This window comes from Lithobates pipiens, unplaced genomic scaffold, assembly GCF_037356315.1.
Source record: "Lithobates pipiens isolate NorthernLeopardFrog02 unplaced genomic scaffold, aLitPip1_a1.2 Scaffold_1, whole genome shotgun sequence".
NCBI classification, from domain to species: Eukaryota; Metazoa; Chordata; class Amphibia; order Anura; family Ranidae; genus Lithobates; species Lithobates pipiens.
Genome location: NW_027507685.1, coordinates 119,236,120 through 119,380,298, shown reverse-complemented (window position 1 = coordinate 119,380,298; position 144,179 = coordinate 119,236,120). Strand labels below are relative to the sequence as shown.

Genomic DNA, 144,179 nt, shown 5'->3' with positions numbered 1-144,179 from the left:
ATGATCATGGCAGGCACCGAGAACAGCGACTCGTACCTCCCGGGGTACAAAGATTTTATCCAGATGCCACAACAGATTGTCCCTCGCTTGCAGTGTGACACCAAATGGAGGAGAGGCATGAAAAGAAGCCCGTTTGATCTGGTCCAGCAAGTTTTCCTGGAGTAAAAGGAAATTTCCTGGAGACAGGATGGTGTCTGGGGATGAAGAGGCCTCGGACTCGATAAACATTCTTGAGAGGGCATCTGGCTTGGTGTTCTTTGACCCCAGTCTGTACGTGATATGAAAAGAAAATCGAGTAAAGAAGAGTGCCCACCTGGCCTGACATGGTTTCAACTTCTTAGCGACTTTCAAATACTCGAGATTCTTGTGGTCGGTGTAAAATGAGGATGGGGTGTGCTGCTCCCTCCAGAAGGTACCTCCATTCCTCAAGTGCCGACTTGATGGCCAACAGTTCCCGATCTCCCACATCATAGGTCTTCTCAGCTTCAGATAGTTTACGGGAGAAGAATGCAACCGGATGTAGGAGAGCCTTGGATCCCTGTCTCTGCGAAAGTACTGCCCCTACTGCAATTTCAGAAGCATCTACCTCTAGAATGTAGGGTAGCGCCGGGTCAGGATGCTTCAGGACCGATGCAGAGGTAAACAGGTTCTTGAGGGTCACAAAGGCTTTCTGGGCTTCAGATGTCCAACGGAAACAACTGCCCTGCTTCGTGAGTTCCGTAATGGGAGAGATGATAGTGGAGAACCCCTTGATAAACTTCCGGTAGAAGTTTGCGAAACCCACGAAACGCTGAACGCCCTTCTTATCCGTAGGAGCAGGCCAGTCCAAAATGGCAGAAACTTTCTGTGAGTCCATCTGGATGCCTTCCACAGAGATGATCAATCCCAGGAACTGAATGCTCTGCTGCTCAAACACACATTTCTCGGGCTTAGCTTATAGGCCATGGCAACGCAGTCTTGTTAACACCTTATTATGTGTTCACGGTGCTCGGGCAGAGAAGGGGAGTGTTACGTACCTGCTGGATGAGCCTGACGTGCAGTGGGAAGGCTGTCTCGTACAACCCCAGCTCAAGGGCCACCGATGTTGCAACAGTGGTCACAAGAGCCTGGCGGTGTATGGGTGCCTGGTTCGTCTTTGGTCTTGTCAGTTCAGCTGGTGCAGCAGGAAACAGGAAGCAGGCTGGTAAGCTGGGGAGACACTGAATACATAGTCAGACAAGCCGGGTTTGGTAACAGGTGATCAGATGTAGATATAGACGACAGGCAGAGAATGGTCAGGATACAGGCAAAGTTCGGCAACAGGATATCAAGCAGTGTAGAGCAGAGCGTGATTACAAAGCAGGCCAAGGTCAGGATAGCAGAGATCAAATCGTGGTCAAACAAGCCAGGTCAAACACAGGAAACAGATCGGATCACAGGAACAGGCAGTCACTGGAACAGATATGAGCTGCAGACCAGACAGCAAAGACACAGTGCTGCTGAGGTGTTTAAATAAGGCAGCCTGTTACCAATCACTGAAATTAGTCTGCACTATTTTAACCACTAGGTGGCAGATCCATGACATTGCTACCCTCTTACGGGCAACCTCTGGGTGCCCAACAGGTCTCTCTTCTGCGGATGACTGCGAAAAAAGGCATTAACCAAGTCTCTGGCATGCACATCCTCTTCAGCCTCCCAAGAGTTATCCTCTGGGCCATAACCTTTCCACTTAACTAGGTACTGTACCTGATTACTTCTTTTCCTACAGTCTATGATGGCCTCAACCTCGTACTCCTCTTCGCCATTGATGGTCACAGGTTCTGGTGGCCTGGATACTCTATCTGGGAAAGAGTCAGGGACTGCGGGTTTCAAGAGAGAAACATGGAAGACAGGATGTATCTTAAGTGAATCAGGTAAAGATAATTCATAAGCAACCTCATTGAGTTTCTTCTTGACTGGGAATGGTCCCACAAATTTAGGTGCCAGCTTCTTTGAGGGGCATGCCAACCTGAGATTCATAGTAGACAGTCATACCTGGTCTCCCGGGTGGAGAATCAGTTCACCCCTTCTTTTTTTGTCAAAAGCCCTCTTATTGTTGCGGTTGAGGAAATCCACTGTGTCTTGGACAGCAGGAACTGTGGTCTCTGGAATAAAGTCGGGCAAGAAGGATGGGTGAAAACCATAATTTGCAAAGAAGGGTGACTGACCTGTGGCTGAGTGAGTGGCATTATTGTAGGCGAACTCCGCCAGTGGTAGCAGCGATACCCAGTCATCCTGGACAAAAGTGGTGAAGCATCGGATATACTGCTTCAACGTCTGATTGGTCCTCTCTGTCTGTCCATTGGTCTGGGGATGGTAGGCGGAGGACAAAGATCTTTCAATTTTAAGGGCTTCACACAGAGTTTTCCAGAATCGGGAAGTGAACTGAACCGCCCGATCAGAGACAATGTTCATAGGGACTCCATGAAGCCTAACAATCTCTCTGATAAATACTTTAGCCGTCTCCATGGCAGAGGGAGTACTTTTCAGAGGCAAGAAATGGGCCATTTTGGACAATCGGTCCACTACCAAGAAGATGATTGTGCATCCTTCCGATGGGGGAAGTTCCACAATGAAATCCATGGCTATCATTCTCCACGGTCTGTCAGGGACTGGCAGTGGCCGAAGTAGACCCCAGGCTCGGTTCTTTGTACCCTTGCTCCGGTTGCAGATTGCACAGGAATTTACGTATCTCTTACAGGTTTCTTCCAGGTCTGGCCACCAGAGCGTACGTTTCAGGAGATCAAGCGTCTTGTGCACCCCGAAATGACCTGCTAGGGGATGATCATGACACAGACCCAAAATGGTTATACATAGACATTCAGGCACAAATACCTTGCTTCCGTTAAACAGCAATCCTTCCTGGAGTGTCAGCGTGACCCCTGGAGGGCTAGGAGCATCTGTCGAAGCCTGCTTCATTCGGTTGAGAAGGTTGCCCTGTAAAAGTAGGAAGTTATTTTCAGACAAGATGGTATCTGCCACTGGTGGTAACTTGGGGTCATCAAACATACGAGACAGTGCATCTGATTTGACATTCTTCGAGCCCAGCTGGTAGGTAATGTGGAAAACAAATCGGGGAAAAGAACAGGGCCCAACGTGCTTGATGTGGCTTAAGGCGTTTAGCAGTCCTCAGGTACTCAAGATTTTTGTGGTCAGTATAGATCAATATGAGATGCGCTGCTCCCTCCAGGAGGTACCTCCATTCTTCTAAAGCCGCCTTTATGGCCAGCAATTCTCGGTCCCCAACGTCATAGTTTCTCTCTGCTGGAGACAGCCTGCGGGGGAAAAAGGCTACTAGATGCATCAGATCCTTAGGGCCTTGGCGTTGGGAGATGACTGCTCCAATAGCGACTTCAGATGCATCTACTTCTAGTGTATAAGGCAGAGACGGGTCTGGGTGACCAAGAACAGGTGCTGTAGTAAACAGTTCCTTCAAGGTATCAAATGTGGCTTGTGCCTCGGGTGTCCAATGGAAGCGGAGGTTCTGTTTAGTCAACTGTGTGATAGGGGTTATGATAGCGGAGAAGCCCCTAATGAACCTCCTGTAAAAGTTGGCAAATCCTACGAAGCACTACACCCCCTTCTTGTCGGTAGGTGCAGGCCAGTCTAAGATAGCAGAGACTTTTTCAGAGTCCATCTTAATGCCTTCAGGTGAGATTATCAGTCCCAGGAATTGGATGCTGCTTTGTTCAAACTCACATTTTTCACCTTTAGCATAGAGTCCGTGTTGGCGGAGCCGGCTCAGCGCCCTTTTGCCATGATCTCGGTGGGAGTCTAGGGAAATGGAAAAAAATCAAGATGTCATCCAGGTAAACAATCAAAAATATATCCAGGAAGTCTCGGAAAATGTCATTGACAAAGTGTTGGAAGGTAGCTGGGGCATTGCATAGTCCAAAGGGCATCACCAGGTATTCAAAGTGGCCAAATCGGGTGCGAAAAGCTGTCTTCCACTCATCCCCTTGACGGATGCGGACTGTCATGAACTAGACTGCGACAAAGTGAACCAGACACAAATAAGTGAAGGTAAATTTATTAAGCAAACGCATATAAATGTGAACACACCACCAATACGAACTAAGTGAACAAACCAAACAACCAAACAGTGAAGATAAGTAAATAAACCAGTATATGTAACAAAAGGGAGTACCGGAATCGTAGTCAAGCCAGGCCGGGGTCATAAATAGGAGGTCAGCAGATGGGGGGACAAGGAGAAGGGAACAGGTACAGGAGGCGGGATGCAGGGATCAGGGATGCAGGGATCAGGTAGCAGGGATCAGGTAGCAGGGATCAGGGATCAGGTAACAGGTAACAGGTATCAAACAGGCTGCAGGTCAGGGCTCAAGGACAATACCAAGGCGAAGTGTATATGAACTTGCCGGGTATTTATAATGGCTGCTGTCAGTCATGTGACGCCTGACTGCAGAGGGCAATACCTGCTCCATACTGCCAGGATCCCTCCGCTGGTGGACACCAGTACTGCGGACCAAAGATGACATAATTCCAGCAGGAGACACCTGCTGGTGGATCGCAGTACTGCATGCCACATGATTGATATTACCAGCGGAGGGAACCTTTCCTGACAGTACCCCCCCTCAAAGGAGCGACCTCCGGACGCTCCAACTAGCAGTTGTTGGGGAAAGTCCACTGCGTCAAGCTGGGCTATGGGCAAAGTCTCATTAGGTTGGGTAATGGACACTTCAAGCAGGGCAGCAGACAGAACCACATCGGACCGGGAAGCTGGCACATCGGGCTGGAAGGCGGCCAGCGGCACGTCAGGCTGGAAGGTGGGCAGCGGCACGTCAGGCTGGAAGGCGGGCAGCGGCACGTCAGGCTGGAAGGCGGGCAGCGGCACCTCAGGCTGGAAGGCGGGCAGCGGCACGTCAGGCTGGAAGGTGGGCACGTCAGGCTGGACAGCAGGCACATCAGACTGGAAGGCATCGGACTGCAAGGCCGGGACATCAGACTGGAAGGCGTCGGACCGCGAGGCCGGGACATCAGACTGGAAGGAATCGGACTGCAAGGCCGGGACATCAGACTGGAAGGAATCGGACTGCGAGGCCGGGACATCAGACTGGAAGGAATCGGACTGCGAGGCCGGGACATCAGACTGGAAGGAATCGGACTGCGAGGCCGGGACATCAGACTGGAAGGAATCGGACTGCGAGGCCGGGACATCAGACTGGAAGGAATCGGACTGCGAGGCCGGGACATCAGACTGGAAGGCGTCGGACCGCGAGGCCAGGACATCAGACTGGAAGGAATCGGACCGCGAGGCCGGGACATCAGACTGGAAGGAATCGGACCGCAAGGCCGGGACATCAGACTGGAAGGAATCGGACCGCAAGGCCGGGACATCAGACTGGAAGGAATCAGACTGCGAGGCCGGGACATCAGACTGGAAGGAATCAGACTGCGAGGCCGGGACATCAGACTGGAAGGAATCAGACTGCGAGGCCGGGACATCAGACTGGAAGGAATCAGACTGCGAGGCCGGGACATCAGACTGCGAGGCCGGGACATCAGACTGCAAGGCATCAGACTGCAAGGCCGGAACATCAGACTGGAAGGCATCAGACTGCAAGGCCGGAACATCAGACTGGAAGGCATCAGACTGCAAGGCCGGGACATCAGACTGGAAAGCATCAGACTGCAAGGCCGGGACATCAGACTGGAAGGCATCAGACTGGAAGGCCGGGACATCAGACTGGAAGGCCGGGACATCAGACTGGAAGGCATCAGACTGGAAGGCCGGGACATCAGACTGGAAGGCCGGGGCATCGGACTGGAAGGCATCAGACTGGAAGGCCGGGGCATCGGACTGGAAGGCATCAGACTGGAAGGCCGGGGCATCGGACTGGAAGGCATCAGACTGGAAGGCCGGGGCATCGGACTGGAAGGCATCAGACTGGAAGGCCGGGGCATCGGACTGGAAGGCATCAGACTGGAAGGCCGGGGCATCAGACTGGAAGGCATCAGACTGGAAGGCCGGGGCATCAGACTGGAAGGCATCAGACTGGAAGGCCGGGGCATCAGACTGGAAGGCATCAGACTGGAAGGCCGGGGCATCAGACTGGAAGGCATCAGACTGGGAGGCCGGGGCATCAGACTGGAAGGCATCAGACTGGGAGGCCGGGGCATCAGACTGGAAGGCATCAGACTGGAAGGCCGGGGCATCAGACTGGAAGGCCGGGGCATCAGACTGGATGGCATCAGACTGGAAGGCTGGGGCATCAGACTGGAAGGCCGGGGCATCAGACTGGAAGGTATCAGACTGGAAGGCCGGGGCATCAGACTGGAAGGCCGGGGCATCAGACTGGAAGGCGTCAGACTGGAAGGCCGGGACATCAGACTGGAAGGCGTCAGACTGGAAGGCCGGGACATCAGACTGCAAGACGTCAGACTGGAAGGCCGGGACATCAGACTGCAAGACGTCAGACTGGAAGGCCGGGACATCAGGCTGGAAGGCGTCTGGCTGGAAGGCCGGGACGTCAGGCTGGAAGGCGTCTGGCTGGAAGGCCGGGACGTCAGGCTGGAAGGCGTCTGGCTGGAAGGCCGGGACGTCAGGCTGGAAGGCGTCTGGCTGGAAGGCCGGGACGTCAGGCTGGAAGGGGTCTGGCTGGAAGGCCGGGACGTCAGGCTGGAAGGCGTCTGGCTGGAAGGCCGGGACGTCAGGCTGGAAGGCGTCTGGCTGGAAGGCCGGGACGTCAGGCTGGAAGGCGTCTGGCTGGAAGGCCGGGACGTCAGGCTGGAAGGCGTCTGGCTGGAAGGCCGGGACGTCAGGCTGGAAGGCGTCTGGCTGGAAGGCCGGGACGTCAGGCTGGAAGGCGTCTGGCTGGAAGGCCGGGACGTCAGGCTGGAAGGCGTCTGGCTGGAAGGCCGGGACGTCAGGCTGGAAGGCGTCTGGCTGGAAGGCCGGGACGTCAGGCTGGAAGGCGCCTGCCTCTAAGGCCGGGACGTCAGGCTGGAAGGCGCCTGGCTGGAAGGCCGGGACGTCAGGCTGGAAGGCGTCTGGCTGGAAGGCCGGGACGTCAGGCTGGAAGGCGTATGGCTGGAAGGCCGGGACGTCAGGCTGGAAGGCGTCTGGCTGGAAGGCCGGGACGTCAGGCTGGAAGGCGTCTGGCTGGAAGGCCGGGACGTCAGGCTGGAAGGCGTCTGGCTGGAAGGCCGGGACGTCAGGCTGGAAGGCGTCTGGCTGGAAGGCCGGGACGTCAGGCTGGAAGGCGTCTGGCTGGAAGGCCGGGACGTCAGGCTGGAAGGCGTCTGGCTGGAAGGCCGGGACGTCAGGCTGGAAGGCGTCTGGCTGGAAGGCCGGGACGTCAGGCTGGAAGGCGTCAGGCTGGAAGGCCGGGACGTCAGGCTGGAAGGCGTCAGGCTGGAAGGCCGGGACGTCAGGCTGGAAGGCGTCAGGCTGGAAGGCCGGGACATCAGGCTGGAAGGCGTCAGGCTGGAACTCCGGCTCTGGCACTCCGGGCTGGGACAGATTGGTAGGTGTGGAGGCAGGTTGGGTTAATGGTAAGATCATTTTGGTTGGGAAAAACTTTCGCTTTTTCTTTGGCTTAGCTACTGAAGCTCTGTAGGTGACTGCAGGACTGTAAATAAGGGGTGCAGCAGACTGGAAAGGAGGATTGTGATATGGCAGAGAAGAGGTACCAGTAGCTGGGGAAAGAACTTGTGGGTTTGTAGACAGCGGAGAGGAGGCAGGTGAGTTGAATGCAGGGTAAGTACAGGGAGCAGAGACTGGATAGGAGTATTTGGTTGGGAGCAGCGTGTACTGGGCTGCAACTGAGGTTGACATGGCTGATGGGGAAACATACTTTTGGGTAGGCTCATATCTGATGGCAGAGGTGGATTGTTTGGCTGGGGCTGATTGCACCATGTCAGACCATGCTGAAAGTCAGGGTTGTACAAACTGAAGTTTTAAGCCTCCCTGTCTAACAAAAGACTGAGCAGATACAATGCACTCAGCAATCACCTGTGGGGAACAGGCTGAGTAGTGTTCACAAAAATCAGAAGGATCATCTTCAAAAAGCCATACTAAAGATACAACCTGATTCATATCAAGAGGAGGAGTGAAATCATCACGGCCATCTGGGATACAGGGCAGGGCTAGCTCAGTACAGATCTTTATCAAAGGCTGCACCTCCTCAAACAATATATAACCCTGATCAACCAGGGAGTGAGCCAAACGCATAGCTGCAAACAACTGGTCACTAGACCATCCTTTCAAAGCCTGGCGGCAATAATCACCACTCTCAGATGCCAGCAGAGAAAAATAAATGATCTCATCAGCATTCATGTTTGCAACCAAACTGAAGCAAATGGTTCCCCTGTGCAGCCACTTCTGGTCAGGAATGGCCTTGGTATTCTGTCATGAACTAGATGTGACCAGAACTGTGTGACTGCGACAAAGTGAACCAGACACAAATAAGTGAAGGTAAATTTATTAAGCAAACGCATATAAATGTGAACACACCACCAATACGAACTAAGTGAACAAACCAAACAAACAAACAGTGAAGATAAGTAAATAAACCAGTATATGTAACAAAAGGGAGTACCGGAATCGTAGTCAAGCCAGGCCGGGGTCATAAATAGGAGGTCAGCAGATGGGGGGACAAGGAGAAGGGAACAGGTACAGGAGGCAGGATGCAGGGATCAGCTAGCAGGGATCAGGTAGCAGGGATTAGGTAGCAGGGATCAGGTAGCAGGTAACAGGTATCAGGTAACAGGTAACAGGTAACAGGTAACAGGTATCAAACAGGCTGCAGGTCAGGGCTCAAGGACAATACCAAGGCGAAGTGTATATGAACTTGCCGGGTATTTATAATGACTGCAGAGGGCAATACCTGCTCCATACTGCCAGGATCCCTCCGCTGGTGGACACCAGTACTGCGGACCAAAGATGACATAATTCCAGCAGGAGACACCTGCTGGTGGATCGCAGTACTGCATGCCAAATGATTGATATTACCAGCGGAGGGAACCTTTCCTGACACGGACTAAATTGTAGGCCCCACGTAGATCTAGTTTGGTGAAAATGGTTGCCGACCTTAATCTCTGAAATAGTTCGGGTACTAGAGGGAGAGGATACCGGTTCCCGATAGTCCACACAAGGTCGTAGGGAGTGGTCCTTTTTCTCAACGAAAAATATTCCTGCTCCTGCTGGGGAGGTAGAGGTTCGGATGAACCCCTTTTTCAAGTTTTCTTGGATATATTCTTTTAGTGCCTCCTGTTCTCGTTCAGCGAGGGGGAAGATTCTACCAAAAGGGATTTCAGACCCTGGAAGCAGTTCAATTGGGCAGTCGTATGGCCGATGCTGGGGAAGAGTGTCAGGCCCTCGCTTACTAAAGACATCCAGGAACTCATGGTAAGGTTCAGGTACGACTTGCCGCACCTCAGACTCAGATTCCACACAAAGTAGTGTTGTAGAAGAAGCTGGGGCTCTTGGAAGGCAGTGTTCCTGGCAATAGGCTGAGTGGAAGTCAATTCTCCCTGTGGCCCAGTCAACTCGTGGATTGTGCGCCTGCAGCCAGGGTAGGCCCAGAATAACAGGGAATAGTGGAGAAGAGATGACATCGAGGCTTAGGATTTCCTTATGTTGGGAGGAGGCCAACACAGGTAAGGGAACTGTCTCTTGGGTCACAGGTCCGGACTTGATACATGACCCGTCAGCTAGAAAAACAGAAAGTCCTTGTGCTTTAGGTCTTAAGCGGATACGTTTTTGTGTTGCAAAGGTTAGATCGATGAAGCAACTGCAGGCCCCGGAATCAATGATTGCGGTAACTGGCACTTCCCTTTCTAGCAGTTGGAAAGAGATGGCAAGGGTTAGGTTGGTGGCGTTGGTAGATGAAGAAAAGTTATTAAAGGAAGAAAACATCTGCCACTTACGTGTCTTGGTTGGACAGGAACGTACATAGTGGCCCGCTTCCCCACAGTATAGGCAGAGGTTGTTCTGTCGTCGGTGCAGGCGTTCCTCTGGAGACAGAGAGGGGCGTATTAGGCCAACTTGCATAGGCTCTGGTGCTTCGGTGGCAATAGTAACAGGAGCTGGCTGAACTGGAGTGAAGCAAGCAGGTGCAGAGTGAGTAGGAGCTGGGATCCGTGGCATCATCCAGACCGAACGTGGCTGCTGGGCTGATCTTTCGGATCGTCGCTCACGGAGCCGACGGCCAATTTGAATGGTCAGTGTGATAAGGGCTTCCAGGGTATTTGGGACTCTGACACGTGCCAATTCATCTTTCAGACCTTCTGATAACCCCAAGTGGAACTTGTGTCGCAGGGCTGCGTCATTCCACTGTCTGTCTGCACTCCAACATCTAAAGTCTGTAACGTAATCTTCGGCCGTTCTGTGGCCTTGCTGGAGTGCATGAAGGGCAGCCTCTGCTGTGGTGGTTCGTTGCGGGTCAATGTATAATTCGGCCATCGCGCCGAAGAAGGCGGACATGGACTGTAACAAGACATCGTTCTTCTCCAACATCCGATGAGCCCAGGACTGGGGCTCACCCTGAAGCAGTGATATGATGAATCCTACTTTGGTGGCTTCATGGGAGAAGGTTTGAGGTTGCAAGGCGAAATACAGTTCACATGCGTTCCCCCGGTCACCTGAAAATCTCTCTGGTGCTGGGACTCTGGGTTCAGGGGGCAACATCACCACTGAGGTTACTGCAGAAGGCGCAGCAGCGCTTGCTGGTGTAGCTATAGTCTGTACACGTTGTTCCAGTTGTGTATAACCCTCCTGTAGAGATTTGACTGCTTGGGTAAGGGCTGCAAGATGCTGACAGATGTCATCCATGGCCGACTTCCCACTTGCAGGCTCAGACATGGCTGTCTGGTACTGTTACGTACCTGCTGGATGAGCCTGATGTGCAGTGGGAAGGCTGTCTCGTACAACCCCGGCTCAAGGGCCACCGATGTTGCAACAGTGGTCACAAGAGCCTGGCAGTGTATGGGTGCCTGGTTCGTCTTTGGCCTTGGTAGTTCAGCTGGTGCAGCAGGAAACAGGAAGCAGGCTGGTAAGCTAGGGAAACACTGAATACGTAGTCAGACAAGCCGGGTTTGGTAACAGGTGATCAGATGTAGATATAGACGACAGGCAGAGAATGGTCAGGATACAGGCAAAGTTCGGCAACAGGATATCAAGCAGTGTAGAGCAGAGCGTGGTTACAAGGCAGGCCAAGGTCAGGATAGCAGAGATCAAATCATAGTCAAACAAGCCGGGTCAAACACAGGAAACAGATCGGATCACAGGAACAGGCAGTCACTGGAACAGGTATGAGCTGCAGACCAGACAGCAAAGACACAGTGCTGCTGAGGTGTTTAAATAAGGCAGCCTGTTACCAATCACTGAAATTAGTCTGCACTATTTTAACCCCTAGGTGGCAGATCCATGACAGGGAGAAAATCAGGATATCATCGAGGTAAATGATAACGAACAGATCGAGATAGTCTCTGAAAATGTCGTTCACAAAGTGCTGGAACGTAGCAGGTGCATTGCACAAACCGAAGGGCATGATCAGGTACTCGAAGTGCCCGAACCGGGTGCGAAAGGCAGTCTTCCACTCGTCACCACTGCAGATGCGGACTAGGTTGTAGGCCCCGTGGAGATCCAGTTTAGTGAACACTGCTGCCGTCCCCAGCCTCTGGAACAGCTTGGGTACCAAGGGTAGAGGATACCGATTTTTGATAGTGATCTTGTTGAGCTCTCGATAATCTACACAGGGGAGCAGCGAGTGATCCTTCTTTTCTACGAAGAAGATTCCGGCTCCTGCAGGGGAGGTAGAAGGCCGGATAAATAGCCTTTCTAGGTTTTCATCTATATAAGTCTTTAGGGTCCCCAACTCCAGCTCTGTTAGGGGAAAGATCCTCCCAAAGGGGATTTCGGCTCCAGGGAGGACCTCGATCGGGCAATCGTATGGCCTGTGAGGAGGGAGAGTTTCTGCACCCTTCTTGTTGAAGACATCCAGGAACCCATGATAAACTTCGGGAACAGATTGGCGGATCTCTTTGTCAGCTTCCAGACATAATAAAGACAGGGAATCATCGGCAGTCTTTAACAGGCAGTGTTGGTTACAATAGGGGGAGGAGAAGCTGATCTTCCCGGTGCACCAGTCAATCTGTGGGTTATGGGCCTTCAGCCAGGCCATGCCAAGGATGATGGGGAATACAGGGGAGTCAATAATGTCCAGGCATAACAGCTCCTGATGGTTCTTGGAGATGGTGGTTAGCAGGGGTCTTGTCTCCTGCGTGATTGGCCCGGATTTAAGAACAGAACCGTCGTCCAAGTGAACTGAAAGTCCTTTTGCTTTGGGCCGCAAAGGAATATGGTGTTTGGTGGCAAAAGTCAAGTCCATAAAACCGCTGCAGGCTCCGGAGTCAATAATTGGGGTAACCTGGATATTCCCTCCTGGAAGCTGTAAGAGAGCGGAAACAGCCAAGTGAGAAGCATTGTCAGACAAAGTGGAGACAGGAACAGAGGTAGTGGCGAAGCACTTACGGAGCTTGGCAGGGCAGGTCCTCACGTAGTGCCCAGGTTCCCCACAGTAAAGGCACAGGTTGTTAGCTCTCCTGCATTGTCATTCTTCTGATGTAAGAGAAGGACACAGGAGGCCTAGTTGCATGGGCTCAGAAGCGTCTGGGGTTGACGTCACCGGAGCAGGGGAAGCTGACCGAGGATAGCTGGTAACTCGGGGAAGCATCCAAACTGGACAGGAAGGACCGGCAGAGCGTTCTGATCTTCGCTCCCTTAGCCTCCTATCAATCTGGATGGATAGGTTAATGAGGGCATCTAAAGAAGCTGTTGAGGAACTGCAGGTGGTCATCGCTGCGATTCTGCATGCGAGTCCTGGGCCTCATGGTGGTCTCTTTTGAGGCTGTACCGTACACTCAATTTCAGACCAGGCTGAGATCGCCGGCCCTTCGGTCTGGGAAATCGTTCCTACCTCTTCATTAGACAGTGATCACAACGGACGCCAGCCTGACCGGCTGGGGTGGAGTACTAGGAGTACAATCGACCCAGGGCCTCTGGTTGAGGGAGGAATCCCAGTTGCCGATCAATGTGCTCGAACTTCGAGAGATCAGGCTATGTCTCTCCACATGGTCGATGAGACTACAAAGGCGTCCGATCAGGATCCAGTCAGACAACGCCACGGTGGTGACATATGTCAACCATCAAGGAGGAACAAGAAGCTCGGCTGCAGCACGGAAGGTCGCTCACATGCTTCGGTGGGCAGAGCGACCCATACCTGCCCTGAGGGCCACATACATCCCGTAAGTAGAATACTGGCAGGTGGACTAAGTCGCCAGATGCTGGACCCAGGAGAGTGGTTACTGCATCAGGAGGTGTTTAGACTTCTTTGCCTGCGGTGGGGCACACCAGATGTGGATTTTCTGGCCTCTCGGCTCAATCGAAAGGTGCAGAGGTTCGTGTCCAGGACAAGAGATCCTTGGGCGGATGCGTCAGATGCATTGGTGGCTCCATGGGAGCAGTACCGGCTGATTTACGCCTTTCCTCCGCTCAAACTGTTACCACGTCTGCTCCACAGAGTGGAGGCCGAGGGGATTCCAGTGATACTGATTTGCCCCAGATTTGCCTCGGCGTCCTTGGTACGCCGACCTGGTACGCCTGGTGGTGGATGCTCGTTGTCGGTTGCCTATTGCGAGAAGACCTGTCACAAGGTCCGATATTCCATCCTGCTTTACCATTGCTAGTTTTTATGGCATAAGTCTTGAAAGCCAGGTGCTAAAGAACCGAGGTCTGTCTGACTCTGTGATTTCCACTATGTTGAGGGCACGAAAATCATCTTCTCGGAAGATATATCATTGTACGTGGAAGCCTTATATCTCCATGTGTGAGGAGATGGGGTGGCGTCCACGCACCTACTCGGTATCCAGGGTCCTGCAGTTTTTAGCAGCATGGGGTAGACCAGAAGTTGCCTTTAAGCACCATCAAGGGACAGATATCCGCCTTGGCTGTCTTTTTCCAATGACCCCTGGCGTCTCACTCTTTGGTGATCACCTTTTGTAAAAGGGGTCCGGCATGTAGTCCCTCCATGGGATCTGAACCTGGTGCTATCGGCACTTCAGAAACCACCGTTTGAGAACATCAGGGAAATTCCCTTGTTGACGCTATCTCAGAAAGTGGTCTTTCTAGTGGCCATTACATCAGCCAGGAGGGTTTCTGAACTGGCGGACTTGTCTTGTAAGTCGCCCTATCTAGTTATCCACAAGAGTAAGGTGGTGTTGCATCCGCAACCTTCTTTTCTTCTTTTCTGCAGAAGGTGGTTTCGGCTTTTCACCTCAATGAAGACATTGTGTTACCTTCTCTGTGTCCAAAACTGACACACCCTAAGGAGGTGGCCCTCCATTCCCTGGATGTAGTCCGGGCTCTAAGGGTATATCTGTCTGCCATGGCTCCCTTCTGGAAGTCAGACTCTCTGTTTGTTTTGGTAGCTGGTCCAAAAAAAGGATTGGCGGTCTCGTCGTCCACAATTTCCAGGTGGATCAGACAGATCGTGGTCCAGGCTTACACCTTGAAGGGGCAGGTGCCCCCCCTTTCCTGTCACGGCCCATTCCACCAGGGCGATTGGGACTGCTTGGCGTTCCGACATCAAGCGTCAGTGGCTCAAGTGTGTAAGGTGGCGACTTGGTCGTCCGTTCACACCTTTACAAAGTGGATGTAAGCACATCTTCTGATGCCTGCTTTGGCCTTACACTCCTTTTTCTTGTTAAGAGAAAGTTGCCTTGTGAATGTCAATGCACTCGGCTGCATATGTTGAGGCAGGTTCTGAGGGAGCACCTCTGGTTGTGGGTGAAGTTATGCTGCTGTTCCCACCTCTCATTATGACACTGCTTGGGGACGTCCCTACGGTCAAGATTAATGGAGCTGTGTCCATCAATGAACGAAAGAGAAAATAGGATTTTTGAACTCGCCGTAAAATCCTTTTCTCTGAAGTTCATTGACAGACACAGCACCCTCCCCTCCTATTGGTTTACGATATACTGCTTGTTGACGTACTGAGCTGAAGGAAGCAGGCTGAGGGTTTATTACCAGAGGGACTGCCCCATGGGCAGAACTGTACAGTTCTGTTATTTTTCACATGTATTGCATGTTCTGCCTAGTCCTCTCCTGAAGGTGGCATAATAACCCTATGGTCAAGATTAATGGAGCTGTGCCCATGAAGGAATTTCAAAGAAAATAATTTTACAGTGAGTACAAAAATCCTATTTTTATCTATGGTTACACTATGTTTTGTAGCTAACACTGATGATGAAACTAAAAAAGAGCGAAACATTTGAAAAGAAAACAATATTTCTATTTTCTGTTACAATTTTTTTTTAATTCTTTAATTTTTTATAAATTTAGGCCAAAATATTTTCTGCTACATGTCTTTGGTATAAAACAAAAACAAAAAACAAAACAAAAAAAAATAAGTGTATATTAATAGGTTTGCTGCGAAAGTTATAGCATCTACAAACTATGGGATATACTGTAGCTGTGTATTTAGTTGTTTGGCTGCAGTTTTGGTTCACATTTAATATCTTTTTTTTAAATATTCTTTATTTAAACTTCAAGGAGGTCACATAGTCCAATTACAGACATTTTCATAAATACATACAAACATTCGTCGGTGCTCAGCCCCTTTTAATCTCTACCAAGAATACAATTTCCCTGGTTTGCGTAACTGAGAGCCCGTTTCTTATTTATCTCTACTGTTTTTACGTATTCCACTTTCCCTCCTTTTATTTTAGTTTTTTTTTCCCCCCTTCCCTCCCTCCCTCCGAAGAAAAAAAAAAAAAAAAAAAAAAAGAACACCCCCTCTGCCTCCAACCCGTATGATTTACTTATTCCCACTACATGATGGTCTCCTTATCTTTCCCTATTCCCCAGCAGTTTCTTTCCCTCTTCTGAAGAGAGGAAAACATTCCATCCCGCCCATATCCTGGCATATTGCTCGCTTCTGTCTTGGGCCGAGTATATTAAATCTTCCACAGCCCCCACCTTCCTCACTTTATTTAACCACATTGTTATTGTTGGTGGTTTAGAGTCTTTCCAGGAACGAGCAATGCAACCCTTAGCCTCATTAACCATGTGACACAATACCGAGCCCTTATATTTTCTTATTGGGATATGTGAGAGGTGCAACAAAAAAAAAGCCGGGTCCTCCATTATTGGATATTCTGTAAATTTTTGCATAATTTTTTGCACGTCTCTCCAATACTGTTTGATCCTGGGACATGTCCAGAAAATATGTAGTAAAGTCCCCCGTCCCCCGTTGCACCTCCAACATTGATCTGATGCTCCAGGGGAAAACCTCTGGAGCTTCGATGGGGTATAGTACCACCTCGTCAACAGTTTGTAATTCAATTTCTGAATTCCAGTGCAGATTGATGTGTTTAACGAGAGGTATATCATCCTCTGACGTTGATCTAATGAGAATGTCCTATCCAAGTCCCTTTCCCACTTTACAAAGCATGGCATCTCATAATTATCTGGGGGGGCTATAAGCAATGTATATATCTTTGATATCGTTCGAGACAGAGGTTCCTTCTCTTCACAGTATATTTCAAATCTAGTTAGATCTTGTTTATAGTTTATTGCTGGACCTAATGACTCAAAAAAGTGCCGGAGCTGCATTGCCTGCCACACCTTCACTTCAAATTGGCCCCCTTGTTGAGTCAAAGTAGTCCCTGTTGGCCAGACATTAGATTGTAAAAAATGTGATACCTGCATATACCCCTTTTCCCGCAGGCTCTTAAAGTCTCTCCTCTCCATTCCTGGTTTAAAACTGGGGTTACCTAGCACCGGAACTAATGGGGAATGCGCTGACGAGAATTTAGGGTTCTGACTAATTCTAAACCCTATTTGTAATGTTGGGCCTATAAGCGGATGCTTTTTCATAGAATCTGGTAGATTTGTATAGCACCAAATCGCTCTTCGGAGAGGTACTATACACATTTCTTGCTCTAGTTCTATCCAAATCTTAAATTCTGTATGTCGGCACCAGTCGATAATCCTCCCAATATGCACTGCCTTATAATATTTAAGTAAATCTGGTACTGCTAAGCCTCCATCTCTTTTTAGCATGGTCATCCGGCTTCTACTGATCCTCGGTCGCTTACCTGCCCAAATAAATTTCGTAAACACCGTATCTATTTTACGAAAAAAAGCAGATGGAATTTCTATTGGTAGGGCCTGTAGTAGATACAGAAATTTTGGCAGAATACTCATTTTAATGGAGTTGCAGCGACCAAACCATGAATGACGTCCCTGTTGCCATTTCTCTAACAATATTTTAACTGCCTTAAGAAGCGGGGGGAAATTCAACTTAAATGTCTCTTCTATTTTTACTGGGATCTGTGTGCCCAGGTATTTCAGGGCTGTCCCTACCCATTTAAATTTAAAATTGGGTTGTAACAATTGTTGTTTTTCCCAGGGAAGGGCTACCCCCATTGCCTCTGACTTTGAATAATTGATTTTAAAATTTGCCAATGCACCATACTCATCTATTTCCTTCATTAAATTTGGCAGTGAGATATGTGGACTAACCAGAGAGAACAGCAGATCATCTGCATAAGCAGAGATTTTATAGCTCCTATCTCCAACTTGTAGACCTTTAATATCTGCATTTAGCCTAATTTTATTCAGTAACGGTTCTATCGAGAGAGCGAACAGCATAGGGGAAAGTGGGCACCCCTGCCGTGTCCCATTTGAGATTTTAATCGGTTCTGAGAGTACCCCATTGACTTTAACCACAGCTTGCGGGGAGGAGTATATTCCAGATATCCACCTTATCATATGCTCACCTAGTCCCATATGCCTCAATACTTCGAGCATAAACCCCCAGTTCACCCTATCAAATGCTTTTTCAGCATCTGTACTTAAAAAAATAGAGGGTGTTCTAGTTTGATTGGCATAGTGGACCAGGTTGAGTACCTTAACCGTGTTGTCTCTCGCCTCCCTAGTAGGGATAAACCCTACTTGGTCTCGATGTACCAGTTGATTTAATAATGGTTGGAGGCGAGAAGACAACAGTTTGGTGAAAAGCTTCAGATCACAGTTTAACAATGAGATAGGTCGGTAACTCCCACAGTCCGCAGGGTCCTTCCCTTCCTTTGGGATTACCGAGATATGTGCTCTAAGTGCATCCTGTGGGAGGGCCGCAGCTTGGCCAATTGCATTAAAGGCCTTTAGCATATGCGAACCTAAGATTGGGAGGAAACTCTTGTAGTACTGGATTGAAAATCCATCGGGCCCCGGTGCTTTCCCTTGTTTAACTGTTTTCATTACTGCATTTAACTCCTCTGTCGTTATAGGGGCTTCCAGTCTACTACGTTCCGTGGAAGAGAGCCTACATAGGCCTGCTGCTGATAGATACTCCTCCATTTTAGCCTGGGGTACTCGGGGTAGTGACAAATTGTATAGCCCAGAGTAGTATTCTCCAAATCTTTCAGCTATCTCACTGGGTCGGGAGATCAGACGTCCATTTTCCCCTTTAATATGAGGGACATAAACCATCTTCCCCTTTTCTTTAAGTTTCCCTGCTAATGCTTTGCTGCACTTATCCCCTAGTTCATACGTAATTTTCCTGCCAAACTGTATTGCCGCCTTCGCTTTACATCGGAGGAGATCGGTCAACTGTCTCCTCAGATGTGCCAGCTCATTTCCTATAGATGTAATTTGTATATTCTTGTGGAGAGTCTCCAACTTCTGAATTTCATCTGCTAATTTTACCATCTGTTCTTCTCTTATTTTCTTTAATCGAGAGCCATGTTTAATCAGCACTCCTCTCATTACCGCCTTGTGTGCCTCCCATATCATGCCCGGATCACTCCCCTGGGCGTCGTTTATCTGGAAGTACATTTCCATTTCTTTCCCTACATCTTCCCGTATTTCGGGGATCTGCAACAAACTTTCGTTTAGCCGCCATTGGCGCCCCTTGGATAGAGCCGGGCATGACATGGATATCTGTAGTGTCACTGGTGCGTGATCTGACCACGTTATATTTCCTATCTCTACTTTCTGTACTGCTGGCAGTAAATAATGGGGTATCAGAAAGAGATCGATGCGGGAGTAGAGTTGATGCGGATTTGAGAAAAATGTATAGTCTCTCTCTCCTTCGTGTAGCAGCCTCCATACATCCACTAGATGCATCTCTTGCAACTTCCGCATTATCTTCCCCCTGACCCCCTTAGGGACTGATGAGACTCCCGATGATGTGTCTTCCCTAGGGTTTAGTGGTATATTCAAATCTCCACCTAAGATCACTTTTCCTTCTGCAAATTCCATTAATTTAGTCAGAGTTTTACTTATAAAATTATCCTGATGTACATTTGGCGCATATATAGTAGCTAACGTTACTTTTGCCCCCCCTATTTGTCCCTTTATAAAAAGGAAGCGTCCATCTACATCTTTCCGCATATCCAGGAGAGCCCAGGGTATTCGGTTCGAAATTAAGATGGACACTCCCTTCGACTTCGATACTTGATTATGTACATGGTATACACATGGGAAAAATCTATTCTGGAGATACGGAAGGTCACTCCTTTTGGAGTGTGTTTCTTGTATGAACGCCACGTCCGTACTGGATCGTTTTAGTTCATTAAGGAGTATCTTTCGTTTCTCCGGTACATTTAATCCTTTTGCATTTATGGAAGTTACCCTTATCTCCTCCATCTTTCAAAGGGATATAAGAAGGCAGTAGTGGGCAAAAAAAAAACATTTAATATCTAAGACCTGCCGGTAACCGTAACGGGACTCTGACCTCTGCAGGAATGTCATGTGAAGTGAGATCCTGTCCTGGTGTGGCTACTCGTTCAGTCACAATCCAACGCAAAGGTCTTGCAACCATGCAGAGAACACGCCGCCCATGCCAAGTCTTCAGTAAACAAATAAAAAATGGAGCTGCCAGAACATCGCAGGCTGGTGTTTCCTTAAATTTTGCTGCACGGTGCACGTACCATCATTTTGATAAGCAGACATCTGGCGTGAAAAGCCTTGAGATATAATCATATCCTCTTACCTGTACAGATGATACATTTCTTGGAACTAGGCTTTATAGTCATATACTTGAAGAGGTATCAGCCAGCCTTATAAAATATAGTCATATTGAGCACCAATGATGACACCTTAAAGCTGAAGTTTAGTCTGCTTGCCTGGTTCCTCGCTCCCTACTTATCAATATGCTAATTCCATTTCTAGCCCCTTCCCACCCCCCTCACAGTGTCTCTTTAAATAGATGAACTTCCCGATCACTTGATCATTGATGATGTTGGTGGTCACATGATCAGGAGGTGTCTGTCACCACTCAGTCAAGGTTCTCAGCATGTGCAGATACCTCAGCCACCTTGGATAGATATGTGCAGCATGTGGGCATTAGTATCCACCCACCATCTGTGCCACAACCATTATACTTTGCATGGTCAGCAATAAGTTAAATAAAACCTTCCAGTTTTCATTACACACGTAACAAAAAAAAAAAGAAGCACCATGCCTAAATTATTTTGTACCTCTCCATCTCCTGTCTGATCAATGTTTATAAACAATGTTACTGTGTATCTCTCTATCTCTTGTCTTATCAATGTTTATAAACAATGTTACTTTCTTTTCATACATCAGGGGAGACAGAGCCATAGTAGTTACTATGTGGTTGATAGGCCACCTTTAGGTGATGGACACTGGAACACCCTAAGACCAGAAGTGCGCTCCCTATATAACCCCTCCCACTACTGGGAGTACCCCAGTTTTTTCGCCAGTGTCTAAGGTGTTGGTCACGAGTAAAGATGTGCTGTGCTGAGCTCCACTGGAACAATCCTTGCTGGGGCTAGCCATGCTGACCGGATCCGTTCGGATTGTCCTTTTTTGGGCCTAAGGAATGGTACCCAAGCCTCGAATCCGAAGAGACAAGGTTTTGCCTGCGAATGCTTCTCTTTTTAGAGAACTGGACCCTGGGATCCAGTACTTTTTGGTAGTAAGGCCATAAAGTTTTTACTGGCAGGGTGCTGTTGCAGGTCCAGGATTGTGGGTTACCTCTAGGTTCCCCTGCTCCTGAAGGTTTCGGAGCCCATCGTGAAGGGGAAAGATTGGGTTTATCTCAGAAAACCCTGCAGGGGGAAGGTAACTGGAGTTTTCTAATAAATATCTTTGAGTTTTTCTTATGAATATCTCCTTTAAGCAGGGCTGTCTTTAGCGCAGGGCAAACAGGGCACCTGCCCTGGGCCCAATCTTTGTTGGGGGCCCCGCGCTACCCATGAATTGGGGCCCCCAATGACAGCTTTGCAGAGTGCACAGAAGGCTGTATTCCCACGCTAGCCAGCAGAGAGGGGCGGGCCAGGAGTTCCACTGGCTCTCTGACCCCGCCCCATGCAGCCTGTGTGCAGCGAACAGAGCGGCTGTAGTGAGAGCCAGTGATTGGAGTGGAAGCGTCAGTGGAGCTCCCGGCCCCGCCCCCTCTATAGTGGCTTTTAATGAGGACGGATTCTCATAGATGGCAGGTTGTCTCCCTTCTACCAGAAGACGGTCCTAGAAATACGGCAGCGTCCAATCAGAAATAGTGCTGAAGCAGACAGTATTCGCAAACTGCCTGTGACTTGGCTGGGAGGTGGGGTAGGTACACCCACCAGGCTGTCATTCGCCCAGTGAGGTTCTGTGTACATGGAGCACATGGTGTGAGCAGGGCTGCACTGACAATTCCACCAGGATAACAATCCTGATTATTTGAGGTACATATATAGTGCTGATAATTTACTCTTTTATATATATATATATATATATATATATATATATATATATATATATATATTCACATCATTTTTATTTGTAAGTTATGTTGTCAGCTCCAATGAGATTTTAAAACAACAGTCACATGACTGAATCAAAGATCTTAAAGGGTAAGTTCACCTTCCAAAAAAAACAACCTGCAACCTGTGCAGAGCATTGCACCTGCGATCTGCAGATTAAAGGTGCAATGTCAGGCTCCTGCCTTCCTCTTGCGATCTGCCTGTATATGCGTTTATGCTTTCTATTACAAAACTAGAGGAAAACTGAATGAACTGTATGCTAAGGAGCGTGATCGCAGTGGAAAACAGTACTTGTTGTTTTTTCATTAATGTTATTGATTTATATAGTGCCAACAGGTTGTGCAGCACTTTACAATCTAAAGGGATCCAAAGGGAGAGAAACAGGGGAGTGTGGGACTAGAAGGGTAGTTGCTGAGGCTAACCCTACAAATAATTCCTGCCCAGTTGGCTATGGTGGACTATCTCGGTACTAATACACAACAACATAAAACTTATATAAAATAAGTTGTTTATTACATATAAAATGACATACAAAATATAATTTTTTTTAAAAGGGAGAAAGGATTGGATAATCATGTCATTGTATAAGTAATAAATAACTCTGATTGTCTCCTGCAGTATGTCCGCAGTCTCTGGTTGTCTCCTGCAGTATGTCCGCAGTCTCAATCGCTGCGTGATCTGCTGCAGTAAACTGATTTTGAGTCTACCTGCTATTTTTTTGTATGCCTCAGAATGGAGGGGGGGCCCCAAGAAAATGTTTGCCCAGGGTCCAATCAAAATTAAAGACGGCCCTGCCTTTAAGTATATAATGTTGCCATGCCTATGTGTTTCCACTGGGGGCTGTATTGAGCACTTACTGCCTTATGCTGGAAACAGCGCTGTGTCTGTTTGGTGTCAGGTTTGGTGACACAGGCATTTCCCCTTGACACATTATTACTGTTTCAGGCTGGGCATTAATAGCGGCATTGTATTGCTGGACTATAGCCTAGCAGTGTACATTCTTTTTGGTAGTGCCTCTGCTTTGTGCTTCAGGCTATGAGTGGAAGAGGGACCAGGAACTCCTCAAAGGGTTTCACAACAACCTAAATCAATTTCCAAAAGAATGTCATCCTCTTCTGAGAGTGATGCGGCCGGTCAGATTGAGTCGTCAGGGGAGACTGATTTTTGCAGCAGCGCTGGACACTTCAGCCCCTATATATATATATATATATATATATATATATATATATATATATCACACAGGAGGCTTTTTCTTCTACCGATTCTAATTTGCAAAAGAAGATTGACGCTATGATCACTCTCCATAGTGGGTCCAAACGTAGCAGATCCCCATCCAGTGCTTAGGACCCTCATATTGAGGTGCAAGGGGTAGCGGATCAGGAAGATCTTCAAAGAGATTTAGAAATTGCTAATATATCCTCTTCCGAAGATCCCAATATAGAGGGAGTAGTATCACAAGACAGTTTGCTTGTACACTCCCTTACTAAATTGGTTCGTTTAAACTTTTTGCTGCCTGCAGCGCAGTTTCTTGATGAATCCACCTCTGGTTTGGGATCACTAAAACCTCCCTCACCAGAGGATGCTTTTCCTATTCATTCATGGCTAAAAAAGCTTATATATTCTGAATGGGAACACCGGGATTAACAGTTTTATCCTCCTAGAAAGTTTTCTACATTGTATCCTATGGAGGAGGATTTTTATAAGAAATGGGGGGGTTCCAGCAATTGATGTTTAAAGAAGTTTAAACATTTCTCCTTTAAGCGTTCTTCCTCACCTGTGCCAGGGGCATCAACCTCTAGGCAGTCTCGACGGCCTCCACCATCAGGTTCGAGAGGAAGACCGCAAGGGCAGCACCAGGGTCAAAAGAGGTCTTGGGGCAGAAAGCCAGCAAAACAGAATGCTAAAGCCTCTTTATAAAGGGGCGCTCCCGCTCGCTCGGGTGGGGGGAAGAATTCTGCAATTTTAAAAGATCTGGCAGAAACAATGCCAAAACAGATGGGTGGCTTCCTCAGTTTCTCTAGGTTACAAACTAGAGTTTCCGAGAATTTCTGTCTCCTCGTTTTCTAAGATCAAATGTTCCCAGGGATCCAGAGAAAAGGAAGTCTCTCTTTCTAGCTCTAGATCATCTCTTATCCCAGCTGGTGATATCAGAGGTTCCCTTAGAGGAACAGGGCTCAGGGTTTTATTCAAACCTTTTCACGGTTCCAAAACCAAACGGAGAGGTAAGACCCATTCTACATCTCAAAGATCTGAACTGGCACTTAAATATATGGATTGAGTCCATGCGAAAGGAACGATCGGTTGTTTCCACTTTGCAAGGAGGGGAGTTTTTGGCATCAATCAATATCAAGGATGCATACCTCTACGTGCCAATATTTCTCGCTCACTAGAAATTTCTATGCTTCGAGATAGAAAATCATCATTTTCAGTTTGTGGCGCTGCCATTCGGTCTAGCCACCGCACCTCAGGTGTTCTCAAAAATTCTGGCACCTCCTTTAGCCAGATTAATGGCTCGGGGCATAACTGTCCTAGCCTATTTAGACTATCTACTTTTAATAGATCATTAAGTCTCTGGTCTAAACCAAAGTTTAATCACAGCTGTAAACTACCTGGAATCTCTGGATTGGATACTCAACTTAGAAAAATCCTCCTTAAAACCCATCAAGGAGATTACAGTATTTAGGGCTGGTCATGAATACCATGCAAAAGAAGGTATTTTTACCCCAGACAAGAATCAGTTCCATAATAAAACTAATTGAACTTGTCAAAGCAAAGAAAAATCCTTACACTCAGCTGTGCATGAGATTGTTAGGGAAAATGGTGGCCTCCTTCGAGGCCGTCCCTTATGCGCAGGTTCACTCAAGACTGCTACAAAACACCATCCTGTCGGTCTGGAACAAGAAAATTCAGGCTTTGGATTTTCCAATAAGCTTATCCCCGACGTACGTCAGAGCCTAAATTGGTGGTTGATATCCAGCAACTTCCAAAAGGGGAAAACCTTTCTGCCAGTATCCTGGAAAGCGGTGACAACGGATGCCAGCCTTCTAGGCTGGGGAGCAGTCCTGGAAGAAAGAGTTGGAGTATCCCTACGCTATCATACAAAACATAAACTAACACTGAGGGCAGGTTGCAGCAGAAACCGACAGAGGTATAAGCCCTACCACCAAAAACGTTTGTCAAAATCAAATAAATGGTGTTGCGCTACCTTAGAGTATTATGCTAACCTAAAGTACCTAGTGCATAAAATTAATTCAAATTCAATAGTAACCCCTAGCAGGTTTTCCCAAGGTAAACAGACTACATAAAGGTGCAAAACAGAGTAATCCGGAAATTGCAAAAACAGATTATGCAAGAACAGTAAACAATGCAATAAGTGATTAAAGTGTCAGGTGCTTAAGTCACATCAAAAAAGGAGGAGGGTAGTAAATTGTCCAGTGCTTAGAGATTCATATATCCAAAATCGCATATGTGAAACTCAAACCTCCAATTAGTGCGATAATAAAGTGCAATCAAATTCCTCATAAGTAAAACAAAATCCAGTACAATTAATAAACAAATACATCAATACTGGCATAAGTGTGAGTCACACAGTGCAAATATAGCAAATTAAAAAAATAAATACAATTGAGTCTCTATATAAAAGTAAAGTGACACGTGGTTCATAAGGTGCTTCTCCAGATAAAGAGTGCCAGAAAACCAGTGAGTGTAACCTCTTGTGCCTCTTCAGTGCTCAACGCACATCAGGTGGAGTGGCCCCTTACCTTACTGCTGTAAGGTAAACAGCAGAACAATAAAAAGGTAGACAATCCAGGACATTATATCCCTACTCCTGGGAGGTTGGTATTATCCCAACGGCTGGTGTTGATAACTCTGTATATACGTCAAGGTCTCATAGGGAAAAGAGAGGTAGGCTCCAATGGTGAAGTACGTGAAAACTTTTATTAATTAAAAAAGTAATGGAAAGGTACTCACAAACATAAAGCAGACAGTTTGCATATCGAAACAACCGAGCGTTCCGCTCATATCACTTCCGGTGTCCTAGTTCCTCCTATTCCAATGCGTATAGTCACATATCACGTGACTTCATCAGGGAATGGGATATAGGTTTACGGAAGTGTCTTTTATACTAACATGTATGGCGGCCATTATTCCGAAGTCTCCATAGAATAACATTGTTGCGGCCATTTTTTAGTGGATCAGGCTACAACCGCGGCCATTTTTTATATGACCAACCGTCAGCCATTTTCCCAGAGCCATCCCACAACTCAAAGTCGAATGGCCAATTAAACTACATCCGCCGCCATTTTTCCTATGCCTAAATAGTATAGCAACCATTTTCCCGGAGCCATACATGGATAAACATCCATGCAGGCATTTTACTAAGGCTTCGGTTTCGCCTGTAATAGTTTACTGTACATCCAAACGTATATAGATATATTTTTCTTCTCGAATAAGTCCGAATATAGATATCTTTTCCTTCTCTAGTTAAGACCAAATCAAGAAAAGGGGGCACGGTCTCTGCCAAAGAGCATCATACAGCAGGGATGCGATGGTAATAATATACTATACAGCAAACGGCCCGAAAAAAACCCCCAACATATTAAAAATATTAATAAAGGAAATATAGTCCCCACAATGGGGGCGTACTTCCTACATATTCTATTGGCATCAATAATTGGACTAACAAGTAGTCCTTCATTGTAGCCAATTTGAAAAATCCAGTTCAAAAAATCTACTTAAAAATAATAAAAAATTCAGCAACAAATTAAAATTAATTAAAAAAATGTATAAAAAAGAAAATACTGAAACAAAGTTATATTCTAAGCTACCTGAAGGTAAGCTAAGACGGACACCGGAAATTATGTCCAAGGAACCAGATTCTTTACACAGACCAAGGGAAAAGAAATATATTAAATATACACTATAAGGTGATTAAGCTAGATTTAAATGCTCCCGATTAATTTTCATAAGGCTAAAAATCACTAATAAAACAATTTACATCAAAGTCTATATTCAAGCCTTGAGGTGTAAAAGTATCTAAAATAAAAATCCACTTAGATTCCAATTGGCTAAGTGTCCTAACATTATGGCTCCCTCTCCAATGTTTTTTATATGGTTTTATGCCCCAGAAAGTAAGATGAGTGGGGTCCTTATTATGGTGGGTGCTAAAATGTCTAGACAAGGGTGAACAGCGGCGCTAGATATGGTGATAACATAAAATTATATAACAACTGGAATATAGGTATACATAAAATGTGTGTGAATAAGCACACATGATATTAAAACATTTGTTTAAAACATTATGTCCATAAATGATCCCAGATCTTGTATGATTAGCACCTGGAGGCAGCTCCCTTAGGCCCCTTTCACACTAACGTCCCGTTCAGGCCCGCCTGTCAGTTTTTCAGGCGGACCTGAACGGGTGCTCCATAGAGCTCTATGGAGCGTCGGATGTCAGCGGTGACATGTCCGCTGACATCCGACCCGCTCCGATCCGAAAAAGTGTGACGGAGGAAAAAGCTATTTTTCCATCCGTCTGCGGATCGGATCGGGTGACGACGGGCACTGCGGTCCGTCGTCATCCGATCTCCCATAGGGGAGAGCGGCGCTGTGACAGGTCCGTCCCTGCACAGTGTGCGGAGACAGACCTGTCATCTCCCTGCTCAGCGGGGATCGGCGGAGTGATCCCCGCTGAGCAAACGGACATCCACGGGGCGGATCAGAACTGATCCGCCCCGTGTGAAAGGACCCTTAGAGTGAAGCGATGAGCTCTGTGTAGAAATGGGAACAGAGGGGCGCCAGACTGAGTGCAGTATAAATCATATATTTAATAAAAACAAGTAGTAACTCACAGGTTAAATTAGATGAGTTCAGTATGCAGTGAAAATCGCCAGTCCTGGAGTCTCATAAATGTCTTCCCTTTGCAGCCTGGGGCACTGGTGTGATCTTACAGGGATCCAGAGAATGCTGCGAACCAGGAGGCAGGAAACAAGAAGCAGCTGGTCGTGACTTCACAGGAACAGGAAGTGTGATTATTCACAGTGGCAAGGAATGGTAATGCATTTGGAAGCTACAGCTTCTTCATCAGACCATGATTGGCTGGCAAACCTGGCAGTCTTATATTGCAGAGGAAATAGAAACAGAGAGATCTGATGGGCTGGCCAGCCCGTCAATCAAATACACAGATTCAAAGAGGTAGATGGCTGGAGACCGAAGAGAATGTAAATATGAGTAAGAAGCTTGCTGATTAATAGTGGAAGATAAGTTTATAACGTTTGCAGAAATCGATCAATTCACTAATTGATTAAATACATAAATATAAAATGTATAAATATACCTCAAATTTAAAATGAATACATTTTTATGAGTAAATTATAATGAATTAATAAAATGGTGAGAATGGAGGAAAGAGAGGACTCTATGCTAGGTATAATATTAAGGTTCTAAGTTATATCATGACCAAAACATCATTTACATGTTTACAACATGCAGTTGTAAACATGTACATGAGCAACAAACGCATGTATATACGTGAGTATATACAAACATCTTTCTGTCCCAATACTCTCTAGAGGGAACATAATATTGTATAAAAAAGGGGAAGGGGGAAGAGAAAAATAAATAAATAAATAAAAATAAAAAGGGGGGGGGGTGGTAAAAACAAAAACAAAAAGGGGGGTGGTAAAAAAAAAGCGGTGCCAAATTTGTGTCTGTTGCCCAAATGAGCTATTTAGTGGATAAAACTGGGTATCCATTCACCAGTAACCGGGCAACCCACTGAGGCATGACCAGGGGAAAATCACACCAGCACCTGATTAAATAACAGTGCTGATTTCGATCTCCTCGTTCATTCCTCTAGGCGACATAGTATCCAAAGTGAAAATCCAATACGTTTCCTGACGACACAGTCTTTTGAAACGTTCTGCTGGGGGAAATTTATCTGGAATTGATTCAAGGACCCAAACTTTTAGATCCTTGGATGATTGTTTATGATATTCTAGAAAGTGGCGGGGGACACTGTGTTTAGGGAGACCAGCATCGACAAATCTGCGATGTTCCCCAAATCTGGCTCTAAGGGCTCTGATTGTACGGCCCACATATAGCATGCCACAAGGGCAAGCTAGACAGTAAACCACAAACATGGAAGAACAGTTATGGAAGGTGTTGAATGTGTATGTCTTACCCTTATAAGCAAAGGATTTTTGACCATGTTCAATATGAGCACAAGTCAGGCACAGGGAGTTTTTACACTGAAACATGCCCACCAGAGGAATGAGTGTTAGTTGAATGTTATTGGAAATAGATTGGGCAGATTTAATTTTGCTAGGAGCGATTTTCCCTTTTATATTTGGAGCCTTCCTATAGGCAAATTGTGGCACTGTAGGAATAGTGGTTTTTAAGTGTGGGTCTTGCTGTAGTATAGACCAGTGTTTTTTGAAAACGCTCTCCATTTTCCAGGGTTTGTTGTGATATTGGGTTATGAATCTTGTTCCTACATTTTCTTGTGATCGCTGTTTTGATTTTGGAATGTCATCGGTATTGTAAACCATATGAGCCTGATTGATGAGGTCTGGGGGGTAGCCTTTCTCTATAAATTTCTGTTTGAGGTGAACACTTTGTGCATTATAGTCCTCCAACCTAGTGCAATTGTGCCGTAACCGGCAAAATTGACTTTTGGGGACATTTTTAACCCATCTCGGATGGTGACAGCTGGTGAAATGTAAAAAAGAGTTCCCTGATGTGGGCTTGGTGTAACCTTTAGCTATAATTGTGGACTCTTGGTGACTGAGTTCCAGGTCCAAAAAACAAAGAGAAGTGGCATTTATTTCTGAGGTAAAGGAAAGACCAAAATTGTTAGAGTTGCAGTGTGATAGAAATTCCTTTCTGATCGTAGCACATATACAAAACTAAAAACAGACCCTTTACCAGATTTCATCAAGGAATCCAAGAATTTGATTACCATAGCTTCATCTGAGGGTGTCCTTTTTAAAGCTGAAGCCTCTTTCTTCCATAGAGAATATTACAATGTACCATACTTCTACCATCTTCCAAAGGTACACAAGAACCTTGAGAATCCTCCTGGACGACCCATTGTGGCATCCATGGAGAGTATTACCACCAGTTATTCTCTCTACATTGATCAATTCCTCCAACCTCTGGCCCAAGCTCTCCCCTCGTATATCCGGGATGGTACCCATCTCCTAGAGTTATTACAACCATATACTTGGGAACCAACATATCTGTGGGTATCGTTGGATGTGTGTTCATTGTACACCTCGATCCCGCATGAGGTTGGACTACAGGCGGTTTTGCATTTTTTATCCGAGGACAGTGACATCAATTCCAGACAGTCACAGTTTATTCTGAAAGCGACCAGATTCTGCCTGGAACATAATTACTTCAACTTTGAGGATGATTATTACCTTCAGAATACTGGGACTGCTATGGGGGAAAATTTTGCCCCCAGTTATGCAAATCTCACAATGGGCCTACGGGAGACCAGGTACATATGGGCACATAACCCATTCGCAGCACACCTGGTCTTCTATGGGCGCTACATCGATGACATTATTATCATCTGGGATGGTCCTCCTCATACTGTACAGGAATTTCTATCACACTGCAACTAACAATTTTGGTCTTTCCTTTACCTCAGAAATAAATGCCACTTCTCTTTGTTTTTTGGACCTGGAGTCCACAATTATAGCTAAAGGTTACACCAAGCCCACATCAGGGAACTCTTTTTTACATTTCACCAGCTGTCACCATCCGAGATGGGTTAAAAATGTCCCCAAAAGTCAATTTTGCCGGTTACGGCACAATTGCACTAGGTTGGAGGACTATAATGCACAAAGTGTTCACCTCAAATAGAAATTTATAGAGAAAGGCTACCCCCCAGACCTCATCGATCAGGTTCATATGGTTTACAATACCGATGACATTCCAAAATCAAAACAGCGATCACAAGAAAATGTAGGAACAAGATTCATAACCCAATATCACAACAAACACTGGAAAATGGAGAGCGTTTTCAAAAAACACTGGTCTATACTACAGCAAGACCCACACTTAAAAACCACTATTCCTACAGTGCCACAATTTGCCTATAGGAAGGCTCCAAATATAAAAGGGAAAATCGCTCCTAGCAAAATTAAATCTGCCCAATCTATTTCCAATAACATTCAACTAACACTCATTCCTCTGGTGGGCATGTTTCAGTGTAAAAAATCCCTGTGCCTGACTTGTGCTCATATTGAACATGGTCAAAAATCCTTTGCTCATAAGGGTAAGACATACACATTCAACACCTTCCATAACTGTTCTTCCATGTTTGTGGTTTACTGTCTAGCTTGCCCTTGTGGCATGCTATATGTGGGCCGTACAATCAGAGCCCTTAGAGCCAGATTTGGGGAACATCGCAGATTTGTCGATGCTGGTCTCCCTAAACACAGTGTCCCCCGCCACTTTCTAGAATATCATAAACAATCATCCAAGGATCTAAAAGTTTGGGTCCTTGAATCAATTCCAGATAAATTTCCCCCAGCAGAACGTTTCAAAAGACTGTGTCGTCAGGAAACGTATTGGATTTTCACTTTGGATACTATGTCGCCTAGAGGAATGAACGAGGAGATCGAAATCAGCACTGTTATTTAATCAGGTGCTGGTGTGATTTTCCCCTGGTCATGCCTCAGTGGGTTGCCCGGTTACTGGTGAATGGATACCCAGTTTTATCCACTAAATAGCTCATTTGGGCAACAGACACAAATTTGGCACCGCCTTTTTTTTGTTTTGTTTTTTTTGTGGTTTTTTTTACCACCCCCCTTTTTGTTTTTACTACCCCCTTCCCCCCCCCCCTTTTTTTTTTTCTCTTCCCCCTTCCCCTTTTTTATACAATATTATGTTCCCTCTAGAGAGTATTGGGACAGAAAGATGTTTGTATATACTCACGTATATACATGCGTTTGTTGCACATTTACATGTTTACAACTGCATGTTGTAAACATGTACATGATGTTTTGGTCATGATATAACTTAGAACCTTAATATTATACCTAGCATAGAGTCCTCTCTTTCCTCCATTCTCACCATTTTATTAATTCATTATAATTTATAATAATCAATTGATTTCCAAATTGCTAATAATTTTCTTAATTAATTTTTTAGTTAATTTACTTATAAAAATGTATTCATTTAAAATTTGAGGTATATTTATACATTTTATATTTATGTATTTAATCAATTAGTGAATTGATCGATTTCTGCAAACGTTATAAACTTATCTTCCACTATTAATCAGCAAGCTTCTTACTCATATTTACATTCTCTTCGGTCTCCAGCATTCTACCTCTTTGAATCTGTGTATTTGATTGATGGGCTGGCCAGCCCATCAGATCTCTCTGTTTCTATTTCCTCTGCAATATAAGACTGCCAGGTTTGCCAGCCAATCATGGTCTGATGAAGAAGCTGTAGCTTCGAAATGCATTACCATTCCTTGCCACTGTGAATAATCACATTTCCTGTTCCTGTGAAGTCACGACCAGCTGCTTCTTGTTTCCTGCCTCCTGGTTCCCAGCATTTTCTGGATCCCTGTAAGATCACACCAGTGCCCCAGGCTGCAAAGGGAAGACATTTATGACACTCCAGGACTGGCGATTTTCACTGCATACTGAACTCATCTAATTTAACCTGTGAGTTACTACTTGTTTTTATTAAATATATGATTTATACTGCACACAGTCTGGCGCCCCTCTGTTCCCATTGCTAAAATGTCTAGAAACGCTATGTTTATCAAAGCCAGTAGTGATATTTTTTACATGCTCCTTGATCCTTACTCTTAGGGGCCTTTTTGTTCGCCCAACGTATTGTAGGCCACAGCTACATTGGAGGGCATATACAGCTCCTTCCGTGTTGCAGCATATAAAGTCCTTAATTTCATACAGGTTCCCAGTACTTGTGGAAGTAAAATTGAATTTCTTTTCAACAGGTCTTTTAGTTCTTGTACAAGCATAACAATGTTTGCATGGGTAAAACCCCTTTCCTGTAAAGAAGGTTAGACCATTATGTGGAGGGTCGGGGATATTCTTCACAATCTTGTCCCTTAGAGTTGGTGCCCTCTTATAGATAATTTTTGGATATTGGGGTAGTATCTCCTGAAGGTGTATATCTGATTGTAATATATGCCAATGCTTTTTTATCATTTTCTCAATTCTTCTATATTGCACATTATAGTTCAGTATTATTGGTACTCCATTAGGTTTATTAGTAGTGGGTGGTTTGTCCTTTATTAGCATTGCTCTATCCATCTTCTCTACTTCTGTAATCTTAGTCTTCATGTCTTCACTTTTATATCCTTTATTGGCAAATCTTTGTCCAATTTTTTCCACTTGTGTCAGAAAGTCCTTGGAGTGGGAGCAGTTTCTTCGTAACCGGATCAGTTGTCCCTTTTGGATATTACATAGCCAGGTCCGGTGATGGCAGCTGTCTACTGGTAGGCAGCTATTTCTGTCGACATTTTTAAAATGTGTTTTAGTATATAGTATTTTATCTTCTTGCCAGATCTCTAAATCCAAGAACGAGATTGCCTTATCACTTATCTCCCACGATACATTGATATTCCTATCATTTGTATTTAACCTTTCTAGAAAAGTGATCAGATTATTTCTCTCTCCTTTCCACAATATTAGGATATCATCAATATACCTCTTGAATGTTACAAGTTCTTCTGGGAGATTTTTAAAAACCGCCTCTTCTTCCCATTGGGACATGAACAAGCATGCCACACTAGGTGCAAATTTTTCCCCCATCGCTACGCCTACTTTCTGATGATAATAACTTCGGTCATACCAGAAATAACTGTTTTTCAAACAAAAATCCAAACATTTAATTAAATATTTTCTCTGAAAGCATGGCAAAGTAGAGAATTTTCTTAAACCCCATTTTGTGGCTTCACATGCCTGGTGGTGCTGGATTATTGTATATAAAGAAGCCACATCTGCGGTTGCCAATATCCATGGTGTCTCTCCTATAGGGGCCTCTTCAATCAATTGTAGTACTTGCTTGGTGTCTCTCAAGTAAGCTCTAGTTTGTTTCACTGCTGGTTGTAGATAATTATCTAATTATTGTCCAATTCTTGAGGTTAGGGAATCAATCCCATTGACTATGGGTCTTGGTGGCGGATTCACATTGTCTTTGTGTATCTTGGGCAATGAATAGATAACTGGAGTTCTACATGACTCAGGAACCAAACATTTTGCTTCCTTTTTATTTAAAATATTTTTCTTCAAGCCTAAATGTACGACCTGTTCCAACGCCTTCCTACACCTAAATACCGGGTTACTAGGTAATATTGTATATGTACCCCTATCTTCCAAAAGGTTCTTCATAGTCTCTTTGTATTGTAATTTGGAGAGAACTACAATACCTCCCCCTTTGTCTGCGGGGCGAATAACAATATCATTTCTCTTTGTCAATTTACTTATACCACTTTTTATAAACTTAGGTCCCTCTGATGTTTTAATTTTCAACTCCTTCAAATCTTGAATCACAGCTTTTTTAAAAACATCTACATGTTTATTATTGTTCATAGGTGGATTAAAAATAGATCTGTTCCTTAGAGAACTGTGAACAGCATCTGGATTTTCCATAGGTAGTCGTTTTTTAGTGGGGTTACTGGCTATATATTTTTTAACATTCAGGGTTCTAACATATTTCTGGATCTGTATATAGGTCTCAAACTTATCCAGGTTTTTTATTGGTGCATATTTCAAGCCCTTGTCCAGTACTCCAATCTCTTCATGTGACAAGGGTTTTCCACTTAGATTAAAGATACCCTCACCCTTTAGTTTCTTCTTGGTCTGTGTTCTCTTTCCAGCTCTCTTTCCTCTCTTCTTCCTGGGCTTTTCCTTGGGCCTCTTGGTTCCATTGGCCACTTTGGGGGATGGTTTACCATCCCTCTCTCTAAAAAATCTCTATTCTGATATGGGTCTGAGAAGTAGTTTTGTGTTCTTTCATCTCTCTCATCATCATAATAATCCCTTAACGGGGCATAATGATTATACAGCGGTACCGGATTGTGATCATAAGGGCGATTTTCCCTTTGCGGGGGGCCCCAGTTCTCTCTTTGTCCATTTCCATAATTATATGGTGGACTTCTCCCTCGTGGTCCATATGTCCCCTGGGGTGGGCCTCTATTCTCTCTTTAAATATAGAATGGTCTATTCCAATTATTGTTACCATTATATGGTTTCTTATTATTATTCTTCCAGTACGGCTTTTTTCCCTTATTTTGTGAAGTGTTAAGGATATTGTGGTCTTTGATCACAATTCTGCGGGGTGGAATAATTGTGATCATTTTGTCCTTCATTAATTTTTGGATTTCTTGGAGAATATTTTTGTTGATCATTCGGATGTGGTCTCATTTGAGTCTTATCCTGTTGTGGGATTTTTTCTGGTGTCGAAAATGTAGAGATGGGGTCAGGGTGGCCGGTTTGGCTCTGCCATTTGAATACCTCATCCTTTTTAAAATCATTAATATCTCTAATATACTTTTTGCTTTTCCTATTTTGGACCTCCTTATCTTTCCTGTTGAGATCCTTCTTCAATTGTGTAGTTAGGGAAATAAATTCAGGTTTCTCCTTATGGGTCTCTAGTTCACCTTTAATTTCTCCTATTGCCTGATCGATTTTTTTCAGCTTCCTTTGCTTTCTTTTTAGTAGGAATTCCAAAAGTTCTAGACCCTTCTCGTTAAAGAATTTTTTTTTTTTTTTTTTTTTTTTTTTTTTTTTTTTTTTGTTTACAAACGATTTTTATTTGGTACATAGAGAAAATACAGGGAGTAAGCATAGAATTTGAACCATTCGTCCATAGAGTCTTGGTCCAGAAGTTCGTCATTGGGAGATACATCCCAAATGAGACAACTGGGTACTATGTTATCCTTTAAGTATTGTTCAAAGGTGGTCACGTCCCACCATAGACTCACCTTTTTCTCCATGTTATGACCCAATTTACGCATTAAACTTTCTAACTCACCATTTTTGGGGAATTGGAGTCAGAACTATTAAAAACTTCCTCTATATTAATTTTTCTTTTTTCCATAAAGGAAAACACTTCCATGACTGCAGCAGGGATATGTGGGTTATTTAGTATAATAGAAAGAGTTGGAGTATCCCGCGCTATCATACAAAACATAAACTAACACTGAGGGCAGGTTGCAGCAGAAACCGACAGAGGTATAAGCCCTACCACCAAAAACGTTTGTCAAAATCAAATAAATGGTGTTGCGCTACCTTAGAGTATTATGCTAACCTAAAGTGCCTAGTGCATAAAATTAATTCAAATTCAATAGTAACCCCTAGCAGGTTTTCCCAAGGTAAACAGATTACATAAAGGTGCAAAACAGTGTAATCCGGAAATTGCAAAAACAGATTATGCAAGAACAGTAAACAATGCAATAAGTGATTAAAGTGTCAGGTGCTTAAGTCACATCAAAAAAGGAGGAGGGTAGTAAATTGTCCAGTGCTTAGAGATTCATATATCCAAAATCACATATGTGAAACTCAAACCTCCAATTAGTGCGATAATAAAGTGCAATCAAATTCCTCATAAATAAAACAAAATCCAGCACAATAAATAAACAACGGACAGGTGCTGGCGCTGCCTGGAGCATAAGGGCACCCTCCTACATATTTACTGGCAGTGCCCCCATATAGTCCCCTTCTGGACAGAGGTCCAATGTCTCTTGACTAGTATTCTGGACGGACAGCTGGACTTGACCCCCAAAACCTTTTTGCTTGGTGTCCCCTTTCCCAAACTGTCAAAATCCCTACAGAAACTATCCCGACATATCCTGACAGCAGCGCGGTGTCTTGTTGCTCTTCACTGGAAAAAGACACAACCTCCTACCCCAGGTGCACTACACGCCAGAATCAGAGACGTGGAGCTAATGGAAAAGATGACCGCCAGGATACAGGACCGGTTGGAAGCGCATGATGTGGTTTGGAATCCCTGGAACCTCAGGGAAGACCGGCCCTGACAGACATGCGGAATACCTATGGTGACTACCCACCCCTATTTCTTGTTTTTCCCTCTTTTCTTCTCTTTACCTCCCTTTCGGTATCCCCCTCTCTTTCCCGCTTCTTGCTTTTTTCTCACTTCCATCTTTCCTTCAAACTCTCCCAGGAGAGTATGTTTGATTATGTTATGTATCAGTACAAGTATATAGCACTTTCAGTCGATACCTGCTGCCTCAGCATGTAACTCTTTATTAGAAACAGAGATTTGAGGATCAGTTTACTGTTGGTTGAACTTTACTTTTTATTCACTATTGATGATGATCCTAATGCCTGCGGACAGCACTACCTGGCCTGGTTTGTACCTGCTCCAAGTGGCTATACTCCATAGGCCGATAAGCACTTATTGTTCGTTAACTCTTCATTCTTGGTTCCACCAATATTGCATTGAAGTGTATGACATGTAATGCTTGATACTATACAAATAAAAAGTTATTTGATAAAAAAAAAAGGTAGACAATCCAGGACATTATATCCTTACTCCTGGGAGGTTGGTATTATCCCCACGGCTGGTGTTGATAACTCAGTATATACATCAAGGTCTTATAGGGAAAAGAGAGGTAGGCTCCAATGGTGAAGTACGTAAAAACTTTTATTAATTAAAAAAGTAATGGAAAGGTACTCACAAACATAAAGCAGACAGTTTGCATATCGAAACAATCGACCGTTCCGCTCGTATCACGGACGTCACTTCCGGTGTCCTAGTTCCTCCTATTCCAATGCGTATCGTCACATATCACGTGACTTCATCAGGGAATGGGATATAGGTTTACGGAAGTGTCTTTTATACTAACATGTATACTCGCCATTATTCCGAAGTCTCCATAGAATAACATTGTTGCAGTCATTTTTTAGTGGATCAGGCTACAACCGCGGCCATTTTTTATATGACCGACCGTCACCCATTTTCCCGGAGCCATCCCACAACTCAAAGTCAAATGGCCAATTAAACTACATCCGCCGTCATTTTTCCTATGCCTAAATAGTATAGCAACCATTTTCCCGGAGCCATACATGGATAAACATCCATGCAGGCATTTTACTAAGGCTTCGGTTTCGCCTGTAATAGTTTACTGTACATCCAAACGTATATAGATATCTTTTTCTTCTCGAATAAGTCCGAATATAGATATCTTTTCCTTCTCTAGTTAAGACCAAATCAAGAAAAGGGGGCACGGTCTCTGCCAAAGAGCATCATACGGCAGGGATGCGATGGTAATAATATACTATACAGCAAACGGCCCGAAAAAAACCCCCAACATATTAAAAATATTAATAAAGGAAATGTAGTCCCCACAATGGGGGCGTACTTCCTACATATTCTATTGGCATCAATAATTGGACTAACAAGTAGTCCTTCATTGTAGCCAATTTGAAAAATCCAGTTTAAAAAATCTACTTAAAAATAATAAAAAATTCAGCAACAAATTAAAATTAATTAAAAATGTATAAAAAAGAAAATACTGAAACAAAGTTATATTCTAAGCTACCTGAAGGTAAGCTAAGACGGACACCGGAAATGATGTCCAAGGAACCAGATTCTTTACACAGACCAAGGGAAAATAAATATATTAAATATACACTATAAGGTGATTAAGCTAGATTTAAATGCTCCCGACTAATTTTCATAAGGCTAAAAATCACTAATAAAACAATTTACATCAAAGTCTATATTCAAGCCTTGAGGTGTAAAGGTATCTAAAATAAAAATCCACTTAGATTCCAATTGGCTAAGTGTCCTAACTTCATGGCTCCCTCTCCAATGTTTTTTATATGGTCCTATGCCCCAGAAAGTAAGATGGGTGGGGTCCTTATTATGGTGGGTGCTAAAATGTCTAGACACGCTATGTTTATCAAAGCCAGTAGTGATATTTTTTACATGCTCCTTGATTCTTACTCTTAGGGGCTTTTTTGTTCGCCCAACGTATTGTAAGCCACAGCTACATTGGAGGGCATATACAGCTCCTTCCGTGTTGCAGCATATAAAGTCTTTAATTTCATAAAGGTTCCCAGTACTTGTGGAAGTAAAATTTAATTTCTTTTCAACAGGTCTTTTAGTTCTTGTACAAGCATAACAACGTTTGCACGGGTAAAACCCCTTTCCTGTAAAGAAGGTTAGACCATTATGTGGAGGGTCAGGGATATTCTTCACAATCTTGTCCCTTAGAGTTGGTGCCCTCTTATAGATAATTTTTGGATATTGGGGTAGTATCTCCTGAAGGTGTATATCTGATCGTAATATATGCCAATGCTTTTTTATCATTTTCTCAATTCTTCTATATTGCACATTATAGTTCAGTATTATTGGTACTCCATTAGGTTTATTAGTAGTGGGTGGTTTGTCCTTTATTAGCATTGCTCTATCCATCTTCTCTACTTCTGTAATCTTAGTCTTCATGTCTTCACTTTTATATCCTTTATTGGCAAATCTTTGTCCAATTTTTTCCGCTTGTGTCAGAAAGTCCTTGGAGTGGGAGCAGTTTCTTCGTAACCGGATCAGTTGTCCCTTTGGGATATTACATAGCCAGGTCCGGTGATGGCAGTTGTCTACTGGCAGGTAGCTATTTCTGTCGACATTTTTAAAATGTGTTTTAGTATATAGTATTTTATCTTCTTGCCAGATCTCTAAATCCAAGAACGAGATTGCCTTATCAATTATCTCCCAGATTGATTGATATTCCTATCATTTGTATTTAACCTTTCTAGAAAAGTGATCAGATTATTTCTCTCTCCTTTCCACAATATTAGGATATCATCAATATACCTCTTGAATGTTACAAGTTCTTCTGGGGGATTTTTAAAAACCGCCTCTTCTTCCCATTGGGACATGAACAAGCATGCCACACTAGGTGCAAATTTTGCCCCCATTGCTACGCCTACTTTCTGATGATAATAACTTCGGTCATACCAGAAATAACTGTTTTTCAAACAAAAATCCAAACATTTAATTAAATATTTTCTCTGAAAGCATGGCAAAGTAGAGAATTTTCTTAAACCCCATTTTGTGGCTTCACATGCCTGGTGGTGCTGGATTATTGTATATAAAGAAGCCACATCTGCGGTTGCCAATATCCATGGTGTCTCTCCTATAGGGGCCTCTTCAATCAATTGTAGTACTTGCTTGGTGTCTCTCAAGTAAGCTCTAGTTTGTTTCACTGCTGGTTGTAGATAATTATCTAAGTATTGTTCAATTCTTGAGGTCAGGGAATCAATCCCATTGACTATGGGTCTTGGTGCCGGATTCACATTGTCTTTGTGTATCTTAGGCAACGAATAGATAACTTGAGTTCTACATGACTCAGGAACCAAAAATTTTGCTTCCTTTTTATTTAAAATATTTTTCTTCAAGCCTAAATGTACGACCTGTTCCAACGCCTTCCTACACCTAAATACCGGGTTACTAGGTAATATTGTATATGTACCCCTATCTTCCAAAAGGTTCTTCATGGTCTCTTTTTTTACCACTTTTTATAAACTTAGGTCCCTCTGATTTTTTAATTTTCAACTCCTTCAAATCTTGAACCACAGCTTTTTTTTAAACATCTACATGTTTATTATTGTTCATAGGTGGATTAAAAATAGATCTGTTCCTTAGAGAACTGTGAACAGCATCTGGATTTTCCATAGGTAGTCGTTTTTTAGTGGGGTTACTGGCTATATATTTTTTAATATTCAGGGTTCTAACATATTTTTTGATCTGTATATACCGTATTTATCGGCGTATAACACGCACTTTTTTCCCCTTAAAAGCAGGGGAAAATCGTGGGTGCGTGTTATACACCGATCACCTGAAAATTCTAAGCCTCTAGGCGGCTTTCAGCCGCCTTCGGCTCTTTAAGGTGACTTTCGGCCATTATCGGCTGCTTTCGCCCATCTTTGGCCAATCTCGGCAGCTTGCGGCCGCCTTCGGCCGTTCTCGGCAGCTTGCGGCCGCCTTCGGCCGTTCTCGGCGGCCGAAAGCTGCCGAGAATGGCCGAAGGTGGCCGAAAGCTGGTGAGAAGAGCCGAAGGCCCGCCGAGAACTACCGCATGCCGCTGAGATACACATCCGGCTCTGTATCTCGGCGGCGGCATTTTTAAAAAATAAAAAACAAATTGCAAATAAAATAGACAAGGCTGCAATGGGGGACAAGACTGCAATGGTGGACAAGGCTGCATAAGGCTGCAATGGTGGACAAGGCTGCAATGGTGGACAAGGCTGCATAAGGCTGCAATGGTGGACAAGGCTGCATAAGGCTGCAATGGTGGACAAGGCTGCATGACAAGGCTGCAATGGTGGACAAGGCTGCAGATGACACTGATGGTCATATAAATGTAAGTTTTTTTTCCCCTTAATCTTCCCTCCTAAAAGTTTTTTTCCTTAAAATTCCCTCCTAAACTTGGGGTGCGTGTTATACGCCGGCACGTGTTATACGCCGATAAATACGGTAGGTCTCAAACTTATCCAGGTTTTTTATTGGTGCATATTTCAAGCCCTTGTCCAGTAAAGCAAAAAGTATATTAGAGATATTAATGATTTTAAAAAGGATGAGGTATTCAAATGGCAGAGCCAAACCGGCCACCCTGACCCCATCTCTACATTTTCGACACCAGAAAAAATCCCACAACAGGATAAGACTCAAATGAGACCACATCCGAATGATCAACAAAAATATTCTCCAAGACATCCAAAAATTAATGAAGGACAAAATGATCACAATTATTCCACCCCGCAGAATTGTGATCAAAGACCACAATATCCTTAACACTTCACAAAATAAGGGAAAAAAGCCGTACTGGAAGAATAATAATAAGAAACCATATAATGGTAACAATAATTGGAATAGACCATTCTATATTTAAAGAGAGAATAGAGGCCCATCCCAGGGGACATATGGACCACGAGGGAGAAATCCACCATATAATTATGGAAATGGACAACGAGAGAACTGGGGCCCCCCGCAAAGGGAAAATCGCCCTTATGATCACAATCCAGTACCGCTGTATAATCATTATGCCCCGTTAAGGGATTCTTCCTCACCTTCAACTTTGACGGGTGGAGGTGGTGTCACTTGTCTTCCGGTAAAAGAGCTCGGAATCACTGGTTTTAATAGGGATGCATGGAACACCAGGTGAATTTTGTACGAACTAGGTAGTGCCAGTTCAAAAGCTACTGGGTTTACCACCCTTTTGATCTCGAAGGGGCCAATGAACTTGGGAACGAGCTTCCGTGACGGGTATGGCAATCTCAGGTTGGCAGAAGATAACCAAACCTTATCCCCGATCTTGAAACTCGGGCAACTCCTTCTTCCTCTATTGTAGTACACCTCATAATCTCTTTGAGCCTTCTTCATGGCCTCTTGAATCTGTAGGAAATTGTCCTGAATTGACTTTACCCGTTTTTGGACTGCAGGAGCGGAGACGCACCCTCCAATAGATATCTTCACTCTTCCAGGGACAGAATCGGTCAGGAAAGAAGGGTGATAGCCATAGTTCGCCCAAAATGGTGTTTGGTTGGTAGCGGAATGTACAGAGTTATTATAGGCGAATTCCGCGCAGGGCAGGAGAGAAGATCAATCGTCTTGGGAGCAGGAGCAAAAGCAACGGAGGTATTGCTCTAACGTTTGATTCGTTCTGTTTGCCCGTTGCTTTGCGGATGGTATGCGGAAGATAGAGAGGTCTTGATCTCCAGTGCCTTGCAGAGATCCTTCCAAAATTTGGAGATGAACTGAATTCCCCAATCAGATACGATATTGGAGGGGACGCCATGTAGCCTCACGACTTCCTTGATGAAAATGCTGTAGCCGCAGCAGAGGGAGTGCCACACATGGGTAGGAAGTGTGCCATCTTCGAGAGGCGATCTACTACTACGACCGTGGTAAACTTGTCTGAAGATGGCAGATCCACAATAAAATCCATAGAGATCTCTCTCCAGGGACGTTCGGGAACAGGTAAGGATCTCAAAAGTCCCCATGCTTTGGCGTTAGCCCCCTTATTTCATTGGCAGATAATACAAGACTGGACATAGTTCCTGCAATCCTTCCTCCAACCCAGCCACCAGAAGGAGCGATAGATCAGATCAGCAGTCTTCTGGACCCCAAAATGTCCTGCCATCTTATGATCATGAAAGGTCTGCAAAATCCGGAGCCTTACAGAGGGAGGAATGAATATCTTGCTGTGTGCCCATAGTAAACCATGTTTCTTTTCTAAGGAGGATGCTGTCGTTTCGGAGATTTGATCAGTGGCTTGTTTAATGGCTGTTTCTAGGTCAGGCTGGATGATTTGGAGGAAGTTGTGTGGAGACAGAATAGTTGCAGGTTCAGATGGTTCTGCGGCTTCTTGAAACATTTGGGAGAGTGCGTCCGCTTTTCCATTTTTGGAACCGGGGCGGTAGGTAATGTGGAAATTGAATTGAATTGAGAAAAAGAGGGCCCAGCGTGCTTGTCGGGGTCTGAGGCGTTTGGTAGCTCTGAGGTACTCCAGGTTCCTGTGGTCTGTGAAGATCATGATGGGTTGAGACGCACCCTCCAATAGATATCTTCACTCTTCCAGGGCGAATTTTATAGCGAGAAGTTCTCGGTCCCTGACATCGTAATTCCTTTCTGGAGGACTGAGTTTCCGGGAGGTGAAGGCAACTGGGTGAAGGAGAGCCTTCGGGCCACTCCTTTGAGAAAGAACTGCCCCTGCTGCGGATTCGGAGGCGTCTACCTCCAATACATAAGAAAGACTTGGGTCGGGATGCCGGAGGATGGGGGCGGATGTGAAAAGTCTCTTTAGTTCATCAATAGCCTCCTGGGCTTGCTGAGACCATTGGAATTTAACTTGCTGACGGGTTAGTTGAGTAATAGGGGAAATGATCATGGATCATCCCTGAATAAACCTGCGATAAAAGTTGGCGAAGCCAACAAATCGCTGAATGGATCTCTTGTCTGTGGGTGCTGGCCATTCTTGGATAGCTTTGACCTTTTGTGGGTCCATTGAGATTCCCCCTGTAGTGAGGATGAACCCGAGGAATTGGATAGTGTCTCTTTCAAACTCACATTTCTCTCCTTTTAGGTAGAGCCTGTGCTCTCTGAGGATGAGGAGGACCTTCCTGACGTGTGTTCGGTCTGTTTCAAGTAAGTTGGAGAAAATCAAAATATCGTCAAGATACACAATTACAAAGTTGTCTAGATACTCACTGAATATATCGTTGACGAGGTGTTGGAATGTGGCGGGGGCATTGCAGAGCCCAAAGGGCATCACTAGGTATTCAAAGTGTCCGAATCTAGACTTGAAAGCCGTTTTCCACTCATCTCTATCACGGATTCAGACTAAATTTTATATGCTCCCCGCAGGTCTAGCTTAGTGAATACCTTAGCAGTTCTTAAGCGTTGGAAGCGTTCAGGGATAAGGGGAAGCGGGTACCGGTTCTTAATAGTAATTTTATTAAGTTCCCTGTAGTCCACACAGGGCCTGAGTGAACCATCCTTTTTCTCAATGAAAAAAATGCCTGCGCCAGCTGGAGAAGGGGATGGTCGGATAAATCCTTTTTCTAGGTTTTCATCAATGTAAGAGCGCAGAGCTTCCAATTCTGTTTCCGATAATGGGAAGATCCGCCCAAATGGTATTTCGGAACTGGGTAGCAAATCAGACAGTCATAGGGCCGATGGGACGGCAGAGTATCAGCTTTTTTCTTGTCAAAAATGTCCAAAAAGTAATAAGCTGAAGGGACATGCGGGAGATTATCAGGACTAGTTTGTATTGTCAAGCAAGAGGTGGACTTGTGGGAGGTTGGCAGGAGACAGTGCTGTGAACAGTAGGGAGAAGGAAAGCATACTTCCTTCTTGTTCCAGTTAATCAGTGGGTCGTGGGCTGGTAACCAAGAAAACCCGAGGATGATTGGAAACATCGGAGAATGGATAATGTCGAAGCAAAGAAATTCTCGATGGCCAGAATCAGTGGATGTCAAGATCGGTTTTGTTTCTTGGGTCACGGGACCAGAGCAGGGTAGGGAGCCATTAGCCAGGTGGATTTGAAGATGTTGTTTCTTAGTGCAGAGAGGGATGTGCAGATTCCGAGCTAAAGTTAAGTCCATGAAACAACTGCAGGCTCCAGAGTCAATGATGGCTCCCAGCCGAACCTCCTCTTACGCCACCTGTAATGAAATCGGGAGGACAAGGTGAGATTGGGTGAAACCCGAAATTTGAGAATTCATAGCAACATGAGGTCGGCACTTACTGGGCCTTACAGGGCAGCTGCACAGGAAATGACCCGATTCACCACAGTACAGACAAAGGTTGGCTTGACGTCGACGGAGTCTTTTGTCAGGGGTGAGCGGAGCCTGGATTAGGCCCAGCTGCATGGGTTCGCTGTCAGCAGAGGAGGAAGGGACTGGAGCAGGTGTAGGCAAGGGGGGTACCCGGGGTAGCTTCCACTTGGGTTTAGATGATACAAAGAGAGAAGGAGGGGTTTTTAGGGACTTTCAGGAAATCATGGCCTGGTAAGGTCACACATTTCAATCCCTAGGGACTTTTATTGAAATAATGGCCTGGTAAGGTCATACATTTCCATCCCAATGTAAATGATGGAGGAAGAGGGGGCTTTTTCAGCCCCCAAAAGGGGAGTGGGACTTTGCATGAAGCACGTGACTGCAAAAAAGTAATTGGGTGATCATAAGGGAATTTTATTCACATGATACTAGAACATACAAATGATAATCACAAATTGCATGTAATTATACATAAAATGCACAAATGGGTCATAAAGTAGATAGACATACATTGTAATATTCATATCAAAATAAAATGATAAACAATAATAACAAAAGATAATAATGGGTAAAGCAATCAATCACTCAATAAAATTCCCTAGTTCACCAACAATCCGAATGGAGTACAGCAATAAGTATACGATATAACCTGCAGGACCTAAGGCCTCATTTAAACCTGTAGGGATGAGTAATTGATCCTATTGTAGAGAATCTGAAGAGAACACGGCAGATATTATCTCTATGCGTTTCGTGGCTTCCATGCCACTCGTCAGGAGCAAGCACATGTAGTATCGATAACTGTAAAGATATGAATTTGAGCGAAAGCGAGATAGACAAAGGCAGATATAATCAGGGATGGGGCATAAAACCCCTATAACTACGGTATGTAAATATACTCACTAGAGTTCTATATAATGGTGGTGTAGTGGTGGGGGAACCATAAGCCATCCAGAGTACCCCCAACCGGGAGCCGCAGTAGGGGGCCCCACAGAGACGAAACGGTTGCCAACCAAGGCTGGCGCGAGAACCGAGGCATATCTATAAAGGAGGTGAGGTGATGATTAATTCATCAACCTGTACTAGTGGTACAAGAGAGTGAAAATAAAGGGCTGAAAACCGGTGCTGGTGAAACCATAAGTGAAAGGAGAGGCAGGGTTGCCACTAAGTAAAAGGTGAAGAAGAAAAGGGGGGGATTAGGAACCCCACAAATAAGGAGTGGGGTGCTGAGAAGTGGAGGTGAGGGACATAGAGCCCCCTTCCTCCATCGTGGGTTTAGATGACTGAAAACGCTCAGAGCGACGCTCCCGTAGACGTCGGTCAAGCTTGGTAGCCAACTGGACCAGGTCTTCTAAAGATGCAGGGTTCATCTTTTAGGGTCTCAGAGAGGCCCAGGCAAAATTGGTATTTAAGGGCAGCCTTGTTCCAGTCAGTGTCCCCAGACCATTTGGGAAACTCTACAATATAGTCCTCTACTGGTCTTTTTCCCTGGGTTAGGGAGTGCAGGATGGCTTCGGCTGTAGCGGTGCGTTGAAGGTCATCGTACAGTTGTGACATGGCTTCAAAAAGGGTCTCTACGGAATTGACAAGGGAGCTCTTCTGTTCCAGGAGGTTATGGGCCCAGGACTGCAGTTCATCGGAAAGCAGGGAGATGATGAACCCCACCTTCACTGATACAGAGTGGAAAGTCCTGGGCTGCAGGGCCAGGTACAAGAGGCATGCGTTTTTGAACGCCCTAAACTTCTTTCGGTTGCCTGAAAAACGCTCTGGAGTAGGGACCCTGGGTTCCGGAAGGGTCATGACTACTGCAGGTGTAGCACCGCCTTGAGCTTGCAAAGCGGAAGAGCTGCTGGCTGTAGAAGGTGAAGGATCCGATGGATTGGGAGAGATCGCCAGGTGCTGTAGACGGCCTTCAATCTGAAAGTAGCCATCCTGGAGTCGCTGCACTGCCTGAGTGAGGGCTGCAACCTGCTGGCAGAGAGCCTCAAGAGGTGAGCCAGCTCTGTCGGCTTCTGACATGACTGGTTTGTACTGTCAGGTACTCACCAGAGCCGAAGTGCTGAGAGCGGCTTCCCTTGCAGCTGGGTGCACAGTACCCCTGAGGATGGAACAGTGGGTACAGGGCACGGAGAGGCACGGGTTGCCAGCAGGTGACTTGTATGCAGAAGGTCTTTTGAAGGAAGAGATGCCCGTGCAGATGGTCTCAGAACTTGTTAGAAGGGAATTCCCGGCAGGGGTTCTAACACCTGGAGTGAAGGCCGAGGGTCAAACACAGGTATCAGTCCGTGAGCCAGCAAGGCTAAGTGCAGAAGACAGAGGATATTCCAGTGGCAGGCCGAGGGTCAAACACAGGTATCAGTCCGTGAGCCAGCAAGGCTAAGCGCAGAAGACAGAGGATATTCCAGAGGCAGGCCGAGGGTCAAACACAGGTATCAGTCCGGGAACCAGCAAGACCAAGTGCAGAAGACAGAGGATATTCCAGAGGCAGGCTGAGGGTCAAACATAGGTATCAGTCCGGGAGCCAGCAAGGCTAAGAGCAGGAAGTCCATTAAACAAGTCAGGAGAGAATCAGAGTAGTCTTCAGGCAATCCGGGTCACAACAGGAAGTGGTAAGCAGGACCAGGAAACAGAGGAACACAGGTGAGCTGAGGAGACAAACCAGCAAAGACTCAGAGCACATTGATGCCTTTTAAAGGCCTTCTCAGGCCAATCAGGTAAGGGCCATAGCCGTGTGCACATGCGCGTACGACGTTGTATTGTATCACGCATACGCGTGCGTCGTTGTGCCGCTCGTCCCCACAGGCGCACGGGGAAGTGCCGACATTGAAGTCTGGTGATTCTCTGACAAGTATATGTACACGCACCTCATTTGTTCTAGCTCCCCCTGCCCCTAAACACTTACACGGTGGGCGGTGGCTAAACGATAAAACCTGATTGCATTCCTGATGATGTATTCTACTTTATCCACAATGCTATTTATTGTATTTGCTTGACTAATTTTGTTTTGTTTACCTGGGAATTTATCTGGCCACTAGCACTTTTCCTCGATTGGCTGGATGTGGCGTGCTGATCTGATTTCCCTTGGTCTGCGTGTGACCCCCCCTGGGGGGGATAGGTTGCCCCGGATCACGCCTTCTACCTCTATTACAGGGATATGCAATTAGCGGACCTCCAGCTGTTGCAAAACTACAAGTTCCATCATGCCTCTGGGTGTCATGCTTGTGGCTGTCAGAGTCTTGCTATGCCTCATGGGAATTGTAGTTCTGCAACAGCTGGAGGTCCGCTAATTGCAGATCCCTGCTCTATTGCAATTCGGCCGTGTCTCTGACAGTGCTCATGTACAGGATCCATTGCAGGGGAACTGACCTGGTGATGTCCACGCCAGGGGGGAAGGGGGGGTATTTATTGTGTGATGGATGGGACTCCCCTCTGCTGTGGTCGGTGTCAGGGAGGATGCCGGACCTTCACTCAGGTGGTTAGATTTGTGACCATTAGGTGCTCTCTGATATCTGACTGTATGTGCCCTCCATTGTTTCTACTCCTTCCGTTACCTTTGTGGAAGGCAGTGACTTCCAAACCACCAATCACTTCTGTCAGCCTCCTGTAACCAATGGCTGCTGTTTATTTCCCTTCCCTGTTCATATCTTCTTCCCTGCTGGGACCTGTAGTACCTTGATGTAAATGAGACTATCCCTATGTAGTGGGTTGTTGTACAGTGGTGTGAAAAAGTGTTTGCCCCCTTCCTCATTTCCTGTTCCTTTGCATGTTTGTCACACTTAAGTGTTTCGGGAAAAATCAAACCAATTTAAACAATAGTCAAGGACAACACAAAATGCAATTTGTAAATGAAGGTGTTTATTATTAAAGGTGAAAAAAAATCCAAACCATCATGGCCCTGTGTGAAAAAGTGATTGCCCCCCTTGTTAAAACATACTATAACTGTGGTTGTCCACACCTGAGTTCAATTTCTCTAGCCACACCCAGGCCTGATTATTGCCACACCTGTTCACAATCAAGGCATCACTTAAATAGGAGCTGCTTGACACAGTAAGGTCCGCCAGAAGATCCTTAAAAGCTACACATCATGCCGAGACCCAAAGAAATTCAGGAACAATTGAGAAAGAAAGTAATTGAGATCTATCAGTCTGGAAAGGGTTATAAAGCCATTTCCAAAGCTTTGGGAATCCAGCGAACCACAGTGAGAGCCATTATCCACAAATGGCGAAGACATGGAACAGTGGTGAACCTTCCCAGGAGTGGCCGGCCGCCCAAAATTACCCCAAGAGCGCAGCGACGACTCATCCAAGAGGTCACAAAAGACCCCACAACAACGTCCAAGGAACTGCAGGCCTCACTTGCCTCAGTTAGGCTGCTTTCACACTGGGGCGGTATTCAGGCGTTACAGCGCTAAAAATAGCGCCTGTGTAACGCCTGAAAAAACCGGCCCCTTTAACTCCAGTGTGAAAGCCGGAGGGCTTTCACACTGGAGCGATGCGCTGGCAGGACGGTGAAAAAAGTCCTGCTAGCCGCATCTTTGCAGCGGTGAAGGAGCGGTGTATTCACCGCTCCTAAACCGCTCGTACCCATTGAAATCAATGGGACACCGCGGCAATACCGCCGGCAAAGCGCCGCTGCAGCGGCGCTTTGCGGGCGGGTTTAACCCCTTTTCGGCCGATAGCGGGGGTTAAAACCACCCCGCTAGCGCCCGCACACCGCCGCTAAAACGACGGTAAAGCGCCGCTAAAAATAGCGGCACTTTACCGCCGACGCCGCTCCCGCTGCAGTGTGAAAGCAGCCTTAAGGTCAGCGTTCATGCTTCCACCATCAGGAAAAGACTGGGCAAAAATGGCCTGCATGGCAAAGTTCCAAGGAGAAAACCACTGCTGAGCAAAAAGAACATCAAAGCTCCTCTCAATTTCTCCACAACACATCTTGATGATCCCCAAGACTTTTGGGACAACATTCTGTGGACCGATGAGACAAAAGTGGAACTCTTTGGAAGGTGTGTGTCCAAGTATATCTGGCGTAGAAGGAACACTGCATTTCATAAAAAGAACATTATACCAACAGTAAAATATGGTGGTGGTAGTGTGATGGTCTGGGGCTGTTTTGCTGCTTCAGGACCTGGAAGACTTGCCGTGATAAAAGGAACTATGAATTCTGCTGTCTACCAAGAGATCCTGAAGGAGAATGTCCGACCATCTGTTCGTGTACTCAAGCTGAAACGAACTTGGGTTCTGCAGCAGGACAATGATCCTAAACACACCAGCAAGTCCACCACCGAATGGCTGAAGAAAAACAAAATGAAGACTTTGGAGTGGCCTAGCCAAAGTCCTGACCTGAATCCTATTGAGATGTTGTGGTATGACCTTAAAAAGGCCGTTCATGCTCGAAAACCCTCTAATGTAACTGAATTAGGACAATTCTGCAAAGATGAGTGGGCCAAAATTCCTCCAGGACGCTGTAAAAGCCTCATTGCACGTTATCGCAAACGCTTGGTTACAGTTGTTGCTGCAAAGGGTGGCCCAACCAGTTATTAGGTTTAGGGGGCAATCACTTTTTCACACAGGGCCATGATGGTTTGGATTTTTTTTCACCTTTAATAATAAACACCTTCATTTACAAATAGCATTTTGTGTTTACTTGTGTTGTCCTTGACTATTGTTTAAATTGGTTTGATGTTCCGAAACACTTAAGTGTGACAGACATGCAAAGGAACAGGAAATGAGGAAGGGGGCAAACACTTTTTCACACCACTGTATATGCTTGATGGTGACCTTGTCATTACTATGCTTATAGTTGGTTATATTGTTAGGACAATCATTCCAACTTTATGGCCTCGTCATAGCCAGGCACTTCCCACACTTTGGGAAAAATCACGGCGATTGATACGCCCTTCTGAGGTGGTCATCTGTTTTTACCCCCCCACACAGACTTCATATTAGAAACCTAGAAAGTAACGGCAGAAAAAGACAGTACTCCATCGAGTCTACCCATTTATTTATTTTATAAATAGGGGACAGATTTATGTTTGTTTTTTTGCGGTGGACAGATCGGACACTTTTGACACTATTTTGGGACCATTGACATTTATACAGAGATCAGAGCTAAAAATAGCCACTGATTACTGTGTAAATGTCACTGGCAGTGAAGGGGTTAACACTAGGACGATCAAGGGGTTAAATGTGTGTTCTGACTGTGGGGGAATGGGACTGCCTGGGGGAGGAGACCGATCGGTGTTCCTATTTACTAGGAACACATGATCCGTCTCCTCTCCTTTGCCAGAACGTGGATTTGTGTGTTTGCACACACAGATCTTCATTCTGGCTCTGTCAGGAGCGATTGCGGGTGCCCAGGAGACATCGCAACCGCCGGGCACGTGCATCGGCTCTTCAGTACCGCGGCATATGCCCCTTAAAGCAGCCGCTGTACAGCTACTGCGATTCGTGCAGGGGAGCCATTCGCATGGCAGGTGGTCAGCAAGTGGTTAACCTTGTTTGACTAGAGATCTATGTTCTTCCCAAGCATGTTTGAAGCCATTTACTGCTGACTGTCTCACTACCTCTACTCTACAATATAAATAATCAAAAAAATATCTGCGCTTAGCAAAGTGAACTGCAGCCTCCCTCTAAAACTACACTAAAGTGAAGCAAAAAATATATATGAGTCCCCAAAGGGATAGTGGCGCTGTTCTTAAGAAATAATAATAATAAGTGCACCATACACTAAAACAATATATGTGTCCTATCCGCACCTCTACATAAAGATGCGTATATGAAAAATATCACTATCAATAAAGTGCTAATATAGCATGGAGATAATAAAGTGCATCAAATATATAAAAAGTGCAATGGCATATAAAGTGCAAAAAAATCTGTGTAAGTATATAAGTGAACAAATGGCAATAAATCTTAGAAAAAAATATGATAAATTATATACAAAATATATATAAATTAATAGATATATACTGCTAAATATATAAAAGAAAAAAAAATACAAAATATATATATTTTGTATATAATTAATTTATCAGATTTTTTTTCTAATGCCGCGTACACACGAGCGGATTGTATGGCGTACTTAGTCCGTCGAAACACATTTCAGCGGACAATCCGCTCGTGTGTGGGCTTCAGCTGACTTTTTCAGCGTGCAGTCCGGAGTACTAAGAATTTCGGTTTTTCCGAAATTCTGTCCGTCGTACTTTGGTTTCAGCGGACAATACGGTCGTCAGTATGCTAGTTCGACGGACTAAGAATGGCGCATGCCCAGAAAGGATTTACGCGGCGGAAGGGTGCTTTGCTGTGTCTTGGACTTCCTATTTCTAGTCCCGTCGTACGTGCTGTACACGTCATTGCGCAAGCTTTCGACGGACTGTTTGTGCATCCGTGTGTGGTCAAGTCCGTTCAGTGGAAAGTACGACGGACTGTCCGTTGGATTGTATGACGAACTAAGTACGCCATACAATCCGCTCGTGTGTACGCGGCATAAGATTTATTGCCATTTGTTCACTTATAATCTTACACTGATTTTTTTTGCACTTTTTATATATTTGATGCACTTTATTGATAGTGATGTTTTTCATATACGCATCTTTATGTAGAGGTGTGGATAGGAAACATATATTGTCTGTGTATGGTGCACTTATTATTATTTCTTAAGAACAGTGCCACTATCCCTTTGGTGACTCATATCTACTCTACAATATATGTTTCCATTTCATATGTAATGCATTTGAAAAACCGCTGCGCAAATATCGCATGACATAAAAAAAATGCACCATTTTATTCTCTATGGCCTCTGCAAAAAAAAAAAAAAAAAAATGTAGGGTTCTAAGTAATTTTCTATCAAAAAAGTGTACATTTTTACATACTGTAAATGTGAGAGGTCTCAGAATTGGCCTGGGTGTGAAGTGGTTTAGGCCATTTTGTGGGCAGAAATAAAATCTAAATCATTTATAGAATGACGTGTATCACTATTGTACTGAGCAGGGATGAGCTTACCTTTGTCCCGAACCAGGTTCCGTATTGAACTCAGAAGTTGGCTGGGTAGGGCAGAGGAAGAATTCTACTAAAAGGAGAAGAATCAGCACAAGGGACACATACCAGACTGAAAGATTTTAAGTCCCTCGGGCTGATTTTTCTGTTTGTAAATTCAGGTCAACCTAGGCTTTAAGGCCATCATGTGAGCACTCAGCCTAGGGCAAAAAAATAATAATAAATACATGTAGTGTGTGTGTGTGTGTATAAATATAAATGAGGTATAACTATGGCCTATAGGTCAACCACTCAGCACCACCTCAATCCTACAGTGCCAGCAGCAGGTAGATGTGTTGAACTATTCAATATCATATGTCAATGCCTCAGACATAAAACAAAAAAAAAAAATGTATAGATAAACATATAAAATTACCAAAAATATAGGTGAAATCAAAACCCAAAATAAGACCAAGCAGCTGTTTAAATAAATATAAATAAAGTATTACAGCAGTATAACCAGAGCTAAAGTCCTCCTTGCATCAGATAAATACTAAAACAGCGCTAAAACAAAAATAAAAAATAAGAAAAAAATTGATGGTAATGAAACCATAGGGCAATGATAAACACCACGGCCAGCAGTCTTTATGTAGCAGATGGATATGTGGACAGTTCAGATAATTCACAGTCACTTTTCTCTTAGCGTGCACTTTCCACCAGAGTAAGCATGCAATTATCCACCTCTTGAAGCACACACCCCTCTGGGGTTCAAACTCACGAGACGCCGCTAGAAATAAAGCCTTGTATCTGTGTATATATACATACACACACACACACACGTAATACCTTGGATTGCGAGTAACGCAGTGAAGGAGCATTACGAGCTGTTACTTTTTTAAAATCCTGACTTGGTTTGTGAGCCTTGTCTTAAAGAACGAGCAGGATTCAAGCCTTTGCGGTGTGCAGTACCACATTTAGCCAGAGGTGCGGGGGGGAGGCCGGTGATACTAGGAGCCTCTCAGAGCCACCGCTCGGATGCATTTGGAAGCACTCAGAGGTTCGGAAACATTTGGGAACGGAGTGTTTCTGAGCCTCTCAGAGTGTCTCCGGCACTATCCCCCCCCCCCCCCCCCCACCTCTGGACATTCGGTACTGCATACAATAGATGTCATTGTGAAACGAATTATCTGCGTTTCCATTGACTATGGGGAAACTTGCTTTCATATACGAGTGCTTTGGATTACAAACATTCATCTGGAACGAATTATGCTCGTAATCCAAGGTACCACTGTGATTATTTATACGATACTAAATATAACATATATTAAAAAATATCAAAGATAAACTGGGTTCAGGTCTGAACACAGAAGTCAGCTGCCTTCCCTTACATCAGGGTCCCCATTAGATTGCCTTCTACATCAGGGTTCTTATAAGTGTCCGCTTTACATCAGAATCCACAGCAGTCCCTCCCTTACTTTAGAGTTGTCAATACAGTCCCAGCCCCCTTTACATCAATGTCCCCATTAGAGTCACCCCTTATATCAAAGTGGCCATTAAAATCCACCCCATCTCAGAGTCCCCCCCTTACATAGGGGTCCCCTCCCTACATCAAGGTCCCCATCATAGTCCCCCTTACATCAAGGCCCCGATTGGAGTGTCCCTCCAGGTTGGGGGGGGGATGAGGCAGAGGCAGCCATTGCGAACCTTAATTCTTAAGTGTTGCAGGTCAGGTGGGCCGTAGTTTGGAGACCCCCTGCTCTAGAGTTCAACCTTAGTATAGTATATACTCGCCTCTCTGGGAGCCCTGCCTCCTATCTTCCTTCTGCTATTGCCCTGCAGTCTATGCAAGACTCTGGCATTCAACACTTCCAAGTGAGTCAGATGTCAGTGTCCCCCACCATGCACCATGGTTCCATCCTCCGCCCCCTCTGTAACTACAGGACCCAGAAGTCACATAGGGGGTGGAGGATGGAACTATGATGCATGGTGGGGGACACAAGTATCCAATATACCTTAGAATTCTGAAGAGACTGACAAAGGCTGCAGTGCTGGAACGGAAATGTGTTAATACATCCATGAGGTAGGACACGAGCTGCGAGAGAGATGAGTTTAAAAGCTCTTCTCTTGGAAGACACCTTAATTTGGATTTTATTTTTTCTCCGGCAGGGTTGCAGCCAAAGACAGCCAGGGCTTTCCAGAAACAGCATGACCCATTTTCCCTAGTAACAATTTCCTTTAAATATATATATATATACATACATACATATATACATACATACACACACACACGGAGTAGGGGTGCAACGGATCATAAAAATCACGGATCGCATCGTTCCTCGGATCATTTTTCAGAATAGCAAATATTTGAATTTGCAAAAATCTGTGAAAATTCCACCACCATATAGTACCCACTGTAATATCCATGTCATCTCCCCTACTGTAATATTGACTGAGTACAGCCGAGTATGACTGGGTATCACTGAGTATTACAGAGTATGGCTGGGTATTGCAGAGTATTGGCAGGGTATGGAGGGATGGCTGTGACTGCAATTGTCACAGAGCAGCACTGTGGGCACTACAGATCCAGACCACAGCGCTGCTACCATCCGATCTCTCCCCTCCACTACACAGAGAGGGGAGAGAGGAATCGGCGTCATCTGACGGAGCGATCACATTGTAAACGGCCTGGGTGTACAAAGATGGCCGGAGCTAGGCCAAAGCCGTGGCCTTTCCTAAGGCTGAGACCGCAGAGCGCTCTGTGGGGTGTGCAGATCCGAACAGGGTGACCCGTTTGGATCACAGATCATTTACGATCCGTTGCACCCCTAACAGGGAATATACCATCAATTTATCCAGGTATTGCTGTAGTACAAACAAATGGCAACCAGCCCAATCCATAACTAGCCTTTGCAGCAAGAAGCACCCAGAAGGGTTGGGGAATTGGTGAAGGGATGCACTGGATACATTCAGCTGCCATTGTGCCCTTGCTGATGTCCTTGTATCTTTAAGAAGGGGTGAGATCCCTCTAGGAATACCTGCCCTAAATCTATCCATTATTATATGTTCCAATTTGGGAGACTCTCACACTTATAAATAGGACCGCAGTACACTGGGGTGCCTTGACGTGGCCAATGCGGCTTACCCATATATTTGCAATAGTGTGTGACTAAACCCCTTGTTTATAAATGTTACCGTTATGGGTCAGTTTGGTTTTGTTGCAGGGTACCTGGTAAGTTAGCTGGGAATATTTGTTTGTTTTTTATATTGCTGTAGTACACCTGACAACCCCACTCCCTACTGTCAGTAATCTGATGATACAAATCCTGCAAGCTTCTTATGTTACCACTAAGCCCTTGTACACACGGTCGGAAATTCAGACGGAAAACGTCCAATCGGACCGTGTTGTCGGATAATCCGACTGTGTGTGGGCTCCATCTGACTTTTTCCGTCAGAATGTCCGACCAACAAAGTTTGAGAGCTGGATATAAAATTTTCCGACAACATGATCCGATCGTTTTTAGAGAATTCCGATCGGAAAAAGTGCCACGCATGCTCAGATCAAATTACGAGACCAAAGCTATTGGCTACTAGCCTGAATGTAGTCCTGTCGTAACGAACGAACGTCATCACATTCTGAACGATCGGATTTTCCAACAACTTTGTCCGACCGTGTGTATGCGACACCAGTTTTGGAAAAAATCTGACGATTTGGTGGTCGGAATTTCTGACCGTGTGTACAAGGGCTAAGACATTTCTCAAAACCAACATATTCAAACCTGTCTTGGACGTTTGGATGGGATTAGAAAGATGGGAAGCATAAAGAGTAATTACACAGCATTCAGGATGTACACTCCCAGTGACCCCGTGAGGTTTTTTTTTCCTGGTCTACATTTTTCCAAAAGATTTGCGATGCATAGAACTCTGCATTTTACTATTCTTTGTCCCTCTCCCATATTTTCCTATTGATTTAGGCAGGCCTAAAGAGAGCGCTCAAGAATAGCCAGTGAGGAAATGTTTTATTTCCAACTCATACCAAATAATTATACCCATTATACCTTTCCCATGATGCTCCATTGGTAATTAAGCTGCCTATTGTGTCTGTCTGATAATCCTTTTAGAGATTTGGGCAGCCCTAGGTCTTAATAACAAACAAGATACCATCTTTATGCATTGTTTTTTTTAGGGTGTGCCCCCCAAATATCTTGTTTGTCTATTGTATGGATTCTGACCAAATCCTGTTGGGTGGAGCACCCCACTGCCTCAGTAAGTACCCCTCATTTGTGACCACCCGTGTCATGGTGGAGACCTCATGTTCTCTCATATATAGGAGTATAGCTCCCATGGTTCAAAGAAGCAGGCTCTCCTAGTCTATGGATAGTGTAGGACCCACTAATCATGGGGTACTTTGTCGAAGTGGGCTTAAGCACCATATACCAATATGGTGTGACCAAATCACCATATTTTTTTGATAATGTTTTTTTAAAAAGCCTTGCTGGAGGTAAATGTTAGTTTTGCATGTGTGCGCTGTAATATTTTTGTTATAGGTCTTACTAAGACACACTGGTGCCAATTGGTCTGGGGGCACCGAGTGTTTAAATTACTAATTGTTAAGCAGCTTACTGTTTAATTGGATGACTGTTTATGGTTATGTTGGCTGTTCCTTAGCTATAATATTTATATTCCTGTTTGACTAATATAATCCAGCCATTATCTGATCTTGTGTGGTATATAAATTCTGTGTGAGTTTTCAATAAAAGGGAGTTCCCGTTCCAGAGCACCTAAGCTAGTGTCGGCTAGATTCATGGGTGCAATATTCAGCTATATTACCTAGTTCTTGGGTCCACACTGGAGGAAGCTATATCTTGACAGAAGCACCCAAGTTGGGTGCTAGACAGTTCCATCTCCGAGGCTAAAAGATAGAGGTTAGGTGTTTGGAAATGCAATTTTGTACAGTACTGGAGATTACAAATAAACTTTAGAATCACTTGTTCTGGTAATCTAGGGTTAACTAATATATCATTGCTGGGATAACTAAACATCACTGGAAGGGCTAGAATACTTTAACCACTTGCCGCCCGCCCTATAACAGAAACACGGCGGCAAAGTGGTTTCAAAATCCTGACCGGACGTCATATGACATGATCAGCATTTGGGGGCACGCATCACGGCGATCGTTGTTGCGAGGTGTCAGTCTGACACCCGGCAACTACGATCTTGGTAAAGAGACTCAGACGGAGACCCTTTACCACGTGATCAGCCGTGTCCAATCACGGCTGAGCACAGATTAAATAGGAAGAGCCAGTGATCGGCTTTTCCTCACTTGCGTCTGTTTGGCTGCTCCTCTGAGCTGATCGATCAGCGCAGCCCGCCCCCCGAGGATGCCCACACTGGACCACCAGGGACGCCCAGCACAAGGTATGCCACCCTAGACCACCAGGGATTCCAGTCAGTGCCCACAATGGATGCCAATCAGTGCCCACAATGAGTATCAATGATTGGCATGCATTATTGTTTGGCACTGATTGGCATCCATCAGTACAATACCGCATATCAGTGCCACATATCAGTGTCCATCCATGCCACTTCATTGGCACCCATATGTGCCTGTCAGTGTAGCCCCATCAGTGAAGGAGAAAACATACTTATTTACAGAGTTTTGAAACTGAAACAAAAAAAAAAAATAAAAAAACATTTTTTTTCAAAAAATTTCGGTCTTTTTTTATTTGTTTAGCAAAAAATTAAAACCGTAGAGGTGATCAAGTACCACCAAAAAGCTCTATTTGTGGAAAAAAAAATTATTTGGGTACAGTGTAGCATGACCGCGCAATTGTTATTCAAAGTGTGACAGCGCTGAAAGCTCAAAATTGGTCTGGGCAGGAAGGTGTTTAAGTGCCCGGTATTGAAGTGGTTAATGAAGACAATGCTCCACAGGCTCCCTCCCGAGGCGCTACAGCGTTAAAAATAGCACCTGCATAGCGCCTGTAAAGCCTGAGTGCTTTCACACTGGAGCAGTGCTCTTGCAGGACGGTTAAAAAAAAAAAAAAAAAAAAAAAAAAAAACAAGTCCTGCAAGCAGCATCTTTGCAGAGCTGTAGGAGCAGTGAATACACCGCTCCTAAAGCGCCCTTGCCCATTGAATCAATGGGGCAGCGGCTCATTGCAGGCGGTTTTAACCCTTTTTTCGCTAGCAGGGGTTAAAAGCACCCCACTAGTGGCAAAATAGTGGCGCTTTACCACCAACACCGACCCTGTTGTGAAAGTAGCCTTAGTCTCATAATATCTGGGGATGAATTCAGATCAGCGTCTCTTCCTTTGAGCTCTTATGACCGAACGCTTTGGCCATTAGACATGCAAGAAACACGGAAGGGAACCTAGAGCAGGATTTTCTCCAGGAAACAGGTATTTCATCATGCTGGCAAGTCAAAGTGTTGGAAGATTAGCCTCTTCTCTAGAGAATGGTGTGATGCTTCTGCTAAATGGCAATGGTGTCAGGGCAGCTATACATGAAGGTCAAACACCCCTTTAACAACAGTAAAGACACAAAATCTGCTAATTAATTAAAAAAAAATTTTTGTTTTTTTATCTAACAATTCTAAGGAAAAAAAGGACACCAATAACAAATGTTCTTCTTTGTGCAACAAATCATCTTACTGCTGTCAGATCACATCGCCAACTATGGATCGATCCTTACAACCAGGTCATTGAACAGTCTTGCAGAAAATGTTTAGGCTGGAGAACCATTAGATAGTGTGCATAGAGAAATTGCTCTTCATGCTTAAGTGTCACAAAACTGACACTAATGTCATATTACAGAGGATTGCTCAGTTATCCACTTCCTCATCTTCTATCACTTCTTCCTCTTCCATCTTTTCCTCCTCATCTTCATTGTCGTCTGCTTTGCTTTTGTCCTCCTCTCCATCTGCTTTCTTATCTTTGTCCTTCTTCTTCAACTCTGAGGCTTCTTTCTTTCCCTTCTGTTCCTGCCTGTAAGCTGCAGAAAAAGATAGATATTACTAATTTTTAGCTTGATGCAATCAAGTTATCTTACATCCTTTCTGACATAGCCATAAATTTGGATGCATTCTATTTCATGATCTCCCACAAGATGGGGCTTTGAGAGAAAAGCGGCATTCGACATAGACACATAACCATTTTGGTTTCCAACTCAACACACATTTTAAAACAGGGAATGTTTGGGGGTTCCCCTTCCTCCAGATGTGGAGAGTTTCATCGTAACAAATGTGCCCTGCCGTATGCTAACCTGTATCTGGGGAATAGGAACACTCCAAGGCCTTGAATGAAGGAATTTCCAAGTACCTGTGACACATTCTGATGTGGCATAGTTACTTCGACGACATGTATGTAGAATCTTGCAGAGCTATTGGTACCAATCAATGATAATGCAATCAGGGACACATTTATCCAGCAGTTGTGTTTAAATCTCAACTATGATGGCCTGGTATAGTCACTATCAAGGCCAAATAAAGGGATCCAGGCTTTCATGGAAGCACCCCCAAATAATACTGGAAGGAAGGCTGATCAGGTTAGCTAATGAAAACAGATTTTTACCAAAACATTTATTTCACTTGTAAAACACATCATGGAATATTAGATCTAATGCTTTTCAACTGCGGAGCTTTCTATATAAGGAATTCTGTAAATAGAAAATTTGGCAAATGTATACGTGATCACATTAATTTAAATAGAAGATGGGAAAATATCTACCCCTACCCTACTAGCCAACATATTGGCGTGCTGAAGAAACTTTACCCAAGCTCAACTGATCTGTAGCTAATAAAGAATTTGGAACACACTTAAAACAATATACTACTGTAGTCTTCTAGGACTTATATTGTTGGAATTGCTCTCATCTGCAAATGCTACACAGAACGTGTATATAGCTTATTGTTTGACTCTGATCTTTATTCTGCAGCTGCAGAATGGGGTATTTTATTTATATTAGCAAACTGACTGGTGGTTGGCAGATGCCTATGACAACAGTATGCCCATGAGCTTGCTCTTGAGCCCCATACATTGTAGGGTAGCATCAAGAGACATATTTTTGTTCCAGATTCTCCCCACCGTGGTCCTCCCCCTCCTGACTACACAGGGTTGGCCTTCACCAAGATGATGGAAACTCCACCAATTTAAATTCCGCTTTCACTCTGTGTTGAGCGGTGAGAGTGAAGAAGTGTGTGAGCAGAACAATGGGATGAGCACAGCAATACTGTGTATGAATGGGGCCACAGAAACATCATATGCCTCATTTCATATAGATTTAAGAGGAGGTGCAGCTTTCTTCCCCTTCTGTAGTAAAGCCCTTAACCACTTTGCAACCGAGACAACTAACATTTCTCTCATATGGAAAAAAAAAAAAAAAAAAAAAAAAAACTAGAAAATTACTTGGAACCCCCAAACATTTAACAGTATCTCACAGAAGTTTGTACACCCCTTACATTTTTGGAAATATTTTATTCTATCTTTTCGTGTGACAACACTGAAGAAATGACACTTGGCTACAATGTAAAGTAGTAACAACAAAAGTGAGTAAACTCCCAAGTGAAAATGTCTAAATTGGGCCCAAAGTTTCAATATTTTTTGTGTGGCCACCATTATTTTCTAGCACTGCCTTATAACCCTCTTGGGTATGGAGTTCACCAGAGCTTCACAGGTTGCCACTTGAGTCCCCTTCTACTCCTCCATGACAACATCACAGAGTTGGTGAATGTTAGAGACCTTGCACTCCTCCACCTTCCATTTGGATGTCCCACAGATTCTCAATAGGATTTAGGTCTGGAGACATGCTTGGCCAAACCATCACCTTTACCCTCAGCTTCTTTAGCAAGGCAGTGGTCATCTTGGAGGTGTGTTTGGGGTTGTTATGTTGGAATACTGCCCTACAGCCCAGTCTCCAAAGGGAGAGGATCATGCTCTGCTTCAGTATGTCACAGTACATGTTGGCATTTATGGTTTCCCTCAATGAACTGTAGCGCCCCAGTACCGGAAGCACTCATGCAGCCCCAGACCATGACACTTCCACCACCATGCTTGACTGTAGGCAAGACACACTTGTCTTTGTACTCCTAACCTGGTTGCTGCCACATACGCTTGAAACCATCTGAACCAAATAAGTTAATCTTGGTCTCATCAGACCACAGGACATGGTTCCAGTAATCCATATCCTTAGTCTGCTTGTCTTCAGCAGACTGTTTGTGGGCTTTCTTTTACACCATCTTTAGAAGAGGCTTCCTTCTGGGACGACAGCTATGCAGACCATTTTGATGCAGTGTGCAGAGTATGATCTGAGCACTGACAGGCTGACCCCCTCAACCCTTCAACCTCTGCAGCAATGCTGGCAGCACTCATACTTCTATTTCCCACAGACAACCTCTGGATATAAACGTTGAGCGTGTGCACTCATTTTCTTTGGGTGACCATGGTGAGGCCTGTTCTGAGTGGAACCTGTCCTGTTAAACCACTGTATGGTCTTGGCCACCGTGCTGCAGCTCAGGTTTCAGGTACTTGGTGATCTTCTTATAGTCTAGGCCATCTTTATGTAGAGCAACAATTCTTTTTTTCAGATCCTTAGAGAGTTCTTTGCCATGAGGCGCCAAGTTGAACTTCCAGTGATCAGTATGAAAGAGTGAGAGCAATAACGCCAAATTTACACACCTGCTCCCCATTCACACCTGAGACCTTGTTACAACACTGAGTCACATGACACCAGGGAGGAAAAATGGCTCATTGGGCAAACTCACTTTTGTTGCCAGCGGTTTAGACATTAATGGTTGTGTGTTGAGTTATTTTGAGGGGACAGCAAATTTACACTGTTATACAAGCTGTACACACTACTTTACATTGTAGCAAAGTAATTTCTTCAGGGTTTTCACATGAAAAGATAAAATAACTACAAAAATGTGAGCGGTGTACCCACTTGTGTGAGATACTGTACATATTTTTTAGCAGACACCCTAAGGCAGTGATGGTGAACCTTGGCACCCCAGATGTTTTGGAACTACATTTCCCATGATGCTCATCTACACTGCAGAGTGCAGGAGCATCATGGGAAATGTAGTTCCAAAACAGCCAGGGTGCCAAGGTTCGCGATCACTGCCCTAGGGAATAAAATGTCGGTTGTTGCAATTTTCTACGTCACACACTTTTTGCACAGCAATTTTTCAAATGCATTTTTTGGAGCCAATTTGTATGTATAACGTGAAAGATGATGTTATAGATACTCAACATATCATGCTTTAAAATTGTGCACACGTTTGAAATGGCGACAAGCTACGCTACCTAAAAATCTCCATAGGCAACGCTTTAAAAATATTTCCGTTTTGAGTTAGAGAGGAGGTCAAATAGAACTATTGCTCTCGCTCTATAGTTTGTGGCGATACCTCCCACGTGTAGTTTGAACGCTGTTTACATATGCGGATGCGACCTACATTCGCTCCTAAGCGTTATTTTATTTTTTTATTGTTTATACATTCCCTTAATTTTTTTATTCCTATTACAAGGAATGTAAACATCCCTTGTAATAGGATTATAGCATGACAGGTCCTCTTTATGGAGAGATCTTCTATAAATCCCTAGATCTCTCCTCTATGCTGGAAATTTTTTATTTATTTTTTAATCTAAAAAGGGAGCAGTGTTAACATCTGCCGGCGCCAGAAGTGACGTCGCATCCGGCCTCAGAGGGTCACATAGAGATGGCCCCGGACTATCTGGTCCTTGGTCACCTGGTCAGACTGTGCGCTGCCGCTGGTTTCATACTCCGGCACCCCAATCGCACGGGAAAAACCGGAGGTAGGCATCTTTCAGATATCGCCACTCAAAGAAAATGACATCATATGACAGTGTACAGTGGGCAAGTGGTTAAGTAGAAGTGCCATTTTCATAGACAAATGCTTGAAAAACCTTTTGATGGTCTGTGGTTCCTACGATGACGTGGTGCACAGATTCAGCTGGCGAATATCCATATATTGACTATTGTAGAAATTATGAATTTTTACCCGCAATGCTACACAAGCAAAACAGGACAAACAAAAATTAGCACCAGCATGTACATATTAACGATAGGACAAACAAAAATTATCAATATCATTAATATGTACAGGCTATTGCTAATTTTTGTTCGCCCTGTTTTGCGTGTGAAGCATTGTGGGGAACCCCCCCCCCCCCAGAAATGTAAGCAGCTAATGTTTTACGTAGATTCAAATTTTTACTCTAAGTGGAGCTTGACTCATAGTGAACCTGTCATAACAAGGTCATGTGTTTATACAGCAAACCTGCAAAAAGAAAAGAAAAAGAAAATTCTGGCCCCTCATTTCTTAAAACGTCATCACTTAACTGCCCACCATTCTCTGCAAGTATTCACACTTCTGGGGCTGAAGAATCTGCCCCCACCAGGTTTACATACTGTAGTGACATACCAATTGGAGGGAGGAAAAAATAGCAAGCGGGGGGGAGGGAGAAGACAGGTAATGCAAAGCTGCAGCTTTTCAAGACACAGGCCACCAGAAAGCTAAGTATATGTAGTCTATTTGTGGGTATGTTTTACATACAATTGTCACTGGATTAAAAAAATAAATAAAAAAAGTCAAGCATGTTTGAAAGTCTATTAAAACAAAGCCTTTACCCTCTAAAGCCTCTTTCAGGGGACCCAGAAAACGCTGGAACTCCATCTCTTCCATGGCCGACATCACATCAGTCACATTCAATGTTTTCCTCTTCTGCTTCATTGCAAAATTGTTGGCGCTAAAGAAGGCAATAGAGTCAATGCATCACTAACCTGGTCTCAAAACACCAATCAAATCGTTCTCTTCGTTCCTCCTCGACCTTGTGCTCTCTTATTCATTCGTCACCTCCTCCTACCATGCTCATCTCCAGGACTTCCCTCAAGCCTCTCCTATGGAACTCCCTATCACAATCTGTCTGACTATCTACAACTCTGTCCACTTTTAGGTGATCCCTAAAAAAAAAAAAATCCTTATCTTCAGAGAAGCCTATGCCACCTCCACCTAACAACTGTATTTCCACCTTCTCCATCAGCTCATCTCCCACAGTTATTCCCTGTTTGCATCACTTGACTCTCCGTTTTATATTGTAAGTTCTAAAGAGCAGGACCATCTGATTTCTCCCGTATTTAATTGTATTGTAACTGTACTATCTGACCTTATGTTGTAAAGCGCTGTGAAAACTGTTGGGAGCTATATACTGTGGGTATAGAAAAGAAACACCCCCTTTAAAATCACATTTTGTGGCTTTGCAGTCTGAAATTAAAGACAGATACAGTTTGTTTTATCCAACTGTATTTACGCAGTACAACTTATAACATTCAAAGTAAAAAAACAACACCAACATGTCTGAAAAAAGAACAAAAACAAAAAAAACAAAAAAATACAATCACGGAGTTGGAAAAAGGATCACCCAACCAACCTCAATGCCTAGAAGCACAGTGAAGTCTATTATTAAGAAGTGGAAGGTATTTGGTACAACACAGACCCTTCCTGGATCAGGACAACATTGGAGGACAGGAGAAAACTAGTCAGAGGCTACCAAGAGGCCTACAGCTACTCTAAAACAGTTGCAGGAATTTATGACTAGTGATCATTGTGTGCATGTGACAATATGGGGGGGGGGGGGGGGGAGAAACCCACACAAACACACACACTCCAACAAACGACATTCGAGAAAGGCCATATGCAGTCATGACTAAGCTTTTCCAAAACGCACCTTAAAGATTCTGAGGCCCCATGGAAAAACGGTGGTATGGTCAGATGAGGCCAAATAATAAAATTTTAGTCTCAACAACAAGCGATATGTCTGGTAGAACTGGAAATCCAATAGGGCCCACCATCCAAATGACACCATTCCTACAGTAAAGCATGGAGGTGGTAATATCCTGTTATGGGGGTGTTGCTCTGCAGCAGGGACTGGAGTAATTGTCAGGATAGAAGGAAAAATGGATGGGCCAAAATACTGTAAAATTCTTGATAAAAATCTGCTGCCCTCTGCCAGAAAGTTGACGATGGAAAGAAGGTTTACCTTCCAACAAAGCAATGACCCAAAGCACACAGCAAAAATGACCACACGGTGGCTGAAGGAGAAAAAGGTGAATGTCCTTGCATGGCCTATTTAGAGCCCAGACTTAAATCCCATTGAAAATCTGTGGAATGAGAAAACTACAGTCCACAAATTGTCACCATCAAAATTTAACTGAACTTGAGCAGTTCTGCAAATAAGAGTCTAGATATGCAGTTAGTAGACATATCCCAAACAGACTAATGGCTGTAATCAAAGCAAAAGGTGGTTTAACAAAATACTGACAAGGGGGGTTTCTTTTCTTTTTTTCCCCCAACTCAGGGTTTCAATTTTTGATTTCTTTTTTTTCTAACATGTGTTTGTTAAAACCTTCACTTGGATGTTATAAATTGCACCAATCAATACAGCTGGATAAAACAAAAAATTGTCGGTCTTCATTTCAGGCTGCAAAAGCAACAAAACTTTTAAAAAAGGGGTGATTATTTTCTATTCCCACTGTAAATCCTGTGTAATAATCAAAGAGTACTCATCATTTATTCTCTTTATCTCCATCATTCTGAAGGCAGACAATCAATCCGCTATAGGTATTGGTAACTTATTCTGTCACCAAAACATGGCTGCCTCACCTGGATCCCCCCCCACAAGAACGCATAATGCATCCACCTAGAATAAAACATCATTGCCTCAGTAGACACTTACCAGGATGTTGCATAAAGGACAAAGACACTGGCTGCCCGTGAGATTGCACTGCGTGCTTCTTTAGATACATTTACTCCCTCTGGTAACTACAAACAGAAAAAGAAACAGACTATCATCTACCTATATTGAATAAGTGCAAGATGGCTTTACATAGACACTGTCAATTTTCTCTAAACGGGTAATGGGAGTTTCTCTACTTCCCATCCGGGCCAATTCTGGCACTTCGCTCCTACATGGAAAAATCATTTTTGGTAGAAAATTTACTCAAAACCCCCAAAAACAATATATATTTTTTTAGCAGAGATCCTAGGGAATAAAATGGTGTTTGTTGAAAACCTTTTTTTGTCACATGGTATTCGTGCAGCAATTTTTCAAAAAATTTTTTTTGGGGGGGGGGTTGTGTGAAGAAAACGGTGTCATGGGGGAAAAAAAAATAAAATAACCCCCCCCCACACACACAAAGTTAGCCCAATTTTTTTGTATAATGTGAAAGAGTTAACATCGAGTAAATAGATACCCAACATGTCATGCTTGAAAATTGCGCTAGCTAGTGGAATGGCACCAAACTTCGGTACTTAAAAATCTCCATAGGCAACGCTTTAAAGTGTAAGTTCACCTTTACAGAAAAAAAAAAAAAATCTGTAAGGTGAACTTACACAGGTCCCCCTCCTCATCCCACCGGTCCTGCTGAACTGGACAGCCTCAATCTCCAGTTACACCACAATACAGTGCACTTACACCCCCTTCCTGACCAGACCAATTTTCAGCTTGGGCTGCAAATAGGTACTCAGGTACTCGCATGGGCTGTGACAGGTCCTCTTTATTGGGGGGAAAATCAGTGTGATTTGTGTACAATGTAGGCAGTAAACCGCAATCTCCTCCTCACACACACGATCACGTGGGTAAACAGCCGGCCAATGGCCATTTACAAGCGTCTGTGACGAGCAGTGTTCCCGGGAACATGCCGCCACCGACGTGCTCGCGGGCACAGTGGGGGTGTAGCCATCCCTGATCGGCCGTCTTCATCGCGGCCGATCACGCGGTAAACAGCCATACCCAATGGCTGTTCACTGTCCTCGGCGGCGAGCGGTGTCTCCGTGACACGCCGCCACCTAAGGAACAGGGAAGCACGTGCACGATTGCGCGCATTCCCTGTTTAAATGGGAGGATGTCATATGACACCCTCCCGCCAAAATAGGTGTGCCGCCTGGCCGTCATCTGGACGGCCAGCAAGTGGTAAAAAAAAAAAAGGGTGGGTCAAATTGATGTTCGTTTTCAACCAGTGACTGGAAAATTTGGAAATAGAAAACTTCTTGATCAAAGGAATTTTCAGACAGTGTATGTGGTTTTTGTTCAGAAATGAAGTGAAAATTTCAAACAAAATTCTTTAATTCAGCGAATGTACAAAGATTTTTCATTCGAATATTCTCACCTGAAAATTGAGCCATGAGGCCAGCATAAAGCTCGGTACACACCTATGCAGCTTTTGATCCGTTTCTGCAGTGCGTTTTGGTTTTTGCGCACATGATTTTACATTTTTTTTTTTTTGGGCATATTAAAACACAAATTGCTGCAAAAACGCATTACATGCTTTTCTCCATTGAAATATATTGAGCCAAAAAAAATAAAAAATAAAAGCACCGTTTTTTTTTTATATACACAAAAGAAAAAAGTCCCTGACTCTTTCCAAAAATGCAGCGGCTGAAAAAAGCACAAATATGAACATGTCCCATAGGAAACCATGTAAATGAACTGTAGTGCGTTTTTCAGCAAAAAGCACCAAACATATAGATGTGAACCAGGTCTAAGGCGTTTACTAACATAATGGGGTTAAAAAGACTAAAATTAGCCCTTTATAGTACAAAAAAAAGCAGATAATCACTACTGGGAGGGGTTAATTTTTTTTACCGTAGAACAGTGAAAGTAATACTTACAGTAGTGATATTTTTATACTATAAAGGGCTCATTTTTGTTTTTTTAACCCCATTAGGTTACTGGCCGATTAATCAATTATGAAATTAATCGATTACTATTTTCATAATCGATTGATTCATTGTTTCAGCCCTACTTAGCGTAAGATCATATTTCACATTATACAAAAAAATTTAAAAAAATTGGGCTAACATTACCGTTTAGTTTTTTTATTCATTGAAGTGTATATTTTCCCCAAAAATTGCGACCACTGAGAGCGACATATTGCAAAAGCTGCCAGGTCTCTGCATAATATATATATATATATATATATATATATATATATATATGGTTTGGCAGTTCTAAATTTTCTAGCAATAAATACGGATTTTAACTTGAAAACAAGTGTCAATAAATAAATAATAAAAAAAAAAGGCTTAGCCTTAAGTGGTTAAACTGACCTCATGTACAGACCGAAGTTCATCTCTTTGATCTACAATAACCAAATGATACAAGGTTTCTTTTTATCTCTCAGCACTGAGCAATGTTGATAAACGTTGTCAGATTTTTTATTTATTTTTAACAGCTCTAAACCGAGAACTGCTCTGCACTTGTTACTTGAATCAAAACCGTGTGTGTGAAAAAAAATGTATAGCTCTTGATTAAAATACAAAGAGACTTACCGCCTCTTTGATAATCCTGGTGACAACGGCGTTGGGTAAATTCAGATCCTCTGGTCTCTCGGCCATCTTGACCAACTACAGAAGAGAAACATGAACATTAGGAATGGGAATTCACCTATATCATGAATGTGGGAATCATCTTCTACCACAGGCTGCCACTGCTGAAAAGGCTAGCTGCCTGGCTGTAAAAAGTGGAACTTCATTCTCCCAAACAGCATGGATCTCCACTCCGACCAAACCTGAGAACTAATCTGGAAGAATGGTCAAACATTCCCATAGACACACTCCTAAACCTTGTGGACGGTCCTCCCAGAAGAGTTGAAGCTGTCAGAGCTGCAAAGGGTGGGCCAACGCAATATTGAACCCTATAGACTAAGGCTGGGATGCCATTAAAGTTCATGTGCGTGTAAAGGCAGGTGTCCCAATAGTTTTGGTAATATAGGGGGTGTGTGTGTGTGTGGAGATTTTATATATCTCCCCAAGTTCTCCTTTAATTTACCTTCTCTTCCTGGTTTCTAACCTAAGCTGGGCTCCACAGCCAGTTGGGATTGCTATATTCCAGCCATCCCTGGAGACCATGTGTTTGTAGGATGCAATTTACACGCAGATGTGGTGGATGTCCACGCATGCGCACAAATGCGCAGGGCACTGCAATGCCCATCTACCACTAGCTGTCAGCATGTGTTGACGATCTCTCCCAAATTCCTGGAAGACACCGATGCCACACACGCGTACACACCCTTATATTAATAGGAAGGGAAAGAAAAATGTGTGGTGTGAAACAGCCGGGCTGTAGTTGGGGTCAGGATAGCATTTAGGAGCAGTTGCATTCCACTTAACCCATCTTCACTCAATCTAAAACAAGAAAGCCTGGAGTTCAGCTTTAATGAAGAACGTCTTCACAGGGCGGGGGGCTCAGAACCACCTTCTGCCTGGGGTCCAATGACGACGTCATCCCCGGATGGGGGGGGGGAGGGGGGGTCCGATGACGTCATCCCCGGATGGGGGGGGGGGGGGGTCCGATGACGACGACGTCATCCCCGGATGGGGGGGGGGGGGGGGGGGGGTCCGATGACGACGACGTCATCCCCGGATGGGGGGGGGGGGTCCGATGACGACGACGTCATCCCCGGATGGGGGGGGTCCGATGACGACAACGTCATCCCCGGATGGGGGGGGGGGGGGGTCCGATGACGACATCCCCGGATGGGGGGGGTCCGATGACGACTACGTAATCCCGGGATGGGGGGGGGGTCCGATGACGACTACGTCATCCCGGGATGGGGGGGGGGTCATCCCGGGATGGGGGGGGTCCGATGACGACTACGTCATCCCGGGATGGGGGTCCGATGACGACTACGTCATCCCCGGATGGGGAGGGGGGGTCTGATGACGACTACGTCATCCCTGGATGGGGGTCCATCTGAATTTTTTTTACAAAGACGGTCAATTGTTTGGGGGTGACAAAGACCCTGAAATCCTCAATGGGGTCACAGCAGACTCTTCCTTATCCTAAAATATACTTTATCTTCCATCCCAGGGTGAGGTGCCCCTTTAATACACATATAATGTGCCGATGCACAAGGTTACTAGACTACTATTGTGGGTATATAGTTCAGCCTCTATGTCATACAGTGTGTAGTTCGGTATCAGATAACACATTCATACCCTCCAATACTTCTCGATCACCGATCACGGGGCTGCCCGCTTCCCGCCAGGAGTCCACACTTCCACCGTGTACCACGTGCTCTTCATCTCCCGCCCCCTGGAGGTCCTCTTTGCGTTCCACCGCTCAGCCGCCATCTCCCAGCATGCGTTCCACCGCTCGGCCGTCCTTTACACGTGTGCGAATACGGCCAATCAGTTCCCGCTGATCGTGTAGGGCGGGGAAGGGGGGCGGGAAAGCGTCCAATGTTGTCTTGGCGACCTGAGCTGGGTAAGTGTATTGACGTTTAGCTGGGGGGGAGAGAGAGAGAGACCCTTCAATTCAGCGAAGCAGAATGTTCAGCCTTGCTTCTTTACTCTGCTATTTATCTCTACTCTATAAGTGGAGTTTGCCTTGCTGAATTAAGCTTTGACGGAAAAAAACTGGAAGATGAGTGCTTTCTATGCACAGCTGAATTTTCCAGTTTTAGTAAATCAGCCCCTTACACACTGCTGCGACTTAAAAGTTGTGCAACTTTTACGGGCACGATTTTGCAGCCGCTATTTCAGAGAATGTCTGTGGAAACTTGAGGTCTATGGACCTCAACTAGCATTAAAGTTGGACCCAAGTAGCGCAGGGACTACATTGAAGTCGGCAGGACTTGACGTTGCACAGATATGAATGGTTATCATTGGAAATCATGGGGACCGACTCGTCATACCACTTTGCAGTCCCAAGTCACAGGACAAGTTGCACAAGTGTGAAAGTTACTGACCTGTCCTGAGTTAACACCCCCAGAGTGGGCAAAGCGGTGTCAAATAACAATTCCCCTTAGAAGGCACATGAGCAACTACTTTGGTTTGTTCTGTGAAGTTATGCACACTCTGGAGCTGGAAATCAGCATGTGCAGACAGAAGGCTGACAGGCAGATCTTGCCCGGCCTCCCTCCTGACAGTTACAGTCATGGCTAAAGGCTACGCCTTGTTATCTTAACCACTTCTGTACTGGGCACTTTTCCCCCCTTCCTGCCCAGACTAATTTTCAGCTCTCAGCACTGTCTCACTTTGAATGACAATTACGCGGTCATGCAACACTGTCCCCATATCAAATTATTATAAATTTTTTTTACATAACCAGAGCTTTCTTTTGGTGCCATTTAATCACCACTGGGTTTATTATTTTGCTAAATAAAAAAGATCAAAAATGTTAAACTTTTTTTTTCAAAGTTTATTATAAAATTTTGCAAACAAGTCATTTTTCTCCTTCACTGATGTGCACTGATTAGGCTGCACTGATGTGGCGACAGTAACGAGGCAGCACTGATTACCAGTGTAGATGTCCCTTTTACACAAGCTGGTGTTCTACTGATATATGCACACCGTTGAATAGTGCCTGCGCATGCACAGAATAGAAGGGCACTCTAGCTGCGTGGCCGATCAGCTGGAGTGACGTCACCATATCGCATGCGCACATCGTAGGAAGTTGTTTTTCGATGGGTGATACCATTTCACGGGCACAATTGAAAGCTATGCAAGGAGCATAGGGACACAGTAGATGTCACATTGTGCCTCGCTGTAACAACAACAGTGAGGCACAATATGACAAATACTGTGTCCCTACGCCGTTTGCATAGCATTAAATTGTGCCCGAGAAATAGTATCTGCTGTTGAAAAAAGGCTCATACGATGTGGGCATGCGCTATGGGATGTCTCTCCAGCTGATCGGCAACTCAGCTGGAGTGCCATTCCGTTCTGCACATGTGCGGGCACTTTTCGACGATGGGCACATATCGATAGAACACCGATTATTGCTTTTCTTGTCTCCTTAGTCAATGTGAGGAACGGAATGCCGATAACCGTCTTCTGTTTACATCACAATCAAATGTGATTGGACACAGCTGATCACGTGGTAAAGAACTGCTGATTGGCTATTTACCTCAATCTGTGATCAGCCATATCTGGAGTAAAAGGCAATCACAGAGCACGCCATCCACGTGCAGCAGGGGTCACGCAGTGCTAATTTTGACTAGATGCCCCTTACTTATATGCGGTAGTGCAATGTTTAAACTTTAATGTGCTATTATTATAGGCTCTGGATGGAATTGTACTGTGATCAAGGCATGTAAGCTGGAACGCATAAGCCCCTGTATATTTTTTCTCATTTTTTTTTGTTTTTATACACCAATAAAGAAGCAACAAGAACGTTTGGAGTTGTTGGCTCTATTCTTTGAATTTATGTCTGTATCGGTGTGAGAGAGAGCATCAGAGCCAGAGCACCCACTGTGGATTTTATCACAAGCCTGCAGAGGACTTGCACTGATTCTGAGCATTGCATTTTCTGCTTTTACTGGATGGAATTGTGTTGTCAATTTAGAAATGACCAGCAGAACAGTGTTAATTTTGATGTCAATTTTTTATTTAGTTTTAGTCATAGTCTTTTGACTAAAATGCCATTTTAGTTTTGGTCATATTTTAGTCATATTTTAGTTGACTAAAATAGTGTTAATTTAGTAGACAAAATTATTTTAGTCTATGAAATTAACACTGCGGGCACGATCACAGGAGGACATCATATGACGGGCGACCACACTTTAGCCGAATGATGGTCGACAAATGGTTGTAATCCTCAGACATAAAATATTAACAAAGCATTTCCCTCTATAGTGTGTACGTGTCTCAATCCAGAGCACTAAGGCTGCTTTCACACTGCAGCGGGAGCGGCGTCGGCGGTAAAGTGCCGCTATTTTTAGCGGCGCTTTACCGTGGTTTTAACCCCCGCTAGCGGCCGAAAAAGGGTTAAACCCGCCCGCAAAGCGCCGCAGCAGCGGCGCTTTGCCGGCGGTATTGCCACGGTGTCCCATTGATTTCAATGGGTAGGAGCGGTATAGGAGCGGTGAATACACCGCTCCTTCACCGCTCCAAAGATGCGGCTAGCAGGACTTTTTTCACCGTCCTGCCAGCGCACTGGAGGGAAAGGGGCCGGTTTTTTTCAGGCGCTACACAGGCGCTATTTTTAGCGCTGTAACGCCTGAATACCGCCCCAGTGTGAAAGCAGCCTAAGTGTCAGCTGAAAGTGTTTATGACAGGAATCTTCAAACTACGGCTCTCCAGCTGTTGCAGAACTACACATCCCATGAGGCATTGTAAAACTGACATTCACAGACATGACTAGGCATGATGGGAATTGTAGTTCCTTAACAACTGGAGGGCCATAGTTTGAAGAACCCTGGTTTATGAGAATGGATTTAGTTTTAAAACACTCCTGTCTCTCTATATCTGTATTTCAGGTGCCCCATGCACATGGATGTGTGGTAGTGGAGGGACCCCACCTGTCACACCCTGAGAGTGGAATGGCCACCTTATTGGACCTGGATGAGACTTTGTGCAAGACACCAGTATGTCAGCATCCGCAGTGTTGGGTGACCTTCAGGAGGCTCAAACTGGGTCACCCTCGATACCGGCCACTTGGTTCTATTACTAGGACCCCCCGAATGGATCCAGGTACTGTCTTGCTTTGAGGTCTTTCGCTTATTCCAAGATCTTAACTTGTCATAGGTGCTTCTTTAACTTACAGTAGCTCCCAAAAGTGAGTACACCCCTCACATTTTTGTAAATATTTTATTATATCTCTTCATGTGACAACACTGATGAAATGACACTTTGCTACAATGTAAAGTAGTGAGTGTACAGCTTGTATAACAGTGTCATTTTGATGTCCCCTCAAAATAACTCAACACACAGCCATTAATGTCTAAACTGCTGGCAACAAAAATGAGTACACTCCTAAGTGAAAATGTCCAAATTGGGCCCAATTAGCCATTTTCCCTCCCCGATGTCATGTAATTCATTAGTGTTACAAGGTCTCAGGTGTGAATGGGGAGCAGGCATGTTAAATTTGGTGTTATCGCTCTCACTCTATCATACTGGTCACTGGAAGTTCAACATGGCAAAGAACTCTCTGAGGATCTGGAAAAAAAGAATTGTTGCTCTACATAAAGATGGCCTAGGCTATAAGGAGATTGCCAAGACCCTGAAACTGAGCTGCAGCACAGTGGCCAAGACCATACAGCGGTTTAACAGGACAGATTCCACTCAGAACAGGCAACATGGTCGACCAAAGAAGTTGAGGTCACATGCTCAGCGTCATATCCAGAGGTTGTCTTTGGGAAATAGACGGATGAGTGCTGCCAGCATTGCTGCAGGGGTTGAAGGGGTGGGGGGTCAGCCTGTCAGTGCTCAGACCATACGCCACATACTGCATTGGCTGTCATCCCAGAAGGAAAAAAGCCTCTTCTAAAGATGATGCACAAGAAAGACCGCAAACAGTTTGCTGAAGATAAGCAGACTAAGGACATGGATTACTGGAACCATGTTCTCTGGTCTGATGAAACCAAGATAAACTTATTTGGTGCAGATGGGGGTCAAGTGTGTGGCGGCAACCAGGTAAGGAGTACAAAGACAAGTGTGTCCTACCTACAGCCAAGCATGGTGGTGGGAGTGTCATGGTCTGGGGCTGCATGAGTGCTGCTGGCACTGTGGAGCTACAGTTCATTGAGGGAACCATGCATGCCAACATGTACTGTGACATACTGAAGCAGAGCATGATCCCCTCCCTTCAGAGATTGGGCCACAGGGCAGTATTCCAACATAATGACCCCAAACACACCCCCAAGATGACCACTGCCTTGCTAAAGAAGCTGAGGGTAAAGGTGATGGACTGGCCAAGCAGGGCTCCAGACCTAAACCCTATTGAGCATCTGTGGGGCATCCTCAAACAGAAGGTGGAGGAGCGCAAGGTCTCTAACATCCACCAGCTCTGTGATGTCATCATGGAGGAGTGGAAGAGGACTCCAGTGGCAACCTGTGAAGCTCTGGTGAACTCCATGCCCAAGAGGGTTAAGGCAGTGCTGGAAAATAATGGTGGTTACACAAAATATTGACACTTTAGGCCCAATTTGGACATTTTCACTCTGGGGTGTACTCACTTTTGTTGCCAGTGGTTTAGACCTTAATGGCTGTGTGTTAAGTTATTTTGAGGGAACAGCAAATTTACACTGTAATACAAGCTGTACACTCACTACTTTACATTGTAGTAAGGTGTAATTTCTTCAGTGTTGTCACATGAAAAGATATAATAAAATATTTACAAAAATGTGAGGGGTGTGAGATAACCCCCTAGGAGAAGCGCTCTTCCGGGGGGTTAACTTGCAGGTGCACTCCCATGTCCAGCATTTGCGTCCATAGACATTTATGCCCAACTCACCCCTGATCTCCGGCATGTGAGTCATTGGATTTGATTGACAGCAGCGGGAGCCAACAGCTGTGCTGCTATCAATCTTTCCAATCAAGAGACGGGACCCTGTTCAGAGAGGGACAGCGTGTCTCCGGCGTGGGAATTACAGGGCTCAGGTAAGTAAAATGGGGGGGTGGTGACTGCCAGAAGTTTTTTCACCTTAAAGTGGGGTGCCCCTAAAAAAATAAAATAAAAGTCAGCAGCTACAAATACTGCAGCTCTTGACTTTTAATAATCGGACACTTACCTGTCCCAGGGTCCAGCGATGCGGGGGAATGAAGCCCCCCCCCTTGTTTTTTCAGTTTTTTATTTATTTACCACTACTATTACTTTATACTGTTTTTTTATATTTACAAATGCAGTAATTTAGAAAATTACATGAAAGGTTTAGCACTGGGAAACACTTTTCAAAAGATACATAGTGCATTTTATATTCAACTATATAGATCAAACCAAAATGAGGAACAAATGAGCAGGAAAGAGGGACAGAGAGACTTTGTTCTGAACCAGGGACTTTCCCTCGTAATCAGGGACAGTTGGGGGCTATGATATTGTAATGCTTTTGTGTGTTGTGTTTCTTTTCTATGCAACGTTCACAAGCACACTTGAACAGTATGAACATGGCACAAAGAGAACAATTGTGTTCTCAGGGTAATTGCTTTGAACCTGATTTGATCAATGCAGATCAAGGAACCAGGTGTGAACTCTGTCTCACTGGCTGGTTGTCCGGTAGAGGGATTTGTTTAGGAGCTTCTTAAAAGAATCCTGACAAGCAACCAGTGGCAAGCTAAGTACACTTGCACCTGCAGCATACCAGCAGATTGCTCTGACATGGCCCGTACACACGATCTGAAAATCAGACGTGAAATACAGTTTTCGACGCGATCGCATGATAACCAGATCGTTAGTATAGAGCTTTCGAGAACCGATCACAACAGTTCATCCAATATTATTTGACCGCACAAGCATGAAAATATTCCTCATACAATACCAGATCGTACGATTTTCATTTAGTCAGTACAGTTGTCATCCGAAAATACAAGATAAATACTCTACAACACATGACATCACTTCCTATTTTTTATTTCTGTCGTTGGAGAATTTTTGGGACTTTAGTAACATATTAAATTTCTACAGTGCTGCAACACGGGTGCTTTTAAAACGGCGGTAAAACGCCGCTAAAACTGGCAGCACTTTACTGCTAACGCCGGGTACTTTTAGTGTAAAAGTAGTCTAAAAATGCCAGATCATCTGACCTGTAATGTATGTTTTCTCGGGTAATTGCCTATAAAAACTTTCAGCTGCTAATTAACTTTTATTTATCTTATTTTGCCTGGTGAAGAGGAAAAGGGGCATCCAATTGGCTGTATTTGCAACCAAAACCTCCTAACCAAACATTTTCATAAGCACTATTGTGCAGTATCCTGCATGATGCCGCCATCTTGCTTAGGACTGTTTCTACAAATCACGAGGCTCCATACAGCTCACCTGACAGAGCCCCCGCCCTTCGCAAATATAAATTTTGCTAAAAATATGCTAAAATCATTATTAGTGGACACAAACACAACATAACTTACACAATTCCTGATAAAACTGCATTGAGTTATTAAATTAAGTTCTGTGTGTAAATGAGGTCTTGAGGCTAATTTACATGGGTGTTGGCAGGCTATGTTATGCTATGGCAGGGGTGTCAAACTGGTGACCCCCCATCTGTTGCGGAACTACAAGTCCCACCATGCTTGTGGAAGTCATGCTTGTGTAGCACCCTCCTAGGTAGATGCTAGAAGAGAGTATCGTTTTTTTGGTCTTTCTGCTTACCAGGAATATGGACAGGTAAAACTTAGGCCGCGTACACACGGGCGGACTGTCTGACGGACTTGGTCCGCTGAAACGTGTTTCAGCGGACAGTCCGCTCGTGTGTGGGCTTCAGCAGACTTTTTCAGCAGACAGTCTGGCGGACTACGTTTTTCGGAATTTCCGTAATACAGTCCGTCCAAACTTGGTTTCAGCGGACAGTCCGCTCGTGAGTAGGCTAGTTGGATGGACTAAGTATGGCGCATGCTCAGAAAGGATTTACACGGCCGAAGGTTGCATTGCAGTGTATTGGACGTCGTATTTCTAGTCCCGTCGTACGTGCTGTACACGTCATCGCGCAAGCTTTCAGCGGACTGTCTGTTCATCGTGTGTGGTCAAGTCCGTTCATTCAAAAGTAGGACGGACTGTCTGTCGGATTGTCTGACGGACTTAGTTGGCCAGACAGTCCGCCCGTGTGTACGCGGCCTTAGAGTGCTCTCTGCCTACCAGGGAGCAGGATCTATTGGTTAGGTCTGCTCATTGTACTCAGGTGCAACTCAGCTTGTTCTGACTGTCCCCCACTGGTCCAATATTGAGGCATATCGGACAGTGGGAGGGGTCCTGGCAAGAGAGTGCACAGGCTTTGTTACAGCCCTGACAATTGACAGAAGGAAAGTGCAGCATTGCATTGCGGGATACTGTATATAAGGCCAGAGTACATGTGCTCACTGGTCAGAGTTAGTTGAGCCGGGGAACAGAGCCCAGGAGGGAGTGGGGCTGCTGCCCTCTCCTCCACAGAGGCGGTTGTGCGTCCCTCTGCGGTTTTCCCCTGGACAGTCCGGTTTTTGAATGATGTGTTCGGGTTTACTTTTGCCCCAGACCCCGACACATCATTCACGTGGACTGCACCAAGAGTGACATGTCTCCCTTCTCCCTGACAGCAGCTTGGTTCAGCAGAGCAGAGGAGAGTGTCAGTGTATCAAAGCTCCTCCCCTCCTCCTCCTCCGTTCTGTACACACACAAGGAAAAGGGGGCAGCAGGGAAGGGCTGATCTCAGGTCAGTAGAAATTTTTTATTATGCTCTGTAGATGGAGAAGGGAGGGGGAGAGAGTGGCTGGAAAGGAGGACAAGGTAGAAAATATGTGGAGTGATCGAGGGGTTAGGAGAATATGTGCTGGAGGGGCTTTGGCAGTAGGAAGATATGCTAGAAGTGTGGATTGGATCTGAAATCTGACAACCTCTCCTTGCACTATCTCTCTTCCTTCCCAAAGGACCCCTCCAGCAGATATCCTACCCCCTACCCCTCTTCTCTCACAAAGCGCCCCCCCCCCCCAAGCACATATCTGACCCCCAAGCGCCCCCAGCACATATGGGCAAAGGGCTGTATGATTGGCACAGAGACTGCATATGATGGGCACAGTGGCTGTATGATGGGCACAGAGGCTGAAAATGATGGGCACAGTGGCTGTATGATGGGCACAGAGGCTGCATATGATGGGCACAAGCTGCATATGATAGTTTGCTATGCTTCAGTCATGAATGAACACAGTGTGTGATTAGTACCGATCACTCACTGTATTCATTCAGAAAAGGAAAGGGCCAGCAATATTACATATTTACCAGTCCCTTCCTGTTTCTCATTCCTAAAAAAAGATCCCCATGTGTACCTGAAGCAGCCAGCAGGAGGGAAAGGAGGGGAAGCCAGCAGCACTGCTGGGAAAAGGGGCACACAGGGAGGCAAGGCAGCAGGTATCATATGTTGGCATGGACAGTGATTAGTGTGGCAGCTGGAGGCATGTACTGGAATTGACCCTCTGTAGCTCCCCCCTCGGCACACGGGGGGCCCGGGCAGCTGAGTGAATCGGACTGTCTCAGCAGGAGGGAGAGGCAATGAAGCTGGCTTTTAGCTGCTGTAGAGAGAGCCACACTGGGAAATGGTTCCATTAATTGCACCCCCTGCACTTATCCTCCCTGCCCACATCCAATTCCCCCTACTGCCCAGGCCCTCTACAGTATAGCCAGTGGTACCACCTTATCGACGGCCCTGATCTTCCTACCTGCCCTTCTATTTTTTTCTGTAGCCTGTTAATGTGACCAGGTTTCTCCTCATGGTTTTAAGAGGTCACCTTTACCCAACACTTCCTGTTTGACCCAGTCGTCAGGATCTGCAGTGCTACCTCCCTGGGTCTGTTAGTTTTTGTAAGGGGGCTCCCCCATGGGCCAGGTAGGCTATATTTATACCAGGTGATATGAGACTATGTGTATTGTGTATATGGTGTTCAGTTTATATATATATATATTTTTTTTTTTGACAATTTTAGGACTGTTTTGGACAAGTCTGATTACAAGTACGACCTATCTGCTTGTTATATGCTAAGCCTTTAGATCAACTGATATTGTATATGCATAATACTGTCAGCTACCCGTTCCTGGAGAAGCAATGACGGACCACGAAATGTAAAAGGGTTTTGAAATAAATAATAGTTTGTATCTAAACTTATATAGAATCTCGCGGTCACCAAGGGTATGTTTGCTTTTTGTTAATGTGTTTACTTTTTTGTTTGTATGGTTATTGTCAGGTCACGATTCTTCCTACGATAGGCTCTCTGGGTCTAGGCGGCTCTTGGTGCATGATGTTGACGCTCAGGTATGTCTCCTTGACATAATAGTGGCACCTTCTGATGGCCACGCGTGACATGTCCTCTTTTAACATCCTATCTTGGAATGTCCGGGGGCTCAATTCTAAATTTAAAAGGGCAGTTCTCTTTAAATATCTGAAATTGCACTCCCCCCATGTGGTGCTGCTTCAGGAGACGCACCTTATGGGCAGCAAACTATTGGCGCTGAGGAAGCCATGGATCCAGAGAGCCTTTCATGCCTCCTACTCTACCTATGCCAGGGGGGTCTCGGTGCTGATTAGCAAATCCCTTCCATGTGCAGTGGAGCAGATTCACACCGATCCTCAGGGTAAATACGTGATAGTGGTTTTCACAGTTTGGGGAACGAGATATATAGTGGTAAATGTATACTTGCCTCCTCCCTTTTCAGCATCCACCTTATACACTATCCTGGAAAAGGTTACCCTGTACTGCCCCGCTAGGCTGCTACTTATGGGTGATTTTAATGCCATTCTAGCCCCAGACTTAGACAGACCGGTCCCCCCCAAACACTGCTCCCCTGACCTATCCCTTTGGGCACAAGCCATGGGAGTGACGGAGGCCTGGAGGTGGAAACACCCCTCGACTAGGGCCTACTCATGCTTTTCCACCACCTATAAGACGTCCTCACGCATCGACTTAGCTTTTGCCAATCCAGCCATGCTTTCGGACGTGTTAGACGCCACGTACCTGCCCAGCGGGCTGTCGGACCACTGCCCCCTCCTCCTTAATGTCCGTTCCCCCACTTCCCGAACCTCGGCCCTTTGGCGCCTGGGAACCCACTGGCTCTCCCATGCCGATTTGGTCAACACTATCCCGCCCCACCTTACCGAATACTGGCAAATTAATGCAGGGTCCTCCTCCCCAGAGGTTACTTGGGACGCATTCAAGGCCTTCAGTAGAGGTCATTATATCTCCTCCACAGCTGGGATCCGTAGAGAACAAGCCGCCACCACGACTGAATTACAGAGCAAGGTAGATACCCAGGCTGAGGCCTATGCAGCTGACCCCACTGACTCTAGTTTCGAGGCCCTTAATGCGACGAAACGAGAACTACACCTCCATCTCACAGAACTTGCCAGACTGGATCTTTACCGCAACAAGCAAAGGTTTTTTGAACAGGGGGACCGGAACGGTCGTCTCCTGGCAATGTTAGCTCAACACGACCTGCCCCTGACGGTGATACCTAGTGTGGTGTCCCCCTCAGGTGAATCGGTCTCCTCTCTTCCAGACATATTGGACACTTTTAGGCAATACTATAGTTCCCTTTATACCTCCGTACTGCCCTCGGATCTCAGGCCACAGGACCTGGCGCCTTGGCTGGACCCCCTGGCACTCGGCTGGCTCTCGGACGCTGAGAGAGAAAATTTGGTAAGGCCCATTACCCCGGAGGAGGTACGGAGGGCCATTTGCTCCTTTCCCGCAGGGAAATCCCCGGGTCCAGATGGCCTCCCTATGGAGTTCTACAAAACCCACGGGGACCTACTTGCCCCCCAGCTGGCCCAGCTCTATACTCACTGTCTGGCGGAGGGCACCCTTCCCACCTCCATGAGCCATGCACACATTATACTAATCCACAAGGCCCCTAAGGACCCCACATTATGTGCCTCATATAGGCCTATCGCCCTCCTAAATGCGGACTTCAAAATTCTTACCAAATTGCTCACTACGAGACTACAGCCCCTACTGCCGTCTGTGATAGAGACAGACCAGACTGGTTTTATGGCTAATAGAGCCACTTACATCAACTTACGACGCCTGTTTACTAACATCCATGCTCAGCACCTTACTGAGGGTTCCAGGGTGGTGGCCTCCCTAGACATAGAGAAGGCCTTCGACACTGTAGAGTGGCCTTTTCTGTGGGAGGTCCTCCGCAGAATGGGGTTCCCCTTGGTATTTATTAAGTGGCTTCAGACGCTCTATAGACACCCCACGTCGGCCATTAAGTTGGGGGAGAGTCTTTCGCGGTCCTTCCCTTTGTCCAGGGGCACGAGGCAGGGCTGCCCTCTTTCTCCGGCCCTATTCGCCATTGCAATGGAGCCACTGGCGGAGGCCTTACGTACCTCCCTGCATGTCAGGGGCCTGCGTGTTGGCTGGCTGGAGGAGAGGGTCGCCCTGTATGCGGACGACCTCCTTCTCTTCCTTAACGATGCAGACTCCTCCCTCAGAGGGGCATTACAAATTCTTGACTCATTCTCCACGATCACGGGCCTTAAGGTTAACTGGTCGAAGTCGCTTCTGTTCCCCATAGACCCAGCAGCTCGCGACACTGCCCCCCCTGATTTACCCCTACAATGGGTGGAGACCTTCAGGTACCTTGGGGTTGTGGTCTCGAGGCAGGCTTCGGACTTCGTACCCCTAAATCTATCCCCAGTGGTTCATGAGACACGGCTGCGTCTGAAGGCATGGGAGTCACTACCCCTATCATTGCTAGGGCGGATAAACCTGATAAAAATGAAAATCCTACCAAAATTTATCTACCTACTTCGCCAATCTCCACATTGGATTCCCAAATCCTTTTTCTCCCGTCTGCATAGTCTGTTTGCCTCCTTCATCTGGGGAAACCAGTCCCCCAGGTATGGATGGTCAACAATTACGCGTCCGTCCTCCCAGGGAGGACTGGCGTGCCCTGACCTGTACAAATATTTTCTAGCCACCCAGCTGGTTACAGCAGCTTGGTGGCTCACTCCTGATAAGACAAACCCTGCCACCTTGGTTGAAGCGGCGGTGTTGGGGTCGCTGGAGGCGTTGAAATTTTTACTCTATCGTGGCCCGAAGGCCCCGTACCCACTGACCCCCTCCATGCGCACTACGTTACGTGCATGGGGGGTAGGACTTAAAATTGAAAAATACCCTACCAATGCACTTTCTCCAGCTGCCCCCTTGTGGCGAAACCCCACCCTGGAGCAGTTTTACAAACTGCCTGAACCCCATGCTTGGACTAAATTCAATATTAGAACAGTGGACCAGGTGATTTCTGACCAATCGCTGGCTCCACTCCCCAAGTTGATTTCTGATTTCAACGTCCCGCAGAATTATTTTTTTAGGTATCTACAACTCTCCCATGCCTTCGGGTGCCAGTTCTCCAGCTCTCCCCCCCAGGTTGTCCAATCCGCACTGGAGGGCCTCCTCAAGTCCAGCTGTGACACTAAGCCCACCTCAACACTTTACTCCCATTTGATAATGACCTCCCTCCCTACTTTGGGGAAACTTAGAGATAAGTGGGTGCGAGACATTCCCACCTTTGATAATGATGATTGGGATGACATGTGGGACTTCCCCTTCAGATCCCTGGTCTCCCTGAGAGATCGGCTGATACAGTTTAAGATGGCCCACCGAGCATATTTCACCCCATACAGACTGCACAAAATGAACCCCGCCTCCCCCCCGGGATGTTGGCGTTGTGGGACAATACCGGGGGACTTCATTCATATTTTTTGGACCTGCCCAGCCATTGTTGACTATTGGAAGGAGATACTAGGGGTCATTACACAGGTCACCTCCATATCGCTCCCACTCTCTATAGAAACTTGCATACTGGGCCTGCTAGATCATCTAATTCCCACTGTGGCGCGGCGCACCCTAGCTGGGCTACTTCTCTTCTATGCCCGCAAGGCCATTGCGCTCAGCTGGCGTAAGCCCACTCCTCCCCCTCTCTCCCTGTGGAAAAAATTGGTGAACGAAAGCCTGCCTCTCTACAAGGACTGCTATGTTAATAGAGGTTGCCCGCAAAAATATAACAAGGTCTGGTCCAGCTGGCTGGCGGATGCCTCCACGGCCTCAGACCCACAGCCTACTTAACGCATTTTCGTTTGTTAATAAATAGGAATATGCACCAGTGGAAATGTTGTATATCTGAGTAGCGTGGTTTAGTCCCGAGTCGTCCTACTGCACATGGAGACGACTCTCTGTGGCCGGTGAGATGCCTTGAATTCTCCGACATGTTTTGTATGTAACGCACTGTCTTATATTGCAACTCTTTACACGTCACGCCTGTAACTCTAATCGTGACCAATGTATGTGTTTTTGTTTTTGTTTTTGTCTGTTTTGTTTTGCTTTTGGTTGCTTGTTCACTGTCTAAATTCCAATAAACAGATTTGCAAAAAAAAAAAAACTTATATAGAATGTCACACTTAAAGCATACTTTCCAATGGCATGAGGACCCAGAAACTAGTGGAGATCACTGTCGTAGCAGTGCCTACTGCCGTGATTTCCAGCGTTCAGAGTGATCCAACAGGTATGGCACATACATACTTACATTGGTCCAAGCTGGACAACTGTAACTATAAAAATTCCCATATCTAAACTTCAGGTTAAAGTCCCATTATGTTTGGTGGGTGTTTCAATTTATAATATTGTCACCTGGTCAGCACCTATTCAATCCCAAAGTTTGGAAAATGTGTTTTAGCCAAATGTACCTCACTTTTAAAATGACCTGTCCCCTTACTGCATTCAGTAAAACTATTATTTCTCAACAGATGGACTGCCAGTGCTGAGTGTAACCACTATGCCAAATAACCAGACCATTCCAAATGAACGGAATGTCCAGGGTGCACCTTCTTCAGTTACCTTTAGTAGATTGCCTTCTCCTTCTATGTACAACCTCTACAACAGTGCCACCTTTAGGTAATACATGAAAATGTATATTACAGTTCCTATTCAGGCATTGGGGGCCAGATACTAAGGCTGGATTCACACCTATGCATTTTTAGTGCTTTTTGCATTCTGCAGATTTGGACTACAGTCCATTTAACATTGTTTCCTATGGAACACGTTCTGTAGTGCAAATCTGCAAAATGCAAAAAGCACTAAAACTGCATAGGTGTGAATCCAGCCTAAGCGGACCCTGCAAAAGAGTGTCTTGGAAAAGAACACTGATCCAAATAAGTGTGTGTGTGTGTGTGTGTGTGTGTATGTGTATAATATATACATGAGTAAAAAGAAGACAAAGAGAACCGCGCACTCCCTAAAGTTTAGAATAGGGTGACTGGTCCCTCCAATTGGGGGACAAAACTTAAAAAACAGACTGGTGGACAAATATAATATCCCCTAGTGCAGGGGCCAATATGTGTTCGTGAAAACACTGTGTATACTGAACTTAATAGACAACAAAAGTTCTATTAAATATACAAAATATACATTTACATAAAAAGGCAAAAATTACAAAAATCATATGTGTGAACAAGTGACCTTAGTAAAAATAATACTCTATAGTGAAATACAAAACGTGAAACAAAATTGATCAGCAAATAATCATAAATTATAGTCCATAAATAAAACTAAAAAGGAACACCACGTGTGTCAAATAGCCTCAGAATTCTGGTTGCTGCTCCAACTTATGGAAAAAGCTATAGTGCACCACCACCAAAGGGATAAGATGGCTTCTTACCAGATATCCTGGTAAATCACACTTTGACAAATCCAACCAACCACCATGGGTGTCTGATTCCCCAGCTTTATTGATGCTCGGATGTCCTGGTAGATCACACTTTAACAGATCGAACCGAACCACGTGGCACCAAGTGCCAGTTCAAAGGTATTCCAATAGATTGATAGGAAGTTGACCATAAAACGGTGTGACACGCTAGGATTTGCCTCTCGTTCAACATAAGGATACAAATTGTGGAATACTGTGTTCGGCCGACGCATCCCTTTTTTGATATGCCTTCTTTTTCATCAATACTGTAAGTGTATTTCTTCCTCTTTTATATATTTTAATAAACGGTATTTCACTATTTGGAGTATTTTTCCGTTTTATGGTCAACTTCCTATCAATCTATTGGAATACCTTTGAACTGGCACTTGGTGCCACGTGGTTCGGTTCGATCTGTTAAAGTGTGATCTACCAGGACATCCGAGCATCAATAAAGCTGGGGAATCAGACACCCATGGTGGTCGGTTGGATTTGTCAAAGTGTGATTTACCAGGATATCTGGTAAGAAGCCATCTTATCCCTTTGGTGGTGGTGCACTATAGCTTTTTCCATAAGTTGGAGCAGCAACCAGAATTCTGAGGCTATTTGACACACGTGGTGTTCCTTTTTAGTTTTATTTATGGACTATAATTTATGATTATTTGCTGATCAATTTTGTTTCACGTTTTGTATTTCACTATAGAGTATTATTTTTTACTAAGGTCACTTGTTCACACATATGATTTTTGTAATTTTTGCCTTTTTATGTAAATGTATATTTTGTATATTTAATAGAACTTTTGTTGTCTATTAAGTTCAGTATACACAGTGTTTTCACAAACACATATTGGCCCCTGCACTAGGGGATATTATATTTGTCCACCAGTCTGTTTTTTAAGTTTTGTCCCCCAATTGGAGGGACCAGTCACCCTATTCTAAACTTTAGGGAGTGCGCGGTTCTCTTTGTCTTCTTTTTACTCACATATATTTTTTGGTATATATTAGAACTGCAGCATTATTTTGACTTGTATACATTATTCTGTAGCGCGATCTTTTTCCCTTTTTTTCTATAATATATACATACATTTTTTTTTAAAGGAACTTGTGTTAACATGTTTGATTTTCCTCCATGGAAGAACAGATAATATGTTGTCTTGTACACAGATGCACAAATGTCACTGCAAATGCCAGTGTATGGTTTTTTTTTTGTTTTAGTTTTTTTTTTTGTCTTTTTTTATTTATTTTTTTACATGTAACCTGCTTAAAGTGAACTTGTACTCCATTTTAAATTTTCTTCTGCAAACTTATTATTTTTTTTTTTTAATAAATGTTTATTAAAGATAAACAACAAACATAAACTGTTAAATCCACATACAGCACCCAGTCCCATACACCAGGGGACAGGATTAGTAATTAGCAAGAGATAATGAGCAAAGAACACAGCCCTGATTCAAGGACCGGGTATCATGTTGTCTATCACAGAAACTGAGAAATAACAGAAAAAGGCAAGAGAGTGTAAAAAAAGGGGGGGGGGGGGGAAGAGAAGAAGAGAAGGGTCAAGGAGGGGAGAGAGAGGGTGGGGGTACGGTGGCGCGCGAGGTGACATGTAGAGGCTTAGTTTGCGCTGCTCAGTGGGGCTGCGCTAAGATATCTGCGTAGAATGTAGTGGAGGTAAATTCTGTCCAACAAGACCAAGTCAAGAGGGTTCTTTGCGAGGAATTTTTATTGGCATGAGTAATGTCCTCCATGAGGTGAACTGCCTCGATTTTACGCATCCAACTTTTCAGTGACGGAATCTTTGATTGGCCCCACAGGGCAGGTATCAGTGCCTTAGCTGTGTTCAGCAGGTGTGGGATGATAGAGCGTTTGTATCGGCCCACAGGGTCTGTAGTAGCATGGAAGAGAATTGTCCAGGGTTCATCAGGGAGGAGGGTGCCAGAGATACATGGAATAATCTGGATGACATTCGACCAGAACGGCTTGATAATGGGGCATGACCACCATATGTGTGCATGAGTGGCCCGGAACCCACAATTCCTCCAGCATAGCGGGGAGTTGTCAGGGAACATCCTGTGTAACTTCACCGGGGTGTAGTGCCATCTGGTGAGCAATTTGTAGTTAACCTCAGCCATTTGTGAGGCGATGGACGAGACCTGGGTTAGTTGTAGCACCTTCCGTTTTTGTAGGTCAGTGAGGTTGGTACCTAAATCTTTCTCCCATGAGGCCAGAAACGACGGGATTCTTCTGCAAACTTATACCCAGCTTAGTGACCCTTTTGGTGACAGCAAACTACCAGTAACAGGATCACTAGGGAGGCAGAATAACCACTCGCCTGCTTTTATGGCTCTACTGGTTATCATAATTCTGCAGCATTTTCACCAGTGAGAAAGTCATGGAAGCAGGTAAGTGTTCTGGTGTTGATTGCGAGTTTCTGCTATTGACAGAATTGCTAGTTTAACATGGGCAATACTAAGCAAATTAGAGCATCTTGTAGATGTTGTCCTGGATAGATTGATATCAAATTAACTTAAATGCTGTCAATGTTGTTTTTACTTTTTCACAGCATGGGCAAGATCCTCTTTCCAGGAATGAATTCCTACAGTGAAATCACAGTGGCCTCCAAAAGGGAGGCCTCATTCCTCTCTACCAAGAAACCTGAGAAGGTAAGTGACAACCAGTGGTTTACATGGATCGGGAAAATGCTCATTGAACTGCTTGGTCTTTGACACTGTTTGAGAACTCAGTATGGAAATCTGTTATGCCAGTGGATGATCAGATTCAAATGTTTCTATATTGCCATCAAAATAAAGACATCTATTGAGTGATGTTGGCTCCTTATATCTGTCTGGCCTTTCATTTGCTCTCTACATATAACTACTCTGACTATCAGCCTGTGGAAGCACTGGGACTTTTAATTCGGTGTCTGTGCCCCATCAGACACGAATACATGTAATATGGCAATACCAGAGTTCCAGATATACACTATATTGTCAAAAGTATCAGGACACCTGCTTTTACACGCACATGAACTTTAATGTCACCCCAGTCTTTGTCTGTAAGGTTCAATATTGAGTTGGCCCATCCTTTGCAGCTATAACAGCTTCCCAACTCTTCTGGGAAGGCTGTCCACAAGGTTTAGGAGTGTGTCTATGAGATTGTTTGACCATTCTTCCAGAAGCGCATTTGTGAAGTCAGGCACTGATGTTGGACAAGAAGGCCTGACTTGCATTCTCCACTCTAATTCATCCCAAAGGTGTTCTATTGGATTGAGGCCAGTTAAGTTCCTCCACCCCAAACTCACTCATCCACACTATATTGCCAAAAGTATAGTAAACTGCAGTCAGTAGGCAATTTAAGACCTTCACTTTCATACCTTAATCCCTCTTTACTTTGTTCAGCAACAGAGAGTTAAAAATAGTACTTCTGGGTATGAAGGAATTCACTTTAAAGAGTACTTTTCGCCAGACCATCCATTTAAAAAAAAAAATCTTCCTATAAGGTTATATAATTACAGAAAAAATATTGGAAGAAAACATGGACTTTTTAGGCACTTGGAAAATTCATAAAAGTTAACTTAACTTATTTCATACAAAAGATGGATAAAAAATATTTGACACAAAAGGATAACATTTCTTCTATCAAAACACCAGGCTTAACTGTGATTAAAGCGGAGGTCCACCCTAAAATGGACCTCCGCTCATCGGAATCCCCCCCCCCTCCGGCGCCACAATCGGCACCTTTCAGGGGGGAGGGGGGTGCAGTTACCTGGATAATCCAGGTAACTGCACCCACTTCCGGGCTAGCTCTCTGCGGAACGGGCGTACGTTACGCCCCCGTTCCGCAAGCGCCCGCCCCCTTCAGCAAGTGCCCCGCTGCCTGCTGGGAAACACACAGCTCCCAGAGGCAGCGGGGACCGTCCGGATTGCGCCGCGCGGCTCGCGCATGCGCAGTAGGGAACCGGGAAATGAAGCCGAAAGGCTCCATTTCCTGATTCCCATACCCAAGATGGCGGCGGGACCCGGCAGCCGAGCGAGCGATCGGCTTCGGGTGCCGACATCGCGGGCGCGCTGGACAGGTAAGTGTCACTATTTAAAAGTCAGCAGCTGCAGTATTTGTAGCTGCTGGCTTTTAAAAAAAAAAAAAAAAACGCGGAGTCCTGGTGGACTCCCGCTTTAATGAATATGCGCCACACTAGCCCCAATGTAGAAGATGTAAACCGCAATGGATACTTTGGAATTTCTTTTGTAGAGGCCTAATTCCACCTGATAATAGTAGAAGATGCCTGATGTAGGTCCACATGTCTCACGCATTAACGCTTCCCCAGGAGCTTGAGTGTGATAATTGTTTCTAAATAAGTAGAAATACAATTGATAAACATGCTTATAAAAGTACAGTAAAACCTTGGTTTGAGAGCGTTTTGCAAGACAAGAATTTTTTTTTAATATATTTTGACTTGATATACAAATGATGTCTTGATATACAAGTAGCAGCACGTCACAACTGAGTATAAAAGAGAAGAGAGGCGCCCAACATTTAGCAACTCACATGGTCGATGATTAAAACAGGCACATCTAAGTATGTAGGCATCCGAGGTAAAGCTGTCCACATAGACCATGGGAGGTGCCTCTCTTCTCTTTTATACTCTGTAGCTCCTGCTGGATTTTGCTTCTAATCACCTTGTGGAGGCTTCCAATTGTGCATGGACATTTTATGGTTACACATCCTATCACATTGCTATAATCTTTTTATATGAACTATAAACTGAAGGACTTATAAATAAATGGTTGTGGAACGAAACATTTGAGTTTCCATTATTTCTTATGTGGAAATTTGCTTTGATATACAAGTGCTTTGGATTACAAGCATGTTTCTGGAACGAATTATGCTCGCAGTCCAAGGTTTTACTGTACCACGTTATCAATTGACTAAGCAATCAAACCGTAACAAATCTGTATGCACAAGAAGGATCTGATATTATTATTATTATTATACATGATTTATATAGCGACAACAGTTTACACAGCACTTTACAATGTATAGGGGGGACAACACAATTACAGTACAGTTCAATACAAAAAGGTACAGGAGGGCCATGCTCATAGAGCTTACATTCTAAAGGGAGGGGGTGGTGGTACAAAAGGTAATAGCTGCAGAGAATGATTTGATGGGGGTGGCTCGGGATAGTTGTTAGGAGGGTTTGGGATAGGCTTCCCTGAATAAATTAGTTTTTAGGGATCTCCTAAAGCTGGACAGGGTAGGGGCTGATCGGATATACTGGGGCAGGGAGATCTAGAGGATGGGAGAGGCTCTGGAGAAGTCCTGAAGGCAAGCATGGGAGGAGGTAACAAGGGTGCTAGAGAGCAGGAGGTCCTGGGAGGAGCGAAGGGGACGATTTGGGTGACATCTGCAGATGAGGTTGGTGATGTAGATGGGGGCGATGTTGTGAATGGCCTTGTATGTTATGGTTAGCATTTTGAATTTTACACGATGAGGTAGGGGGGGCCAGTGAAGGGATTGGCAGAGAGGAGCAGCAGTCACGGATTGGTTAGTGAGGTGTATTAGTATAGCAGCAGAATTCATATAGACTGAAGGGGGATAGCCTGCTTAAGGGTAGGGCGTTAAGGAGAGAGTTGCAGTAGTCAAGGCGGGAAATAATCAAGGCGTGAATAAGTTGCTTTGTGGTGTCTTTAGTCAGGAAGGGTCGAATTCTGGAGATATTGTGGAGGTTAAGGCGGCAGGATTTAGCCAGTGATTGTATATGGGGGCTGAAGGAGAGGTCAGAGTCAAGGATTACACCCAGGACTCTGGCATGTGTGGAGGGACCAATGGTTGTGTTGTTGATATTAATGGTGAAGTAACAGGACCATGAAGGAGGAAATATAACAAGCTCACTTTTAGAAAGATTGAGTTTGAGGAAGTGGTGTGACATCCATATCGATATGTCATTTAGTAAGTTTGAGATCCGTGAGGAGATCGAGGGGATGAGTTGAGGAGAGGAGAGATCGATCTGGATGTCGTCGGCATGAGTCGGCAGGTGTTATTGGAAGCCATGGGAGGTTATCAACTGGCCCAGGGAAGAGGTATAGAGTGAGAATAGGAGAGGCCCAAGGATGGAGCCTTGGGGTACCCCAACAGAAAGAGGAAGAGGAGCGGAGGAGATGGAGTTGTAAGTGACACTGAAAGTACGCTGAGATAGGTAGGAGGAGAATCAGGGTAAAGCAGAATCATGGAGGCCAAGGGAGTGTAATTTGCTGAGGAGGAGCAGGTGGTCAATTGTGTCAAAGGCAGCAGGGAGGTCTAAAAGTATGAGTATGGAGTAGTGCCCATTGGTTTTAGCAGTTAGTAGGTCCTTGGTGAGTTTTAGTAGAATGTTGTGGGCGGAAGCCAGACTGTAGGGGGTCGAGAAGGTTGTTGTCCATGAGGTAACCATTCATTGGGTCATGGACAAGGCATGGACATATAGTTTGTATCATTCACCTTCCTCCCTCAGGTACCACCTGTCAGCCTGATGTGAAGTAGCTAGTATGCAGTGGATGAAAGGGACTAAACATAAAAAAGGATTATGGGAAATTCTGTTTAGCACAGTATAAAGATGACTTTAGACATGGCTCTCAAAATTGAATACATATGGGCTACATAGAATGTGTTTTTTATGTTTCTTCTATAAATGCATGGAGCTGTAAAATAATGAGGTGCACCTTCTGGATATTCCAGTTTGGTATACTTTACCCACAATGCACTGCTTTCCAGGTGGCAACAGTGGATCCATGCTTACAAGATCTAAAGATCAAACAACCGACGATGGTTTGGGTGCCAAATTCCCAGCAGAAAATCCAGCAACAAGAAAAGAGGTATATACTGTGTGTGCAGGCTACAAACTGGTTTAGTGTTCACATGTTACCGAGTAGTTTGTATGCTTTTCCGGTGTTTATATGGACTTTTTCTCTGAGTACTCTGAATTTCCTTTCATAGTCCAAAATGATTCTGGGGTTAAAATTTTGGACTATTATTGAAGTAACTGATCAATTCACTCTATTCTTATTATTATCAGTTATGTATTCCTTTGTCTAGTCCCTATAGTTTAGCTAGTCTATCTATCTATTACGCCAAGCACATGTTATTGTTAATACCACAATGCTACCACCCTTGGCTATGGAATCAATACACGGTCTAAGGTCAATCAAATCTTATTTATTTCCCAAGGAAATAATACAGCGTGCATAAGGTATCAATAGAAGTTACAATAATACATAGCATACAATCAAAGTACAATATATGCCATACTTATCCGACCTTCGCAGCTACGCCTCATGATGGAATAAACAGACAGAGAGAGACCTCATGATTGCAAAACCTTTTTGTTAAACATACCTCAGCCATACCACACCCCATAGCCCATCCTACTCTTTCCCGTAGACCAATCAGCGTCTCTGGGGCGTCTCCTCCCCCAGGCTAACAGTCCTGCCATACTTGGCCTCTGGGGGCAGTGTTTGCCCATGAATTGCAACTGCTCCGACTGGATTGCTATCTCGTGGCTTGATCTCGGACGCCCCACCAGCTGTCCCCCTGTTCTTGCAGACAAGCCGGCGCCATATCATCTTTGAAGTTCAGTACATTCCAGGTGGGCTGAATAGAAACTCATTCTGCTATTCAAATTGTGTCACATTCCTTGCTTTCACACATATGAAACTGCCTGGCATCACTATGGCTGAGTTCGGCTGTACAAACAGCTGTGTAGATGTATAATAATAATTCCTGTCTGATTCCAACAATTATAGATGGAAAAATAACAATTTTAGTAGTTTGCTACTTATTCAGCCTAGGTTCACACTGATGCAGTGCAATTTCAAGGGATGTTGCAGTGCGAAATGATGGGGTTCCAATGCGATTCCGATGCAATCTGGGTGCGATTTGGACATGATTTGGATACACAGAAAAAAGGGGGACTATCTGCGCTTGGACCAAATAATCAGTTGCTGAACACTATAACCTTGATACCAGGCATATATAAACAATTTAAAAAAGTGCAGAGGTATATCAGACAATGTGATAAAATACAATAGATAAAATGGATGACATGAAAACTTAAAACGGAGTTCTGGCGAAAAAAAAAAGAAGGAAAAATCGGCAGCTACAAAAAGTGTAGCTGTGACTTTTAATAATCAGATACTTACCTGTCCCAAGATCCAGCGATTGGGGCATACAAAGCCCCGGTCCTCTGCCCCTCCTCTCCACGGCGCCAGCATTCTTACTGTGGGCACCAGGCTGTGGCTTCACAGCTGGGCATGCACTCCGCGAGCCGTGCTGTGAATGGTCGGGCAATCTTCTATGATGTGCTCTAGAAAATTACATTGAGGCCGCGGTGAACTTCCTTCTGGGAGCTCCGGGAGGAAGTGGGAGCTGGATGCCTCTAAAAAGAGGGTATCTGCCCCCCCCCAAAAAAAATAAAATAATTACATGCCAAATATGATATGTCAGGGCGTCATCGTCACTTAAAGCAGAAGTTCCATTTTTGGGTGGAATGCTTTAATCAAAATAAAAAAGTCCCAAATAAGATTCCATGCAAGAAGAGAAAGGGATACAGTGACATAATGTGACACCCAGGAACTATCCACACCAGAGGCTTACCAGAAAGACAGTAACCCCCCCCCCCCCCTTACTCAGGAATGTCAGAGAGCGCTCTATCAAGTTTTGGATCCAATGGCAAGAGATTGAACCTCCAATTGGGTGACTCCAGGCAGAGACACTGCCAATCGAATGACTCCAGATAGCCGATTCAATGGGTTCTCAACCGCAAACAATGGGTCATACATATGCAATAGTACAGTATTGTAAAAGCATCCAGTTTTATTTAAAAAGCATTACACTTTCATTTATAATCGGTGATAAACAGCATGTGTAATATCAAAAGCCATAAAAGGGTCTGTTACAATATTAAAGATGGCCAAACAACGATCCCACATGCGCTGTAGCATGTGTGTGTGGCTCCTCCCTACCTGTTTCATCAGAAATGATGTCATCAGGGGCACGATTTGAATACAGCTGTGTTTTCAGTGCTGTGTGAGGAGCACAAAGACTGGAGGAAAAATGTGCTTAAATTGGTATGACAATTGAACAGATAAGCGATCTGAAAGTATTTCCATTGAAGTTTATTGACCTCAGAATCACACTGCAATGCATCAAACTTGCACAGGACCCTTTTCAAAATCAGATGGCTGCCGCACTGCATATATATGAACGGGCTCCTTAAAAACGCATGTTATTTCACTTGTCATGCGGTTTAATGTGATCTGAACCATGTTAGAAAATGCATCAGTGTGAACCAGGGTTTAGGACAACCCTCCTAACTTTTTTTTTTGTAAAAAAATTTGTTTTAAATTCAGTAATGAGGCATCACATATATTTTTCTATTTAGGGAAAAACCTTTGAAAGTTCAGATTAAAGAGCTGACATTTACAGATGTGGCTGGGCAGCTGAGAAGGGAAAATCGGGACCCACATGTGGTGAGTCGGTTGCTTGAATTTTACACAGATTAATCACTCAGGTATCCAGTAGACATGTACAATTCATTTTGTTTCTAATTAATTTTTTGACAAATTTTGACAAATTCGTTAATCCGGAAATATCCGAATTAACGAAAACCCGTTTAACACATTTTCCCGAATATTGGTAAATTCAAAAATCGAAAATTCGAAAAACTGAAATAATAACTTACTAATAATTTAACGATTACTAACTATTAAATTATAGGTATTGAAATTTCCTTTCAAATTTGGCTGTTAGTGAACGTAACGAATACAAATTTATCCGAAGTTATGAATTATCCGAAATAAAAAATGCCGTATCTAAACGAATGCAACATAATGAATTAATAATAATAAATAACAATATTAATAATAAAAACGTTTTATTATTATTATTTATTAATTTGGTCTGTTCCATTTGTTTAGATGCGGCATTAATTTTTTCTGATAATTCATAACTTCGGATGTATTCGTCATGTTCACTAACAGCCAAATTTGAAAGGAAATTCCAATACCTATAATTTTATTTTTGGATTTTTGTGTTTACGAATTTTTGACTTTACAAATTGCGATCATAACGAATGACCCAAAAAACAAAAAAAAAATACAAATGAAACGCAAATTAACGATTTTTTACGGCAGTGCACATGTCTAGTATCAAGCACTGTTACTTGGGGATGAGAAGAGAGTCCTTAACCCTCAGTAAACCACGACTTGATCACTTGTTGCATTGGACCACCTGACTAGCAGTCATTAGATCCCAGAGCAAAAGTTTTTAGAATGGGTATTTTAGAATCTGATTTATTATCTGTTATGTGGCAGGAGGCTCATGATGGAGCATGTTATTGGTTAACACAGTATAGATCTGCTGTAACGTAACTTGCTGGAGAGACCTGTTCGATTTTAAGCTCCTGCATGTTTTTTTTTTTTTTTAAATAAACCACATGTAAAAGTGTATGTTACATAAATCTTTAATGAACTTTTCATGTTTGGTTAGTCAAAAATTCGGAAAGTGAATAAGCCACCTACAGGCGGATGCCCTCTTAATCTGATTCTTACCAGATCTCCAATACTAACACATACGCATGCCAGGAAATGGATGACAGCAAGGTAGGACAATTCACTATTGCTTCCATATCTGTCTGATACAAGGGCCACTGGCAACTCATAGCCCTTGTACACACGGTCGGAGAATCCGTCGGAATGTGTCCTATCGGACCGCGTCGTCGGATAATCCGACTGTGTGTGGTATGCATCGGACTGATTCCGTCGGAATATCCGTCTGACCCAATTTTCCAACATGTTGGAAATATTTCCCGGCCAACTGGGCCGGACGGACATAATCCGATCATGTGTAGAGAATTTTGATCGGACCAAGTGCCACGCATGCTCAGATCAAATTCCTACATCAAAGCTATTGGCTACTAGCCTGAATGTAGTCCCATCGTAACGAAATTACGTCATCACGTTCTGAAAGATCGAATTTTTCGCCAACTTTGTCCGACCGTGTGTATGCAACAGTTTCGGACAAGATCCGACGGACAAAATCCGACGGGCAAAATCTGACGGATTTGGTTGTGGAAATCTCCGACCGTGTGTACAGGGGCTTAGACACAAAATCTTTGGAGGATCTAAATGTCTCTGAATGCCCTCTTATATTGCTTAGTAGCCTAGTAGCTGCAGGCTCGCTAATGGTGTAATAAGTGTCTCAGAATGCCTTATCAATGCAAAGTAAAATGAGGCAACTAGTACAAAATTCAGAGTTTCAAGTGGTAACACTGAGGTTGATTTACTAAAGCCAAATAGACTGTGCACTTTGTAAAGTGTAGTTGCACTCTGCAAGAGCAATTGCTCCAGAGCTTAGTAAATGTACAGAAGCTCTGCTGACTTCCATCCTCCAATCATGTCCAAGCAGAAATGCTATTTTATTTTTTCCTTGTAAGTGATTAAGAAAATGTCCTCATTTACTAAGTCCTGGAGCAACTGTACTTGCAGAGCGCAACTTTGCAAAGTGCACAGTCTATTTGCCTTTAGTAAATCCACCCCACTGTGCCTCAAAAGTAATCTCTTAGGTTTCATGTACACGGGACGTTTTTACACCCGCGTTTAAAATGTCAAATTTTCTGCGTTTACATGCCGCGTTTATCCGCATTTGCTTTTATAAGTGTTTAAACGTCCATTTACCCACAGCAGTGTACATGAGGTCTTAGAGCAAACCCCAGGTTCACTTTTACTGCCTCTTTCCAGCAGCACCACAAATTCATCTTTCCTTTGCACTCTGATGCTTTGTTCAGCCGCTGGGAAGAAAGCCAAAGGAAGCCCTGTGAAAGCTCTAGTTCACTCTAGTTAAAGCTTACACAAGATTGAGAACACCACTGAGCCAATTGTCAATTACCAGTGGTGTCACAATAAAATGGGAGGTGAATCACATGCTTTTTCATATTTGGATGTACTGGGCATTTCCCTTGCTTCCCATGGCTAACTTGAGCTTTGGGGTACTAAAAGAAAGGTATGTTATGTTGGGAAGAGGGACATGAAAGTTGACCAAAATTTGGCTTCTGATAGGATGTTTGGCATTATTGCACATTGTGACTACTACTTGAAGTGCCTGTAGATCTAATGTAGAATTTTAGGAGGGTGTGAAACTCAGCTTCTGCTTTTTCAGCTCTATAAAGGAAAACCGAGAGGAGATCAACAGGAGATCTTATGAGCATCACTCATATTCAGAATCCCAACATGATCCTGGTCCGGGCAGTCTGTCACCAGAGAACCGACGTGTGGTTTTACATGATAGCAGAAGCAAACACCGCAGCAGTCCAACCATCTCGCAGAGTAGCCCGGTATACAAGCTGGATGAGCAGGTCAGTGGTTACTACAGACATACTAATTGCATTGTGTGTCAGCCTGTGCATCCAACCAGCACTGAACCTTCTGCAACACTGTGCCAGAAAAAAAAGGTTTTTGTTGACCTTAGTAATTAGATTGTGAAGTTCATTATTCCCCATGCTGTATGCGTTAGGGGAAATCTATAATTGCATCAAATCCAACCAAAGCTTTTTAACAAAGACCTGGAAAAAGGTTGTAACTACTCTCAGGTCTTTATGTCATCTGTGTTCTGCTTGGGGAGATTTGACATCACTTCCTGTCTTGGTAACAAGTCAAGATATATCCTCTAAGCTTTAAAACTGAACTGCAGTCTTACTATTCTCTGTGGTGGACTAATGTATAAACCATGTCTGTTATGGAAGTGCCGCTCTATACCTTCTGTGCCTCCTCACCAGTGCAATGAACTGTAATGGCAGCTGCTCCTCTTTCTGTCTGCATCACACCTAACAAGACCCAAGCTCCTCATTTGTGGCCAGGCTGTCGTGGACAGATCCCCTGGTGCTCCGGACTATTAGGCCTCTTTCACACGGGTGGTTGTTCTGCCACTGGTAAAAGCATGTTTTGTTATTTTGAAATTCCAAAACTCCAGGCACAGCGATCACTTGCAGTTTTGCATGCGATTAGCAGCGATTACGCATGGCTGCGTTTAGCTGCAGTGGAACATTCTTGCCATTTCTGATGTGCTTCCTGTTGTTTTTCTTTCCTTGTTGCCACTGCTATCCGCAGGGGAAATAGTACACTGCGATTCCCTGCGGTTATGCACATATAGCTGCGATAAATCAGTCCTGGACGTAATCAAATAATTTTTTTTAACCACACAAAACCCCATGTAACGAAACCGTCACTAAACGCAGTGTGTGAATGGGGCCATAGGAATGCATTGTCTGAGTTTAGGTGTGGTAGATAACTTGATCTATCCACAGTTAAAAGCTGAATGCTATCCTCCCGCCTTTCACACTGGGGTGTCGGCGCTGTCGGCAGTTTTAACCCCCGCTAGCGGCCGAAAAAGGGTTAAAACTACCCACAAAGCGCCGCTGCTTTGCTGGCGGTTTGGCAGAGGTGCCCATTCAGTTCAGTGGGCAGGACCTCCAAAGATGCTGCTTGCAGGAGTTTTTTTAACATCCTGCAAGTGCACTGCTCCAGTGTGAAAGCCCTCGGACAGGAGAGGCACTTTACAGGTGCTATGCAGGCTCTATTGGTGCATTTTTGATGCGTTTTATCACATCCCAGTATGGTTCAGTACAGAAAAAATGCAGAATATTCAACTTTTTTTTTTCTGGAACTGACCACACTGGTGTGAACTATGCCATTGAAAACCATATAACCTACTATCCATGTGTTTTTGATGCAGAAAAAAAAATGCACTGGACTGTATGTGGTGTGAACTGGCCCTAAAACAAAAGATTGCAGGCAACATACAAGGATAACAGCCAAATGGAATGTCTTTATTAAAGTGTAGTGGTTAGCACTCTCGCCTAGCAACAAAAGGGTCACTAGTTCAAATCCCAACCATGACACTACCTGCCTGGAGTTTGCATGTTCTCCCTGTGCCTGCGTGGGTTTCCTCCAGGTACTCCGGTTTCCTCCCACACTCCAAAGACGTGCTGGTAGGTTAATTGGATCCCATCTAAATTTGCCCTAGTATATGTATGTACAGTGCCTTGAAAAAGTATTCATACCCCTTGAAATTTTCCACATTTTGTCATGTTACAACCAAAAACGTAAATGTATTTTATTGGAATTATATGTTATAGACCAACACAAAGTGGCACATCATTGTGAAGTGGAAGGAAAATGAATAAATGTTTTTCTAAATTGTTAATGAATAAATACAGTTGTGCTCATAAGTTTACATATCCTGGCAGAAATTAGGATTTCTTGCCCATTTTTCAGAGAATATGAATAACACAAAAACTTTTTCTTTCTCTCATGGTTAGTGTTTGGATGAAGCCATTTATTATCAACCAACTGTGTTTACTCTTTTTAAATCATAATGTCAACAGAAACAGTTTACATACCCCAGTTCTTAATACCATGTACTGCCCCCCCCCCCCAACATCAATGACAACTTGAAGTCTTTTGTGATATTTGTGGATGAGGCTCTTTATCTTCTCAGATGGTAAAGGTGCCCATTCCTCTTGGCAAAAAGCCTCCAGTTCCTATAAATTCTTGGGCTGTCTTCCATGAACGGCACGTTTGAGATAACCCCAGAGTGGCTCAATGATATTGAGGTCAGGAGACTGAGATGGCCACTCCAGAACCTTCACTTTATTCTGCTGTAGCCAAAGACAGGTCGACTTGGCCTTGTGTTTTGGATCATTGTCATGTTGGGATGTTCAAGTACGTCCCATGTACAGCTTCCTGGCTGATGAATGAAAATGTTCCACCAGTATTTTTTGATAACATACTGCATTCATCTTGCCAACAATTTGGACCAAATTTCCTGTGCCTTTGTAGCTTACATATCCCCAAAACATCAGCGATCCACCTCTGTATATTTCATCTTAGGCCTTGTTGACTCCTCTCGAAATGTAGCATTTATAGTTGTGGTCAAAAAGCTCAATTTTGGTCTCATCACTCCAAATGACTTTGTGGCAGAAGGTTTGAGGTTTGTCTCTGTGCTGTTTGGCATATTGTAAGCGGGATACTTTGTGGCATTTGCATAGTAATGGCTTTCTTCTGGCGACTCAACCATGCAGCCCATCTTCCATTAACTGGCTGCTTATTGTGCAAATTTTCTGCCACAACTGCCAGGAGAATTGTTCGGGATGCGAAGAAAAACCCACAAATGACTCCAGGTGAAATACAGGACTCTCTGAAAACAAGTGGTGTGGCTGTTTCAAACAGCCACACCACTTGTTTTCAGAGAGTCCTGTATTTCACCTGGAGTCATTTGTGGGTTTTTCTTTGCATCCCGAACAATTCTCCTGGCAGTTGTGGCAGAAATTTTAGTTGGGCTACCTGACTGTGGTTTGGTTTCAACAGAACCCCTCATTTTCCACTTCTTGATTAGCGTTTGAACACTGCTGATTGGCTGTCACGAATGTCCCATCTACCCCAATGCAGGTGGTCAGACACTATAGCAAGTTACTGTGTGCTTCACTTATAGCAGCCCCCTTTCCCTTAAGGCAAGCAGGCCTACCGGTACTTCACTGCCCCCCTTATACACAATGCTATAGTGCTTGGCCACCACACCAGGGCAGACGCGAACAGAGCAAGCAACAGACTACTTGCAGTTTAGAAGACAGATAGCGTGGTTCTATGACAGTCCAGGTAAAAGGCAGGGAATAGTCCAATATCCGATCTGGTCATACACAGGGAAATCCAACAGCAAAGCAGGGCAGACAACCAAACCTCTGAGGGCTTTACAGAACGGCTGTATTTAGACACAGGTGGAATTACTAATTAGGTGACTTCTGAAGGCAATTGGTTCCACTAGATTTTAGTTGGGGGTATCAGAGTAAAGGTGGCTTAATACAAATGCATGCCACACTTTTCAGATATTTATTTGCAAAAAATTTTGATAACTGTTTATCATTTTCCTTCCACAATTGTGCCACTTTGTGTTGGTCTATCACATAAAATCCCAACAAAATACATTTAAGTTTTTTGTTGTAACATGACAAAATGTGGAACATTTCAAGGGGTACGAATGTGAGTTGGGGACCTTAGATTGTAAGCTCCTTGAGGGTAGGGACTGATGTGAATGTACAATGTATATGTAAAGCGTTGCGTAAATTGACGGACTATATAAGTACCTGAAATAAATAAAATAAACTAAATAAAGTATATCCATACCCAAACCTTGTTCTATTTTTATTTATTTTTTTGTATTGGATAGAATGGGGAATAGTTAGAATCCCCATTTTTACTATGACCTGGTAGAGAGATTTCCCTTCATTAAATGTATTTATTTGTTAAAAACAAGTAGTGTAAGTACAGGAATTTAACCTGTTTTCAGCCCATTGCCATCCCGGTTTAGCAGGGCTGGAGTGTGAGAGGAAGAAGCAGAACCAATCTAGCTGCAAAAAAAAGTACTGCAGGGGAAATTTCAGAATTGAAGATGAACATTGCTGCAAAAGCTATTTTTTATTTTATTTTGTCTGCTAATGGGCTATTTATTGTTATCATCATTTAGGCAGCTTTTAAATCATATAGCACCTATGACATTGTGAGTGGACACTTTAGTGTGCAAATTGTGTTAGGCCGCGTACACACGCGCGGACTGTTTGCCCAACCTTGTTCGTCAAACAGTTTCGGCAAACAGTCTGCTCAAAATTTGCATGAGCGGACTTGCCCACACACGAGCGGACTGTTTCAGCGAACTGTTTGCCAAACAGTCCGCTCAACTTTTGAAATGAACGGACTCGCCCACGTAAGGAGGAGGCAAATCTGCCCATTTCGAGCGCATGTACAGGTAGGCGGGGCCCGCGAAGGAGACGTCGCGGGCTCCGCCGCCTGGAATGGGCTTAAAGGGGAACCCCAACGCCGAAAAAAATCGGCGTGGGGGTTCCCCCAAAGTCCACACCAGACCCTTGTCCGAGCACGCTACCCGGCCGGCCAGGAAAGGGGGGCGAGCGAGCGCGCCCCCCTCCTGAGCCGTACCAGGCCGCGTGCCCTCAACATGGGGGGTGCCTTGGGGAAGAGGGGCCGCGCGGCCCCCCCACCCCAAAGCACCTTGTCCCCATGTTGATGAGGACAAGGGCCTCTTCCCGACAACCCTGGCCGTTGGTTGTCGGGGTCTGCGGGCGGGGGGCTTATCGGAATCCGGGAGCCCCCTTTAAGAAGGGGGCCCCCGGATACCGGCCCCCCACCCTATGTGAATGAGTATGGGGTACAATGTACCCCTACCCATTCACCTGTGAAATAAAGTACAAAAAAAAACACAACACAGGGAAAAAATATTTTATTGCACAGCTCCGGGGGTCTTCCGTCTTCGGGGGTCTTCTCGCCGGACTCCTCCGCTATCTGTGTGTAGCTCTTTTACTAGCGGAGGAGTCCGGCTTTCCTCCTCCCCGCCGCCGGCCTCTCCTCCCGACTTCGGGGGTCTTGTCCCCCTCTTCGGTTCTTCTGCCGGGCCACCGCGCCTTCTTCTAGCTCTTTTACAGGCGGTGGCCCGGTCTTCTGTCGCCGCCTTCGGTTCTTCTGCCGGGCCACCGCGCCTTCTTGTAGCTCTTTTACAGGCGGTGGCCCGGTCTTCTGTCGCCGCTGTCGTCGCCGCCGCCTTCCGTTCTTGTTCTTCTTGTTCTTCTTCTTCTTCTCCTGGAGATGTTGACTCGACGAGCTCTCCGGCCGGAATGCCAGAGCCGCGCTGTGCGGTCACTTATATAGTGACAATGGGGCGGTGTCACATGGTATATGTCACATGGGTTGGTCACATGGTGACCCCGCCCCCTTACGATGTCATAGTCCCCATGTGACATCAACCCATGTGACCAACCCATGTGACATATACCATGTGACACCGCCCCATTGTCACTATATAAGTGACCGCACAGCGCGGCTCTGGCATTCCGGCCGGAGAGCTCGTCGAGTCAACATCTCCAGGAGAAGAAGAAGAAGAACAAGAAGAACAAGAACGGAAGGCGGCGGCGACGACAGCGGCGACAGAAGACCGGGCCACCGCCTGTAAAAGAGCTACAAGAAGGCACGGTGGCCCGGCAGAAGAACCGAAGGCGGCGACAGAAGAACGGAAGGCAGCGGCGACAGAAGACCGGGCCACCGCCTGTAAAAGAGCTAGAAGAAGGCGCGGTGGCCCGGCAGAAGAACCGAAGAGGGGGACAAGACCCCCGAAGTCGGGAGGAGAGGCCGGCGGCGGGGAGGAGGAAAGCCGGACTCCTCCGCTAGTAAAAGAGCTACACACAGATAGCGGAGGAGTCCGGCGAGAAGACCCCCGAAGACGGAAGACCCCCGGAGCTGTGCAATAAAATATTTTTTCCCTGTGTTGTGTTTTTTTTTGTACTTTATTTCACAGGTGAATGGGTAGGGGTACATTGTACCCCATACTCATTCACATAGGGTGGGGGGCCGGTATCCGGGGGCCCCCTTCTTAAAGGGGGCTCCCGGATTCCGATAAGCCCCCCGCCCGCAGACCCCGACAACCAACGGCCAGGGTTGTCGGGAAGAGGCCCTTGTCCTCATCAACATGGGGACAAGGTGCTTTTGGGTGGGGGGGCCGCGCGGCCACCCCTTCCCCAAGGCACCCCCCATGTTGAGGGCACGCGGCCTGGTCCGGCTCAGGAGGGTGGCGCGCTCGCTCGCCCCCCTTTCCTGGCCGGCCGGGTAGCGTGCTCGGACAAGGGTCTGGTGTGGACTTTGGGGGAACCCCCACGCCGATTTTTTTCGGCGTTGGGGTTCCCCTTTAAGCCCATTCCAGGCGGCGGAGCCCGCGACGTCTCCTTCGCGGGCCCCGCCTACCTGTACACGCGCTCGAAATGGGCGGACTTTCCGAGCGGGAACAGTTTGCTCATTTCGAAAGTAGCCTACACACGGGCGGACTGTTCGCTCAAACACAGTTTCAGCGGACAGTTTTTCGGAATTTCCGAAAGACTTTGTCCGTCCAACTGTCCGCTGAAACTGTCCGCTGAAAGCCCACACACGGGCGGACTGTCCGCCCAAACACTGTTCAGCGGACAAGGTTGGGCGAACAGTCCGCCCGTGTGTACGCGGCCTTAAAGCTTATGCCCCTGTTGGAATGTGTGCTGTTTGCCTACAATTAATATATGTAGTCAAAACGTCTTTTTATTTTATTTTTTTCGGATAAAGCAGGGAAGAATACAGTCAGATTTTAAAGCAGATCTTCAGTCGTTTTTTAAACTTTTCATCTCTTAAATCTTCTGCCCTTGATGTTTTAACTTTCAACAGTAAAACTTTTTTTTTCTGCCAGTAAATACCTTATACAGCTCACTTCCTATTTCATGTTTGGGGAAAAAAAGCCTAGGCTTATTATCATGAAAGGCCCTCTCTCTTGCGAGAGTTTGCCAGAAAGGGAGAGGGGTGAGTCATAAGAGGGCCAATGAGAGCTTCAGAGCTGGAGGTGTGTCTCTGTGTGTCTGTGTAAATCCTGGAAGTGAATAGGCAGCAGCTTCAGCTGCCCACATTTAAAATGATAGAAGCCAGGCTTAGTGTAGGGAGAGGTCTGCAGCATATTTGGCAAGAACAGAATCACAGTACAGTGCCTTGCGAAAGTATTCGGCCCCCTTGAACTTTTCAACCTTTTGCCACATTTCAGGCTTCAAACATAAAGATATACAATTTTATTTTTTGTGAAGAATCACCAACAAGTGGGACACAATTGTGAAGTGGAACGAAATCTATTGGATTTTTGAAACTTTTTTAACTAATAAAAAAATGAAAAGTGGGGTGTGCAAAATTATTCGGCCCCCTTGCGTTAATACTTTGTAGAGCCACCTTTTGCTGCGATTACAGCTGCAAGTCGCTTGGGGTATGTCTCTATCAGTTTTGCACATCGAGAGACTGAAATTCTTGCCCATTCTTCCTTGCAAAACAGCTCGAGCTCAGTGAGGTTGGATGGAGAGCATTTGTGAACAGCAGTTTTCAGCTCTTTCCACAGATTCTCGATTGGATTCAGGTCTGGACTTTGACTTGGCCATTCTAACACCTGGATACGTTTATTTGTGAACCATTCCTTTGTAGATTTTGCTGTATGTTTGGGATCATTGTCTTGTTGGAAGATAAATCTCCGTCCCAGTTTCAGGTCTTTTGCAGACTCCAACAGGTTTTCATCCAGAATGGTCCTATATTTGGCTGCATCTATCTTCCCCTCAATTTTAACCATCTTCCCTGTCCCTGCTGAAGAAAAGCAGGCCCAAACCATGATGCTTTTGGTTTCATCTGACCAGAGCACCTTCTTCCACATGTTTGGTGTGTCTCCCAGGTGGCTTGTGGCAAACTTTAGACGAGACTTTTTATGGATATCTTTGAGAAATGGCTTTCTTCTTGCCACTCTTCCATAAAGGCCAGATTTGTGCAGTGTACGACTGATTGTTGTCCTATGGACAGACTCTCCCACCTCAGCTGTAGTTCTCTGCAGTTCATCCAGAGTGATCATGGGCCTCTTGGCTGCATCTCTGATCAGTCTTCTCCTTGTCTGAGCTGAAAGTTTAGAGGGACGGCCAGGTCTTGGTAGATTTGCAGTGGTCTGATACTCCTTCCATTTCAAAATGATCGCTTGCACGGTGCTCCTTGGGATGTTTAAAGCTTGGGAAATATTTTTGTATCCAAATCTGGCTTTAAACTTCTCCACAACTTTATTACGGACCTGCCTGGTGTGTTCCTTGGTCTTCACGATGCTCTCTGCGCTTTCAACAGAACCCTGAGACTATCACAAAGCAGGTGCATTTATACAGAGACTGGATTACACACAGGTGGATTCTATTTATCACCATCAGTCATTTAGGACAACATTGGATCATTCAGAGATCCTGACTAGTGTAGTCTGAATGTTCCCCTTATACTATTCCTTATCTATTAGAAACGAGACCACACCATAGGTTGGAGTAAACTGGCCACAACAGCCTTTATTAAACATAACTCAAAATTACTCCAATAACTTGTAAATATGAAAATATATAAATATATAAATATATATAAATATATAAATATAAATAACTTTATTAACCTTAAACCACATTTTAATTAACATTAACTGCCCATTCTGGTGATCTCTGACGGTGACCACACTTAAACCAATACCCAATCACTGCGGTACACCTGACCAACTTCCCAAAGGCCTCCACCTGTGACCGGTCGGAGACAACTTCCGCCAGTGAACATAACCGTATTCCCTCCAACGTTCAGGAATACCCAGAGGGGCCGATCGTTAGATGAGCCCCCCACACCCTCAGATCCCTTCTGAGTACCTGTCTACCGTCAGAAACCACCAGAAAACACACCGCCAACACGAAAAACTTTCAGCTGCCGTGACAACCGATGAACCTGAAAAAGAAGAAAAAGACCAGCAACAAAACACCACAAAACAAACACATAACAATAGGGCGGGAGGGTGGGAAAAACTGCCTCCTCTGTGTCACACTGGGCTCCGAATGATTCCTTAAAGCCACACCTCTCCCTTTTATGTGACCCCTCCCCTACACTGAACTTGTTTCCTGCAAACCTTTTCCTGAACTCCACCCATAAAGCTTAACCATCTGTGTCCCTCATCCACACTGTCATGTCCAGCACTCCTTATATCATTGCATTCTTAATCCGTGCTTCTCTTGACTAGTGTAGTCTGAATGTTCCCCTTATACTATTCCTTATCTATTAGAAACGAGACCACACCATAGGTTGGAGTAAACTGGCCACAACAGCCTTTATTAAACATAACTCAAAATTACTCCAATAACTTGTAAATATGAAAATATATAAATATATAAATATATATAAATATATAAATATAAATAACTTTATTAACCTTAAACCACATTTTAATTAACATTAACTGCCCATTCTGGTGATCTCTGACGGTGACCACACTTAAACCAATACCCAATCACTGCGGTACACCTGACCAACTTCCCAAAGGCCTCCACCTGTGACCGGTCGGAGACAACTTCCGCCAGTGAACATAACCGTATTCCCTCCAACGTTCAGGAATACCCAGAGGGGCCGATCGTTAGATGAGCCCCCCACACCCTCAGATCCCTTCTGAGTACCTGTCTACCGTCAGAAACCACCAGAAAACACACCGCCACAGCCCGAAAGGGTGACCCCCTCAACCTTGAGGGCCGCCCCACACCCGAAGAGCTTTTTGTATGCCCTCCTGTAAGCCAAAGGACCAGAGGTCAATCCCCACATCCGATAGATGAACGCCATCCCGCCTAAGATAAAGCCCTACATTCACCTCCAATTCCCTGTGTCTTACCACAATGCCCCCGTTCTGCACTACAAACCGCCCAACAACCTTATTAACCCTAATCTTAGTTTTCTCAAGGCTGGCTAAAGACCTGGCCCCCCGCCACACCGTTCTGGCCACAATGTCCGACCACACCAGAATGGTGCCCGGGAAAAGGACTCGCATGCGCAACACATCAGCCTTGATATCCGCCAAAATGTCCTTCACTTTCCGAACTCCCAGGTCATTGCCCCCCGCATGAACAACCAGCACATCCGGGGGCCTATCCCTCAAAGCGAAGCGCTCCACCTCCCTCATGACACGCTCCCACCTCATGCCCGGGAAACTCAACCACATCACCCTAGCTACCTCCCTGGGGATACCCAATTGCCTGCCTGCTGGTAGAGAATCACCTCTCCTGGCCCCCCAGCAGACGTACGAATGCCCCAGGATCCAAACGAGGCGTTGAGAACCTCCATCTGGAATGAAAACAAGAGAAATAACACAACAACCAAAGGAATGTTACAAGCACAGTCCTCCCCCCCATAAATCCCACAGCAAACAACCCCCAGCCGCACCCTCCTTACCCCAGTAGCAACTGCGGCCGGACATAGGACCGGAACCTCCGGGACTCCCATCTGCCAATCCGGCGCACCACCGCCTCCTCCAGCCCACATCGAGCCGCTTCCGTGGCCGCCCCAATCCGAAAAGAGTGGGACGCGTAGTCCCGCTCATCCAAACCCACCGCCCTCAGGCATTGCCGAAAGACCGACACAAATTGAAAACGGGATAGAAAAGAGCCCTCCTCGTGCACCAAAAAGGGGCCCGCCCCCACAGGCCGTACCGCCCGGAAAGCCCGTACCGCCGCCACCGGGCACACTACCGAGCCCGGCAGGGCGAGCAGCGTAATCGCCACTCCCCTACCCCGTTGATCAGTCTTAGACCTACGCAACCGTATACTCACCCGATCCGCAACCACCTGCACATCCTGATCCAACAGACCCCCAGCCACCCGTTTTGAGCGACACACCAACTCCCCAATCCTAAAAGCCCCGTAAAACGCCAACGAAAACGCTGCCGTAAACAGAACGGTCTCGTAGGCAGACGAGCAAACGTCCACCAGCCGAGAACAAATTGCCACCAAATTGTCAAAGGACACCGGCCGGCGCGCATCCCTACCCTTCCAATCCCTCCTGTACCCCTTCAACGTTTGCCTAACCCAAAAATCCTTCGTCCCGTCCGGCTCCCCCCACAGTTTGAACAAAAAGGCCAACCCCGCCAGCTTCCGCTCAATAGACGCGGGAGACAGGCCCGTCTCAATGTTCCGGGCAACCCAGTACAATACCACCCAGCGCCGGTCGGAGCCCCGACCAGCCACTCCCACCTCCCGCAGGAACGCCCACCATTCCGCCCACACTCTAGAATAAGCGGACCATGTAGCCTCACTCAACGACCTTTTTAACCAACCTGCGGCGATTCCAAGGGAAGTTCCCACATCCACCCGGGGCATGGCGCCCCCGACTCCTCCGCTCCCGGCGCCAGCTGCCGGAACTTGTCCCACTGAAAACGAGAGAGCGAGTCAGCCAAAGAATTCTCCACCCCAGGTATGTGCACAGCATAAACGTAAACATTGAGCCGCAAACAGCGAAAGACCAGGTGTCGCAGCAGCCGGATGACCGGGGGGGAGGAAGCAGTCATCCGATTGAGGACCTGGACCACCCCCATGTTATCGCAATTGATGCGCAACTTCAAATTACGAAACTCCGCCCCCCACAGCTCCAATGCCACCACTATCGGGAACAATTCTAGCAAAACCAAATTGCCCAACAACCCCGCAACCTCCCATGAGCGTGGCCAAGGTTCCGCACTCCACCGACCCCGGAAAAATGCCCCATAACCCGTTGAGCCAGCCGCGTCAGTAACCAACTCCACATCGAAGTTGCTCACTGGCCCCGACATCCACATAGCCCGCCCATTATACGACTCCAAAAATTCATGCCAAGCCCGCAGGTCCTCCCGGTGTTCCCTTCGCAAACGCACAAAGTGGGTAGGGGCGGTTACCCCGGCAGTGGCCCCCGACAGCCGTCGGCAGAACACACGGCCCATAGGGATGATCCGGCAAGCGAAATTCAGCTTGCCCAACAGGGACTGCAGGGCCCGAAGCTGAACCTTCGGCCGGCCCTGCATGCCTGCCAATTCCGCCTGCAGATCCCGTAATTTATTCTCTGGCAAGCGACACTCCATTGCCATAGAATCAATCACGATTCCCAAAAAACTCAATTCCGTCACCGGGCCTTCCGTCTTATCCCCCGCCAACGGCACCCCGAACCTGCCCGCAATGTGCTGCAACGTGGACAGAAGAATCGCACACACATTGGAGGCAGGCGGGCCCACGCACAGAAAGTCATCCAAATAGTGGATGACCGACTCCAGGCCCGAAACATCTCTCACCACCCATTCTAAAAATGAACTAAAAGCTTCAAAATAGGCGCATGAAATGGAACAACCCATGGGCAGGCACAAGTCCACATAAAACTTGCCCCGCCAATGGCATCCCAACAGCCGGAAGCTGTCCGGGTGGACCGGCAGAAGGCGAAACGCCGATTCCACATCCGCCTTGGCCATGAGAGCCCCACGACCATACCGCCTGACCCACCGTACCGCCGCGTCAAAAGACGTGTAGGAAACCGTACACGCCTCCGGGTCAATGAAATCATTGACCGACCCCCCTTTCGGAAAAGACAGGTGATGAATCAAGCGAAACTTCCCCGGCTCCTTCTTAGGAACTACACCCAACGGGGAGACCACCAGGTCCCCCCACGGCTGCACTTCGAAAGGACCACCCATCCGGCCCAGCGCCACCTCTTTACCCAATTTGTCATCCACAACCCCCGGGTGATCTAAAGCCGATCGCAAATTCCTGGCCAACGGCGGCACCCCTCCCAAAGAACAGGGAATCCTAAAACCGTCCCGAAAACCCAGAATTAACCCACGCGCCGCCGCACCATCCGGATACCTATTTAGGAAAGGGAGCATCCTTCCCAGGTTCACCGGCGTCATCCCTTTTGTGACTGGCGGCACTGGCACGCTGACCTTTTTTGAAACAGCGAGACAGGGGGTGGGTGCCGCCGCACCCGGAGCACTCATGCTTGAAGCGGCATGCGCCTCCGAATTTACAAGCCCCTTCATTAAAGGGCCAGCACACCCCCCACTTCTTTCCGGCCGGCAGTCCCGAGGAAGACGCACTCCCGGCCCCCCCCTGAAGAAACGGAGTGGGCGCCCGCGGAGCAGACATAAGCCTCATCCAGAGGCTTATGTCCTTGTGATCCCACCGCAGGTCAGCCCGCACTGCCTTACGCTGACGAAACTGCTCATCATAGCGCAGCCAAGCCAGCCCTCCATACACTCGGTGAGCCTCTCCAATCGCGTCCAGGTAACAAAATAACGCCGAGCAATGCTCGGGGTTCTTTTCCCCTATCACGCTAGCCAATATAGCGAACGCCTGAAGCCAATTCGCAAATGTGCGCGGGATCAGCCGATACCTACGTTTTTCCTCGTCGTCCTTCTTGGAACTGTCCGGCTTAACCCTGTCCAAATTAAATTTCTCGAGGGGGAGCAAGGAGAAAATCTCCACATACTCACCCTTACCGATCTTGTCCCGCACCTCCTGCTTCAAATGCGCCCCCAATGGGCCTTCGAAACAAACATAGACTTCGCATCGGGCAGCATCCGCGATCCTAACCAGGTCAGACCGCGCCCCCGGGTCCGCGGGCACCGGGGGGACCCCCGAGCCCACAGCCCCCGCATCCGTGCTCCCCGACACCGCAGCAGGCGGTGCATCCCGCGCAGGAGTGACCTCCGCCCCCCGGCCCCCCCCACAGTACCCATCCAGGGGGCCACCTGAGGCGACCCGGAGCCCCCAGCAAACTTACCAACCAGGGCCTGCAGCCCCCCCAACAGCTCCTGCAACTGACCTGACGGCCCCCCCGGGGCCACAGGCCCCGCCCCCTGCGCTGAACCTGCCGCAACCCCCCCCAATACGTCCCGGGATCCCGTGGGTACCGCACCCCCCTGCGCCACCCCCATCAGATCCCGCAAGGCATCCGCCAACAATGTAGACTCCCGCAACTTACCCGGGCCCCCAGGGGCCTCGGCGACCGGTACCGGTCCGGGTGTAGAAAAGGACCCCTCTTCCTCCTGGGACAGCTCGCTCTCCGAACCGACCTCTCCAGCGCGCACCGGGGACGCGGCAATCCCCCTGTGCTCCGCGCGGTCCATCCGGTCCCTGCGATCCGGGACTGCAGGCAATGTCCTCCTCCCCCCGCCGCCCCCGGCATGCCGGCGTCTAAAACCAGCCCTGCCAGGCACCTTGGCAGCCTTCTGCGACCCTCCCTCCCCCCCCTCCGGCATGCGACCCCCCCGGAGCGCCCCCCTCCCCCCCACCGCGCGGATGCTGGCCCCAGACCCAGCCTGCCGCAGATCCCCCGCCACGTGCACCCCCCCCTCTTGGCCTGCCGACCCAGAGCCATCCACACTCCCCCCCACCTCCACCGGGCCCCGTGCGGTCCCGGCGCCATTTCCATGCGGCCGTGAAGCCCCGCCCCCCTCCGTTCGGCGGCGCAACGACCGCCCGGACCGGGGGGAGCCGATAACCTGCCGTTTTGCCGGGGGGACCGATCGGTCCACCCCCGGGCTCCGGGAGTCACGAGGCGGCCGAGGAGTAGGCCCAGGAGAAAAACGCGCCGGAGGCCGAGACCTCCGCGCGCGCAGTGGAACCTCACCTGTCCCGCCGCCGTCCACATCGCCGTCCGTCAGGTCACCCACACGTTCCCGCAGCCAGTCCGCACCGTGCACCTCCGCCGCCCGTCGCAGCCGCGCGAAGAGTCCCTCGAGGTCCGCCATAGCAGAGGAGCAGCGAAAAACTGCCTCCTCTGTGTCACACTGGGCTCCGAATGATTCCTTAAAGCCACACCTCTCCCTTTTATGTGACCCCTCCCCTACACTGAACTTGTTTCCTGCAAACCTTTTCCTGAACTCCACCCATAAAGCTTAACCCTCTGTGTCCCTCATCCACACTGTCATGTCCAGCACTCCTTATATCATTGCATTCTTAATCCGTGCTTCTCTTTGCTGAACTTCTGGAGTGAGTTTGCTGCACTGATAGTAAAGGGGCCGAATAATTTTGCACGCACCACTTTTCAGTTTTTTATTTACTAAAAACGTTTAAAATATCCAATAGATTTCGTTCCACTTCACAATTGTGTCCCACTTGTTGGTGATTCTTCACAAAAAATAAAAATTTTATATCTTTATGTTTGAAGCCTGAAATGTGGCAAAAGGTTGAAAAGTTCAAGGGGGCCGAATACTTTCGCAAGGCACTGTATATACCACATAATATGACTCAGAATAACCAGAAGATAGCTTTGCCTTTACAGATCTCTGAAGTTTTTCGAGACTTTTATGCATTCCCTCTATAACATACCAACTGTCACAGACTCTCAGGCTTTAATGGATGAATTTGTGCAATCTGCCCAGATTCCTACTATTTCCTCTGAAATTAGAGCAGAACTTGATAAACCAATAACTCTGGAGGAACTTGCATCAGTATTGAATTCTACCAAAGTGGGGAAGGCACCCGGGCCAGACGGATTCACCCTGCAGTACTACAGAACCCTATTTCCTATCCTAGGTCCTTATATGGTAGACTTGTTTAATGAACTGGGCATTGACAAACTCCTCCCTAGGGATAGTTTAAAAGGCTATATATCTGTTAACCCAAAGGAAGGTAAGGATCTGTCTTTATGTGGCAGTTACCGGCCAATCTCTTTACTGAATGTTGATTTTAAACTGTTCACTAAAATTCTAGCGAATCGCCTAGCTATTCATCTGCCAGACCTGGTGCATGTGGACCAAGTCGGGTTTGTCCCTACTAGGGAAGCAAGGGACAACCCGACTAAAGTTCTAAATCTTTTCCATGTAGCCAAAACTTCCCTCACCCATTGCGTTTTTCTCAGCACAAATGCTGAGAAAGCGTTCGATCGGGTGAATTGGCAATACATGTTTACGGTCCTACGACACCTAGGATTTAGGAAATACCATGATACAGTGGATTACTACAATCTATTCACAACCAACGGCTCAGGTTAAAGTCAATGGGGTTCTCTCCGATTCCTTTTCTATACAGAACGGTACTAGGCAGGGATGCCCGCTCTCTCCCTTGCTATTTACATTATCGCTGGAACCACTCCTAAATAGAATTAGTTCGATTTCAGATATCCAGGGCATAAAGGTCGGAAGAGACCAACATAAAATAGCGGCCTATGCGGACCATATGTTCTTCTTTTTGACAAATCCTGTTATCTCGCTCCCTAATTTATTACGGGAGTTTGAGACCTATGGATTACTTTCTAACCTGAAAATGAATCTTCATAAGTCAGAAGCTATGGGGATAGGGATATCCCCTTGAGTGCTGACTACACTGAGGTCCAGTTTTAAATTCAAATGGACAGAGACGGTATTGCAGTATTTAGGCACTTATATCCCCAGGGATATGTCTCGTATCTTTGAACTTAATTTCTCCCTGCTTCTGTCTAAGATTCGTGTGCTTCTGGAGACTTGGAACAGAGGCTAACATTCATGGTTTGGTAGAATTAACCTATTGAAAATGTGTATATTACCTACATTTCTTTACTTATTTCAAGCCCTTCCTGTTAAAATCCCACCTTCCTATTTCAGACTTATTAACTCGCTTTTTATTAAGTTTGTATGGGCGCATTAATGGCCGAAGAAGGCCTTTTTAAGCTAAATTTTTGGTCAGCTTGTCAGTTACGACATTTCTTGGACACTATACCTAACCCTGGGAATTTTGCCCGTCCATTGACGCCGCTGGAGGAATACTGCTCCGGCGAGGGCAACATAACACAGGTTTTGTCCGAGATATACTCTATGTTGAGCTGCCCACTAGCTCCATTCCATCCGCCGTTTTTGGAAAAATGGGAACAGGATCTACAATGGAAATTTACATTGGCTCAAACTCAGAACATATTTAGACTTTCTCTGAAGTCTTCAGTTTGTATGAAAATTCAAGAATCCCATTATAAAATTCTGCCGCCCCATCTCTTGCATCAATACTATCCGGATATTACTGATCGCTGCTGGAAATGTGATGGCAATAGAGGTACATTACTTCACATATTTTGGTCATGCCCTAAACTGGCCCACTTCTGTAAGACAGTCCAAGAAGTGTCTCAAAAATTCATGGAGTATAAGGCCGCGTACACACGGGCGTACACACGGACGGACTGTATGGCCTACTTAGTCCGTCGAAACACATTTCAGCGGACAGTCCGCTCGTGTGTGGGCTTCAGCTGACTTTTTCAGCGTGCAGTCTGGCGTACTAAGTATTTCGGATTTTTCGAAATTCTGTCCGTCATACTTTGCTTTCAGCGGACAATCCGCTCGTGAGTAGGCTAGTTCGACGGACTAAGAATGGCACATGCTCAGAAAGGATTTACACGGCGGAAGGGTGCATTGCTGTGTATTGGACTTCCTATTTCTAGTCCCGTCGTACGTGCTGCACACGTCATCGCGCAAGCTTTCGACGGACTGTTTGTGCATCCGTGTGTGGTCAAGTCCGTTCATTCGAAAGTATGACGGACTGTCCGTCGGATTGTATGACGGACGAAGTAGGCCATACAGTCCACCCGTGTGTACGCGGCTTTAGATTAATGGTGACCTGGCTTTTTTCCTACTTCAGGTCTTGGATATTCCTGTCACTTGCTACCAAAAATCAATATTAAGGCATTTGCTCAACGCTGCAAAGTCCTGGAAAAAGCAAATACCGCCAACAGCGGCTGACTGGTTACATAAGGTAATAGATATTAGTGAAATGGAGGACTTACTAGCGGTAGAGCAACATCAAAGGGATAAATATATTCGACTTGGAGTGACTGGAAACAATTCACCCTGTCAGAGAAGGGGCTAGCCCTCCTTGGACAGGAGAGCCATAAATGAGAGCTATTCCGTTAATGTCGTGGTTCTCCATAACCAGAAAAAGCTAACTTCCCTTTCCCTCCCCCCCCCTTTTTTTTGTGTGTGTTTTTTTTTTGTCTTTTTAAAGCGGAGGTCCACCCTAAAATGGACCTCCGCTCATCGGAATCCCCCCCCCCTCCGGCGCCACAATCGGCACCTTTCAGGGGGGAGGGGGGTGCAGTTACCTGGATAATCCAGGTAACTGCACCCACTTCCGGGCTAGCTCTCTGCGGAACGGGGCGTACGTTACGCCCCCGTTCCGCAAGCGCCCGCCCCCTTCAGCAAGTGCCCCGCTGCCTGCTGGACTCCCGCTTTAATTGGAAAAAAGGAAAAAGAGCGATGTTAGGTATGATACATATATTTTCCTTCTATAATTAATAATAAGAGGGGGCGCCGGCTGGCGATAGGCCTTATAAGCGATCTCGCCTTGCTGGGCTGCCAGATATTAGATGAATAAAATTATATTTCAGTTGTAATGGAAATGCTATATTTTACTTTGGAAATTGTACTGACCTGACTCCGCCCATTGGAGGCGTTAATAAAGATTATATTTGAAAAAAAAAATGGTTTAAGAAAGGAGCCAATAGGAGTTCCGAAATACATCACCATAGCAACCAGCCCCTGCCCCAGGTGTGACATCACATCCTGCCTTGTGTCCCACAGTGGCTCTCCTCACTTCCTGGAACATTGGACTTGGTTTTCTCACTGAAACACACTGTTAGCTGTCACAATCGGCTCTTCCAGTGGATGGCTTTCATCCAATGTGGCCAGGCTGCAGATAAAGCTCTTTGATTTTATATTTCTATGAGTTTGCATTTAACTTTTTAATCATAATAAACTCATTGATGCTGCACTTAGCTGGTGCCAGTTTGTATTCCTTTTTTTTTAAATTGCTGTGCTCCTAACAGGGAAATTCTCCCCCTCTATTTAACACAGTGACCAGGGAGGGTGATTGCAAATCCCAACTGTTACCACCAGAAATAATATCTTAAATAGGATTCATACCAGGGGGATCTACAAATATTAATATCAGGAGGCTCTTCAGTTTTCTAATGCTTGCACAACTCTGCAAGCTGTTATGGCTCTGGACACCCACAAAGCTTTTGGTCCCATAGAATGACCCTACTTAATTGGGTTTTGCATAAATTCATCTTTGGTGACAACTTTATAAATTGGATAAACTGGATGCAGCTATTATAGAAATAGAATATTCCTATGGGAGTACTAACTAAAAGGGCCGTAACTAGAACCTTCAGAGTCCTGGTGCAAGAAACCATGAAGGGCCGGCCTGACCCATGGCTGGAGCCCTTACATCCCAGCCTGGGGCTCTTCCCTCTGAGCCTGGTGGCCGTTTTTTTTTTTTTTACATTATTATTATTATTATTATAATTTAGTTTTTTTTTTTTTTTTTACCTTTACCAGACCTCTGATGTTTCACCTTTTGAGACAGAGAAAGGAGATTGAGGACACAGCCCTCAATCTCTGCTGCACAGAATGACTGGACAGAAATAGCTCTTCACAGAGCTTCCCGTTCATCACAAACTGAAGCATATGATTACTATGCTTCAGTTATGAATGGACAGAGTCAGTAATCAGTACCGATCACTGACTCTGTCCATTCAGAAAAGGAAGGGGTCAGTAAATTACATATTTACCAGCCCCTTCCCCATTCTCCATCCTGACACATCCCCCACAGGAGCAGCCAGGAGGAGGGGTGTGCAGGTGATACAACAGAGATGATAAAAACAAAACGATGGATGAAACTGATGATGGATTTGTTTTATCCACATGCCAATCCTTGCAATCCTCTATGCTGACCATGCACTATAATCACAGTTACCAAGCTCACACAAGATAAGCAATCGGATAGATGTGTTGCAGAATCACAAGGCCATTGTGCCATCTCACTACATTTTGTGTTTTTAGAACCTTGATGCTCTTGACGATTTAGGAATTGATTTGAATCGCATTAGGAACCAAACTTACTTGTGGAAGAAATATATTGGCCTAACTGGACCCAGGAGCAGGATACAGCCACCAGGTAAATGCAGCTGACATAACTATTAAAGTCAAGGTCTAATGGCCATGTTCATGGAAGTTTTTTTTTTTTTTATAAATGAAGGTAAATATTAGTATTAGCTAATTATTTTTTATACCTGATCAACTAAAAGTGATAACACATTTTTAGCTTCGGATGGAATAGGAAAGAAATCATAGAAGATGCTGACTGTGGAATCTCCGCTATACTTAGATGAAGAAGCCATTTGTTAGCTAAAATAACACTTACACAAGTGCCCGATAAATTGCCATTCTGTGAACTTTTTCAGCTTATAAAACTAATGCCGCGTACACACGGGCGAACTGTATGGCCTACTTAGTCCGCCGAAACACATTTCAGCGGACAGTCCGCTCGTGTGTGGGCTTCAGCGGACTTTTTCAGCGTGCAGTCCGGCGTACTAAGTATTTCGGATTTTTCGAAATACTGTCCGTCGTACTCGCATTTCGGCGGACAATCCACCCGTGTGTATGCCAGTCCGCCGTACTTTTGAAATGAGCGGACTTTTCCTGCCCGGAGAAAAGTCCGCTCATTTCGAGTGGGTATCCAGGTAGGCGGGGCCCGCGAAGGAGACGTCGCTGGCCCCGCCGCCTGGTATGGACTTAAAGGGGAACCCCAACGCCGAAAAAAATCGGCGTGGGGGTCCCCCCCAAGTCCACAACAGACCCTTGTCCGAGCACGCTACCCGGCCGGCCAGGAAAGGGGGGCGAGCGAGCGCCCCCCCCTCCTGAGCCGTACCAGGCCGCGTGCCCTCAACATGGGGGGGTGCCTTGGGGAAGGGGGGGCCGCGCGGCCCCCCCCACCCCAAAGCACCTTGTCCCCATGTTGATGAGGACAAGGGCCTCTTCCCGACAACCCTGGCCGTTGGTTGTCGGGGTCTGCGGCTCGCTCGCCCCCCTTTCCTGGCCGGCCGGGTAGCGTGCTCGGACAAGGGTCTGTTGTGGACTTGGGGGGACCCCCACGCCGATTTTTTTCGGCGTTGGGGCTCCCCTTTAAGTCCATACCAGGCGGCGGGGCCAGCGACGTCTCCTTCGCGGGCCCCGCCTACCTGGAGACGTGCTCGAAATGAGCGGACTTTCCTCCGCGTGTGTGGGCGAGTCAGTTCATTTCAAAAGTAGGGTGGATAGTATGGCGGACTTAGTACGCCGTATTAGTCCGCTCAAAAAGTGGTGTGTGTGGTCAAGTCCGTTCATTCGAAAGTATGACGGACTGTCCGTCGGATTGTATGACGGACTAAGTAGGCCATACAGTCCGCCCGTGTGTACGCGGCTTTAGGCCTGTGCAGTCTGTAGGTGACAGGTGCACTTTATGTCATTAAAGTGACCCTATCACCCTAGGGTCTCTTTTAAGCCTAGTACACACCATTTGTTTTTTTTTCATTCAACCCAGGGGAAAAAAACAGACAGCTCTGATGTTAGTACAGCGATCTACTCTGCTGAGCTATTATGTTCTGACAGTGGGTCGGCCCCCCCGCCAGAACACTCCAGGCAGCGTTCTTAGTCATTGGCTGAGAGCGCTGATCGGCGGCTGGTTTTCCAGCATGACTTCTGTCGGACTGGCTGCCATACACACAGGCCAAATGTCGGTTGTTTTTTATTGAACTGGCTGATATCGCCCGACATTTGGCCTGTGTGTAGTGTATGTCAAAGGGTCACCTGTAAACGAAATGTGAATATACTTACCTTTTTGGCCTTCTGAAACTCCTTTTTTCCTAGCTGCTGTTCAAAGCTGCTGTGGAATGAATTGGATACCTGCTACACTCACCAGTCAATGTGGTCCCGTAGAGCAGGGAGCTAGTATTCCACTCACCTGGAAGTGGAGAATACTTGTAGAGGTTGGGGAGTAGAGAAGCAGCAGCTGTTCAGAGGTCGCTGGAAAGGCATGTACAGTGGTGTGAAAAAGTGTTTGCCCCCTTCCTCATTTCCTGTTCCTTTGCATGTTTGTCACACTTAAGTGTTTCGGAACATCAAACCAATTTAAACAATAGTCATGGACAACACAAGTAAACACAAAATGCAATTTGTAAATGAAGGTGTTTATTATTAAAGGTGAAAAAAAATCCAAACCATCATGGCCCTGTGTGAAAAAGTGATTGCCCCCTAAACCTAATAACTGGTTGGGCCACCCTTAGCAGCAACAACTGCAACCAAGCGTTTGCGATAACGTGCAATGAGGCTTTTACAGCGTCCTGGAGGAATTTTGGCCCACTCATCTTTGCAGAATTGTCCTAATTCAGTTACATTAGAGGGTTTTCCAGCATGAACGGCCTTTTTAAGATCATACCACAACATCTCAATAGGATTCAGGTCAGGACTTTGGCTAGGCCACTCCAAAGTCTTCATTTTGTTTTTCTTCAGCCATTCGGTGGTGGACTTGCTGGTGTGTTTAGGATCATTGTCCTGCTGCAGAACCCAAGTTCGTTTCAGCTTGAGTACACGAACAGATGGTCGGACATTCTCCTTCAGGATCTCTTGGTAGACAGCAGAATTCATAGTTCCTTTTATCACGGCAAGTCTTCCAGGTCCTGAAGCAGCAAAACAGCCCCAGACCATCACACTACCACCACCATATTTTACTGTTGGTATAATGTTCTTTTTCTGAAATGCAGTGTTCCTTCTACGCCAGATATACTTGGACACACATCTTCCAAAGAGTTCCACTTTTGTCTCATCGGTCCACAGAATGTTGTCCCAAAAGTCTTGGGGATCATCAAGATGTGTTGTGGAGAAATTGAGACGAGCTTTGATGTTCTTTTTGCTCAGCAGTGGTTTTCTCCTTGGAACTCTGCCATGCAGGCCATTTTTGCCCAGTCTTTTCCTGATGGTGGAGGCATGAACGCTGACCTTAACTGAGGCAAGTGAGGCCTGCAGTTCCTTGGACGTTGTTGTGGGGTCTTTTGTGACCTCTTGGATGAGTCGTCGCTGCGCTCTTGGGGTAATTTTGGGCGGCCGGCCACTCCTGGGAAGGTTCACCACTGTTCCATGTCTTCGCCATTTGTGGATAATGGCTCTCACTGTAATTCGCTGGATTCCCAAAGCTTTGGAAATGGCTTTATAACCCTTTCCAGACTGATAGATCTCAATTACTTTCTTTCTCAATTGTTCCTGAATTTCTTTGGGTCTCGGCATGATGTGTAGCTTTTAAGGATCTTCTGGTGGACCTTACTGTGTCAAGCAGCTCCTATTTAAGTGATGCCTTGATTGTGAACAGGTGTGGCAATAATCAGGCCTGGGTGTGGCTAGAGAAATTGAACTCAGGTGTGGACAACCACAGTTATAGTATGTTTTAACAAGGGGGGCAATCACTTTTTCACACAGGGCCATGATGGTTTGGATTTTTTTTCACCTTTAATAATAAACACCTTCATTTACAAATTGCATTTTGTGTTTACTTGTGTTGTCCTTGACTATTGTTTAAATTGGTTTGATGTTCCGAAACACTTAAGTGTGACAAACATGCAAAGGAACAGGAAATGAGGAAGGGGGCAAACACTTTTTCACACCACTGTATATTCACACTCCTTTTATGCTGTGTACACACGATTGGAATTTTGGTCGGAAAAAGCTCTGATGGTTTTCCTGACAGAATTCCGACGGGATTTCGCTCAAGCTGTCTTGCAGACACACGGTCACACCAAATTCCGACTGTCAAGAACGTGGTGACGTACAACATGTACGACGGGACTAGAAAAAGGAAGTTCAATAGCCAGTAGCCAATACAATAGCTTCCATCTCGTAGTTGAATCTGCGCATGCGTGAGTTTTTTTGCGCGTCGGAATTGCCACAGACGATCGCATTTTCGGATAGAAACTTTTCCCGAATGAAAAATAGAGAACCTGCTCTGAATCTTTTGCTGGCTGGAATTCGGCCAGCAAAAGTCTGATGGAGCATACACACGGTCGCATTTTCATCGTTTTTTTGCGGGCCAAAATTCTGATCATGTGTACGCAGCATTACAGGTTACCTGTAGGTTAGAAGTGACCAAGTGACAAAGTCACTTGAATTGGCTTTCACTCTAAAGCAGTGTGAGGTTTGTATATCTGTATGATCATGGTAGGGATCTTATGTTTAAAGGCATTAAAAACCTCCCTACCCACATCTTGTATTTTTTCAACTACATAGGATATGTGTTGATCAGGTAGGGTTAAAAAAACTGAAACTATATAATCCCACAGTATGGAGAAAACATAGGAAAAAAGATATATATAGAAGAGGGGAAGAGGCGTGTTTTCATCACATTAGCATTTCCACATTTGTGATAAAATGCAGAGTAAATGGCGATTCATGGATTGGATTCTTGTGTGACTGGGAGAAAGAAATTGCTTGACCCTTTAGCAAAAAGGGACAAGCTAGGTGAATGAATATATGGGCATAGGGGAATCAATCAGCCATGCCACTACAAACTGTAGCTACAACATGAGGGCCCATCTTTACAAGGTAAGGCAAACAAAACAGGAAATATAACTACATTATTACCTAGTTAAAACAGTGAAAGTGTATATTGCCTTTAATAATTCCTGGAGCAAGTAACGATGTAATGGGTTTTGGAGCTTTGTAAGGTAGTTCAAACAATAACACCACAAAGGTTTCAATTTATAAAGCAACATTATGGCCACACTATTTAAAAAAAAAAAAAAAAAAGTATTTAAAAACAAACACCTTTATAAAGCATTCATAAGTGCTAAGTAAAATAAATGTATTTCCTTAAAAATAAAATAAGGCAGAAGTCACGTGACTGGTCTCTCCTCCTATCATGTGTTAAGCAGAGAAAACTCCATACAACACTGCAGCTTCATGCCACAGCCTACATTTTATGAATGGGTGGTAAAATTCAGGGCATGCAGTGATGCAGTGAAACAATACTGTGAAGTGTACAGAGAGAAAATAGCAATATCCATTGTCTTTAGCTGGAATATTGATGTATATGTAGTATGATCACAGAAAGGCCTCTATCTTAGCTACAGGCTCGGTGGATTGTGATACAGAAAGATCACACGATTTAGACAGCAGAGACTCTCCTTCTTCGACTGGATTTTCACAGACCACCTGGACAGAATTAGAACCATCTGACGCAGTAAGCATTTTGTTCATTTATCTTGAATTTTCAGTTGTTTGAGACCTCTGATGTCAGCGGCTATATGTTATTGCTCAGGGGACCCAAGTGTTCATTTTGGTCATCCAATGCCGCGTACTTTCTTGCAGACTTGGTCCGGTGGACCGGAATCCGTCGGACAATTCAATCGTGTTTGGGCTCCGTCTGACTTTTTCTTCCCAAAAGTCAGACGGACCTAGAAATAGAACATGTTTTAAATCTTGGTCTGCCGGACCCAGTTCCTATCGGGAAGCCCATTCGTCTGTATGCTAGTCTGACGGACCAAATATGACGCAAGGGCAGCTACAGTACCTGCACGTGAGAATGTTTCCAGCGCTCTCAGCGACAGGATATTGTACATCTTGCGTTCGTTGCAATAGGAAAAACACATTTTCCTATCGCAGCGAGAGGGAATGCCCCTCCAGGGGCATACCAGGCCCTTAGGTCTGGTATGGATTTTAAGGGGAACCCCCTACGCCGAAAAAACGCCATGGTGTACCCCCCAAAATCCACACCAGCCCCTTATCCGAGCACGCAGCCCGGCCGGTCAGGAAAGGGGGTGGGGATGAGCAAGCGCCCTCCCCCTCTCCTGAACCGTACCAGGCCGCATGCCCTCAACATGGGGGGGTGGGTGCTTTGGGGAAGGGGGGGTGCCCTGCGGCCCCCCCATCCCAAAGCACCTTGTCCCCATGTTGATGAGGACAAGGTCCTCTTACGGACAACTCTGGCCGTTGGTTGTTGGGGTCTGCGGGCGGGGGCTTATCGGAATCCGGGAGTCCCCTTTAATAAGGGGGCCCCCAGATCCTGGCTCACCACCCTATGTGAATAAGTATGGGGTACATTCACCTGGGGGAAACAGTGTCAATAAAAAAAACACACTACACAGGTTTTTAAAGTAGTTTATTAGGCAGCTCCGGGGGTCTTCTTCCGACTTCGGGGGTCTCTTCCGACTTCTCCACGCTTTCCGGTTCTTCTCCCGCTCTCTGGCCTCTTCCCTGCTCTCAGATTTTTCTGCCGGGCTCCTCCGCTATCTTCTGCTCTTTTGCTAGCGGTGGCCTGGCTTTCTCCTTCATCATCGTCGCCATCGCAACATGCCCCGGGACTGTGACGTCACCCGGTGACCCCACCCCTTATGCCTATATAAGTCATTGAGCACCGTGTCCAGGGCATTGCAACGGGAGAGAGCGTTGTGTCAACATCAGAAGAACACAGTGGCGGCACAGTGGTGTAGTGGTTAGCACTCTCACCTAGCAGTAAGAAGGTCACTGGTTCAAATCCCAACCATGACACTACCTGCCTGGAGTTTGCATGTTCTCCCTGTGCCTGCGTGGGTTTCCTCCGTGTACTCCGGTTTCCTCCCACAATCCAAAGACATGCAGGTAGGTTAATTGGCTTCTGTCCAAAATTGGCCCTAGTATATGAATGGGGACCTTGGATTGTGGGCTCCTTGAGGATAGGGACCGATGTGGGTGTAGCAATGTACAGGGAAAAGGGGCCATTGTAGACACTCACTCAGGTTGAACTGGATGGACTGGTGTCTTTATTCAACCTAACTAACTATGAAACTAGAAGAAGGAAGAAGAAGGCGATGACGAAGGAGAAAGCCGGGCCACCGCTAGAAAAAGAGCGGCAAAAGAGCAGGAGATAGCGGAGGAGCCGGGCAGAAGAACCGGAGAGTGGGAGAAGAGGCCAGAGAGCGGGAGAGGAACCGGAAAGCGCGGAGAAGTCAGAAGAGACCCCCGAAGTCCCCACCCCCTTTCCTGACCAGCCGGGCTGCGTGCTCGGATAAGGGTCTCGTATGGACTTTGGACTAAGCATTTTTTTGGCGTAGGGGGTTCCCCTTAAAATCCATACCAGGCGACGGGGCTCGCAAGGTGTCAATCTCGCAGATGAAAGCTGTGAGATTGATTTCCCTTTCTAGTCCTGTTGTACCTGGAGTCACGTTTAAAATGAACAGACTTTAGTCCGTGTGTGGGCAAGTCCGCTCATTTAGAAAGTCCGTCGGGAAGTCCGTCAGACCTAGCCTGCCGGAAAGTCCGTTCGTGTGCACAAGTCCGCTCGTTCGGAAAGTCAGTCGGACCTCCACCGAAAATCCGTCATGAAGACCGTCGGACCTAGTCCGTCAAAAAGTCCAGTCAAGTGTACACGGCATAAGGAATTGTTTTGTTTAGTTTTAAATTCTTTTTATTAATTTTGAAAAAAGAGAAACCTCATTACAAGACACACTTAAAAAGAAAACAATACAAGACAAATTATTACATTCCACATATACAGTACTCCTAGGTTATACATACCACAAAGCATTCCAGAGACCCATCAAAATGTAAATAAATAATTCTGGGGCTCTCCTATTCTAAGGAAATGGAGAGTCTCACTTTGGGCAGCCAGAGGTCCCCTGACCTTGTCACCAGATCCCTTGGCGTGATGATGATGTTACAATGTGTGTACTTCTGCCTTCTGCTGGCAGAAATAGTGAGCTGCAGCATGAACACCTTTCAATGTCCCTGTAACTTCACCAGGTGGCTTTGGTACAACACTTGTGCTAGATAACAGGTTATCATGGTAAAATTCTGCAGCAATCTTCCACACACTTTCCTCAAACATGTCATCTTAAAGTCTTTAGATTTGGACCCCAGAAAGATAAATGAGCAAGACTTCCCAGGAGAGCAGACTGGAGAAGCAGAGTCTAATCGACTGCAAGGAGACAAGAACATCCCACAAGAACCTCCAGGTAAGTCATTATAAAAGAACAGCACAATGTATTCATGCTTTATAAACTCTAAGCAAAACATAGGTACATATATCTTACTTTTTTCTAATTACAGACTTTGAAAGTGATCATCTCCTCAGGAAAGAGGAATCTCCAAAAGAAAATGAACTGCCTCAAAATTCAGAACCCATTAGCCAAGATACAGAAGTGACTGAAGGCCACGATTCCTCTGAGCAGAGAGTTCCATCACCACAGCCCAATCCTCCCCCTCCCTCTCCAACACAATTGGGCATAAACTGAATTATGTACGTAAGAGAGATCATAATAAAACATGTAGAAAAATATGTAATAGGGTGGTTATAATAGCAAAGGATAAGTGTAAAATTAGAACGCCTTAGATCCAGAAAATGGTTCTTTCCCGTCCTTTGACAGCTGTCATCAAGGGTCTACCAGTTTAAATTTCCATATGTTTGTATGGACAATTCCAGCTTCCTTTTTTTTTTTTGCTGAAAATACGTTTTTGCCAAACTAAGTTAAAGAAAGCTATTCCTGCAAAACGTACCTGCTCTATAAGATAGAGCTTCTCTTGGTGGACTCTTCTGCCAGTGATTGCTGCCTCACTGCTGTGTTGAATGACTCCTAGAATCATCCAAACACCTTGCTGTAAGCTAAGGCTGTCAGGGACACACCCCTGGGCTTTTGCCAAACTCAAAAAAAAAAAAGCAAAGAGGAAGAAACTGCGCTACGGAATAGGAATGATATTGGTCGGAAGCTGCAATTCAAATGTACACCAAAAATACACTAAACAAAAAGAGAAAAAAAGGAGAACTGCGCTAACCTCCAATGCCCAAAGTGAATGGGGTATGTGTATGTGCCAAACCCACGATATGAGTCTCAGTGTCTTATTGTCTCTAAGACCACCTCAAAAATATAATGCATACTATTATATGTACAAATAAGTGAAATTAAATACAAAAATGGGACACAAATACGTGTCAATAATGTGAATTACCCAAACGCAATACAGATTGTGTAGATCTCTGTGCATAAACCCCTAAAGTAAAAAATTATTTTGTTTCCAGTTTCTTACATAAAATAAATTATCAAAAAAATATATATTCTGAGACACTCTATATAATGTCCATATAATTATATACCAAAATATTGTAAAATGTCCATATGGTAAATAACACCGGTGAAGAAAAACTTCATGTAAAAGCTGGATTTGAAGTGCACAAATTAAAAATCTTCTCCAGAAATATAATGTGCTTTTCCCATCACCGAATAAATGAATTGGCTCCTTACCAGATCCAAGCGACCCCCGTTACAGAGGGTCAGGCAAAAACAATCAAAGGATATCCGGGTAACGGTTCCCCCTCAGGCGATCCTGAATCCTTCACGCAATAGGGCTATGGCTGTTGCTCCAAATGTCACTCCCAACTCAACGTGGTATCACATAGGGAAAAACATAGGCTCCAGATAGTGTAAAACCAATGATTTTAATTTGCAAAAAACGAACGTATACACTTACAAAAAAGACTTTAAAAACAGGTTCAAAACAGAGGCGTGCACCGGCCGGACACACGCCAACGCAGAGACCAACCCGTCCTTCCTGGTCTGAAAAGAACGAACACGACTGGGGTGCGAACGTGTCGACGTCACCCCAGTCGTGTTCGTTACCCGGATATCCTTTGATTGTTTTTGCCTGTGGTGACCCTCTGTAACGGGGGGTCGCTTGGATCTGGTAAGGAGCCAATTCATTTATTCGGTGATGGGAAAAGCACATTATATTTCTGGAGAAGATTTTTAATTTGTGCACTTCAAATCCAGCTTTTACATGAAGTTTTTCTTCACCGGTGTTATTTACCATATGGACATTTTACAATATTTTGGTATATAATTATATGGACATTATATAGAGTGTCTCAGAATATATATTTTTTTGATAATTTATTTTATGTAAGAAACTGGAAACAAAATAATTTTTTACTTTAGGGGTTTATGCACAGAGATCTACACAATCTGTATTGCGTTTGGGTAATTCACATTATTGACACGTATTTGTGTCCCATTTTTGTATTTAATTTCACTTATTTGTACATATAATAGTATGCATTATATTTTTGAGGTGGTCTTAGAGACAATAAGACACTGAGACTCATATCGTGGGTTTGGCACATACACATACCCCATTCACTTTGGGCATTGGAGGTTAGCGCAGTTCTCCTTTTTTTCTCTTTTTGCCAAACTCAGCCTGGGCACACAGTGTAATTATTCAGAGAACAATGCCCACATATCACATCAAGAAGGGGTGAGCCAACAACACAAAGAAGATGTGAGAGATGGAGGGTACAATGTAATTTGTTATGCCGCGTACACACGGTCGGAATTTCAGCCAGCAAAAGATCGAGGAGAGCTTTTCGTCGGAAAATGCGACCGTGTGTATGCTACATCGGAATTTTGCAGAATTAGTCGGGAACATAATTTATCTCTGTCATTTTGTGAGATAACTAGTCTATTGGTTTAAAAATGTTGATACGTTGGCCAAAAAGAGTTGGAGATTTCCATTGTGTAGGAATCACCCTCATTTAAAAGGTAACTTTGACCTTTTATATTTACTGGCAGAAGGTGGTATGCAGTAGAATAGGATAATCCAGTGACTGGGTGGGGTGTTATTTTTTTTAGCTATTTAGATTTTTTCGCCCAATATCTTTGTATTAGCGGGTAGCTCCACCGTGTGTTACAGAATAATCCTTGTGTCTGACATCCTCAACAAAAGAAAGGTGTAGGCTAAGCTGATCTGATTCAGAGTATGTAAGCAAGCTGAATTTCTATATGATCTGACAAGAAGTATGTAGTTACTTTCTGTTATGGTGTTATGAATGTAAGTAATGTATGTTAACTACTTTCAGCCCAAGCCAATTCTGGTATTCCTCTCCTACAAACCATTATTTTTTGCTAGAAAATTACTCAGAACCCCCAAACATATTTTATATTTATATCTATATATACACGTATGTATGTATGTATGTATGTATGTATGTATATATATATATATATATATATATATATATATATTTTTTTTTTTTTTTGGTTAGCAGAGAACCTGGGCCAGGGGTAGGCAATCTCGGCCCTCTAGCTGTTTTGAAACTACAAGTCCCATGAGACATTGCAAGACCCTGACAATCACAGGCATGACTCCTAGAGGCAGGATGATATTTGTAGTTTCACCACAGCTGGAAGGTCGAGGTTGCCTACCCCTGCCCTAGGGAATAAAATGGCTGTCATTGCAATTTTATATGTCACACGTTACTTGCGCAGCAATTTTTCACACGTGATTTTTTTTTAGGAAAAAACACTTTCCTGAATTAAAAAAACAAACAAAACACACGTGAAAGATGATATTACGCCAAGTAAATAGATACCTAACATGTCACACTTTAAAACTGTGCACACTCGTGGAATGGCGCCAAACTTTGGTACTTAAAAATCTCCATAGGCGATGTTTTAAATATTTTTACAGGTTACCAATTTAAAGTTAGAGGAGGTCTTGTACTACAATTATTGCTCTCACTCTAATGTTCACGTCGATACCTCACATGTGTGGTTTGAACGCCATTTAAATTTGTGGATGTGACTTGCGTATGCGTTTATTTCTGTGTGCGATCACGAAGGGATGGGGACGCGTTAAAAAAAAAATTGTCTATTTTTATTTTTTGATTTTTTACATTTTCAATTTTTTTTTTAGCACTTTTATTCCTATTATAAGAACTGTTAAGATCCCTTGCAATAGAAATAGGACATGATAGGTCCTCTTTACAGAGAGATCTGGGGTCTACAAGATCTCTTCTCTATGCTGGAAAGCCTGGCATCATTCCGATATCATAAGATGCCCACCTAGGGATAAGTGTTTAAAGTTATTATTTTTGCCTTTTGCTCCCCAGTCATTTTCTGAGAAAGTTCCCTCTCCCATTCCACCAGGAATTCTGGGGGGAAGATGAGGCTAAAGATTGTTGTATAATAAGGATGTACAAAGACCCTGTTATATACAGTATCTCTATAAAAAAAATCCAGCCAGCTGCCCCCTGCAATAGAAGAAGCTGAACATTTAAATGTCCAGTGGGTGACAAGTAGCTTTCTTCTGTCTCATTTTCAACGCTGCTGCTATTCAACACTTCCGGATGTTTCAGATAGTGAGTCCACCACTGGGCAGTGTGTGATTCATCCAACTGGGTGCTACATGAATGTATGACATAGCAGCCAGCAGGAGGAACCATGGCCCCCAGGAAAGGAAACACTATCTGCAAAGCCATATTTAGGCCTTGGGGGGCCTGGGGCACTTCAACTTTGGGGGGGCCCCTTAGTTGGTTTACATTTTCAATGACAGCCATACATTTTTAAATTGCATGACACAACCTAATTCTGAGGTCACACATGCCCACATACACGCAGTCATAGTGATCTATGTGTGGTTTGCTTAAACGGGTTGTAAAGGTATGTGATTTTTCACCTTAATGCATTCAATGCATTAAGGTGAAAAAACATCCGACAATACCAGCCCCCCGTTTTACTTACCTGACCCCTCTAAAGTCCCGCACTCGCCCCCGACATCCTCTTTGCCGCTCAGCCTGGCCGTTCATTGCTTACAATGGATGGATTGAAAGCAGCGCAGCCATTGGCTTGCGCTGCTGTCAATCACATCCAATGGTGCGGCGCGCCAGGGGAGCGGGGCTGAGTGATACAGTCAGGCTATGGCCACTGACTGTATCACAGGAGCGTGCCCGCAAGCACTCCACACCATGCGAGGAGCTCGCATGAAGGTGTTGAGTCATTGTGGGGGGGGGGGGGGGCGAGGCAGCCGCCGAGGGACCCCAGAAGACCAGGTTCGGGGCCACGCTGTGCAAAACGAGCTGCACAGTGGAGGTTTGTTATTTTAAAAAATGTATCTTTAGTGATCCTTTAACCACTTTCAGACCGGACCATTTTGCTGGTCAATGACCAGAGGTCTTTTTACAATTTGGCACTGCGCTGCTTTAACTGGTAATTGCGCGGTCATGCAATGTTGTACCCAAACAAAATTTGCGTCCTTTTTTTCCCACAAATAGAGCTTTCTTTTAAAGGTATTTGACTGACTCTGCGATTTTAATTTTTTGCGATATAAACGTAAAAAGACCGAAAATTTTGAAAAAAAATGATATTTTCTACTTTTTGTTATTAGAAAAATCCAATAAACTCAATTTTAGTCATACATTTAGGCCAAAATGTATTCAGCCACATGTCTTTGGTAAAAAAAAAAGTCAATAAGTGTATATTTATTGGTTTGCGCAAAAGTTGTCACGTCTACAAACTAAGGTACGTTTTCTGGAATTTACGCAGCTTTTAGTTTATGACTGCCTATCTCATTTCTTGAGGTGCTAAAATGGCAGGGCAGTACAACCCCCCCCCCCCCCCAATGACCCCATTTTGGAAAGTAGACACCCTAAGGAAACTGATAAGAGGCATAAAGGGGGAGGGGTGTGTTGCGCTTCCTAAATACCAACAAAAACGAATACAATAACTATAAATCACATAGTACTGAAAAACGTGTAAATAATTCTTAAAGTGTTCTGTGAACAGCACTTAAAGCTTAAAAAGGTGTATTACATTGAACATCTTATGTATTATTCCTGTGTCTTAGAAAATAAGCAAAACAGTGCTTGAGACCATAAAGTGCATAGACTAAATAAATTAAGAATAAATAAACATCTGTGATATCACTGCAAACAAAGTAATAGAAAAAAGTATATATAATAATCTAAGTGGTCAAAATCGTATAAAAAAACTATAAACGCATAAAATCGGTGATCTAAAACGTGCAGAGAAAACAGAGGAATGTCCCAATTACATTCCTTAATAAAAAAAGGAGCAAAATAGCAGCAAAAACGTGGATTTCAATAAAGTGTCCCATACACAGTTCAATCATGCAACTTTCAGATGTGATTTCACAACCGCAAAAAAAGGTGCAATGTGCCAGGGCAACTCCCCTCCAACGGTGTTCCGTGCCAGTGCTGGTTATATTAAACAATTACCTCACAGCTGCAAGGTATGCAGCAGAACAGCTGATGTTGCAAGGAAAACTCAGGGGGGTCAGCGGGGCTGTGGATGGGGGCTTCTGACGGTGCCGTTCTCCCTTGTAGTTATGGCCAATGTAACAATGCTCAAAACAACAGGTAAAGGAGATCCTCCATAGTGTAGTATTTCAAACAAATATTTTATTAAAAATAGCTAAAATTACTCACACAGAGGAGCAAATAAACAGGCACACAGCTTAACAGATCTGAGCGATTTCCTCAGGTACAGACGTCCTAAGAGGCATGTTGAGCCCATTGAATATTAATTTTTTTTGCCTCAAGCGATTGAATAATGACAAAAAATATATATATTTTTTTTTTACACAAAGTTGTCACTAAATGATATATTGCTCACACATGCCATGGTTATATGTGGAATTGTACCCCAAAATACATTCTGCTGCTTCTCCTGAGTACGGGGATACCACATGTGGTCGACTTTTTGGAAGCCTAGCCGCGTACGGGGCCCCGAAAGCCAAGCACCGCCTTCAGGATTTCTAATGGCATACATTTGTAATTTTCACTCCTCACTACCTATCACAGTTTTGAAGGCCATAAAATGCCAAGATGGCACAAAACCCCCATCCCAAATGACCCCATTTTAGAAAGTAGACACCCCAAGCTATTTGCTGAGAGGCATGTTGAGTCCATGGAATATTTTATATTTTGCCACAAGTTGCGGGAAAATTACAAACTTTTTTTTTTTTTTTTTCCACAAAGTTGTCAATAAATGATATATTGCTCACACATGCTAAGGGCATAAGTGAAATTACACCTCAAAATAAATTCTGCTGCTTTTCCTGAATATGGGGATACCACATGTGTGGGATTTTTTGGGAGCCTCGCTGCGTACGGGGCCCCGAAAGCCAGGCACCGCCTTCAGGCTTTCTAAGGTCATATGCAGGGTCTCCACGAGGACGACAGAGTTCATTGTCTGCAGTTATGTGTTTAGTGTTTTGTAAGTGACAGTGATCGATCGATACTGCACTTGGGTGGGCTGGGCTGGGCTTGGCGGAGGGGCTAAATGCAGGTGCTAGCAGGTATCTGGGCTGATCCCGCTAACAATGCGTTTTTGGGAAACCTAAACTGCTGGCGACGCTAATATAGATATGATCAGATCAGATATTGATCTGTTCAGATACTATATTACTAAGGGAGGTGTGTGCTTTGCGCGTGGGTGTTAGCGGTACTGGCACTAACCTGACGCTGCCTGGGGCGACGCAGACCCTATCTGACCCTCAAACTTATATCACCCGCCGGGTGATCAGGGGGTTAAACCTTTATTAGGTAATCAATGACGGGTGCCCTGAAACTATAAAAAAAATAACTAACCAACCAGCGTCACCTGTAACAGTTATATGGTGATCACTGGTGAAAGGGTTAACTAGGGGGCAATCAGGGGGCTTTATGCGGTAGTATATGGGGGTCCCCGACGCTATAAAAAGCTGCGGCGAACCTAAATACCTACCTGTCTAACTAGCGTCACCTGTGACACTAATACAGCGATCAGAAAAACGATCGCTTATTAGTGACACTGGCGACGGGGGGTGATCACGGGGTTAAACCTTTATTGGGGGGGTTAGGGGGGTACCCTAGACCTAAAGGGGGCTAACCCTAACTGCCCTAACAGTTATTGCAGTCACAAATGACACCAATGCAATAATAAAAAAAATAAAAAAATGCAATTGGTGTCACTGTGACTGGGGGTGCAGGGGTGATTGGGGGGTGATCGGGGGGTGAAGAGGGGGTGAAAGTGTGCCTGGCATGTTCTACTGTTAGTGTAGTGTGTTGGTGCAACTCACTGATCATCTCTCCTCGGTGCCAGAACAAAAAAGACCGACACGAGGAGAGATTACATCACTTCCTCTGCCTGTGTTTACAATACAGGAGAGGACGTGATGTAGGGGAAGCATTTCATTCGTCAGCAGCGATCGCGAGGGGGTGGCCATGAATGAATGGCCGCCCCTCATCCCGGATCGCTCCTGCACGGAATCCGACCGCCGCTGGCACGGGGGAGGGGGGGCCCGGTCGGGCCCCCCACCCGTGGGAAGGCATGGACGTACCTGTACGCCAATATGCCTGCCTGTGCCATTCTGCCGACGTACATCGTCGTGCGGCGGTCAGCAAGTGGTTAAGCCACCAAAATGTATTTTTGAAAAACAATACAATATAGCAGTCCAAAGTTTTACAAATGATGGACAGCTAAATATTACTTCCCAAGATACGTTTAATTTTAAAAAGTACTTTTTTTTTACGATACATTTTATTTTATTATGTATTTTATTTTATTTTTTTAATATCATTTTTGCATAGGGGGACCCCTGTTGTTAGTGGGGGGCCCGGGGTAATTGCCCCTTTTGCCCACTGATCAATCCAGCCCTGACTATCTGATACATCCAGATAGCAACAATGTCCGAAGCATATGAACACTGCAAACATTTCACCCCCCCTTCTTTGAGGGGTAAGTATTCAGCTTCTTTTATTGCAGGGGGAGGCTGACCAGAACTGTTTTAGACAGGTGACAGGATTACTTTAATGTGACACTAACTGATATCCTTATTTTGCAAAATAAATCCATACACATCCACTGTAATCAATTTTTATGTGAAATTGTCCCTTACTATTTTTCTTCCCCTTTTTAGTGTCCTCTGTGACCTTCCTAACCTCTCCTTTTCCCTCTCACTTCTATTTGTTTGAACAAGTAATGCACATAAGGTCACGGTTATGTGTACTGTTCTACGCACACTACAAATTCCATAATCCCTAGACCATCTCAGGAGTGAGCAAGAGAGGGTGACTACATTCCTACATACAGTGGGACCATGGAGAATGAATGTAGCCACCCCTTAACAGGAAGCCAGATCACATCAGGGTTAAAAACAGAATTTGTAGATTTGTAGGAGGCTACGAGCAATAGTATTTTATGTCAGTAGGTGGTGCACCCTTTAGACAACCTTCTACTTCCCAATGTTTAATGAGCAATTCATCTATTGTAGTAATTGTTTTAGCAAGAAGAAATTAGGGTATTCTGTTTTGATAACTTATCTTTGCTTTTTTTTTTTTTTTTTTGGTGGACTAAAGCGAACATTGTGGTATTTGCACTAGTTGTGTCACTTTGATTAGTTATTTATTTATAATTATATATATATACCTTTTTATGCAGTAAGCACCAGTAAGCACCATATCATCGTGTTAATCCTTTCATATCAGTTATTCAGGAGGCAAATCCTAGCTCCATAAAATCAGTTTGTGGACAGGCAGACATATTTGACCAGTGGGATATCTGACTGTCTATAGCTAGCATTAGATCACCTTCACCAGCAGCATTTGTTTCTGTTGTGAACTGTCACTAACAACAAACTGAACTTTTAAACTCACAGAAGTAACATCTCATTACATATTTAACCACAAGGGGGCAGCACAGTATGTAACTTCCAGAACTACTATAGCTGATTAGTACAGGGATATGAATAAACCTGTAACAACTAGTAGCAGACAGGACAAGAAATGTCTACATGTTGAGTTTCATTAATTATTATACAAGCTACTTTCCAATCACTGCTATTGGAAAGCACTGCACTGATCTATAAGGCTGCATTCACAGCTGAGCGTTTCATTTCAGGCAGAAAGTCGCACATTTCGCCGTGATTTTGCACAGGTCAAATGGTCACCAATGTAAAAAGCAGAAAAACGCCTGTAATCTGCTCAAAAAGAAGCTTGTGTACTTTTTTGAGCTTCAGGCATTTTTCTTAAGGCTACAAAACACTAATTTTACGAGCTGAAAACGCTCAGGTGTGAATGCAGCTTTAGGCAATTAACTCAATACAACACAGATTATTACACAAATCAGCCACTTTATAAATAAGGTCAGTTACGTTTACTGATAATGCTACGCAATTCACAAAATACAATTTTAAGTGCATTTACGACTTGTTAATACAATTTGGAAAGTATGAAAAATCCCCTTTAGTCTAAATACATATTCTTTGAAAAAATTCTTAATATAACACTGATATACAGAATCTCACAAAAAGATTACACCCTTCACATTTTTGTAAATATTTTATTATAACAACACTGAAGAAATTACACTTTGCTACAATGTCAAGTAGTGAGTATCCAGCTTGTATAAGCCCTTGTACACACGGTCAGACATTCCGACAACCAAATCCTTCGGATTTTGTCAGACGGATCTTGTCCGAAACTGTTGCATACACACGGTCGGACAAAGTTGTCGGAAAATCCGATCTTTCAGAACGTGATGACGTAATTTTGTTACGATGGGACTACGTTCAGGCTAGTAGCCAATAGCTTTGATGTAGGAATTTGATCTGAGCATGTGTGGCACTTTGTCCGATCGGAATTCTCTACACATGATCGGAGTATGTCCGATCGGAGCAGTTTGTTGGAAAATATTTCCGGCAAATTGGAAAATTTGATCCGACGGATATTCCGAAGGAAACAGTCCGATGCATACCACACACAGTCGGAATATCCGACAAAGCGCTCCAATCGGACACATTCCGACGGAATCTCCGACCGTGTGTACAAGGGCTAACAGTGTAAATTTTCTGTCCCCTCAAAATAACTCAACACACATCCAATAATGTCTAAACCAATGGCAACACAAGTGAGTACAACCCTACATGAAAATGTCCAAATTGGGCCCAATTAGCCACTTTCCCTCCCCGGTGTCATGTGACTCGTTAGTGTTACAAGGTCTCAGGTGTGAATGGGGAGCAGGTGTGTTACATTTGGTGTTATCGCTCTCACTCTCTCATACTGGTCACTAGAAGTTCAATATGCACCTCGTGGCAAAGAAAACTGAGGATCTGAAAAAAGGATTGTTGCTCTACATAAAGATGGCCCAGGCTATAAGAAGATTGCCAAGACCCTGCACGGTGGCCGAGACCATATGGCAGTTTAACAGGACAGATTCCGCTCAAAACAGGCCTTGCCATGGTCAGCGTCATATCCAGAGGTTGTCTTTGGGAAATAGACGTATGAGTGCTGCCAGCATTGCTGCAAAGGTTGAAAGGGTTGGGGGTCAGCTTGTCAGTGCTCAGACCATACGCCGCACACTGCATCAAATTGGTCTGCAAGGCCTCAGTCTACTGCTTGAGCACAATTATCACTTCTAAATTTTCACTTGTTCAGTTCAGGTCCACTTTCAATAAACTGTGGTGTGCACATAGTTTCACTGAGTATGTAATAAAAAGTAAAAGCTAAAATTTCACAGAGAATGTGGTTATTCCAGTATCTTCTTTACAATTCAACAATGTGTAGCACTTACAGTTCACATACCTGAATTCATCCCATGCTATTGTGAACATCTGAAATACGTATTACCTGAAAACATCACAGGAATGTCTTCTCTCATACAATCACAATCTGTAAACTTGTGTAGCATGGTGTTTAGGCAGGGTTGCTAACAAATTTAGTTTGTCAGGTAGTAATTGTCCTGGCTATTTGTTAGATCCACTGATTCCTCTCTAATTATGAAATTGCTGCACTTCTTCTCTTCTGTCACTAGGTGGCAGGTGACATTAGATCAACAAGGGCATAGCAAGATCAGGTTATGAATGGATGGGGTGTCTTAGCCAATTAGCAGGGGTTTCTTTAGTCCATGGGCCTGCTGGAAGAGCCTATTTATTTGGGTGGAGTCAGGTGATCAGGGTTCTGTGCCACCTGGATGGCTGTCTGGGTGGACGTGTGTTATGTCTCCCCGGGTTGCTAGGCTGGAAGCCTGAGGCCTATCCCGGGGACACCTGGCTGCTAGGCTGCCTGAGGCCTTTCCAAGCGCAGGACAAGCAGCATGGGGTTGGGACTGCAGGATTGGAGTCCAACCGAGTTGCGAGGGTTCAGTCAGACGGGGAACCAGTTGTGGTTGGAGGTAAAGGGGAAGCAGTCGTCACTAAGGGACCATCCACCTTATTCCTGGAGACTACTGTGAGTAAGCTTGAGCAAGCACCATGTCACCAGCCGGGACGAGTGCCAGGCCAGGGACCCAGCGGGTTAGCATGGGTGACACTTCAGGAGTATACAGCAGGTTTGCTGTGGAAGAGCTCGAGAGATGCGGAGACGATTGGGATCTGGAAGCCTAGTGAGAGACTGGGAGCTCAGTGAGTGAAGACCTACAGTGGGATACTGTGAGATAAGAGAAGAACTATTCTATGTTACCAAGAGTTATGCACAACTACCTTTAGTGGCTCTTACAAGTTCAGTTGTCATAGGAGACAGCAGTCCTACCTATACAGACCTGGCATCCAGCTGGAGGCCTTTCCCTGTCTAGCTGTCTACCTATAGTGTCTCTGAGTCTGCCAATTACCATTGAATCTACCTAAGTGTGTCCTGGCCCTAACCCACTCTCCCACAGTTCTTGATCAGAGACAATAAATCTCTTGTTCGCATTCAAAAAGTGACTGGCGCCCATCGTTTCATCTTGCATTAACCCACCATGCCTGTTAACCCACTCTACAAGGAAGGATGTCAGCTCTCCCTAACTCTTGAGGTCACCATCAGGCCTCTAGAGGTCCAGGAGCTCGCTACACTTGTATACAATAATTACAAAGGGTAAATCATTGATGAATGACTACGAGAAGGTGTCAGAAAATTATCCGAAAATTTAAAAACGAAAGGGTCCACTTGTAAACTAGCAATATGTCCAGACTACAGCCATAAAGCTGTTCCTCTAATAAAGCCCCTTTCAGCACATTTATCCATGTATTTTAGCTTTTTCACACACGCTGTCCAAGAGTGACAACTGTACTGTAACCAGGAAGGGAGTGTGTTAGAACTATATAACACCTCCCCCCGCTCCATCACATAAGGGAAGGTGTTTTGTAGTCAAAAGAGATAGCCAAGAACAATGCAAATTTATATAAGTCTGCAGAGGAAGTGTTCACAGGAAAGTTAGGCCGCGTACACACGGGCGGACTGTTCGCCCAACCTTGTCCGCTGAACAGTGTTTGGGCGGACAGTCCGCTCGTGTGTGGGCTTTCAGCGGACAGTTTCAGCGGACAGTTGGACGGACAAAGTCTTTCGGAAATTCCGAAAAACTGTCCGCTGAAACTGTGTTTGAGCGAACAGTCCGCCCGTGTGTGGGCCTGTCTGCTGTACTTTCGAAATGAGCGGACTGTTCCCGCTCGGAAAGTCCGCCCATTTCGAGCGCGTGTACAGGTAGGCGGGGCCCGCGAAGGAGACGTCGCGGGCTCCGCCGCCTGGAATGGGCTTAAAGGGGAACCCCAACGCCGAAAAAAATCGGCGTGGGGGTTCCCCCCAAGTCCACACCAGACCCTTGTCCGAGCACGCTACCCGGCCGGCCAGGAAAGGGGGGGCAAGCGAGCGCCCCCCCCTCCTGAGCCGTACCAGGCCGCGTGCCCTCAACATGGGGGGTGCCTTGGGGAAGGGGGGGCCGCGCGGCCCCCCCACCCCAAAGCACCTTGTCCCCATGTTGATGAGGACAAGGGCCTCTTCCCGACAACCCTGGCCGTTGGTTGTCGGGGTCTGCGGGCGGGGGGCTTATCGGAATCCGGGAGCCCCCTTTAAGAAGGGGGCCCCCGGATACCGGCCCCCCACCCTATGTGAATGAGTATGGGGTACAATGTACCCCTACCCATTCACCTGTGAACTAAAGTACAATAAAAAACACAACACAGAGAAAAAATATTTTATTGCACAGCTCCGGGGGTCTTCGGGGGTCTTCTCGCCGGACTCCTCCGCTATGTGTGTGTAGCTCTTTTGCTAGCGGAGGAGTCCGGCTTTCTTCCTCCCCGCCGCCGGCCTCTTCTCCCGACTTCGGGGGTCTTGTCCCCCTCTTCGGTTCTTCTGCCGGGCCACCGCGCCTGGTCCGGTGGCCCGGTCTTCTGTCGCCGTCTTCCGTTCTTCTGTCGCCGCCTTCGGTTCTTCTGCCGGGCCATAGTTATATGTGGAATTGCACCCCAAAATATATTCTACTGCTTCTCCTGAGTACGGGGATACCACATATGTGGGACTTTTTGGGAGTCTAGCCGCGTACGGCACCCCGAAAACCAATCACTGCCTTCAGGGTTTCTAAGGGTGCAAATTTTTGATTTCACTCCTCACTACCTATCACGGTTTCGAAGGCCATAAAATGCAAAAATAGCACAACCCCCCCCCCTCCCCAAATAACCCCATTTTGGAAAGTAGACACCTCAAGCTATTTACTGAGAGGCATGTTGAGTCCATGAAATATTTTATATTTTGCCACAAGTTGCAGGAATATTACAATTTTTTATTTTTTTTTGCACAAAGTTATCACTAAATGATATATTGCTCACACATGCTATGGCCATTAGTGAAATTACACCCCAAAATAAATTCTGCTGCTTCTCCTGAGTACGGGGATACCACATGTGGGGGACTTTTTGGGAGCCTAGCCACGTACGGGACCCCGAAAACCAAGCACTGCCTTCAGGATTTAAATATAAAACGCTACCCAAAAAAACTGTTAGCGATTGCAGGGATCAGGCCTGACTCTGCGAATGCTGCAGTTATGTGTTTAGTGTTTTGTAAGTGACAGTGATCGATCGATACTACACTTGGGTGGGCTGGGCGGAGGGGCAAAATGCAGGTGCTAGCAGGTATCTGGGCTGATCCCGCTAACAATGCGTTTTTTTGGAACCCTAAACTGCTGAGGACGCTAGTATAGATCTGATCAGATCAGATATTGATCTGTTCAGATACTATACCACTACGGAAGGTGTATGCTTTTTACGTGGGTGTTAGTGGTACTGGCACTAACCTAGCGCTGCCTGGGGCGACGCAGACCCTGACCCTAAAACCTAATTGATATCACCCGCCGTGTGATCAGGGGGTTAAACCTTTATTGGGTAATAAATGGTGGGTGCCCTGATGTTATAAAAAGCAAACTAACTAACCAGAGTCACCCGTAACACTTATACGGTGATCACTAGTGAAAGGGTTAACTAGGGGCAATCAGGGGGTTAAAATCTTTATTAGGTAGTATATGGGGTCCCTGACGCTATATAAAAACCTAACGGGGAACCTAAATAACCAACTGGCTAACCAGCGTCACCAGTGGCACTTATACGGTGATTGCTGGTGAAAGGGTTAACTAGGGGCAATCAGGGGGTTAAAACCATTATTGGGTAGTATATGGGGGTACCTAGCGCTATAAAAACCTGGCGGTAAACCTAAAAAAATAACTAGCTACCTAGCGGCACCAGTGACACTAATGTAGCGATCAGAAAAACGATTGCTTAGTGACACTGGCAAAAGGGGGTGAAAGGGTTAACTCTAGGGGCAATCAGGGGGTTAAACCTTTATTGGGGGGGGGTAGGGGGCTACCCTGGACCTAACACTAACTGCCCTGACAGTTTTTACTATCACATACATGTCAGTGTAGTGTTGGTGCACTTACTATTGTGTTCTCCTCGCAGTCCGGTCAAAAAGACAGCCTCGAGGAGAATTACATCACTTCCTCCCTGCCTGTGTTTACACTACACAGGCGGGGGAAGCTTCTCATTCGCCAGGAGCGATCGAGAGGGGATGGCCAGAAACCAACTGCCATCCCCTCATCCCGGATCGCTCCTGAAGCGAAACGGACCGCCGCAGCCAGTGGGTGGGGGTCCGATCGGACCCCCCACCAGCTGGAAGGCATGCACGTACATGTACGTGCTTGTGCCTGTCGGTGCCATTCTGCCGACGTACATTGCCATGCGGCGCTCCTTAAGTGGTTATACAGCCCACTTCCTGTTTCTTGTCTGGTAAAAAGCCTAGGCTTATGACATCATGCACAGCTCTCTCGCTCACTCTTGTGAGAGTTTGCCAAGAAGGGAGGGAGGATGATTCATAAGAGGGCCAATGAGAGCTGCAGATATGGAGGTGTGTCTCTGTGTGTCTGTGTAAATCCAGGAAGAGAACAGGCAGCAGCTTCAGCTGCCCACAGTTAAAATGGTTACAGCCAGACTCAGTGGAGGGAGATTTCTGTAGCATATTTGGCAAGTACAGTATCACAGTACATATAAAATAATATGCAAAGTGGTTGGAGGGAAGCTTCAGAATGGTAAAGATGTTTTTATTACAAATTATGTGAGCAGACAGCAGTTCTTTAAGGAGGAGCTCTTTAAGAAGCTAGTTCAGTGGCTTTGGGTTTCAGTGGGAACAGTAGGGATTCATGCCAGTTGACTAGGAGACCCGTGACACTTTAGAAGCATATTATCACCTGTAGTGCACTCTATAGAGAAGGCCAAGCATCCTTAGAAAATAGCAGTAGGTCATAAGCGTACAGGGACACCCTCTCCTGCAACCATGCAATCTAAAGAACTTTAATATCAGGAGAGACCTGAAGAATAATAGGCTCCATAGCCAGAGCACAGAGTTGGGAAGAGAGGGCAGTCCTGTCATGTGCCTCAATATCATTCTGGCTATGCTAAGCACTTTTTACAGGGTCATGGTTATACACATGGGGTATCTTTGCATTGTGCGGATTTCATCAATGCCCTGGGACTAGGCTGGGGCTGCCATGGAGGGAATACTCAACCTTAAAATAGGCCTCTGCTCTTAGAGATGAACGTACATGATGTCCTTGGAGAAAAAAACGCTTCGGCAAGGACTCCACTGCCACCAGTTGATTTTAAAAAGTGCTGTTTTTATCTGCCAAATGTAAGTTTTCTAACTTATTTAAAATTCATTCATATTTAAACGTAATTACGCTATTGGCCCTTTCTGTTCTCCCCTTTTTACTACCCCTACCATATTTATGGACATCTGAACATCGTCCCTCTTTGAGATACATCCCTAGGGATTTCTGAGGATATTCGGGTGTTCCTATTGCAGTAGCTCGAGGGTTCCAGTATCCATTCCTATTTGTCGTAACCAACGATAAAAGCTTGTTTGACCCTCAGAACATATGTTCTTGTGGGTTCAAACGTTCCGGCAAGCCTCCTAAATTTACGGTGGTGGTACCCCTCACTTCAAGTTATATTTCCCAGCTCACTCTTTGGATGTTCACATGAAGTTTCGCATCATATTTTGCACAAGTGTCACTTAAAAAAACATTTTTGGACATTTATTATTAATCACATTATTTTTACATTGGTTATTCCTTTTCATGCATTAGTTGAATTGGACTTATAATTTGTAATTTGATACAAGTGTTATGATATGTATTTTTAGAGTGCTACAGTATATGTTTCCTTTTCTTAGAGATGAACGTTCACGTGTACACTTGCACTGCAACTGTTCTCCAGTCAACACTCGGGTCCCCGTGACAATGAACACCTTCTCTGTAACTTGCATTTAGGTGGAACACACTGAGCCTTGTCCGCATCCACCTGTCCAGCATTTTTCACTACCATTCCCAGTAGCGAAGTGGGTTCCATTATGCATCGTGCAGCAGGCTGCACATGTGCACTTAACTTGACTCTCGAACTTCCATACCTCTGGACAAAATGAAAACCTCTGCGATGCAAATTTGCTATGGGAGACAGACCTTTGGCAGAAGGAGTGCTGAAAACATTTCCCTTGCCGCTAAAGGCCATTCCACCTATAATAGGTACAAGCTACTGACAGGCTTGTTAAACTTCTGTTACCCATAATAACCAATAGCATCTTTACGCTGCTCCAAATCCACACCTATGTCTTCATACCCCAGTGTGTTTAATACTTACTCTGTGGAATATGTGTGCCAGTTACTTGTGTTACACCCCTTTTA

The 144,179-nt window shown here is 45.2% G+C and overlaps 2 protein-coding genes across 4 annotated transcripts; one reads left to right on the top strand and one right to left on the bottom strand.

The window, feature by feature from the left end:
- Positions 1–59,632: 59,632 nt before the first annotated feature.
- POLE3 (DNA polymerase epsilon 3, accessory subunit) lies at positions 59,633–71,231 on the bottom strand. Its single transcript, XM_077474980.1, has 5 exons — positions 71,085–71,231; positions 69,417–69,491; positions 66,823–66,908; positions 64,718–64,836; positions 59,633–60,070 (listed from the first exon to the last, which is right to left on the bottom strand). Exons 2-5 carry the CDS (start codon positions 69,480–69,482, stop codon positions 59,901–59,903), a joined length of 441 nt encoding a protein of 146 aa, XP_077331106.1. The 5' UTR covers positions 69,483–69,491; positions 71,085–71,231; the 3' UTR covers positions 59,633–59,900.
- A 45-nt stretch (positions 71,232–71,276) lies between these two features.
- CUNH9orf43 (chromosome unknown C9orf43 homolog) lies at positions 71,277–126,715 on the top strand. Of its 3 annotated transcripts, none has more exons than XM_077474951.1 (12): positions 71,277–71,352; positions 74,348–74,561; positions 85,283–85,430; positions 88,781–88,880; positions 92,968–93,068; positions 95,633–95,720; positions 96,739–96,851; positions 98,407–98,602; positions 118,441–118,555; positions 123,528–123,643; positions 126,278–126,392; positions 126,487–126,715. In XM_077474951.1, exons 2-12 carry the CDS (start codon positions 74,411–74,413, stop codon positions 126,669–126,671), a joined length of 1,428 nt encoding a protein of 475 aa, XP_077331077.1. In that variant the 5' UTR covers positions 71,277–71,352; positions 74,348–74,410; the 3' UTR covers positions 126,672–126,715. The 3 variants fall into 3 exon arrangements, with proteins under 3 accessions (XP_077331077.1, XP_077331092.1, XP_077331085.1); XM_077474966.1 differs by lacking the exon at positions 71,277–71,352 and adding an exon at positions 80,469–80,671 and having other exon boundaries at positions 74,424–74,561; XM_077474959.1 differs by lacking the exons at positions 71,277–71,352; positions 74,348–74,561 and adding an exon at positions 79,063–79,204.
- The last annotated feature ends 17,464 nt before the right edge of the window (positions 126,716–144,179 follow it).

Coding starts and splice junctions, on each gene's coding strand:
- POLE3 (XM_077474980.1), bottom strand. CDS start 69,482: ATGGCCGAGAGACCAGAGGATCTGAATTTACCCAACGCCGTTGTCACC. Junction 66,909..69,416: donor CCAGGATTATCAAAGAGGCG/GTAAGTCTCTTT, acceptor TTCTGTTTGTAG/TTACCAGAGGGAGTAAATGT. Junction 60,071..64,717: donor CCTGAAAGAGGCTTTAGAGG/GTAAAGGCTTTG, acceptor CTTTTTCTGCAG/CTTACAGGCAGGAACAGAAG.
- CUNH9orf43 (XM_077474951.1), top strand. CDS start 74,411: ATGGCCACCTTATTGGACCTGGATGAGACTTTGTGCAAGACACCAGTA. Junction 85,431..88,780: donor TACAACAGTGCCACCTTTAG/GTAATACATGAA, acceptor ACTTTTTCACAG/CATGGGCAAGATCCTCTTTC. Junction 126,393..126,486: donor CATCCCACAAGAACCTCCAG/GTAAGTCATTAT, acceptor TTCTAATTACAG/ACTTTGAAAGTGATCATCTC.